The sequence below is a fragment of the Microchirus variegatus genome (assembly GCF_963457635.1).
Source record: "Microchirus variegatus genome assembly, chromosome: 11".
Lineage (NCBI taxonomy): Eukaryota > Metazoa > Chordata > Actinopteri > Pleuronectiformes > Soleidae > Microchirus > Microchirus variegatus.
Window position 1 is genome coordinate 19,254,299 of NC_139812.1, and position 113,315 is coordinate 19,367,613.

The 113,315-nt window shown below is 40.8% G+C and overlaps 6 protein-coding genes across 7 annotated transcripts; 4 read left to right on the forward strand and 2 right to left on the reverse strand.

Moving 5' to 3' along the window:
• Positions 1–1,578: 1,578 nt before the first annotated feature.
• wdfy4 (WDFY family member 4) lies at positions 1,579–40,777 on the reverse strand (the record flags this gene model as incomplete). Its single annotated transcript, XM_083897411.1, has 64 exons — positions 1,579–1,787; positions 1,892–2,021; positions 2,714–2,801; positions 4,507–4,689; positions 4,894–5,073; positions 5,159–5,317; positions 6,363–6,520; positions 7,734–7,854; positions 7,944–8,153; positions 9,339–9,430; positions 10,192–10,342; positions 11,592–11,701; positions 11,793–11,916; positions 12,059–12,178; positions 12,323–12,365; positions 16,728–16,790; positions 16,873–16,958; positions 17,075–17,189; positions 17,295–17,443; positions 19,017–19,225; positions 19,316–19,391; positions 19,473–19,664; positions 19,794–19,871; positions 22,254–22,363; positions 22,468–22,659; positions 23,068–23,192; positions 23,302–23,540; positions 23,791–23,939; positions 24,032–24,158; positions 24,914–25,072; positions 25,158–25,337; positions 25,420–25,536; positions 25,662–25,828; positions 25,995–26,197; positions 26,305–26,401; positions 26,480–26,568; positions 26,679–26,837; positions 27,195–27,268; positions 27,381–27,533; positions 28,080–28,270; positions 28,360–28,471; positions 28,550–28,689; positions 29,109–29,349; positions 29,474–29,652; positions 30,081–30,299; positions 30,378–30,454; positions 30,595–30,808; positions 30,929–31,005; positions 31,088–31,302; positions 31,418–31,508; positions 31,656–32,383; positions 33,268–33,458; positions 33,575–33,676; positions 33,768–33,895; positions 34,336–34,475; positions 34,569–34,801; positions 35,987–36,147; positions 36,280–36,469; positions 37,188–37,377; positions 37,534–37,662; positions 37,842–37,966; positions 38,552–38,663; positions 39,712–39,960; positions 40,757–40,777. 64 exons carry the CDS (start codon positions 40,775–40,777, stop codon positions 1,724–1,726), a joined length of 9,696 nt encoding a protein of 3,231 aa, XP_083753537.1. The 3' UTR covers positions 1,579–1,723.
• Positions 15,261–16,001, forward strand: lrrc18a (leucine rich repeat containing 18a; the record flags this gene model as incomplete). The annotated part of the gene is made up of 1 exon (XM_083897963.1): positions 15,261–16,001. One exon carries the CDS (start codon positions 15,261–15,263, stop codon positions 15,999–16,001), a length of 741 nt encoding a protein of 246 aa, XP_083754089.1.
• A 2,427-nt stretch (positions 40,778–43,204) lies between the features above and the next one.
• Positions 43,205–48,052, forward strand: LOC310933841 (uncharacterized protein; the record flags this gene model as incomplete). Its single annotated transcript, XM_083897412.1, has 10 exons — positions 43,205–43,325; positions 43,992–44,127; positions 44,199–44,309; positions 44,411–44,543; positions 45,318–45,496; positions 45,664–45,737; positions 45,848–46,010; positions 46,100–46,194; positions 46,356–46,543; positions 47,564–48,052. 10 exons carry the CDS (start codon positions 43,205–43,207, stop codon positions 48,050–48,052), a joined length of 1,689 nt encoding a protein of 562 aa, XP_083753538.1.
• Positions 48,053–50,907: 2,855 nt separating this feature from the next.
• Positions 50,908–60,025, forward strand: arhgap22a (Rho GTPase activating protein 22a; the record flags this gene model as incomplete). Its single annotated transcript, XM_083898133.1, has 10 exons — positions 50,908–50,941; positions 54,717–54,913; positions 55,935–56,022; positions 57,423–57,551; positions 57,634–57,844; positions 57,941–58,073; positions 58,159–58,232; positions 58,440–58,565; positions 58,694–59,713; positions 59,806–60,025. The coding sequence occupies 10 exons, from the start codon at positions 50,908–50,910 to the stop codon at positions 60,023–60,025; spliced, it is 2,232 nt and encodes a 743-aa protein (XP_083754259.1).
• A 448-nt stretch (positions 60,026–60,473) lies between these two features.
• Positions 60,474–73,566, reverse strand: mapk8a (mitogen-activated protein kinase 8a). 2 transcript variants are annotated; one of them, XM_083897872.1, is made up of 12 exons: positions 73,436–73,566; positions 70,078–70,244; positions 69,687–69,816; positions 69,537–69,595; positions 69,291–69,429; positions 67,821–67,986; positions 67,113–67,184; positions 65,971–66,153; positions 65,743–65,867; positions 65,575–65,638; positions 64,004–64,081; positions 60,474–62,369 (listed from the first exon to the last, which is right to left on the reverse strand). In XM_083897872.1, the coding sequence occupies exons 1-12, from the start codon at positions 73,442–73,444 to the stop codon at positions 62,185–62,187; spliced, it is 1,377 nt and encodes a 458-aa protein (XP_083753998.1). In that variant the 5' UTR covers positions 73,445–73,566; the 3' UTR covers positions 60,474–62,184. The 2 variants fall into 2 exon arrangements, with proteins under 2 accessions (XP_083753998.1, XP_083753999.1); XM_083897873.1 differs by having other exon boundaries at positions 62,225–62,374.
• Positions 73,567–79,259: 5,693 nt separating this feature from the next.
• ptpn20 (protein tyrosine phosphatase non-receptor type 20) lies at positions 79,260–99,813 on the forward strand (the record flags this gene model as incomplete). Its single annotated transcript, XM_083898205.1, has 46 exons — positions 79,260–79,392; positions 79,566–79,729; positions 80,393–80,458; positions 80,574–80,753; positions 80,945–81,020; positions 81,368–81,448; positions 81,565–81,640; positions 82,567–82,720; positions 82,812–82,883; positions 83,105–83,279; positions 83,387–83,522; positions 83,607–83,745; positions 83,862–84,014; positions 84,220–84,405; positions 84,511–84,673; positions 84,764–85,028; positions 85,109–85,188; positions 85,624–85,701; positions 85,818–85,925; positions 86,042–86,158; positions 86,496–86,704; positions 86,826–86,927; positions 87,132–87,225; positions 87,845–87,930; positions 88,182–88,353; positions 88,761–88,972; positions 89,747–89,845; positions 89,919–90,436; positions 90,834–91,470; positions 91,729–91,899; positions 92,038–92,212; positions 92,302–92,512; positions 92,599–92,636; positions 93,031–93,117; positions 93,847–93,908; positions 94,163–94,324; positions 94,397–94,634; positions 94,761–94,867; positions 95,516–95,598; positions 95,981–96,114; positions 96,253–96,401; positions 96,579–96,669; positions 97,885–98,219; positions 98,312–98,527; positions 99,541–99,603; positions 99,703–99,813. Exons 1-46 carry the CDS (start codon positions 79,269–79,271, stop codon positions 99,811–99,813), a joined length of 7,155 nt encoding a protein of 2,384 aa, XP_083754331.1. The 5' UTR covers positions 79,260–79,268.
• Between the last annotated feature and the right edge of the window lie 13,502 nt (positions 99,814–113,315).

Here is a 113,315-nt window from a genome sequence, read left to right on the forward strand (position 1 = left end):
GAAGCAGCAGGCATTAACGCTCAAGCACCCAGTAAAGGTGAATGGTGTGAGCCATTTTGTGAAGGTCAGTGCGAGAAAAAAATGGGATGAAGATGGAGATGCATGGAGAAGGAATGATGCACGTCCACCACCTTCTCTCTCTGTGAGTGGGAGAGAGCGAGAGAGAGATCATCCCCCATAGTTCAGACTCACTGACTAGGATGAACCTGCTAATGACTACATTTATTCAAATTAGACTAATTGTAATCATGGTTAATAATTAGCTTTACAGTGCATTATAATTGGGTTAGGCTACAAGATGGTTCTGCCTAGGTGCAATAATTTATTTGATTTAATTATTCTGAGGAACTCAGTGGTTTGACATTTCATATCATAAAACCAGCGGGGTAGAGAGAATGGAGATGGCCGTTGCCTTTAGAGAAGGTCATTGCTCGCTCTCTGGGAAAAATTATGAGGACTATTTTCCACTCTATTAAGCTACTCCACTTAGCACAATTAGCCGCACACACAAAGGTTAAAGAGAGAGGACCTCTTGCTTTATGATAGAGAACAGTGGTGCATGTGCACGAGGGCGCTGAGTGAGAGGCACAGGCAGAAAGCAAGCCACCACAATCTAACATCATTTAAAAATGCTAAATTACCTTATTTTAACTTCAGTGCACTGTGTGTTAGTTAGCGTTCAACTTTTTTTTTTCCCCCTGAGAAAAGGTTTGTTTGACTTGAAATCAGTCGAATGTGGCTACAAAGGAATATCTGTCCTTGAGTAACCATAAACATTTCCACAAAAAGCAGAAAAAGACACTTGAACAAATCTTCCAATGCATTCGCACATGCTCGACATGATCACAATAAACTTGTGTAAGATAATGAATAAGAAGATTTAAAAAAAAAAAAAAAAGCTGACATAGTATGCAAAGGCGGGGTCACACCCTTGACATGTCATCAGTCCATCACAGGGGACATAAAGACACACAACATTCACTCTTTAAATACTCACATCGCGAGGCAAATTCAAATCATGTGGAAAACCAACAGCAGAATTCCAATTAAACAATTCTACTAAACTAAAAACCTGACACACCACAAACATTCACCAGAGAAAACATTTGTGCATTCTGTCGTTTTTATAAAAAAACGGATTCTGGATGTAAAATTTACACACTCTTGTTCATAAATCAATCAGTTCAGTTTGCTTTTTACTTTCATTTTGCGCAGTTCAATCACAGGTTTTTGTTGTGTCTTGGTATTTTGGCATTTCTCTCATCAAATTCTTTTGACTTTTCACCGTTTTCCTTTTATTTAACATGTATTTTACAAGGAAGTCCGACTTTACAACAGAATATATGTTCCAAGTGAGGCTTTGAACCAGTCAGTGCCTGTTTTTTTTAGACATTGATGAATTCCAGAAGAATCTAAATAAGATAATATCAAAATTCAGATTTCAGACATAGATTCAGAGAAGATTCAGGGAAATGGCCATGAAGAATTTAATTCAATGGGCGGAAATTCAGTATATACACAAACACACACACACACACAAATACAATATAGTATATCGTCTGAAACGCGGATGTAAAAAATATTGTAACGTTCCTCTCGGATGCAATCAGGAAAGTGAATATATAGCAGCTCTCATTCTCAGCTGGTGTCAGATGAATTCTCTGTGTCAGCGTCTCTCTCTCTCTCTCTCAGGATATAGGGCGAACAGAAATGTTGCCTCACATCACTCACAGGTCCAGGTGAAAACTCTGCCCCAGGCATCGCCTGCTAACAAAGTAGCGTGGCTCCTGCACAGGAAAGTAATATAAATATATTATGTTGTAAAAAAGAAAAAACACATAATCCAGCACATATAAATGTGCTCTTATTGTGAAAGGATATTTAACTGTACCTGGACATGGCCAGCGCCGTGATGGCAGGATTTCTCTTGCAGTGGCGTTGCGAAGCCGCTCGACTTCTGTTCAGCTCTCGACACAACACCAGATGTCTTTTCCAGCCTTTATCGGGGAGCAGGTCGCTCACTGTGGATAGATCGTGACAATACATCATCCTCCATCTATTACAGTCCTGTCTGTGCGGTAACCACAGAAACAACAACAAGGAAAAAAAAAAAAAAGGCGACAAATTACCTGTGCATTAACACTGCGTTTATCTGCAGTTAGCAGGCTGTTAAACAGAGAAAAAGAAAAAAATATATCCCTCAAAAATAAACGCCTCAGTGTTACGTAAAGACTTGTCTCGATGTAATTTGCAAAGCATAATACTCCTATGAGGTGATGCGAGGCTGTAACCAACGTATGCCAAATTGGATCTGGGTATTATTGCTTTCTAAATTATACACGCACACACACACGTCAGCAGAATTACTCATCAGTGTTTACTGCCTCTATGTTTAATAACTTTATGACAACATAATTTCGGCTAGCCCTAACGCTAGTGAGAGATGGGGGTAAGCATTACAATCTCTCATCTGGAAACCACGCCGTCTAAGCTTTGAAATGAGCGCTTTAAAAAAAAAAAAAATTATAATCATCTTACACTTCAGGATTTATCTAATTAAATAATGATGGGGTTTCTTTTTTGAGACAAGAAACCTCTGTGCAGTTCGTATCACAGAGAGTTGTGCTCGTGTCGGCCTCGGTTATTATCTGTGTTGTTTTTTTTAAATACAGCACCTACAAGCATATCCGGTACCTACTGACAGCAACATTACCGTCTCTCTCCACTCGGTCGTGCCCTGGGGACACAGGCTCTTCTGGAGGGCCAGGTAATTGTGTTCTGGTGTACTCCGTCTTCCATATCTGTATGAGAGACACATAACGAGTGGCAAAATCAGACATAATTCAACATAATAACAAAACACACACACACACAGACACGGACGCTCCAGTACGCACACACACACACACGCACACAATCCATAACTCAAAGTAATAATAAAGTAATAATAGCATTTGTGTATGTGTTGTGCATGTGGCATGGACACCGAGTGGTGAAGCCCAATTTAGAGTTTGATTGCAGAGAGGCACCACATGTTTATATTAATCCTACACAAGGACAGTCAGTCTGTCCAACACACAACACATACTGTATGCTGCTATTAATGGACATTCAAACAGCCACCAGCAGAGGGGAAATGCCACAACAGTGACTGTTATAGTTGAATACTGTACAACATATAAGACAAATCAACCTTCTGATCTACACTGCACTGACAAAAACACTCGTTTTATTATATTCCAAGATGACAGTGCCAAGATTCATCAGGTTTAGATTGTGAACGAGTGATTTGGGGGAATGAGACACACGGATTGGCCACCACATAATCCATACCTTGATAGGGCTGAATTATTTGTGACTTGTGATTTTTCTGTGATTTAATTAGAGATCATTTATTTTCTAGAAAAGCCTTTAAGCACAAGTAAAGCTTCATTTTAATATTTACTGTGTTGTCGTTTTAAGATGAAGAAGAATATTTACTTTATTATGATGAGATGAAGCATTAAGTGACACTATTAAAATTAACATGTAACATAACTATACTCTGAGGCAAGGATGAGGACTTAAAGACATAAATTATGTCCAATACATGTATACATGTGTATACATTTATAAACATACATGTATATATATATATATATATACATACATGTCATATGGATATATGGAACATTGAAAAATATTCAATTGAATTTTTTTGTGTATTTGTGCATTTTGTGTATTTGTGCATTTTGTGCATTCTTGATTTAAAATCTAAAATCACCTTTTTTTTACATTACATTACTACTGAAAAATAATAAGGACACCATCATGACACAGATTATGCACACTTTTTGGTCAATTTATTAGGTATAGTTGTTTAAACTGTTTCTACACTCTATACATTGTTTATGTGGTAAACGACTATTCTAGCTGCAAACGTCTTTTAATGGAATATGTACATAGATGTATAGAGGCCCATTTCTAGTGCTAATGGTACATTGTGTTTGCTAATCGCGTTAGAAGGCTATTGGATGATTAGAAAACCCTTGAAAACCCTTGTGCAATGATGTTAGCACAGCTGAAAACAGTTTTGCTGGTTCTTTGACGAAAGGGCTAAATTATTATTTTGAATCTAAATCATTATTTCTAATCTTGTCAATGTCTTGACAATGTTTTCTATTAATTTTGCAACTCGTTTGATGAATAAAAGTGTGAGTTTTAACGGAAAACACGAATATATTGCATAGGTGACCCCAAACTTCAAACGGTAGTGTAAATAAATATTGTGACACTACATAAGTGATGCCATGGCAAATGTGTGTAAGAATCAAAGCTTTGGGTGAAAGAAACAAACATTATTTTTTCATTTATGCAGCAAAAAGCCATTGTGTTCGGGGGTTGTGGGTTATATATATATATATATATATATATATATATATATATATATATATATATATATATATACTGTATATATATATATATATATATATATATATATACTGTATATTATATATAGGGTTATACCTGTATGATGCCGTCAGCACAGCCAGTGACGATCACATTCCTGGAATCCCATTCTTGCCGCTGACTGAAGCTGACACACAGGATGTCTGGCCGAGGCTCAGAGGAAGTGTCGGTGCAGCTCAACAGCTGACCCTTCATGGTCCACAGGTAGAGCACAGGCCCCGCGCATGACGCAATCTCACCCTTCGACAGAGCAAAAAAAAAAAAGTGGTGACACCCATGTTATGTGCAAAACACAGACAAAGAGGATGTGCATGTTGTCACACATGAGAGTCCTCCCTTCCTAATGCTGAGAGGAGAACAACATGAAAACACTGTGCCAAAGAAGAATAAAAGAGAGGAAAGAGAACTTAGAGAATTACTGAGAAGATACTTTAGCGGACTCACAGTGAGTTCATTGATAGCCAGTGCAGAGATGCTGCTTGTGTGACCTGCTAACTGGGTGATGTAGCTGAGCTCCTCCATATCCCACAGAATACAGGTGAGGTCACGGGAGCCGCTCACGATCATGTTGTGGACCTCCGACACGGCCAGACACGTCACTGAATCTGTGTGACCGTATAACGGCTGAGGAGGGGAAGAAAAATAAATGGGTCCAGAGTGTGTTTATGCTACGTGCGTGGCAGTAACTGTATACCTCTAACAAACCGACCTGTCTGAGTTTCATGTGCGCGAGTTTATCCTTGTTGACCGTTACGTCCCACACACACACCACGGTGCTGGTTCCCGCGGTGATGACGGTCATGGCGTTAGGACAGGCCGCGCACAGCGTCGTACCCCAGTCAGATAAACTCTCACACACGGCAAAGGTCTAAGGATAAAGAAAAATAATAATAATAAGGACAATATCAAGACACAGATTATGCACACTTATTGGTCAATTTATTAGGTACACTTGTTTAAACTGTTTTTTCATGTAAATAATATACACTACTGTTTAAAAGTTTGGCGTCACTTACAAATATCCTTATTTTTGAAGGAAAATCACTTTTTTTAAATGAATCAGAAACACATTCTTTACATTGTTAATGTGGTAAACGACTATTCTAGCTGCAAACGTCTGGTTTTTAATGGAATATGTACATAGACGTATAGAAGAAGGCTATTGGATGATTAGAAAACCCTTGAAAACCCTTGTGCAATGTGTGTGATGTTAGCACAGCTGAAAACAGTTTTGCAACTTGATGAATAAAAGTGTGACTTTTAATGGAAAACACAGATAAATTGGATAAGTGACCCCAAACTTTTGAACGGTAGTGTATAATCAGCCAATTTAAGCATGTGAATTTCAGACCTAGCATCAAAATGTGGATTTAAGTGACATGGTTATTTGTGTCAGGTGGGCTGGTATTGGGTATTTCAAAAAGTGCTCATCTACTTGGATTTTCACAAACAACCATCGCTACAGTTTATGGTCCAAAACAGAGAAAATATCCAGCAAACAGCAGTTCTCTCTGGAAAAACATGCCTTGTTAAAGGCAGGTGTCAGAGGAAAATGGTTTGACGTTCAACATTATTGAAACAGAAACAGAAACCAGCAAAATCAGAAGACAGTTTAACCTTTTTTTTTTTTTTTTTCAAAATATGTAATAACAATGTGTATATATATATATTTTTTTTAAATGTTTAATTAACCCAAAAAGCTAATTAAACCACCATCAACACTATCCTGACTGCATTGTGGGCCTGCATATGATTTGCAATAGTCTTATTACAATTTGATTCATACAACAGAGAATTTTAAATAATTTATTACTATTTATAATCCTTTGAGATGAACCCTCTTGTTTTACAAGGTGCCCCAAACTGTCTGAGAGGACTGTGTGATAGAGCATCAATCCACAAGCATACTGTACCTTCTCTGTGACATAGTTTCCAAAGGCACAGCTGTTGTCAGGGAAACCCCAGCTGAAGAAGCAGGTCGACAGAGGCGACAGGAGGAGACGGTTCTTCTCCAGCACCAAGACCTCTTTTTCCAGACACAGTATTTGACCGACTGGGCCTCTCGATATCTCTGCAGAAAGATTTAAAGTGACCGTGAACAAAAAGTTGTGAAAGAAAGTAAGGAATCTCCTCAGCTAATCCATATGCTGCTCTAAAAAGAGTGACCTCATTCTGCCTTTAGTGTACTCAAATAAACTCAGCCGAATAAAGGTAATGGCTGCTCAAAAAACATCACATTAAAGAGTTTGGCAGCTCCGTAAACTTGTAAAGAATTTCATTAAATTGACCACTGAAAACTGGGCAATTAAAACAACTATTCCCCGGCCACGAAACGCTGAGCAAACCTCTGTTCTTCAGGGACACCTGCATCCTGGATAGTGCAACTTCTTTGTGCATGTGCGTGCATGAGCCAGTGAGAGAGATGGGCTGTAATTGTGCCCATAATTGACCTGTACATGCAGGAACAGGCAGAAATCATTACATCCTTTCACCGGTTCTGCTTCGAAAATCCCCCAGAAAGAACTTGTGCCTGCATTAGTCTCAGCGTTCTTCCTCCTATTCATCTCTATCTGCTTATTGATCAGATCAGACACTCAAAGATTTAATATGAAATGTAATATGCAGGAATCTCTCCCTGAGCATTCGCAGATTCATCTCCTCTCCCTCAGTGGGCCTGTAGGGATATTCAGATTATTAAGTAGGGCTCAGCGGAAGAGTCATCTCCATATTGTAGCTCTAACAGATAGCTACCTCTACCCTTCTACAGTATAAATTAATCTATGGACATTCTCGCCCGGTTTCAACGATTCTCTTGAGACCAGGGAGCATCTTGTATATAATAATTGACATCAAATGGAGTGAAATAAAATAAAAGGGGGGGGAACAATACACAATAGTAGCAAATGTAGATGACTATAATTGATTGAATTTAGTTTACTCAGCAGAAAACAGCATAGCTGATTGAGTACTTTGGAAATATTTGTTGATTATGAGGTTATATGATGATATATTAATACTTTTCTGTGTTGAGTATGCTAAAGATGAAGCTACAGCCCTTAGCCACCAAGTGTTGCTTTGCATAAAGACTGGAAAAGGAGAGAGTCCAGTGCAGAAGTAAAAAGAAAAGACGGTAATGGGCTAATTTACCACAGGCTGTCGCTTCATATTAAGTGCACAGGTATGAGAGTGGTGCCAATCTTGGCAGGAAAGCATATTTAGCAAAAGTCATTTAAGATTAAAATCAATTATTTTGCTGTCTTCCACGTGTCATCATGTGGCTGTACCTCTGAATGGCTGAGTCGTGGTCTTCAGTGTGTCCAGTCTAAAGAAAAATGGAGTCGGATGAGGCGGTGATGAGCCGTCTTTCTTAGAGCCGAAGCGAGGCGGATGTGGTTTGGTGAAAAGCTAAGACGAAAAGGCAGTTAACACATTTTTAAATAAAATCTAAATAAAATATGATGCACCTACTCATTAGAAGAAGTTTTTCTTTTCACCTGTTTGGGAACTTGGCCAAAGTTGCTGACGTATCCCAATATTGTGCTCTTTATGAGGGGATCTTTAGGATTCTGTCGACCTCTCTGGACGTAGAAGTAAGGATGGAAAGTGTTGATGCTTTCAACGGCTGCTGGACCTTGTTGCCGGAACCCAAAAATGAGGTCGATCCACTGGTGGAGGTGGGAACTCACATAGTCACTTTCCAAGGCCTAAGGCACAAAAAAGGTGCAAAGCATTATTGCACAAACTCAGACCACCTATTTTAAAGTACATTAAATATTGCTATATATGCATTGTACTGTACAGTAAAGAAATACATGCAGTGTGCAGCTTTTATTCTTATTACAATGAGGCCCGAACCATCAGTCAAGCAGTTAATATGAGAGTTTAGAGAAACAAAAAACTTCTCGGAGAATACCAATCCAATTATTCAGGTACTGTATGATTTTTTTTCCGAAAGTCAATTTCAAAGTCCAGAGCAGCAGGAAGCTGCACAGCTGTGTTATGAGCATATCTTCATGTTAGAATTAAAGAATGGTTTCAGTTGAATTACACAGAGATTGGTTTTGAGGAGTTAATAAGGAAAACTGGGCATTATGACCAGCCATATGCGTGCACCCAATCTTAATAAACCCATTGTGGAACAGGCAAAAAGAAAGAAAATAAAAAAGCACAGATCGTAACAAGGAGATATTGTCCTGAAGTTAATTTGTCTATGGAAGGGGGAAAAAAACAATCTTCTAAAGTCACTAATTTTATCAGAATGCTCGGCAATACGAGTAGTTCAGTAGATTACAGAGTGATAACCATCATAGTTGCCCCAGGAATGGAAAAAGGGAGGGTCACACTCCGAAGAAATCAGACCAACATGATCAGTTTTACCCTACACATGGAAAGTGATTAAAAAGAGAGAGAGCTGAGAGAAGAGAGAGACTATTCAGCTCATAAACAGCTGTCAGAAATAATGGCACAATGAAAAAGATCATGCCTTGTGTCTGCACTGGACGCTGTTAAATGGGCTTGTTGTCCTTCAGTGTCTTTCATGTGGATGTCTTTGCTTTTTCACGCAACAACAGCTCTTTATGTGTGACAACAGTCCGTGCTAGAAGAACCAAATGCACTGGTCTTTAAAGACTTGAAGACACAAGACAGTGGCTGTTATGCATAAGATCTGTCTCTTATACTTTGGTATAAAAGAACGGAGCGAAACAGAACGACAGCGACTTAACTGTGTCAGTGGATTCTTGTGTTAAGATACTAAATCTGTGTGCATACAGACATTATTAGGTCTTATGGGAAAGGCCTCTCTGCATGTAACAGACCAGTCTGTCCAACTGCAACAGACAGGCATAGTGAGGTCATAGTGAGCGGGGGTCAGGGAGGGGGTCACTGACCTCTCGATGGATTCTAATGAACTCCTGAGGGTCACCTTTCGCCCATAGAGGCAGCTCCACATCTCCCAGAGCAGTACCATCCTCCATGCAGCCTGTAAAGATATGTATTAGTACAAACTGTGTCCCGTGCATCATGCATTCAAAATATAAGAGAGCTGAAAAAGCACATGCATGAAGGCAAACATGTTCCGTGTGCATGCACGTCTATAATAAGGACAATACAGTTGGTGATATTTGCATGCTATCAAAATCGTTTGGAAAGACCAAAACCAAAATAACAGGCCGTGTAGCCGTGGAATGATAATTCTTCACTATTGCCAAACTGACTTACTGCAATTACTGTAGTTTTTAAATGTAGTTTTTTTTTCAGTTCCAAATACAAGATCAAACTGCTGTAAACACTCATAAATACACTAAGATCAGGACTAAATATAAATAATGTTTGCTAAAGACTACAGTGTCCTCCCAAAACGGCTAAAAACCACAGAAAGAGTAAGAGGATACTGCGGAACAGTAAGAAAATAAAGAAATATGTTGAATACTTGGAGCACTTAAAGGCCCAGTGTGTAACATTTAGATGCATATTTTTAAAATACAAAAATTACACACATTTTTGAAAGTACAAAGTACAATCACCTTTTTGTATTAATTGTTGTTTTTCATTATTTATATCAGGAGGCCACTGTTGTTGGACCACCATGTTTTTACAGTAGCCTATCATGGATAAACTAAACATCTGTTGAGATTTGATGCTAACCAATACACATTTTACACACTGTACATGCAATAAATCAGGAAATCATACTTTCAATCATTTACTTAAGACACATAGAGGGTGATTTTCGAGGCTGACCTAGCTGGATGTTGTTGGAGTTGAGCAGGAAGTCAGGCAGGTAGAAGAACTCTGGGATCAGTTCTCTGACATCCCCCATGTTGTCTCTGGAGGCCGACTCCCACTCCTTCTTCACGCTGTAAAACATCCGCTCTGCGATATCAAAGCCTCCCTGTGAGGACAGACGAGGGAGGGGGACGACGACACTGTCAGAACCCTGAGAAAACTGACGAGCCAGACTTACAACAGGCATATTGATCCAGCAGTCGTCTCCATACAGCGTGGTGCACCGCTAACGTTCGATGTTCTTCTCTGCATTGTTTAAGCAGCGAACATTTGTTGTTATTTGAAGGAAGCTTTTCATCTTTCTGTAAAATCCCATAATCCATGATTGAAATCTCATGAGAGAGAATGTAATTTAGAATAAAACAAAATAGTAAACAAACTTGGTTAGAGATGTAAATTCAGTTATGGATATTACCACACACCAGTTACTCGCTTTGGAAGACAAAAAGGCACCAGACTAACATCTTTATTGCTTTATTCTGACGATCAAACGCATGGGTTTTTATTCTAATGAATTGGATGCTGCATCATAACATCAGTATGGGCTTCTTTACAATTCTGCTTTCGGAATTATTTGCATATATATTGAAATCTGAATAATCTGGTTTCTTTCCAAAAAAAAAAAAAAAGGACTGAAATCTGGACTGTTAAAAAAGCTCATATTAGAGTTATATGATTAGAAAGATTATGTTCAAAAATGAATTAATATAATAATGCGATGAGTGACGACTGGAAATGGGCATCTTATAGAGCACTGGGTTTGCAGAAGGACCTGTGTGTTACTGAGGAGAAAGATTCTGTTACATTTAGTCAGGAAATGTTATGTATTGTATTATGTAAATGTTTGTATTTTTGAGTATATATTTGTACGTGTGTGAAATCTGAGTCTTAAACTGAGCTTCAATCATTAAAATAAGCTGTGAATTTCAAATGGTCAGAAACTATGTGTATTTAGTTGTACTGATAAAACATTTTCGTACGACCTCATAAATAAATGAATTAAAATGTTAATTTTATTAATCATATTTCTATTTTATTATTTTGAATGTGATGAATGTATTAATTGTTAAGGTGCAATTGAACCAACAAATTAGGTTTTACACACGTTTTCCTTAACCCCCTTTCTGTGTATAATTTAAAATAAAGTCAATTTATCTTTTTGTTACGGATTTATAAATCAGAGTTTTGCAGCTTTAATAGAATTTAATATAATGTTGCGAAAAGAACAGAAACAGACAGGCACATCAAAATACTACACTATCAAGAAAGTTGTAAAAACAGTCATGAATTATTTCACTGGCCAAAAGGTAGTTTTGGTGATTGATTGTTGTTTTACGTGGTGTTAAAGGACTCACCTGCAGAGCCTGAAAAGTCTGTGAAAAGGGCTCTATTCTGACGAGGAAGGAGGCCACGATGATGGCTGAGGAGTAGTGGGTGCAGTAGTGGCATTGTGCGGACATATCTCCTGCAGAGAGAACCAATTTAAACGTAGAGTGAACAAAGAAAATAAAGAGTACAGTCAGTGGGAAAGGTGAAAAGACGGGCCGAACGGATACCTTCACCCTCGCTGTTCTCCACCTCTTCGTATCTCTCGATGAACCTCTGCTTCCTTTTCTCTGTCTGAGCTCCCATTGGTTTAGACAGATCCCGGAAGGTTGCAGGATTTGACAGATCAAGAGTCTATTAAGGATGGAAACAGGGTCAGATAAGGATCAGAAGATGTGGCAAATGCTAATATTAAACCTTTGCAATGTCTTGCTGTAACCAGACACATAGCATTTTGAATACAATGGTGCCATGTTTGAAGGACGTGATATGCTACCTCTGACTGGTAGTCAGCTAAGACCCAGGGGAACACGGGATACTGCATCAGGTCATTGTATGTCCTCCCCGCGATGGTGTTCAGATGCATCAAGTACTCAAAGTTACTTATTTCCCCTTTCTAGAGAAAAAACAAACAATAACAAAATAAATATTCATAATTATTGAAAACCTATTGAACTTATTCATTCCTGATGCCAAAGCAAAAACAACTCCGTCTGTAACTGCAACTCAAATACACGAATAGCCACGTTTATTGAATTACCTGCCATTTAACAAGAGCTGCCTTTTCAACCACTGGAGTCTTTCTGAAACACAATAAAAACAAATACCTTGAATTAGCATCAGGGGCTGATCACTAAGCAGTTACCTACCAACACAAAGTTGTTTTTTTATTTTTTTTTATCCTGGTCTGTTGCCTGGCAACCGCTGAACATAGCAGCGCTCAAAAACAGCAGAGTGGAGGTGAGTAAGTGATTCAGGAAAAAGAAAGTGTGTGTGCACAGCTGTAGGAGCAGTTTAGAGACTGATGAGAGCTACACCTCACATATACGTAGAACATGGTGCCATCTGTAGGCTGAAACAGAAATATACTCTTCAGTAGTTTATGCGAGTGTAGGCTCTCTTACAGAGCAAAGTTTTTACACTCTTTCATACGTGGAGGTCAAGTGGAAGGCAAAAAAAATTAACAAATAACTCAAATGTGTGCCCCAAATAGTTCACTGATTGAGAGAATGTGAACAAAAACATGAATTTCCTGCTTCATTGCTAAGCCAAACACATTCTTTCTCCAGCTGTATTTTTATTATTTTTTTACACTTGTTTGTTTGTTCAAAGACTATTGTCAGGTGATATTTTAATGAGCATCCACTTTAAATAAGAGCACACAGTTAAAAGTTGCCGTTTACACAAACTGCTGAGAACAAAAACTCCTCACACAAACTGCCTTGTTTGCAATTAATCTACCGGCGCGTGTGTTCAGCTAAACAAAACCATCTATACTAAATGACAACGTTCCTCAACGTTTTATTATGTATTTTACTCACGGTAAGCCAATCTAAACTTGTTTAATCGAAACTGGCGAAGCGTTCGACTGCTGCTGGAATCTCTTTTCCCTCTGTGGGCCAGTAACATGGCAATAAAGTCCAGGCGCCAAGCACCCCAGTTGCTAAGTAACGCTATTAAACAAGAGGAACCTTGACTTTGTGTTTGGTGTAGCAGAGGCTGGGGGGAAATGTTGGTATAATACAACCGTAAAAATCCTGACCTTTCCACTCAACTTATGCCACATTCTTTGCAAAAGGATTACGTGATGCTTGTGCACTTTCGACATGCTGACCAAGTCGGAAATGTAATTATTTGGAGTTATTACTGGACTGCGACGATATGAATACGGCGCTGTTTCTACAGGGGTGAGCGGCCATTTCACAAGAACTAAAGCCGATGGAATGTTTCTAAATCTTAAGACCAGCTCCAATACACGCGTGAATAATGCCAAGTCACATGGAAACGAGACAAAATATGGCGAGTATACATTTTCACACATTCTTTAAAAATGTAAATAAAAGTTTCATATAAGGAAATAAGAACTAAAAAACATAAAAAATAGATACAGAGAGTATGGTGCTACTTGAAGTGTATCTTTATATTTAAAGACCAGTATCTCCTCCCCTTGTCCAACAACTCATGACAAAATTATTTTTGTAAAACCACTCTAAATCAATCATTGCATTTGGCCCGGTATGTTTTATCTAATTGCAGGCAATAATTTCATGCAATAGCTTTCTATAGGAGGTTATAATGGGAACAAGCACCAGTGGATAACCTCTCTCATCCTGAGGATGATGAATGAGGCGAGAGAGGGCCTTGGGGTGTAACACAGACACAAACAGACACACACACCTTGCTCTTTTAGACAGGGAGGGGAGAAGAGTGAAGCCCTCATCACACTCCTAACACTCCCCAACTATCATTTATCAAAGTCCCGATTTGACTCCTCACACACACACACGTGCACATACTCTAGTACAGTACATCCGTGTCTGTTGGCCTACACACATATATGCAGCATGCATGCAATGCACATACACCTCACCTGAAAGGAGCCAAACAGCTCAATCAGTAGAATGGTGAGGGAGCATCAGCACTCATTTGTTTTGCTGTGTTATCCAGTGTTGCCTCTCTCCTATTGTTCCCCTGCATTAGCCTTAATTAGAGAGTCGTGCTCTTAAATACTCCCATGGGCAACACTGGGTGAGCACGCACGCGCTAGTGCAGACACAACACTGACACACACACACGCACAAGCACACACAGTGCCCAGGCTCTCAATCCTCAGAGAGCATGCTTTCCTTACTGCCCTGGGCCATACATAAGCTGTTGTCTTTGAATAAATCACATCAGCCGTACACACACACACACACACGCACACACATACTTACATCTAAACATAGACACAACACATTTATTTGCCCAAGTACTTTACAGTGGTGCAGTTTACATAGATTATTGTAAATCAGCTTCTTGGGAGCAACTACCACACAAGGGAAAACGGCTGAAATGTTATTATGAAAGATCAGGTGTTCTGGCCCTTTAATCACAAGACACCTTCTGCCAAAGGCCAGGCCAACCACAGGCAGAGCAAACCTGTAGTGTGTTACCAACATCGTGTGGTCCAGCTGGGGCCCTTGCATCTATAGTCACCGACTAAGCTGATCATTCTTTCCATGGTCTAAACTCTAGCAAGAGTTAGTGATTGATAGCAACATTGTTTATACTATACCAGATATTCTATGTTTCCTTTTGACTGCTCCCTTCAGGGGTCGCCACAGCGAATCAACCTCCTCCATCTAACCCTGTTCTCTGTATCCTCCTCTCTCACACCAACTAACTTCATGTCCTCTTTCACTACATCCATAAATCTTCTCTTTGGTCTTCCTCTAGACCTCCTGCCTGGCAGTTCCAACCCCAGCATCCTTCTACCAATATGTTTACCATCTCTCCTCTGTACATCATAATAATAATAATAATAATAATAATAATGCATTATATTTTGGGTATACTATACTAGATACCTAGATGAAAGGAGTATCTGACAACTTGCCTTTTATGTTAGTGATGCTTCTTGATTTGGATGTACTGGCTCATGTAATGTTTTCTTCCAGCTTCATGCCCACTGAAACTCAACTATTTGTTGCAGTACCATGCCTAAAAAGAAAGGCGGAGGGACTAAGGTGACCCTTAAGGCGGCGAAAAAGGCAGTGCAGAAGACACCAGAGGGACTGCGCAGACTCACCTACAACAAATTAAGATTGACCGGATTCCCAGTGTGTCTTATCAAAGTGCCCAAACTGGACGAGTTAAACCTCTGCCGCAACATGATGAAGGAACTCCCAGAAAACCTCGGGAACCTAACTTCACTCAAATGGTTAGACCTCCACACTAACAAACTGGAGTTTGTGCCAGAGTCAATTGGCAAACTAGTGGAACTGATCAACCTCAACCTCTCTAACAACTGTCTAACCTCAGCAGGTTTACCCTCCGCACTGGGTTCCCTAAGTAAGTTGAAGACCCTCAATCTGGGGCTGAACCAGCTGGACAGCCTTCCGCCCTCCATGGAGGCTCTAGAGAGTCTTGAAGAATTAAGCCTGTTTGACAACCTCTTCACCACCATACCAGAGTTCCTTGACGACCTGCCAAATCTGACTAAATTGAACACAAAAAGAAATCCTCTATCATGCGCCTACGTAAGAAAAGAAAGGAAAAAATCTGAAGAGGAGGACGGCAGCCTGAGTGACGAGCACAGAGAAGGAGACAGTTTCGGTGTTAAGTCTAAAGAGAAATGCATGAGATATGCTGGACTGACGCTGCCAAACTCAGTAGCTAGAGCCAATCAGGATGAGTGGAGGTTACGTAAAAAGTTTAAACAAGAGACTGTTAACTAAAAACAACAACAACAAAAAAATCTGCTGACATCTAACACAACTACGGAACTAAATATCCTTATAAATACAGAAAAATATGTTGTATTGAAAAGAAAAAGGTGACCAGGCATAGATGTGTGATGTTCCATGGAGAGTGTAGACTGCACAATAATGCACTTGGCACGTGTCTGAAGCTAAAAGCTGATTGGTCAGTGACTTGGAATCCCGCTTCAAGATTCTGAAATGTTATGGTTACAGGGCTCTGCATGGAAGGTTCCAAAAGAATGGTGATTTTACACATGGAATTACATTTGACACTGGCTTGATGTAACTATAGCGACGGGGCTTGACTGAGATAGTGTCAACCCCATAAATGTGTATTATTTCCAGTTTAGGTCTAGTCCTGAAGCATGTCACACTTTCAGATTGACATTGTGCTAAAGCTGGAGAGTCCTGAGGTCCAGGCTACTACACCAGTGTGGTCCATATTACTTGTTGAGTTTTGCTGCATATGTCACAACACACTAATATCAGTACAGGGACTAATTGATTCAGAGCCACAGTCATCCAAGGCAGGTTCAGATCAAACTAGTAACAGATTGTAGGGGAGGTTATTTTTATTATTATGTGTAACTAAAATATTCAGTATAAGTCATACTATTACATTTGAATAAATTAATAATAATAATAATAATATTTTATTTTTTTTGACTGACTTTACTGTGAGGATTAAAAGATGACACTTACCTGGCATTAGCGATAATCTCAGAAACCCCTCTGCCTTTTAATGCTGACACTACTGTGCACAGCCTGCAGGAATAAAGAGAGTAAAAAAAATAAGCAACAGGGTAGGAATAATTAAAAAAATACAACTTATTTATATATGTCCTACCTTTTATATGCAGAGACATGGTCTTTATTCAGGAATACCAGGAAGGCCGAGTGTCCGCTCTTCATAAAAACCTCGATAGCATTGTCCTGATAGGCACAACGTTAGTGTAAAATTCTTTTTAGTTATTAATCCTGTGCAGACCCAATCTGGATATAAATGCATATTCATTTAAGGATCGAGTGGGACCATTTGGATGTCTGACCTCCAAAAGGAAACGCATGAATCGCGCCTCCTTGATATCATCATAGAGCCAGCGTCTACAGCTGGCTGATGGCAGCTCTTTACTCAGCATGGTGGAGATGAAGGAGTCCTTCACACTGGCAGAGAATGAAAGGGACATAGATGATGTCATGATGATGAACTGACCCAAAACAGTGGTTAATTGTATATATATTTTTCCTGTGCAGCACACACGGGTTTACCTGCTGGGATGGTGTTTCCTGCAGCAAATGTCTCCACTTGGACTGAGAGTGAATCCTTCGCACAGGAGCAGGCTTTCTTTTCCAAACAGCAGCACTCCCTCTGTCACTCCGAGGCCACTCACCATCACTACACACATCTTTGCCTTTACCTACAGTGAAACAAAGTGGAAGAGAGAGAGATACGAGATACATTAAGCCCCATGTGAGAGAGGCAATTCTCTCCTGGGACATGACATGACACCAATGCCGGCACTTCAGGCTTTACTTGATTGATCATTTTAATCACATATTTTAATCATTATTAAAAAGACACAGTTGAACACTTCATTATCAGAGCTGATTGATGAGGAGGAGAGGACCCAGCTCCTTTTTCAGCAATGTGACTGTGTTTCATCGAGCACCAAAGTGGACCCACATGCTGCTTTCGGAGCGCTAGTTGCAGCTAATGCTAAATGCATTGTGATAATGTGTGGCTAATTCTATTGTCTCCCCTCATTTCACAGTGAGTGTGTGCACCTGGCCGTATACCCGTGTTGGCCCCTCTGCAGGCCCTCTGGGACGCAACGCCCAAAAACCATATGGGGCCCCAGCATACCCGCAGGCCCCTCACAATTTATACTAATCAAATCAGACTCTCTACCCACAGATGTAGAGTCACACTTGGTGGAGGAGGAGGAGCAGGCCCTGCCTGGCCATTATTAGGAGAATTAATCACTGCCACACACACAATAGGAAACCTGCTAAGTGATCAGAACCTCATGTCTGAATGCACACACAGAAACACACTATGATGTATAATATCACTTGTCACGTGAAAGCGTTTGAAAAGAGTCAAGGTGAGCAAGTCTCATCCACATGGCTTTGGAAACCTTTCACAGAGCTTTATCGTGGTCATATTTTGTGCAATTATGGAACACAATCTGGCATCAGCCCCACTGTCCTGAAGAATGAGTAGATTTCAGAATAAAATAAATGCTTGGTTACATTTATTGTTATCAGAAATTAAATACAGAACAATAAACTTGTTTCCTCATCTCTTCACTCTGGACTCCGGACAGAAATGCATTATCAGTCCGAGGGTGATTTAGCTGATGACGGGAAGAAGGAGAGAAAAGGAGGACTTTTATTGACTGAGAGCCTAATGTCAGACCATTGATTTCTCCCCATACACATTACTGTCATAATCACACTATTGGCGCTGGCAAGCTAATTATGAGTGGGTCTCCCTTTGTGTAACTTTATATATGTGTGTGTATGTGTGTGTGCATTTTTCAGAGCTAATGACTGTATTCATTTGACAGGAAGCTCAGCAGGACTCACACAATGAACCAGTGCAAGACAACAGGCCACACAGGCACACATCGCACACACTTACTAAGCAGATGCAAGACAGCTTGCATCACCTCCTACTGTTTTTATTAATACTTCTGTCAGAAACATTAAAAGGCGCGGCTGGTTGCCGGAGCAATGAAAGTCCCTGTCAACATGTTCGTTTGGTTTCTAACTCAGAGGAAGAATGAGAAGAGCTGAGCTGGGCCTCGACATTAAAACATTACACTAATGAGGAAAGATGAAATTCTGATAGCAGCGCTGGGCTATTGGAATCCCTCAGTCTACATCAGATAATTAGGATTGTGAATATTAGTCGGGTGGAAGGGAGCTGTGCTTGTGTTTAGCCATGTGGTTTTTTTTAGACTAACAAACCCTCCTGTGCTACAGTACCTCTTCTCCAGGGTGCAATTCCTGCAGGATTAAGCGTATTTCGGGGCAGTCTTGTCGATGTGAGCAGGGTACGGGGGTCATGGAGCCATGTGGACTCTCAGTTACAGCAGGTGTCTCGTTTAACACAGGAAAGAAGGTCAGACAGTCCTTTCCTCCCTCCTCTTCATCCTCTTTTGCTTCAGTGCCAACTTCCAACAGGATCTTGGGCTCTGTGACAAAGGAAACATTTTTTCACTGAGCTTAGATCCAACACTCATATTGAAAATAGTCAATTTAAATATAATAACACTTTTCTTAACCTGTGTCAACATCTGTTTTATTGTTGTTCTCCTCTGATGTGCCAGTCCTCAAACCCAGACACAATTTTCCGAGTACCTGTTTGTAACAACAAATGGTGCTGTTAAATGTTAGACTATAGAGTATAATATGAAAACTAAACGAACAAAAAGGCTGCACCTGTCTGGATCGTCTTAAGGCCTTTCTGCGGATGCGTAACCTGGTCCGATTGGGTCCTTCAGCAGCGTCTTGCACCCAGTTTCGGCTCAGCAGCACTCCTGGACCAGGGCCGAACAAAGCTCTCTCCCTCAGCAACTCTGCTTCCACACGCAGCCACTTTGAGCTGACTCGCTCCCACTCGCTGGCTTGTAACTGGGAAGCAGAGACAGGCCCAGAGTGGAGAGAATAGATGAGCGGGAGCGATGAATATTATTACAGATCTAATTGTGCCTTTTTAATAACAATTATTTCAGTGTATGCATAGTAACATTTCTGTCCAACCTGTAAGTAGTTTGTTCTCATTTTCTCAAACAAGATGTGGCCTCTGTGTCGATGTGACTCCATGCAGGACAGAAACTCCTACAAAGAAAGCAGAATAACCTGATGGGTGCAAATGAAAAGAGCAGGTTGCACAATCGCTCTTCCTCTAGCTCATATTGTACACACACACACAACACATTATGTTCACAAAGATTGTATATTCATAACAGTATTGTTGTTTCCTCATGCAATTACAATGCATTCATAAAATTACATCTGTTCTAAATTGCATTCACTGGGCAAAATAAGCTAGTGGCTACAGTGTTACAATAACCCTGTCTGGAAATGTAATCATTTGTTGGTGTGATCTGATTAAAATAAACATTAATATCACTGAGCCACGCCACAGTCAAGGGCAAGGTTAGTGTGCATGTGCCTTTATTGGGTGTGAACGAGTGTGCATGTGTCGATTAAAAGAGAAAAGGAAAAAAAAAATAGAAAAAGCACAAACGGAGCCGTGTTGACACTGCAGGATGCTCATGTTCAACAGACACACTGGGATCATATTCTGACTGTTAACTGCTTCATTAAGCCCATCATCACAGCGGTGCTCGCTGAGAGACTAGTGAAACAACATGTGTCCATTCTTACAGCTGACCCAGGAAAACCATTTAATTGACTGAATGAACATGCAGTAACTCTTTGTACCGAGTCTTATTTACAGATGCTAAACCTGTGTTTTGCTGTAAAACTCCAAGAATGCGATAAATAAATAAACGAATGAACAAAAAGAAAACAATTTTGTCTCGAGTACAAGCGGAAAACAAATTGCTCAGACAGTACTTCCAAAAAAACAAACCCATGCATAAAAGTTGACAAAAAATTTTTTTGACAAGCCCTCTGGAGAATGAAATCTGTTTCTCTAAATGAGTGACTGCCTATCCAAATGAGGAGCTGTGCAGAGAAGGAAATAAAGGAGTAATTTGAGGGCAGATTATCGAAATATTACAGGCAGAAAAGAGAGTAATAATCAAGTTTGTGAGTTAGAGCTGTGTTGTGACAGATAAACAGAAAGTCGGCGTCATCGTCTCCTAATTTCATTCCTTCATTTGGACAAACATAAGTAATATATAGCATTAATTACCCTATTTAGCAGATAGGAACCTCATTGGCTTTTTAAATGTTGCATTAAATACATAACTCATCCCTTCCCTCAGCAATTAACATCAGAACATCACACTCATTTCCATTTTAATGACTTCCCAACAATACGCCACCTTTGATGATAAGGCAACATAATGTCAACTTCATTCTGGGCTGGCAGTGAATGTGTAATGAACTTAACGTGATCATTAGTGCTGTTAATTATCTTTCTAATATGAGGACACAGATATGATTATGGGAACTGCATTTGCTGATGACATAAATCTCAAGAAGGATTGTGCTGAAGCTTGACTGAGGGTACAGTCTGCCTATCAGTCTCTATATTCTCATTCAGCCCGTACATGGGACTTAAATTATTATTTTTTTTACTCAGTAAAAGTAGATATCTCAGAGCTGTAAACTATGCTCAGCCCTCTGTAAAATGCATTATGGATACAGGGAATGGGAGGGAAAATAATAATAAGCTCATGACTTTCTAAATAAAGGTCATAAGTTGGTGATCCAGAAATTAATTAATGACTCACTTGTTTGTTCATAAGGATGAATTATAAAGTGAGCATACGGGCTGACCATTACTGAAGACTTTAAAAGCATTTCTGAATGCTCACTGCATGCAGCAGCCTACTCAGAGTAAAGTGCTCCAAAACACAGCAGAGAAGGAGAAGGCAAGGCGGCGAACGTCCCTCCCTCTCCTTCCACAGCCTCTCAGATGGAAAAACAATTCATCACCCTCTCTGATAGCCTGTCAGAGACTGATATGATAAAGAATAACATCAAATGAATAATGTTTTCATCAGATTGGTACCAATATAATTGCCAACCCGATTTCTGTGGGCTAGAGATGTGCACAAACAAGAACACACACGCACTTTGTGGAGGTGAGACAGACACACAGACGCGGTAATTTCATGCCTGTGTGCCTGAGTAATATGTCCCCGCTCCCTGCTCCAGATGGCTCGACGTCTTAAGCGTTGTGGGGGAACTAATGATGTGGGCCACGTGTTTCGGGGGGAAAAACAACAATAAACGCGTCTTTAACCTTCAGCAGCAAACAGTGTGTTGTAGTGAGTGTTCCCATGGATAGGCCTAACAGATATCAATTACTATGCCCACTCAGGGGCAATCAGCTGTGATAATCCAAATCCATTTAAAGAAATAATCAAACACCCCCACAGGGCTGGACGGCCCACAGCACAAACACAACAGTGACTTTAGGAAGAGTGTTTGGGCTTTGGGACACAGAGGAACCTGGGAAAAGGTGACCCCACCGGTATATGTCATGGGAAAAAAGAATCAAAGACGGATGTTTGCGTTTACCTCGACTGTGAGTGACTCTTTGCTTGGTTTGCTCAAAGCTGAGCGAACAACACTGCTGATCATGTCCAACTTCGTCTGAGGGCTGCTGGCCGCCCTCTTCCTCTGAGCCTCTGAGAAGATATTGTCAAGACATGCATAATTTAAACATTACGATCACGGGCCTAACGTTCCATCATCTGCTACCTGTGCATTTGTTGGTATAGTAAGAGCGAACCTGTGTGCAGCAGCCACGCTTTGAGCGCTGTCTCCTCCCAGAGAGGGCTGATATCTTTCATGCCGACTGACCCCATCGCTGTCCTGTTCGTCGCCGAGATCTCTAACTTATAGTTTTCTTCAAGTGAGTGTTGCCTCTCCACCAAGACCTTCGACCAGCAGGCCTCCACTAAAGACACTAGTTCTCCATCATCTGTTCATGAACACATACACTTTTTTATGATGTTGTGACACAGTAAAATCAGCAACACAGTTTATATACATATAAACCTGGCAGGATTATTTTATAATCGATTAATATGTAGATTATTTTCTCAAGTAATCGTTTGGTCCATAACATGTCAGAAAATGTCAAAAAATGTTGATCAGTATTTGTCAAACCTGGAAATGACGATGTTCTCAAATGTCTTGTTTTTTTTCACAAACCAAAATGATTGAGTTTTAATGATTTCTTTGATTTATGGAGCAAAGAAACGAAAGAAAATATTCACGTATAAGGAGCTAAAACAATCAGAAATCTTGTTTTAATCATGAAAAAAGCTTAAAACTAATAATAATAATAATAATCGAGTAATTGTTTCAGCTCTACTGGCAGTGTTACCTGTGGTAGTTTTCCGTCTGTTACTGAGGCGTGCAGTAGGTTTGGATTTGCGAGCAAACAGGCGGGACGAAGCCTTTCTCTTGCGTGAAATCTTGTGCACCAGACATCCAAAACCTTCAAGGTAGCTACAACGACGACAACAAAAAAGTGTGATTTTGTAAATTAAAGTGACTTCTGGTTTCAGGCAAAATATTTGTCTGTGTCTCTATTTGGTGATGGTTTTGCAATGTTTACCTGCCAGATCGTATCAATAACAGACAGTGAAGAAGGCACGTGACGAAGCTCACGTTTGCATTGTACGTTGCCATGACAACATCCCAGCGCTCCATGACCGTCTGTAACACCCGAATGACCCTCTGCTTTTCTTCTTCTGATTGCCGCGGTTGAGACAGGAAATAAAGCAGGACTTCATTGGTGCACGAGTAGAGGGCTGACACTGTCTTCTCCTTCTGAGTTTGGCCTTTCTCCAAAGCCTAAAACCAGATGGCAGTGTATCTGTTATCAGTTAGTGTAATGTAGAAAATAATTATAAGTGACTTGTGGGCAGATTTCACATTTCCAAAATGCACTGTTCCAATTAACTCAAAGGTAAGTGTGTCAAAATTAAATGTGTAGATCCGTGTAACTTCAGTTTACAGAAAAGTAGAAAGTTTATTATATATATATATACATATATATCATCTGTGTGAAATGTCTATACAGTGTGGAGTATGTTTGTCTCACCACCACGATCTGATCAGCAAGGAAGTTGAGCAAATTCTCAGAGTCTCCCAAGAATGTTCCACTGTAAAGTTTCTGCAGCAGAGTCTTACTGAAGAGAACCACATTATCCATCAGCACGCCCATCTGTCCTTCAGGCCTCTGATTTGAGTCTGAGAGATGCAGGAAAAAAAAAAAGTAATGTGCTCAGATGAGATTCCTTTAAACATGGACAATGGATTTGAGACGTGCATAGCAATTCTACCTTGTGAGCTGAGATGAGTGTTGTTTTCTTCCTCGTAGCTGAGCATCTGGATTATGTCCATTATCAACTCCAGCAGCTCAGTGTGGAAAATCTGCCTCTGCTCCAGCAAAGCGTCATCAGGGGAAAACTGCAACATTTAATTGATTAGCAAACGTAAGCAAATGACAGACAAACAAATAAATAAAAATCCACAATATATGATAGTGAAGGAAATATTTTATTTTCAATGTTTTAAGTGCATGTGTTGTTGTCTGTGATGGTTGTGTGTCGATAACTGAAAACACCATCACAGAAACCTTTAGTTACAAATGACCAAAAAAATTATTCATCAACCATTTTTGTGGCTCTGTCCTTAGTTGGTAACTGAGCAAAGAGTGACACCTACTGGTGAAATTAGAGTTCTGCAGTATAGTAGTAAACGGAGAGTCTTTGCATTTGGAAATGCACTAATAGCAATAAATATTAGAGTAGGAAGTAGGAACAATTTCGATTAAGTATCTTAAAAATTTTTATTCTTTCCGACTTAAATATTATGAATGAGATTTGAGTTGAAATATATATATTTATGTAAGCTTCATGACCATTTTTATAGTGTGACAGAATTTAAAACAAGATGGAACAATACCACAGGATATACCGACATGAGAATTTTAAGACTTAAAGACTTATGTGTGTTTAAACTGTGTAAATAACATTGTACAATCAAAAATAAAACCATTAAATTGCAGCCTTTGCAATTTGGTTGCTTCAAATTACATTTTCAATTTGAAAATGATTAATTGTTCACTCCTATATTACAGCATTCATTCGTCTATATGCCAATATATGTCATATATAAAATAAATAACCTCTTACTGTGACAGTATGCGTGTATTTATTCACCTCAAGCAGGAGAACCAGAGGACATGTGCTGCTGTTGGCAGATACATTAAGAAGGCTGTCCATTAGCAGTATCCGGATGAAGTCACATACTGGCTTCCTGCTTTGAAAACTCTTGACTGTGTCCTCGTCATTACTCGTAACACAAGGCTCACCGGCACTCTGAAAGAAGCATCCACGCCACTGATTAACACCAGAGAGAATAGAAATGTTTAGATGTTATGAGTAACACACAAACCTCTGCAGTGTCCAGAGTGTCCAGAGGGAACACAACTCCAGCAAGTGCATGGAGGAATTCTGGTGATGCCCACAGTGGGTCTCTTGGCTGACGACTATAGAGAAGACACAGGAACTGCATCACACTTGCTGGAAGCTGCGACTCCCATGATGCTTCACTGTCGGACATGTGATTTGTTGGAGGAGCAGACTGCAAATAAAAAACGCATAACAAGTGACCATTACAAGGCAAACAATGCAAACAGGACACAAGGTTGTTATAAAATTCTAACCTTAGTTATGATGACTTTGATTAACTCCAGCAGTATCGTAGCAGTTTCAACACAGAGAAGCTGAGGAGTGTCTGCCTGCTTGTCAATCAGGGACTGTAGAAAATCATCCAGAGGCACCTATGAATGACACATAATCACAGTATTATGACTGAAATAGGAAGGAAGGAAGGAAGGAAAGGAAAGGAAAGGAAAGGAAAGGAAAGGAAAGGAAAGGAAAGGAAAGGAAGGAAAGAAAAAGGCACCTTTTCATCTGCAGTGTGACTGGTATTTCCCCCCAGCAGCAAAGTAGCCAGAGCTTCATACACTTGAGGCAGTTGAGAGTGTCTGATCAGCAGCTCCCGCAGAACATCAAAGCCTCGACACGTGGTGCTGGGACACTCGTACGACCAAGAATGAGCTTGAAGGTTGTCTGGGAACAAGAAAAGAAGAAAATTATAGATCTAGTGTAAGGTTTATGTGTTGCATCTTGATTATTCAATCTACTGTATTCAATGTACATAATGATGCTCCACTTCACAATGATTCCACTGAAAGAGGCAAAACTACATTCATTTATCACATCATCACAACTATACCAATGACAGCAACAGGTTCTTCCATGCCGTCAATGAGTGTTCCTGGGAGCACGGCTTCTCTGAATCTGCTCTGCTGCACCGGATTGGACAGGAAATGCGTGAGCAGTAAGAGACCCAGTTTCACAGTAGAAGGATGAAGGTGGGGCTGAAGGAAGAGCAGGAACCAATCGCTGCCCAGGGCCTCGAACGCTGAATTCTGCTGACTAGTGGGGGAAGAAGAACACGACAGACTCATTAAGTGACTGCTCCTGCCATGACATTATGGTGGGGAAAATAACTGTAGTTTGAAACTGCGACAGACGCTGCCTACTCTTTGGTTAGGAGGCTGTCTGAGCTGAGGATTTCGAAGAGAGATAGTAACAGCTGGTTGCGGATGCAGATGAGGTGGACCGGACTAGCACTCTGAGCTGCAGGACAAACATGTGGTTAAACCTCATCATGTCATCATATAAACTTGTTGTACGTGTATGTGTAATATTGAGTACCTGGTGTATCGTGTGAAAGATCCCTGTCGGATATCTCCTCAGCCATGCTACTAAGAGGAGGGAGCGTGGAGACCAGAAAGAGCCCAAGTCTAACAAAACAAAAGGACATAAAGAATATTCAATTTAAGGCTATTTTTAATGTGTAATCTTTATATGGAGACTGTACGACACACATATGGAATGCATCCCCACATTGTACCTGCTCAAGTCAAGAGGGGTGAAGTGAGCTCTAAGGAGGGAAGTGATGACACAGGAAATCATCTTCACTTTCCGAAAGGTAACTGCGGAATCAGAGAGCTGGAAGAGCAGCTTTGGTAGCAGGCCAATTGTGTGCATGAATTCTGCATTCCTGATGTCACTGTTGAGGTTACAGAGAGAAAAAAAAAACAGTGAGAGCATTAATATATTTTCCCACAGACAGATAATCTAATTGAGGAATCCATGCACATGTTCAGTCATGCTCTTCTCTTCAGCCTCTGTGACTGATGCTGTTGAACATTACCTTGACTGTTTCAGTTGCACATTTCTGTGATATTAATGACAGACTGCTGCAGATTTTGACAGAGCGGTCAATGAAGTCTGCCATCAATGCTGGACAAGAGCCTCTTTATAGTGCTGTGTAATTTCCCCCAGCCATGTCAGTTAATAATTAATTTGATTAAAGCTGTGAACCATATTAACAGTCTGTTCACACACTCAGAGCTGTGGAATTTACCTTGAGGTTTTCAGAATTTCAGTGAAGTGGTTCAAAACTGAAAGGTCCAGATTATCTGGCGTGTTCTGCCACACCTGAAAAGTGACAAAATCGAGACAATTAACTTACAGATGTATAAAAATACATTTTAAAAAATAAATAAAACTTTTCCAAATAAATTATGTCTGGAAAAATGTGGATGTTTACCTCCAGGTCACACAGCAGAGCTCGGAAAGCAGGTATGTTTTGTAAGCAACCAGACCCGGCGTTCAGCTCCACAGAATTGGAGAGATACAGAACCAACTGAAGAGTTCTGTTGCTGATCAGACTTTTCTTCATCTTGAGCAGGAAAGCTAGTAGCTACAATGAGAGAGAAAATACAAAAGAAGTGATAAGAAGAATGAGGTAATACACTACCGTTCAAATAATTGGGGTCACCTATACAATTTTGTTGTGTTTTCCATTAAAACTCACACTTTTATTCAAGAGTTGCAAAATGAATAGAAAATATAGACAAGACAGTGACAAGATTAGAAATAATGCTTTTTATTCAAAATAATAATTTTGCCCTTCAAAATTTTCTTTCCTCAAAGAACCAGCAAAACTGTTTTCAGCTGTGCTAACATAATTACACAAGGGTTTTCAAATCATCCAATAGCCTTCTAACGTGATTAGCAAACACAGTGTAGAACACTGGAGAGATGGTTGCTGGAAATGGGCCTCTATACACATACATACATATGAACATATTCCATTAAAAACCAGACGGAGTGTATTTCTGATTAATTTAATGTTATATTCATTGCATTTCCTTAAAAAATAAGGACATTTCTAAGTGACCCCAAACCTTTGAATGGTAGTGTAGTTTCATCAGTGTAAAATGTTTAAGAAATGATTTGACAGAACCTTGTATCCGTTGATGCGGCTCATTTCCTCTTGCATGGCAGAGTTGGTCTCCAGCACGGAAAGAAGAACTTTAACAGCTGCATACAAAGAGCTGTCATCTGGAGCCATTGCAACTAGACTGAGAACAACCACAGGTCCACCAACATACAGGAAATCATTGGATGCACTGCTGGGAGTGAATTTACGCACACCTAGAAGGAAGCAGACATGAGCTCAGGAAGTGTGCTGGCAAGAAACAACTAAAGCAGAAATAAAATTGTCAAAATACTAACGCATCTACCAAAATGTCCAATGAGCGCTGCTCCTATGGTGCGAGCTGTACCACTCAGGTGCTGACTGATGTTTCGTGCAAGGAACACAGGTGTAGAGTGATCGCGAGATGTTATCCCCATCTATAATTTCACACACTGACTGTTATTCTGTGTAAAAAAAAAAAAAATATATAGCATAGGTTCAAAGTGTGGCCGTACCTCTTTAGCAATCAGTCTGCAGTCCACTTGATTGTAATCGTCTCGTATCTGCACGACAGTCGTTAATGTCGAAATTCCTGGGTTGATGCCAAATGAGATCCTCTCCTCAGGAACCAGCCTGAGAGGGGGAGATTCAGCATCTGGTGCACAAGGGTTAAAAAAACAAACAAAAAAAAACATTTCTGTAAAAAACGTACACTGTCAAAGGTTGTAGTTTGACAGACAGATACTTAATTAGGAGACGAATTGCAATTGTTTCAGCTCCATTTGCAATGTCATACAAATAGAAGCAATAAAGAATACACAAACACATAATATAACAGGACACACGACAACTGACCGCTTAAAACAATTAACCACACATTACAGTCACAGATAAAAAAGAGTAAAAACCTTTCACTCTATATTATATTTTTATATATATGTATATATATATAAATGTGTGTATGTATAAAAATGTATATATGTATATATATATATACATTATTAACTGAAGTTACAAAAAAGACTTTCTGTAGAAATCGTGTGTGAAATTCTTGCATAAGATCGAGTGACCTACGTTGCTCACCTATGTTGCGCAGAGCCAGGAAGTTGCCTTGGTAAGCAGTGCCCTGTGTGTATATGAGATTCACTGCCTCAGGACTCAGAGGCTCTTCAAAAAGGTAAGCAGGGCCCACTCGCCACACTAGAGCAGCGTGCTCCTTCCAGAGAGCCGGCGTTCCTATCAGTCCACACACATCGATCACAGCTGTGGGGTCCATGGAGACATACTGACCAGGAAATGGCTTAATATATCTCATCTGACAAAAAAAAGGCACAGGCATTGTTTTCTCAAATTACACAAGTCTCCGTGTTACATCAGTATGTCAATGCCACCGCAGGTCTGGAATCAGTTTAATCATCAGACTCTCCCTCTTGTTATACCTTGCCTGTCCCCAACACCTTGCCGTTGAAGTAGGCTGAGGTCAGACAGCTCTTCTTCACGTCTTTAGCCATGACCACAACCAGGTGGTGCCACTGACCTGGGACCAGCATGCTTGAGCAGCGAAATCGCAGTGATGACGGCAAAGAAGTGGGAGTGCTTACTTCTGGCTCCATCATATCTAAAACAACAGAGGAAAAACAGTCATTATGCATAAAGTAGTGATGCAACTGACCACCTATTTAAATACAGTTGATGAAAATATTAGAAATTCTAGAGATGAAGCCAGAAAGCTAAGTCTCTAATGTATGTATGTTTATGTAATATGTTTATAAGTGTATAATCACTTTTTGCTTAGCCTTAGAATAAGTGTTTAATGTTAACGTTAAGCAAAAACCTAAAGTACTACACAAACAATGATGAGCAATATCTTTTCTGGTATATGAAGACGACCTTAGTTAACTGATGTGATTAAGAAAGGGAGAGTTGAATGAAGGAGTCTCCATTTTGTTGCAATCTGACTGCAGTCTCACTTTTACATTTAATAAAATCTTATACCCTTGACCTTTAGATTCATCTTGGCTAAATATCAACTTCTAATGCTCTTACCCAGGTACGTAAATGCTTCCTCCTCCGTGGAAATGACCAGACAGCCATCGTGGGCTGAGAAGGAGATTGACAGGCAGATGTACTGTTGTTCGGTGCGGGACATGTGTCGAACCACTGACAAGAGACGGATTGGGTGTGAATCACAGGCTGAACTGAACCTGTTGATCTGGAACCAGCAGGAAAATGAGAGACCAGCTGTCGGAGGAAATCCCCGGCAATCTATGAATGACAGGGAGATGATTATATGTTTTAATCAGATTTGTTGACAAGTATCAAACATTCAGACTGATTGCCTACCTCGTCCAATTCCACCAGTTGATATCGAATCCGCAGTCACTCCTTTTACTGTAGCCATGGAAGGCAGGAAAAGACACCTGCAAACCACAAGTATTTCAAGAAATCAGTGAATAATTTATGCTTTTTAATTTACGTTACATTTTTAATTTTTCCTTTACCACAAATAGGTGCAGCAAATCTTTTTTTTTTACGTCATCTGCAGGAACACAATACTCACCCATATCCACTCTCACTCATGTCAAACTCCACAAAGGCAGGTGATGAGGAGACTCGGTGTGGCCTGAAGGTGCGTGGTGATGTCATCGATACCAGACTAATGATCTGATGGACAGGGATCGCAGGACAAGAAGAGGACTGTAACAAGCTGAAGGTCCGCTTCAATGCCTTCACTGGTGTTCCCACTGAGGCTTCTGCCTTTCTGCAGGGACCTGCTTTAGATCACACAACCAAAAATCCAGATTTGTGATCTGTCTGTGATCGGTCTGAAAAACAAACCTCACATGGGTTCAGTAAAAAACAAGAATAAACAAGAAAGAAACATAAATGTATACCATTTGATTCAGGGGCTGGACGGGACAGCGTTTGGCCTGTCAAGCACATTAGAGGGTCATGTAAACACAGGAACTTTCTGAGGAGGAAAAAAAGAGCACATGTGAATCTTGTTTGCACAAATACTGAGACATTGTTGTAAATGCAAATACATTACTGACCTGAAGTCTGAATGTGTGATGGCCTGAGAGGAGAGCTTTTCTAAGATGCGTGTAACAGGTAGATGTAATGGGTGAGTCGGAGTCAGCAACATGTGACGACAGTGGGCCAAAAGTGTGGACACCAGTCCTCCCTCACACATTATCTGCCGGTTTTGCTCGGTTTTGACCATAGCCTGGACATGGTGTGCCAGCGAGAACTGAACCTCCATAGAGAGCTGGGGGAAGAAGAAAGGCAGGTGAGGACATTTGTGTCATTCTCAGAGCTTATTAGTGAGTAATATACGGGATACAACAGCAAAGACTTATAACATGTTCAGACTTGAAAGATACCTGCGGATCCTTGGGTGTAAACAATGCTGGGAGAAGAGTCATTACCACACGGATTGCTCCTGGATGAAGAATAACATGATTGCATGTGAACCTATTAAAAAAACACAAAGAAGAGAAAATATGGGTTGATAACATGTACATATTACTCTACAGGCCCAACTACGACTGTGGAGAAAATGCATTCATACAGTGTCATACAGTGAGTCTTCCACCCCCTCCAAACAGTTAAATCATCCACCTGTTCTGAGATTCTCTGTAGACTGAAGACATACTAGGTGCTGTGCTTCTGGATTCTCCCTGTGTGTCCAGCACTGACTGTGAGCCTGATCCTAAGTGGACAGGAGGTGACATTGAAAATAGTCCTTCATGACTTACTGCTCCATTCAATTTGTCTTTATCTCCACACCCATCCTCAAGTTCTAGTGCCACGTTTAACTCCTGATGAGAGCAGGCACCTGATGCAAACTGGTCGAGAAAGGAGAGCAATTTGATACATGTCCGAAGAGTGACAGGCAGACAGTGCTCAGGTGAGGAGGAGGAGGAGGAGGGAGATTCACCGGCCTCTGCTAAGTCAACATACTGGTGGAAGCTCTTTCCAGGAGCCTGGCTGTCCACTGAAGCCTTAGGACAGGAGCCCTGCTCTCTATCCCATTTCTCTTTCTCCGGGCTGCTGCTATCAAAGCAGCCGAGCTGGAGCAGAGCATCTGCCAGCCTTTCATAAAAGCCACCAGTCTCAAAATAATGTGCGTTTACTGCGTGGAGATGCACAGCCAAGGACAAGGTGTGAAGAGCGAGGAGGAGGAGGTCCAGCAGCTGTTGACGTTCAATCGACTTCCACAGTTCTCTCTGTGGAGGGTCAGACAGGGCTCCTTCCATGTCGATCACCAGAGACAGTAGTCCAGTGAAGCCTCCTGCTCTCCTGAAGGCGTCCCAGCTGTTGGGACTGTCCAGTACCTTCCGCAAAGACTGAAACACATACGAGGGGAGTCAGATACAGCAAACACACCTTACCAAACATGTGACAAAGCAGATTCTCTACATTGTATTTTAGGAAGAATGTGCATTGAGTATTGATAGACACTTTACTCCAAGTCCCAGCTCTTAAAAGCATCTCCCTAGTCAATTAAAACAATGTCATGAAAAATAGATGAAACACACAGATATACCATAAATCATTTCTGGTAACTAGTTTTTGGAGGTGAACAAAATAGCATTAGGTTTATTCAATTTTAAGAGCTAATCCATCAGGTAGGTAATGTGTGAGGCAGAACGCAGAGGGAAATGTGATTAACTGAAACTGGAGTAATCACAATGGCTCTCAACACTTGCCAACCCAGGTCGCACCCAATCTGATTGCCACTTGCTTTAACCATGTTAACACAAAGAAGTCTCACACATACACACACACACACACTCCTGCATGCATGCACAAACAAGCCCTCTCACGCACATTGAATACACACAATATCTGCAAGTAAGTGCTGTTCTTGCTGCCATTTATAAAAACGGACACATACAGTAGGTGTGTAACTGATTTAGGCTTTAATCACATCTCTGTCCCACTCACTGATCTGATAGAGGTGGTAATCCTCATAGTGCCACAGCTCAGAGCTGCTGCCCTAATCAAATAGGTCCAGAGTTAACAGCTCAACCTGTTTTAGCAAATCAATCTGCATTTGTCTATAATGGAATCAGGGTCCCACATGCTAAGAAAATAAATTCACTAGCATATTATGTTTTAAGTGCATTAGAATGTGTTATGATTTGAGTGGAGACATCCGAGACCACTCGGTATCCAAGTGTTTCTCGGTGTTTGTGTGCCGTTTTATGTGGATGAAAAATCTAAGTACCTGCAAGAGGTCCCACTTCAACCCAAGTTCCTGCTGTGTTGAGGAGCAGATTGCTCCTATGGCTGTGCTCATGAACTCCTCAGGGTTGATCTCAGCGAGTTGCTCCAGAATGCTCAGAGTGGGACCCCTATACTGATCCTCATCCAAGAAGATCTTTATATAGGGAACCATACCAAGGTCTCGCACTGAAACTAGAATACACATGATGAGCTTAAGTAGGCAACAACATGCCTGTTTATTGCCTTATGTGATAAAAAACAGAAAATGTTTGCCGATTGCAAGCATAAAATGAAGCAAATGTGCATACCTGAGTTTTTAATGGAACGCAAAGTAAGGGTCGACACAACTTGAAGCATACAGGCAGTGAGCAAATGATCGCTGTCTTCCACACATAGCAGGTGTTCGGATTCTAAAAAGCACAAGAACTCAGTGTGAAACTAAAAATGACTGAATCATCCATGACCTTCCTTCATGAAGAGAGAAATAATGTTGGTTCATACTTATTTGAGAGGGAGAGACGCCAGCCTTCCTGAGGATTTTAGCTCGTCTACGAAGTTCTCCGAGCAGCATCTCCAGAAGACCCCAATCACTCAACACCTCCGCTAGCATACCGCTGTGTACCGTCATCCTACAGAGCAAAGCAGATGGCCCAGTGGCCCATGTATGTTCAGCATACATAGATGAAGCATTGACATAGCAGATAGCACATGTGATGTTGGATTTAGGTGTTTATACCTAAAATTGGCAACTACATCCAATAAACTTGTTTATTTATATTACTGATTAAGATAAGATAAAACTTTATTAATCCCAAAGGAAATTCTTGTTCCAGGTTGCTCCAAAATTGCAAATATTACAATAATATCAAAGTACAAAAATAACAATAACAGTACAAGATCGCAAAAAGAACTTCAAAAGTGAAATATAAAGTGTCAAAATAAGTTTTTAAACCAATCTTTTGCAGTTCCACTCTGATGAAGATGTTTCTCTGGTTCAAAGTAGCTAGTATAATGCAAGGTGAAAAACAAACTTGTATCAGAGGATGTAGGGTTTATTATTTCACCTCACCTGTGAAAACATTTAAGAGCCAACACTCCAAAGTTTATCCCCACCAAACCTCCAGCCAGCTTCCCAGTCCAAATCTGCTTCAGCACACCCAGTACTGCACGCAAGGTCTCATGAGGGATGTAGTTCATCTTAAACACGACCTGCAGGAAACCCAGCATTAAAACAAAATTCATTTGTTCGTGTTACGGAAACAACAAGATTGAAGATTTTAGAGTGAAAATTACAGGTCATACCATCTCCAGCTGAGAAAAGAATAGTTCTTGGACAGGCGTTGGTTTATTCCACACACAGGCAGCCACCTGGGCCATTGACTGGACAGTCCACTCCAGGAGGAAGAAATTGGCAGGATCTCTCTCCCATATTGTATGCAGGGTGTGAAGGAGCTGGCAGCACAGCAGAGAATCTTGGGAACGCAGCAAGGAGGCCTGCAGCAGGTGGAAGGCCTGCAGGTTCTTTACTGCTGAGCCTGGAGACAAACATACAATAGTAACTAAATGGAAAAAAATATCAGCGTCAAAGGAGGTTTCAAGCACCTAAAAACACGGCAGATTAAATAAAACATGGGGGTCATGGAAACATGGGAAGTTATTCTTTTTCTAGTTTATCAAATACAGCATTGCAAAACAATATCACGCTGAGGTCAATTCAGCTAAAACACATTTTGAATGTAAACTCCGTTTTATTGTTGTTCTGGCAAGGTCAGTCAGTCAATTTGATAGAAAAGGGGAAACCTAATAAATTAAGAGCAACCTTTAACACACAGCACATGCCGAATTCTACAAGCAAACCCAGTTATACATACATAGACAGATTGAACAAACAATATAATATCCACAAAGGCAAAAGAAAATCAAGCGTAATCTGCCTTGATAGAGTTTGTTTGCTGTAATGTCAAAATATTTAGGTATGGTCTTAGATTTGGAAACAGAAAAACACTTGTGTGTGTTGTGTATAAATATATACCAGGCTATGAATTTGATTCATTTTCACACTTAATAGAAAGGAATTGCATCATAATCAAATAAGATCAGCACAGAAACGATCTCTCGACCCTCTCTGGAAAGGTATCTACTCCTCAGTGTGATAGATGTGAGCTAAAAATGTGTGTGTGTGTGTGTGTTTGCATTGTGATGTGTGTGTTTATTATGGACACTCTATTTATGAGTGTTGGATGGAGGTGTGTGTGCATCTATGATAGATGGATGCTTGCTGTAGGCCAGTGGTGAATGGATGTGGGGCATCCTAACAGAGTTAGAGGGGAAGCCTCCACTTCATCATCCCAGACATAATCACCTCAGCTGCCTGTTAACGTGAGGGGTGCTGTGCACTGCAGCGGGGTAGCAGAGGGGGAGTGGGGAGTCATGGTGTGTGGGAAATCAAGGAGAGGGGAAAGGGGGTGGTGCAGTTCGGGTGGGTTATATGAGGGCTAAAGTGCAAAGATGGGACGAACTGTGTGCTCATTTGGGGCAGCCATTCCCCTCCCCGTGCCCATCTTTGCTGAGCCATGCAAAGATAATAATTAGATGGTTTGGAGTGTGCATTTAGAAGTGATGGTTCAGAGTTTATCCTCATGGTACAATAAACTGTTGGAGATAATTAGGGAGTGTTAGCCAGAGAGTAACAAAGCAGAACAATTGAAAACTTGACCTACCTTTGGTGAGCGGTGGATCAAACTTGAAGCTTGGAGGCTGTGGGTTGGTGACACAAAGAGCCACTTTAAGTTCGGTTTTTCCGAGTAGAGTGAACGATGCAATGAGAGCCAGTAACTCCTCCATAGGCTGGAAATGGTCCACGGACACACCTTCCTCACAGCTGTTGGTGGTATAATGATATAAGAGCATAAATGTAAAAGAATAGAAGTAGCAGAGAAAGATAAACATGTCTCTGTACGAAAAACATACTTAAATTTGAATACATTTTTCTGTCCATGTCCATCTATCTCACCGTTTTAGGATGTTCTCAAGGGCCCGGTAGCCACTGTTGGTGTCAAACTCCACGAAGAGGGCTGCATTGAGGGGATAGGTGTCTCTAACAAAGCTGAACACAGCCACGGCCACCTCAGCAAGCAGCAGTCCTGGGACGTCTGCGCGGATGTGCAACAGGTTCTGGATGCAGATACGCACACAGTTCTTGCCTAATGCAGAAAAAGGAGGTGTTCTTGGTCAGTGAAGTCTGTCATAATGGTAGACTAAAATCATGAACCTTTGTATTCATTGTTTTTATATGTATTCAGAAGGAAATAGCTCCACAGTCATGTGAGCAAAATATCCTGGTGGAAAAACCTTGATGGCTTTTTGATGTCCAAAATAAATTGAAGTAAAAAACCACTTCAATTAATAATTTGAGTGAATCATCTGCGTTGGTGGATGCATCATGTGAAACACATTTTCAGCACTATCTATTTCTGGGGGTGAGTGATCATGAGTCTCCGTGTAATCAATTAATTAGCGAAATAAAAACATCACCCTGCCCAAGTCATTTCAAATCAAATCTAAGTATCCACTTTCTGAGCATCCTGTTTTCCCAAGCCTTTCACACGGCACATACAGCACTAGCTATGTAAATATTAGATTATATTACTTGTGTAATAACATTTATTATAGCGGCGGATCTGTCATCAATCTTTTAGGATTATAAGGACTGCGAGAAAATAATCAAATTTAGCAAACTTCTGTCAACAGCTGCTGTAATACAGTAACAGAACTATTTAATGGCCAAGTGGGTTTAACAAAAAGTAACTTATCCTGATAGCTTTCTGCACTTTCATTGCACATTTGTTTTTGTATTGTTTTGTTTTCTCTGGATTTGTTTGCACAAATGGCAAATAAACGTCTCGTTGTGATTTACTTCACCTAGCAAGCTCGGGACAGTGTTGCTTGTTGCTACGGCGGACACCGCCTTTAAAACGCGGGACGCCTGGTGTCTCCAGGAGGCGCTGGTCTGATCCCATAATGACGTGAGGCCAATAATGAGACACTGCAACTCCTGAGTTTCCACCAGTCGCTCCACATTGACTGGCTGCCGACAGAGCTGGAGGAGAACCTGGAAAAGAGCAGGGGTAAGAAGTGGGCAGTGACTTGAAGACAATAGAAAAGAATAGAGGCAGCACCTAAGGCCAAAAGGTAAAACTGTCATGCGACGTGAAGGGAAAAATATAAAGGGTAAACCGAAATGTAAAAGCATATTGCCTCAAATGACCTGTGTTAGTGGCTCCTGAAAGGTGTCTTCTATGGCTGTGTTCTTCTGTTTTGCTGGAAGGCACACGAGCAGGTATAGACATTTCACCAAAGCCACAGGGAGACCTGGATTTATACACAACAATATATCCTACACACAGAGAGAGAGAGAGATTAATAACTTAAAAATCATGAATATTACATTTATAATACGACTAATTATTGATGCATTGTGAAGGTAAGATACTTAAATATGAATAGAATATCCAGTACATTAAAGTAGCATTCAATGCCAACCCTAAATTTTAAAAACTGTTCATTATTACTCACTGTTGTATCAGCTGTCAGCAGCAGAAGTGACTTTAACAGCAGCCATCCTGGACTTTCTCCTATTTCACACTTTTTGTCCTCATCCAGCCGCTGGAAGAACTGCACCACCTCTTCACGTGCTGCCTCTGAAAGCAGTAGAAAGTTGAAATCATTCAAATGAAATAAACCCGTGCTTAAATAGGAATCAACCTGCATAGGTGAAAACAATACGGGTGGCTCAGGGTTCTCATTTGCATGTTCTTTTTCTATTTCAGTTGGCCTTCAAGCTTGACAATGGTTTGTAACAGGAAATGATTTAAGCAAGACTGCGTCCCTAAAAAGGCCAGATCAATTCAAGAATGAAAGCTCGCAGTTGGATGGAGTGAAAAAAAAAAAACTATTCAAACACTTTGTCAAACATGGAAACAGAAGTTTACTTCTCTAAAACAGACATGTGTTTCTGCTTGAAAGTGCCATAAAAACACCATTATATATAAACAAAACGGCAACAGAAGAGACAAGGAGCGAGACAGCTGTGAGAGAACACCAATCTCTTCAAGTATTTAACTACACGCATGAGCTGCTTGAACTCTTCTGTGAACAGAACAGGCGTTTAAGGCGTTAAGAAACCTTAATGGAAACACAAAAACTACAGCGGGTTGGAAAAGCAGAAGTAGACAAAGGAGGTAGAAAGTCCCTCTATCTGCTGCTGCACGAGTGTCTGTTAGTACCTGCTGGTCTCTCTGCCAGTCTGCTGTGGATGTTAAAGATGACAGTGTCTGCAGTGAGAGCTGCAAGACCCTTTACGTCCAAACCTTCGAGTCTGTCACCGTCCTTGCAGGCCTGGGATCAGTGGGGAAGAAGCAAAGAAAAGAGAAGAGCAAAAAAATATGCTGATTGACACAAAAAGAGATACAGAGTTTTGTAAATAGACTGAAAAGTTTGCGTTGTATGTAGATTTATGTCTGCTCTGTGGACTTTAATTTTCTCTGCTTGTGTTTGTTTCTTTTAAAGCACTTGGTGAGTTTATGTTGCTTTAAAATGTGCTATGGGAGAAAGATCTCAGAGCACCATTGCGATGATTAAGTGATATTAAGTAATGTTACATGTAATTAATCACATAAAATGTAATTTTTCCCCTTATTTGTTAAGCACATCTCGACCTAATGCATGATATTTAGTGAGGCAGTGCAACCGCGTTATCGCTGGATCTCAAGTGCTTTTGCTAATGCACCGCGCTATAAATAATGAAAGCCCGTGCCTACTATACGCTCTTCAGGTCTATAAGAGGATATCGCATTTCACTTGAGTTTGCTTTTCTTAAAGTGAGGCCCTATGTTCTCGTCAAACCTCTGGTCAGGAGGTTGATCCATTCACACAGAACTGCACACAAACCAAAGAGATAGTGTGTCTGCAGCTGTAAACCTGATCAATGGTGTCACACACAGATCTAATATGGAGTTTACGTAGTGTGTGTGTGCATGGGTAAAAAAAAAAAAGATGTGAGGTGGATTCACAACTGTGACGCAATTCAGGCCCCGATTATGAGGGAGTTAATCAAAGTGAGGCCTGGAGCAGAGTCTCTGAGGCACTTTGGTACTTCATGTGATAGTTCAGTAAACTGCATGCATTAACTAAAGGTTCATATACACGTTACACTTGGGGAAAGTGCAGTGATTTGATCAGCTGAGGCTCAAACATTGGACTTTTGGCTCATTTTAATTGTTCATTCAAACACTCTGGAATTTAACCTTTTCATGGTTGAGTTATTAATTTAAGCTGTGACCAGTTCAAGATCCTCCAGTAGATACTGTCTATTTGTTTCATAATTGGGGGGAAATGGAAACTGGTGAAGTGCAAAATATAGCGGTGAAATTGTCCCGGTGCATACCTGTATGTAGATAGGTAAGACTTTAACGAGATGCTTCTCCCTCTGCTCTATAGGAACATCAGGTCTGTGGTTTGTACATGAGTGGATTCCAAGTTCCTGTAGCTGTTCTTTGAGCTCCTGTGAGAGTTGAATGTTCCTGCAAGAGCCCTCCACTTTCTGCTCCTTCACCTCCACAGAGAGAGATAACTCCCCTGAAGCACTCAGCTCCCCCGTTTCCTTATTGATCCTCTCCCCTTTGACAGTCTGGTCCTGAAGTGAAACAAAGAGAAATCTTGAGATTGCTATTTGTTTTTGGCATCCGCAGTTTAGATAACATCCTAAACGTGTTTTCCCTGGTTAGTCTGGCTTCCTCAGATAATGTTCTCTCAAACCCAAGCCTGAGCGCGCTGTTTACATAGCAACATCCACACAGAGGAAAACAAATGTTCAGTAATTGGAAGAATGTAACACCAGTAAATTCAATCTAGTGAAATTACATAATGTTGACAGCTTTTCAAGCTTAAAATCCCCCAACCACACAGGGCTAAATGTATCTCTTGTTTTCATTGTTATTCCTTTGCTCTGACACAATATTTAATCAACCAACACAAGCACTAATTGTGCAACAATACCAAAGGCATCCCTGTCACCTCAAGACATTTGAACAATTATTTTTGTGAGGCAATTTGAGGTGCACTTAATGTAAAAAATAATAAATCAGGATATAAAAAAAAAATCCTAGGATGTGTGGGACCATTTTTACAACTTTATTATTATGACATAATTCTTCTATCCTTCATAAGAGACTGCCAATATACATTTTGTATTTCTTTGTCCCAAGCAGACATGTCTTTGTTTGACTGAGGTTTATTGTTGTTTTCTAGTTACAGTGATTTTTGGCTTGTGTTTTTGAGACACCCATGCTGAACTTCACATTCCACATAAATGCGTGAACACTTGTTTCCTTGTGTGTAAAATAAGGATGACTGAGAGACTAAACACTGACATCATGGGTACAAAAAAACCCCACAAATGTCGTTTTCCAAAGCAGAATTCATACTCTTACCTGTACGTGTGTGAGAGCCATCCTGGACTTTCTTGCCCGAGTGAGGAATCTGTCACCTGGATTGTTTCAGCTTCAGCTATTGTCCCAAATGTGGTCTTTCTCGGTTTCCATGTCAGGAGGAAAAGACAAGCAGAGGCCTGCTAGGACATAACTAACGCCTGCTGTGTGGACACTTCTGTAAAACTACCCACCACGTACTAATCTGCAGCAAGCGGACTGAACTTTGAACAAGCAGAGCAACTTACATCAGCTGGCCTGGGTCATGTGCCTTCTTACTTCCTTAGAGAAGCAGAAGTGAAAAAAAAAGTGTTGTTTAGCTGGTTGGATGGGGCCCTCCCACTACAACTCAAATGGGAGGCATTATAATAGTTGTGTCATGTATGCCAAGATTCATAGGAATTTTAGGGACAGAACCCAAGGGCAAACCCTAGCAAGGGCAAATTGTGTCTAGTTTTATATGAATTAAGTTGTAAAAGTAGAGTCTAATTATTTTATTTGTGTTGTTATGTTTGTTTTGTCATATTTGAGGCTGCAGTTATCAGTAGTGAGTGCAGCAGCCCTGAGTGAGTGAATTTGAATTGAATGGGGGGGGGGGGGGGAGAGAAAGAAATCACAGCAACATCAAAACTAAGCTAAGCAGCACCATCTAGTGGCGATACTTAATAAAGGGGAAAAAAAGGCCCCCTCCTTTCTCCCTTTTCCACATATTCACAGCCGGAACCACTGAGGAGGGAAACAAGAGGGGAGTGGGAATTTGAAAGGACACATTAACAAACACTGTCCAAAAGTAAATGGACGTTATTAAAATCCTAGTCATTCGAATCACAGATTTATTTTCACTTTTCGTAACTAACAAACAAACTGCTAGTACAACCAGTTTGATTATATGTGGTGTTTTGTGACAATGATAATGCCGTGAGCTACTGTACGGGTTTTCTGCGGTGTCATGGTGAGTGGGCAAGTGAGTTAGGCCATAAATACTGTGATTCTAACAAATATTGTGAGCGACACCGACAATTATAACACCAGTCACAGTAAATATTATCACCTGCTGAAGTTCATTCCGAACGCTGCACTGCTGCCGCCATTTGTTTTTACGTGCTGTCAAATTCGGACGCACCCACATTACGACTCTGACCTTTAAAAACGGTGAAACTAGATGACCTACATCCGGTTTTCAGAATAAAGTATTTAAAAAAATAAAGTATACACAACGTGGTTTGATCGCATAAATAACTGCTTGTTCCATTTGCATAAAATGGTCATAAAATTCATGATGTGTGAAATAAAAAATAAAAAATATATTTTATCTGGACATCATGACATCTATATTCTACTTTACTTACATTTTAAAACGGCCCACAAATTTAACGGTGTGATTTTGTTTCTTTACAACCACGTTTGTTTTTTTCAACCCACCTTTATTTGTGAATAAATACTGGCGATAATATTTACATATCAACAAATAATGTGTAGAAACCCGTACAAATCAATATATAATTATGAGATGCTAAGTGATTATTTTGTAAAAATGTCCCATGATAATGAGACGCTATGTCATAATAATAAAATAAAAAAATAAATATTATGAGATACTAAGTCATAAGTTTTGATATAATATCCCCAAGTTATGAAATACTGTCATAATAATGACTCAACATTTTGAGATAGTATGACTTAGTATTTCTTAATTATGAGATAGTATTCCATTATTATGTCTTACTATGTTATAAACATGACTTAGTAATATATATTTTTATTTTTAAGTGAAACTGAGCAGACTGAGCATACAACATAGAAAAGACAAAATCAATTAATTAAATGGTCAAGACAAATGTAAATCAGCCAACGATTAAGGCTTTCCTGGATTTAACAGCATTTAACTATATTATACTGTTTATAATTATTTACAGATAACATAAAACAGTGACATTATATTTTTAAATATAAATGTAATATACATATATATGTATATACATATATATATATATATATATATATATATATATATATATATATATATATATATGTATATACATATATATATAAATATATATATATACATTTGTATATATATGTATATATACATATATATATATATACATACAAATGTAATATATATATAACCCAGGATCACAAAAAGTGCAATCGTTTTATCAATCAAATCAAAATATCTGTCTTTAAAAAAAATAATAAAAGCACAGAATGTTCAAAGACAAAACATACGTGCTGACGTCATGAGTCACATGGCCACGCGTTGCCCAATGAGGTGTCCAGGGCGTGGTCTCACTGCCACAATCACTTTAGCACAGTGGAAGATAGCCGTTACTTTGCAGCGAAAGATGATCCGCCACCCTAGGTGACATACGATGATCCTGTTGTAGCGTTTCGTGCGTGCGGCTGATTCGGTGTCTCCACTCCTGCCTCTTGTCACTTCCTCTCATCACAATGAACCCGACACCGGATGGCCCCGAAGGCGGTGGAGACATATTTGACTGTATACAGAGAGGAACCATTGAACAGTGTATGCTCTTCGTTGAAAATGATCGATCGATCCTCAAGCATAAAGGTAAGACAGAGTAATGTGCAACATAAAAGCATCATCATCTATTCATGTTCTCTCTTTTTATGTATTATTATTATTATTATTATTATACCATAACAGCCACTACTTCCTGTGTTGTTATGTGCACGCAGTGTTTAGCCTTTAAATGTAAGTGGGTTTATTTCCCAAATTTCAAAGCTGTTATGAACACAGTAATGAGAATAAATAATGTCATATATTTGTAATAACCATCTGTTGACTCCTGCTTCACAACTACAATGAGTTGGGATGTGCAAATTGGGCTTCTAACAATCCTTCAATAACAATATTGTTTACTGTGAATAAGGCAAAGTTGTCATGTGCAAATACTTTAAGGAATAACAGAATAGCTCATATGTCATATTTAACTGGATCAATCAGCATTTCATTGCCTGACATTTATTGCCAAATATCACTGCACAGAGCAAAATTAATTCAACGTTATTTTTCAGGCCAAAATGAAATGTAACCTCTTCTGAGAGATCAGCACAGATCTAGGTGAACAGATCCTGTGACAGCGTGCTGAAGCCTATCCTCAACTCCAGAGTGTTTCAACTATTACCAGAATAACACTCTATTAGGCTTATACTGCAGATCCAATTTAAAGGTGAGCATCTTCTAACCTAATGCACGTTTGTTGTTGTTTTGCAGGCTGGGGCGGTTTCAGCCCACTCCACTATGCTGCCCTCCATGGTAACCGTGTACTGGTCGACCATTTCCTGAGTAACGGAGCTGACCCTAACCTGACGTGTGATGCAGGACAGACAGCCTTTCACTTTGCCTGCAGGTGAGCAGTCACTCTTAGGTTTTCAGCAAAACATGCCACGTCTTATATGTTATAGCTGTGACTCTCATCAGACAGGGAAATGTCTACATCATGCACCAAATGCTGCAGTACGGAGCCGACTTACGCCTCATAGACCTGCAAGAAAAGACGTCGCTGCATCACGCGGTCACCGGAGGCAGCATGTGAGTGTCGACTATAATTTAGTAACTACACAGTCACATTTAAAACAATAAAAATAAACAAAATGTTCTGCACACCTAAAACTGTACATTATTGCTCCCAGTATTGCAGTGCATTATCTGTGGGAGACAGGAATGTTCCGGTTCTCGGACACAGACGTGTTCCATGTGACGCCTCTGCACCTGGCTGCGTCCACAGGCAACACAGAATTGGTCCGGTATTTGCTCAAAGAGAGGGTATGATGTCTTCATTCTCTCGTAAGCTGTTCAGGAATTATCTTCAACGAGTCAAAATTAAACAAAAAAAAAGTTACTTAATCACTCCTGACATCTGTGCATACTGAGCACAAAATAACTAAAGCAAAAGCTGATCTAAACTGTTGTTTTGTGAAAACACAGAAAAAAATATTTAAATTACTGATGAAAAATTACCGAATGTTTTTTTTTTTTTTGGTTTATTATGATACGGCCATGTTGGCGTAGATGATTCTTGCTACAGCTTACATCCAAACAGCCAAACTGTACAAATCTGCACAGTTGTAATGAATCATAATTATGAGCTGGAGCAGATAATCATAATTTGAGAGTACAGCTCTCAAGGCCCGTCATAGGTGAACACAACTCCTAATACACACACTTGGTTAATTTAACCATATGGTATTTTTTGTGGCTGAATACCCATGTATTACACATTTTGATAACGTTGTTTAATTAAGTCATATATATGACTATTATTATTATTATTATAATAATAATAAGAACTATATTCATTCATCAATATGAGAGAAAGTACTCAAACCTTCACCAAGGCTGCTCACTTATTACACTCCTAAGTTTCACAAGGTTAAAAAACATTTTTAACACCACCAAAATCTAATAATTTTGACTTTCTATAATAAATAGAAAGTAACCAGGACTCTTAAGTCATCCAAAAACTCACTTGAAATCCCAACGAACTGTGATACAAAGATCAGTAAAAATCTGTGCAACTCAACCCTCCTTGTGCCGTAGAGAGGTTGCGTGGAAGCAATTGACCAGGAGGGGGCGACGGCGCTTCACGTCGCAGCAGAGAGGGGCGGAATGGAGGTGTCCTGGGCACTGCTGCAGAGAGGAGGATGCAGGATGCTCCATTTGAAGGACCACATCGGCCTCACACCGCTGGATCTAAGCAGACAGGGGAGAACATTCAGGTGAATCTGCTGTCCCGAGACATTTCTGGGGAAAAACACTGAGTATTAGACAAGTGCTTGGGATTGTTACAACCCTCAGCACCTTTAAATATATAGATATATATACACCATTTTCTCCAGGGTTCCTAACGCTGATTAACACATGCTCATATTGTGTTTTTCTCCAGACATCAGCAACTCGCCAAACTAATGAGTCGGCACATTAGAGACCCAATACACAGCAGGCCAAGAGAGTCTCGTGGTAAATAACACTCTACTACAAGAAAATTGACCAAAACAGAATAGCATGTGTATATTTGAAGTATATCTATTTTTGTGTTTCTTTTTTTCCCCCCAAAAAAAACAAAACAGTTTTATATTACTGGACACTGTTTTTTCCGAGTCTGAGTGGATCTGCCATCCTGCTCATAGCAGCCATGTTGGGAGGCTATGGGGGTCTCATCTGCTGCTTAATGTTCCCATGGTTGGCCAGAAGCATCTTCTCACAGTATCACCGCATGACCACCTACCAAAGGTTTTGACAAAAGATATTCAAGGGCCTATGAACTGTTAATCAATGCGTTATGTTCTCGTTTCTTCAGAAAACGTATGTCTTCATTGCAGGTTGCCCAACCCGGTCTACCTGGGAACCCTCATAGCTGGCATGTCCCATTCCCTGCTTTGCTTCTATGGAAAAGTGATGCCAAATATCCTTTCTGGTATTTTTTATTCTTTGGATGATGTTGGGCCTGTCTACTCAAAGATAAGATAATCTTTTATGATTCCAACATTGGGTAAATTTGCAATCTTAGAGCAGCTCTTAGAGTAGAGGTTTTGTGTATTAAAATGACTCGTGTTCATCCTTAACCTCTTGAATGTGTGTGGCCAAGCAGTCCCCCGGAACAGGTGTTAACGGTCCACTTCATTATCGTCCTCGGTTTATTGTGTAAGATGTTGACACAGGACCCGGGGACACTGGACGCAGCAGACGCTGATCCTCGATTCTCCTGCATCGCTGACCTGGTGGAGAACAACGAGAGTCCTCAGAGGTTCTGTCCATACTGTGAGGTGAGACTAAATCACAAGGCACTGAACGTAGTAAGGCAGAAAGGGAAAGAGACAAAAGACCAGGAGCAAATATACTGTATAACAGCTGTATCAAGTAGAAAGGACAGTTCTGAATCGATTATGACGCTCATATAACTACAATGTCATTTATCCATGCATACTGATATTGGTTTTAATCATAGTATCTTCATGATGATGTATAGATCTATCTCTAAGGAAACACGCAAGCTTCCTTCTCTTCGTCTTGGTACAAATGCACTCGTCCTCGCCAGAATCTCATATGTCAAAGCTGCAATGTAAAGTACTGTATGTAAAAAAACAATTGTGAATTATTTAGTTTAGTTGATTGACAAACAATAGTGAATTTAAAAGAGTAGTCAGCTGGAAGGTAGGATTCAAACACAATGCTTTGCCTTTCTACCCTAGAACACCATTGCCGGGTGGTTCTCACTCGAGCAAATACATTTATTTGATTTTCATGAAAACATTATTCTTTTTTTTAGAATTTTTTTGAATGATGAAAATGCAAAGGTTTATACAATATTAGAATGCAACTGAGTAACAATAGCCAGTCAACAATAATGACTTTTGTGCATTCTGTATATTAGTTAAAGGTGCATTATGTAATAAATCTAAAGCAACTGACCATAAAATCCTCCTAATATGATCATAATCCTCCTAATAAGACTCAGGAATAATGTTCATATAACAAACTGAACTCACCAACAACAACAGTACAGCCAAAATATTTGCATTAAAAAAAATCTTTTGCAGACTGCAAATCATGTTTATGTTTTGAAATCCTGTTTTGGCATGTAGCGCCACCTACCGCCATCTACCAATCATTGCAGTCAGTAGAGTCTCAGCTGCCGAGCAACCACGGGTTGCCAGTTTCGTCATAAAAAAAAAAGAAACCTAAAAGACCTCGGTATTTTGAATTTGAATGTAGTAACCGTTTTTGGCCACATTCTTACATATGGCAACTTTAATGTATGAATGACTATGTTTGCTTTCCCTCAGTTGTTCCTGCCTGACTACACCAAACACTGCAAGCTGTGTGACGTGTGCATTAAAGACTATGACCATCACTGCCTCTTCCTGAACCGCTGCGTCGGCCGCGGGAACCACCGCCTCTTCCTCGTCTTCATCCTCTCCATGTTGACAGCTCACCTCTTTTTCGCCGCGTCAGCGATAAGTTACCTGTACAACAAGATGCCTTCAGACGATAGCGGATTGTCGTCGCTGTTCTCGCTGTTCGGGGAGGAGTTCTGGGTCGCCGCCCTGCTGGTTATGAACGCCATGACGCTGCTATGGGAGGTGTGGCTTCTGATGGAGCAGTTTAACGCCATCGCCACAGGGACGACCACCTACTTCAGGCAGTGTGACAGCTCAGCTCGGCAGCGCACGCTTGGACAACGCTGGGTTATAGTGCTGTCTTATCTGCTGGAAGGTCAACGACGGGTGGGCAGTGGACAAACGGGAGAGGACAAATCTGCCATAGACATTTAAAATTGTGAATTAGTTTTATCCTTACACACTTAACAGTGTAGGTTCTGTGGTTCACACTCAGATTCAGTAATGCCACATGTTGTGTTTTACTTTAATATAACATTTTGGTAAAATCGTGTTACATTTTAAAGTTAAATAGCAGGCTGAAACTAGCAGGATAACTAGTTAATAATAGTAACTAACAATAGGTTGCTCATTCATCTAGGTTTTAGAACTTGTGGATAACACTTTCCTGAATACTTCCACAATTGTGTTTTCGTGTTGTTGAGAGTGTTCACATTTTACAGCTTGTGTTTTTACCATCACTGTTAAATGTTGCTTGAAATAAATGCACTATGCGTACTATAAATCAAACGTGTTCAGACTAATTGCAGGTCCACTGAAAGTCATAATATGTCATTTCATCGCAGATCCCTGACGTCTCAGTCATTTGCGCCATGACACTTCCTCTGCTCTCACTAATAGAGACGTGCTCTTTTCATGCATCCAATTACACACACTCATTTCCTATGTGTCCCTCAGGACCATATTTCTAGATTATAGATGATGTCGTCCCCACACACACACACACACACACACACCCCTCACATGCAGTTGTGTCTGGAGTACAGTATGTGAGCGAGTGGTGAAGTCATGTCGTATAATTTAGTGTCCACTGTTCTCTGTGTTATGCATATAGAGCGGTTAAGATGAGTGCATGTAAGTCTGTGACATGAAGTGCTTTCACTCCATTATTCTTCCCCTGCAACGGTGTATTTAACTGGCAGCCACCTGTATTTTATCTGTGGTGACTCAGTTTCATTTGGTTTTTCTTACCTTATATTAATAGCTTGTGACTAGCAGAGAAAAATGTACACTAAAAAAAAACACATTTAAAAGAGAAACTCATACTATTTTTGAACAGAATCAGCTGTTTTCACTTCTTCATCTCGGCAGTTCACTTCCTGATTGACAGACAGGCAGACTGAATATTCAGATAAAGAGGACAGCAGGGGAGCATCGTACAGCTGTGTTTCATTTTACCGTGAAACAGCTGCTGCTGCTGCTCGGGACCGTGTGATGCTCGCAGAGAGAGAGTCTGCCTCGAGGCGGCGAGTCATCTGGACTGCCCATCAGTGAATACATGGCAAGCAACTCCCGCGTGCCTGTCTTGATTTCCTGCCGTCTATCAGAATCTGTTCCCGTCAGCATTCCTCAGACTCAAATCACTGGTGCGTTTGTGGCAAGTATAGTAGTGCCTTCTCTCTCTGGGTATGTGACTGTGTTTGTTTTCCAAAGTATTGGTCAGTTGAACAGACGACTTGAGTTTTCACTGACTCTAGAAATGGACCCAGTAGAGAAGAATACACTGTGCACGCAGATGGGTTCGCTGCCATGATACCATCCAGGTCTGCAAAGGATCTGTCAGGTACAAGTTTTCTTTTCTTTTATTTTGTTTAGTATATTTTGTGAATGTCCCCCATAGGGGATCAATAAAGTATCTGTCTATCTCTATTTCTATTTATATGGGACTTTGTGTTAAAGTTGGTAGTTATCTACTGTATGTTGTTGCTTGTTTAGTGTATTTGCATATTTCTGGATTATAATCCCATAGATCTTTTTCGTCTGGGCTTCTTTTAGGAACACTTTAGATTAGGGAATACATATTCACCATTAACTAGGTGCTTACTAACATGCATATAAGTTGCATACTAGCCCTTTATTAGTAAATATTAAGCACATGTTAAAACCTTATGTAGGAAAAATCTTAATTCATGTCGTAATAGCGGTAGAATACAGTTATGTAGAATAAGGTGTTAATACGTGCTTAATGATAACTAATAAAGAGCTAGTATGCTACTTATATGTTAGTAAGCACCTAGTTAATGGTGAATATGTGTTCCCTAATCTAAAGTGTTACCGCTTCTTCTTCCTCTGTAAAGGCTGTTATTAAGCGATTATTACAAATCTGAGAAAACCTCAGTTTACAGTTACAGTTGCCTCTGTGCCTGCGTCTGAGCCTCATCCAGCCACACAAACTGCCGCGTCTGTCTGCTTTTATCACATCCACTACCACAGTCAGACAGACGATATGAACAAGAACATCACATCACCCCCACAGAGTGCTCTGCCACCTTTCACCAAACAGACTGATTGAGTAAGTGAGTAGAGTAAGACTATAAATCCTAACCTGATGAACGAGTCATGATCAAGTCGTGTTGGGTCAGTCAAGCCCTGTCTCATAATATCTGCAGTTGTACAGGCACAGCATTGGTGTTGAATGTGTTGATTTAAGTTAGTACTTTGAGGTAGTATTAAATGTCTACAAACAGCTGGAGGGATTGTGGGGGTGATGGTGTGTGTGTGAGGGGGGTGCCATTGAAAAGAAAAGGGTGATGAGAGAGGGGGGCACACAGGCAGACATATTTATAGACATTGGGGAAATTGATACTGAAAATGTGCAGCAGAAGGCAGAGGAGAGTGTGTGTGTGTGTGTGGGGGGGGGGGGGACAGAATGGGCAGGGCTCTGGATATGTATGTGAGAACAACGGCACGCTGGATCTGTCGGACACAGAGAGAGGGGGGAGTGAGATGAAAGGAGGGAGGGAGAGAGAGAGAGAAGAGGAGGAGAGTGAATGGTTAAGTGCTTGTAAGTGAGTGTGTGTGTGTGTGTGTGAGAATGGAGACAGTGTCCAAGTGCAAGACAGTGAGAGCTGGGGGTAGAGAGAGATGCTGAAGGAGGATGAGGAGTAACAGGGCGAGGCAGCAGCGTCAAGTGCTGAGTGTGTGTGTGTGTGTGTGGTTGAGGAGCAGAGTGTGAACAGAGGGGATGCAGTCATGTCTCTGTGAGAGGGAGCAGCACAGCAACGGTAACCATGCTGAGCCCCAAGATAAAGCAGGCACGCCGGGGTAAGCGCAGTCCCTCCTCCCCTCCTTTCTTTTCCTCATCTCTTTTCTCTCCTCTTTCTTGTGTGTGTCTTACTGTACTCTCTACTGTCTTTCCCCCTCCAAGCCTCTCTGTCTCCATACACTCAGAGCTGCATCTGACCTGCTGTCTTTGTGACAGTAGTAATCCCACCAAATATCGGTGTGTGTCGATAATGACGTCAAAAGGTGTCACTCGTCTGCAGCACCGGTACAGAATGATATCAGCAGTTTTCTTATATGATCTTAAAGCATCGAAGTTCATTGAGATTTACTACGGGGTGATGTCATCCCTCATGTCTCCCGATTCTACCATCTTTTGTCCTGGATGATTTGATCATTGATGGAGATACAGTGACATTGTCATAAACATGGCTGCTGGACGGGATAGTTCTCGCCCTACCAGTGGTGACATTTTTTTTGCAACTGTGTGTGTGTGTTTGTTCAAGATTTAGCCCTGGGCTTGTGGGACGTGGTTTGTAGCAGGTGACAGAACTCTACATTAAGGGTGGTGAGGGGGAATGCATGCCTGTAAATCCCAACAGCTGACTGTCAAACATAGTTCCTCTAACATGGGGTAAAAAAAAAATCCACCTCACAAGTCCACACAGACACCACACATGCATGTCTCTCACATGACTGTGGGAAGAAGGACATCATGGAAGCTGTAAAACCACTACTAGAACTCCTGGTCCTGAGAGAATCACGATGCAGTGTAAAAAAAATAAAATACTTGCTGTGTTCTTCAGAGCAGGTGGTTTCTATAGACTACTTACACTAATTATGTCACTGGCTTTCTACTTGATTGCAGATTTAAAGGCTGACTTGATATTCTGATGAAAAAAATGGGGGTGCCTATGTTTGGCTCCATTTGGCTGCCTTTCATTGTCTTATTCTACACCAGCAGTAAAAAATAAGACCATAAAATCTGACTGGAAGGAGAATTGCCTTTTGTTTCTTCAGAGGGCAAAGTAGGCACTTCGCTTTGCTTGGCACTACGTATTCCTGTGCTTGCCATCTCTCATTTGCTGTAATGGTTTCATTCCTATGGCCCATGCTCTCCGCTGACCCTTTTATTTACCAATAAATTCAGATAGCATCGCAGCGTTGGATCTGCACATTTAGAGGCTTGGATATATCAGACTGGACTCCCGAGCAGTTATGTGGTGTGTGGAGTCTCGTTGATGTCGCTGGTAAAACTGGGTAATTAGCCGTGGTTAAGGCTTTTTGCTCCATTATCTGTTTGGTCGGAGAAGAAAAACATCATTAGTACATTTGAATCAATACGTACTGTGTAGGTTTTGATGGTTCATCCTATTTTGTACAGTGCAGGGATATCACTGTGTTCCAAGAGGCAATACAACGATATGCATCATAAATAATCATCATTATTGTAATATGGCATCACACCAACTGGGACCATTTTAATGCCTAAGTGGAATGATCTCAGATGCCAGAACACGTACGGGACTTTACTTATTTCGATTGAACGCTTTGCTCCAAACTTTTCCTGCACTACTTTTCAAAAGAAAAACATTGTTTAACTATATGTATTTCTTCTTTTTTTTTTTTAAATGTATCGTCACTGTAATTATATATTATGACTAATTCAGCCGATTGGATCAATGCAACTCTCTGTTTCTCAGTATAGCAGTGCAGCAACATTCCTGAGCTGCACACAGGAAGTTATTCATTTTATGTCAAGACAGATTGAGCAAGGTTGCTGAAAACAGGTTGGAGAATGACTACTAAAGAAAAACAAAGAAGCAGCCACAAAACTTTGCAGTATTGAATTCTACTGCTCTAAAGACCCCATCATCACCTGACCCTGTGCTGCTGGTGTATACACACAAATGCTCCCTCAGTATTAGTATTATGTAACAGGGCCTGTGTTCAGACGAAGGACGCAGCATACAAATAATGTTAAATTAGGGTATCAACACTCCAGTTGAGAGTCACCGTCATGCTATTTTTTTTTTTTTTTTTTAAGTGTTTGACACTGTAGAAGCTGGATTGTTTTTCCTTAAAAATGTGTTGTTTTATTTGTCAGTGAGCAATAATTATACTGTAGTCATTATAGCATTGCTAAAACAGCAACTCTACTGGTGTCCTACACTTTTTGCACATTATTCTATATGACATTTCTAAAATGATATGTAATTAACCAACCAATCATACCATGTGTGTATGTTTCTGCATTCTCCTGGTGTTTCTTGTTTTGAAGCGGGAGATGACTGTTCAAACAAAGAAACACAACTCTCTTTTCTGGTATGCAAAGGCCACCGTAGTTCTCTGATGTAAGGGCCGAGCATAGGTGTCCATCATTCCAAACTGTAGATTTCATGAAAGTCTTACACATTGGACCTTAAAAGGTGAATCATGTAATAAATTTAAAGAAACTGGCCATAAAATCCTCCTAATATATCACAGACTCAGGAATAATGTTCATATAACAAACTGAACTCACCAACAACAACAGTACAGCCAAAATATTTGCATTTAAAAAAATCTTTTGCAGACTGCAAACCATGTTTATGTTTTGAAATCATGTTTTGGCATGGGGCGCCACCTACCGCCGTCTACCAATCATTGCAGTCAGTAGAGCAACCACGGGTTGCCAGTTAAGTCAGAAAATGAAACCTAAAAGACCTCAGTATTTTGAATTTGAATGTAGTAACCGTTTTTGGCCACATTCTTACATATGGCACCTTTAACTTTACCCAGTAAATTATTGTACATATTGTATTTCTGAATAATACTTCTCATTATCAGCAATGACCTTGTATAACAAATCATAAGTAATGTATATCATAGCAGATCCGTTCATTATTTGATTACAAAATGAAATGATACTCACTTTTTGCAAACGGTATATAAAAAAAAAACAGTTCCTCTGGAGCACAACGTGGCTGCATGCGCTGTATTTATAGATTCTGCTCTGTCTGCTCCTGCTGTCAGCATACAGATTTGTTGATGCCTGCTTCACGTGGTCTCCGGTTCTCTCCCCTCCCAGCAATCATGACTCTGCAAATGAAGGGCAACTCAGAAAGGGCAGGAATGAAATGAGAAGTCCACACAAGAAGAGAGCTGATAAGAAAGAGAGAGGGAACCAGAACCAGGGCAGAGAAATCTCAGAGTAGGCCTTTACAGATGCTGTGCCTTGACTGCTGTCCTCAGCAGAAAGCAAGATGCAATTAACAGAAAAAAAACTTCATTGATCTCTCTCTCCCTCTCTCTTTCTTTCTTGTCCTGATTACCTATGGGGATGTAAGCTTTTGTTGCTGTTTCTATTCTATACTTTTGCCACATAGCTGCTAATGTATAATCCATGCTATAGTAATCAGTCGATAGCTGTTAAAGCACTACCTGGAGCTAATAGAATCTTTGTATTTCCATTAAAGTTGCAATATTATTATAGCTGAAAAACAAAGAAATGCAGTGGGAAAGAGTGCATGTGTTTTCTACAAAATGGAGGCAGTAACTTGGTGAATTTACTAAATAGGAAATCTGGATGCATGGTTGAGCCTGTGGGATTAGTTTCCCCCCGAGGGATAATTTTGTAAATTATCATTGTGGATGGTATTTGGGTGGATATTCAGAATATCAGCTAAACAACAACAAATCAGTAATTCCCCCCCATCTCTGCTTAATGTTCCATCCCTTTATCTATTTCTTCATCACTCCCACTCTGTTGTTTTCAGCTCAAAAGGTTTTTTTTTCCACTCACTATATTAATACAGTATGTGTACCTTCCATGCAGCGCGATCCAAGAGCATGGTGCTTGGAGAGCTGTCTCGAGTGTCCAGGCCCTGCTCGCCCCTGGATCAGGAGAAGGCCCTGAAGGTCGGCTGGCTGAAGAGGCAACGAAGTATCATGAAGAACTGGCAGCTGCGCTGGTTCGTCCTGAGGACAGAAGCGCTGTATTTCTACAAGGACCAGGATGAAACCAAGGCACAGGTGACACACACACATATTTAATATACAAGACAGTTATCTGATTTCACTTACTGCCCCGTGTGGCTGCATTTCTCTGCACTCAGATCAATTCTGGCCCAAAGCCTGATACATAGTGAAGCTTCATGAATTTATTGTATTATATTGCCCCAGGGCCAGTCAATCCATTGTGTGTTATTCAAATCTGAAAAAAGCTTATTGACTCTTTTAAATCAGGACGACAGTGTTTTTACAGCTGCACATACTTTTCTTCATACATTTTGCATGAAATGCAAGTGGTAGCTGGTAATTTCACCAGCAATAAGGCACCTATTGGTCGATTCCAGCTGTCATTCACTCATATGTGCAATGATGTATCGTCTATTTTCCTCTAAATGGGAACACATTTAGACACATTTGGCGTCATGTGCTATTGAGAAAGACCTAAAAGTAGTGATTGATGCCATTAAATCCTCAGGAAAATGTTTACTGATGTCACCATTTAAGCGAGGCGTAGGCTCATTTTCACATCGACTTCCTAGACCCCTAGTGGCTATTCAGTATATTCTTACTTCCGTGTTTGTCCTCTCCTTGCTGCATAAGTATCCATGCATGGAGAACCTCCACAGACAAAAAGCCTTCATGTCCCTAATCTCCATTAAAGCCATAATGTGTGGTCATTGCTCTGACACACACACTGATAATGTGCTCTGCCCTGTGGTTCTGTTGTACTTAGTAGGGGAACTTTCACCCTCTCTGTGCTTTATCATAAATGCAAACACATCAGGAAGTGGCAGAGGGATACATAGAAGAAGAGATGTATCCCTGAGTCATCCCTCCATCCATCACCACCAACCCCCCCCCCAGGTTGGACAGATGCCCAGAGCCCATAGTGCTCAGAACCCTAATGTTTAACATGCATTACACGTCCAAGTCCACAAAGCATTAATTGACTTGGCCAGTCACTGCTGTTGTTGCTCGCCTGTCTGTTCGTCGCTCTTTCTGTACGTCTGTCTCAAACCTTACCTCTCCCCCCCCCCGACAGGGTTGCATTCCTCTGCAGGGCAGTCAGGTCAATGAGTTGCCGGCCAGTCAGGACGAGCCTGGTCGCCACCTTTTTGAAATCGTTCCAGGTGAGTTGGCGTGGAGACATCTCAGCTGCGTGTGTGAGGGAAGTCAACAAATAAGTCTTGTTCAAAAGGGAGCGTTTGTTAAGTGCTGACTGCCAAACACTTGGCTCACTTTAAATTCATAATGCTTCACTAAATCCTGAGGTGGCACAGCAGCTAATGTGGAATGATAATACATCGCACACATTTAAAAGGCTTTTGCTTAATCAAGATCAAAGCTGGATCCAGAAGCTGAGAATATCAGACATAGCTTTACCTGACACTGTTTATGCTGTCCGTGATATAATCTGGAATTGTTCAACATCACAACATTTAAACTTGTTGTCAGGTTTGCTGTGATTATATTCTTCATACACAGTTATTTTACTAAATCTTGCAATGATTCATGAAAAAACAGAAGTTAATCAATAGCTGCATATGAGTCAGAGGACGTATATCCTCTGACTCATATGCAGCTATTGATTAAATAATATTATTATTTACAGAACAGAAGAAACGATGTAATTGCTAGTCATGGTGCAATGACCTCATTCATTACTACAATTCTGCTGTTAGGTAGGGTACAATGGACCGACCTCATATGGAGGTAAAAATTCTTCATAAAGTTGTAATTCAAAGTGGGCAATTTCTACAGCTGAATGATGAACACACATTTCCTGTGTTCAGAATTAGATTGATTGCGTCAGGTTGGCTTTCAGTCATGGGAACTATACATGTGCAATTTGGATTAGACTGGTTAAAACACGCAAATACACCAACGTGGTCTTTTTAAATAGTGTGAACTAACAGAGAGAGAACGAGAACAGGAACAGAGAATAAGGCCCTGTACAGAAAGAAGAGTGTGCATGCAGTTACTGGTGTCCACAGGGAACACATTGTCTTTCTTGGTCTTTTTTTTTTCCACCAGTACCAGTTTACTGATACTAAGAATGCAGGTGCGCCTGCAGCCTCATCAGTAGAGGCGGAAAAACCTAGTTTATATCACACACCAAACCCCTTGCTCTTACAAATTTAACAGTGCTGTCCCTTTTTTTTTGGTGTATTAAATAATTTCCAAAATCCAGTAAAGGGATTGAGTTTCACATTGTGTAATCAAAGCTGAAGTAAAATAAAATGAAATGTCAAACTAAAATGTCAAACTGGAAAGTATCACGCTGTGTGTGTGTATCCAGAGGAAGGAGGCACAGAGCTGTGCAGCTGTGTCTTTGTACTTCGCAGGGGTGCTCGAGCTAATACGGTTGATGCTATTTACAGTACGTGATCATCACCAAAGCAACTTGCAAAGATGATATTTCTTCTGTACAACATCAACTGCACTTAATCTTAAGTACAGTTGTCTTGTAGAAGTGTTTGTCATTTTGTCCTTTATATTTAAATAAAATAAAGTATGGTTGTGCTTTCAGGAGGGGCTGGGGAAAAGGATCGAACAGGAATAAGCCATGAATCATTCCTGCTGCTGGCCAACTCTCAGAGCGACATGGAGGACTGGGTCAGGGCTATACGTAGAGTCATATGGGCTCCACTTGGAGGAGGTTGGTTCTTTAATATATGCAATCACACACTGTATGGTGGTCTAACACACATTCACTAAAAACCACCGTTGTTTGCATTTAGGAGTCTTCGGGCAGCACCTCGAGGAGACGATGTTGTATGAGGCCCAGTGTGGCCCACAGCGTCCAGTCCCAGTGCTGATTGAACAGTGCGTCTGTTTCATTCGGGAACAAGGGCTTGGAGAGGAGGGTCTTTTCAGGGCCCCTGGACAAACCAATCATGTTCGAGAGCTGCAGGACGCATTTGACCGTGGCGAGAAGCCAGTGTTTGACAGGTGAAGCACGGGGGGGCTTTTGTTTCATGAACGTTGCCCAACTTTAATCAGTGCTGGATATTATTACACTATATGTGCGCTCTCTGTCTCTTACAGTACTACAGATGTCCACACAGTGGCATCCCTGTTAAAACTGTTCATACGGGAGCTTCCAGAGCCTATAATTCCATTCTCCAAATACACTCAGTTTCTGTCTTGTGCTCAGATACTTACCAAGGACAAAGAAACGGTAACATAAAACGTACTTTTCACGTTGCATATTCATTTTTAAAAAAAATGTTTACCATGCGAGTAACACTTTCCTCTTGTTAAAGGGTATCGTAGAGCTTGGCAAACAGGTGAAATCCCTTCCTCAGGTCAACCACAACCTCCTTAAATACATCTGCAGGTATGTAAACACTATGTTGTTGCCTCCAATGTGTCCTCGTCAGGCAGTTTAATTCATTCTATAGCATCTTTTATGGAAAGATGAGCTGAGTGTTGTGACTCAGCTCAACTGAAATACAAGAGGGTTCAAACATCTTTGAGCCTGTTGTTGCAAAGGATTAGATGTGGAAATACAGCATGAAGTGTTCACACATACTTGTGGGCTCAGGTTTCTGGACGAGGTTCAGTCTCACTCCAATGAGAACAAGATGAGTGTTCAGAATCTCGCCACCGTGTTTGGACCCAACATCCTTCGGCCCAGAGTGGAGGATCCTGTCACCATGATGGAAGGTCAGTGATAATGATGTCAACATACAGAACATTAATCTGCAACCAAATCTGTAAACGAATCAAAAATGGGGTTAGAGGCAAACTATTGTAGCAAGTGTGTAATTCCTTGTGTTTGTCATCATAAACAGGAAGTTCACAGGTGCAGCACCTAATGACCTTGCTGATCAGCGAATACTCTCGACTTTACCAACTTGAAGAGCAGGAAACAGAGATCAAGATCTCCCCACAACAGCAAATCAGTCCTGTCCAAAAGTGCAAAGTGGAATGGTTGTCACAAGAAGATAGTGACCCAACACCCTCCTCGGGCACAAGAGCCAAAAGCCCGAAAGAGAAACTCCAGCCTTCAACCCCTTCTTCAGACAGTAAGCCAATTGCACCAAGTCCAATTACAGCATTGCAGAAGGGTGAGGATGGTCAGACTGAGGGGAGGAGCAGCGGTAAGACAGAGGAGAAAGTGGAAGAAAAAGCAGACGGCAAAACTGAAGGGAAAATTGGAAGCGAAGCAGCTGTGAGTCCCAGCAAACAGTCCAAAGCTCTACCCTCGTGGAGGAGCTCCTTCAAGGGCAGTGCAGCATCTGTGGGGACAAGGGGAAAAATAGGGGGATCGGCAGGGGATGTGTCAGCAGCTGGTGGGAGCAACTGGCTGATGAATGGCCTGTCATCCCTCCGAGCTCACAGGCGCACCACTTCCTCTGGCGAAAGACTGAAAGACTCCACACTGTCTCTGAAGGATTCAACCCTCTCCCTTAAAGAGACCACGCTCTCGCTTAAAGACTCACAGAGAGACTCTGAAGAAGACTCCTCTAGATCGTCCCTTTCTCACAGAGCCTTCCACCAGTCCCACAGACTGTCTGCCTATGACAACGTTGCCCCCTCCAGCCTCAGCCTGCCCGCCGACACCTCCTCCATGTGGTCGTCCGTTGAGATCTCACTCGCCGAACCGGAGGAAAGCGATAAGGCAGTTAAAGTAGAAGAAAAACTCACCGAGGTTAAGGACAGTGCAGATACTGTCACAGTGGATCACAGTGGAAGCGGCACTGAGGATGATACCGCAGGGGGAGAGGATGAAGATGAAGGCCTCACCGACATGCTCATCCAGCTCAAACAGGAACTGAAGAAACAGAGGATGAGTAACGAAAGCTGCATTCGCAAGTAAGAACAAGTCAGTTTTTCATTCCTGTCAAAAAACAAATTAAAGCCAGAATGATGTATTATTTATAACCTCTCGTTCTTCTTGCTTTGAGGCTGGAGGAGTCCTGTTCTAAGTACCAGGCCCAGGTGAACCGCCTTGAGGAGGAGCTGGACCAGGAGAGGAAGAAGTTCCACATGCTGGAGATCCGACTCAGGAACTCGGAGCGGGCGCATCGAGATGCAGAGAACCGAAACGCTCTCCTTCAGCAAGAGATGGAAGAGTTCTTCAAAACTCTCGGAGACCTTACTACAGGAGCAACACGGACCAACTAAACCAGACCAACCTGCCATCATCTGGTCTATCAGAGGAGGAAGGGCATCATGTCTGGGAAGACCAGCCAGCCCAAAGCTTTCAAGACCAAATACCTCTAGTGCAGTACTACTTGACATTTGACATCTTGTGCCTACACTGACCAATGCCAGTGCCAAACGAGAACTCCTCTGGACCAAGCACTTCTCATTTCATCATTCCACAAACTTCCTAGCAATTATATTCCATAGGTCATGTAGGTGATTATTTATTGACTAAATTCCTGTGTAAGATACCAGAAGAACCCTTACTAATGACATGAGGTACTTTTCTTATACATCGTCTGTTGTCTCTTAAGAACTCTTGATACCCAAAAGGCAGAATGATACGAGACATTAAAATTCAACTCTTTTATTTGCTTGAGTTGTACGTATTGGAGACAGTTTCCATTTTGGATGTAGATAACTGATCTGTTCGTGAGGCAGTTTCAAATCCAAAGGCTAACATACAGACATCGGGCCTTACTACAGACACAACAACAGATTTATTCTTTGCTCTCAGTATTTGGCTAACTCATCAGAAGACTGCAACATCATCCCCATAGTGCTGAATGGCTTTTCTTTCTGTCCTTTTAAATGTAACATGCACTAAAGCCCAGATTTGCGCTGAGAAAACTCATGCGTGGTCTATTCTAACTTTTCTAATTTTGAGAAGATGGAGGGGGAGAGAACAACCTCAACAACAGGAAGCCACTTTTTTTTTTTTCTTTTTTTTTTGAAATGTGATACAGAATGGGTCAGGACATGCGTCACATTCCCCAAAGAGCATTCTGGGAGATGATGCTAGGGGTTACTGCCTGGACTGCCCAACCTTGAACAGGGCAAATTTGAGCCATCAGTTACATCCAAAGGTTATCATGGCAGGTAGCAAACGCCTGTTTCCTGATTCTCAGAAAAATGCATACATCTACATTAAAATGTACAGCTCGATTACCAAGTATACTAATCTATGAATTATATTGCACAGAAAACGAGAGAGAAAAAAAAGAACAAGATGCATATAAATAGTACTTCTGAATGAAATGTACATTACAAACAATAGATGCCTCCTAGCTTGAAATAAATACATAAATAACACAAATTACAGGTATTTTTTTTTTTCACATTTCTTTCAAATGATGTGTTTTCCGTGTGTGTTTGTGTGTAGTAACATGTGAGGTAGAACTCAAAGACGCACCACAGACGCGAGGAGCACCTGCCACGGGGAGAGGACTGAAAAATCACTGAACTGAGTAAGAGCACTTAAATCAAATATCTGAAATATCCGACAGCTAACAATAATGTCTGCGAAAACCTGCCAAAAAAAGTCAAAGTGATTCATTTAGACCCCAAATAAAGTTCTCGTATGTTAGCGTGCTCGCTAAAATATGAAGTTGTTACAGCGGCTAACGGTAATCACTGGCTCCTTTACAATACCACATTTCTGTTGACTTACATTCACCCCATTCACCGATAATTCCAACTGAAGTAAATAAATACATTTCAAATACAGTACATCATCATAAAAAAAAAAATAAAGAAATAATGTATCAGGGCAACAGGCCATTTGTCTGCTTGTCAGGATACACACAATCAGTTATGACTTAATACTAAGAAATAAGTTAATTTTGGATGCTTTCTACAAGAAAGATGAGAACTGATGTCAAAATAAAACCATCTATTTGCATTAGGACCAAAGATAAACATGTGCTATAGTCTAATTCTGAAGAACTAGTGTAGAATCATTCAAATGTCCCAAAAATAATACAAAAAAAAAAGCCAAATAAACAAAAATTCCCCAAAATATACGCAACGTAATATTGCAGTGCTAACAGCAGCAGCTAAAAACAGCAAATGTAAAGTACACTCAAAGCCCTCTCTTTCATAACGTACATCACAGATCTTTGCAGCAAAAATACAGTCATAATAATAATAATAATAATAATACATTTTCAAACCACAGTCATTTACAGCAGTGAAGAGGGAGGAGAAATAAAAACAAACTGTACATTAAAAGCGATGCTCTACAAACTAACATTAAAAATGTTCCATCGTCCAGAAACCTCTCCCATCATATGCTCTGATGAGGAAAGGTATGGGTGTGTGTGTGTTTGTGTGTGTGTGTGTGTGTGTGTGTGTGTTTGTTATCTACAGCAGGCCAGAGCACCCAGAGAAGTATGGCCATCCAAACTGCTGTCCGTTTCAGAGGTCATGGTGGGGTCGCTGCAGGGGTCTGTGGGCTCCGTAGACATGGACGAGACGTCATTGGCCGAAGAGGAGGAGGAGGAGGAGGACGCGGGCTGAGGGGGGCTATCGATCACTGCTGCACCTGTGCTGCGAAAAACACACGGAAACGCATAAAAATATATGTTTCATTGAAATACACGGGATTCCGACGCTATCCGAAGAGTCACCGATGCTTTGAATTGTTTGAAGTGTAAATATTTGCAGATGAAAAGAAGAGGTTTAAACTGGGTGATAGGGATTCATAGTTGCAATAATTTAAAGCCATGTTTGTGAAAAATTCACATTATGAATAAAGTTGAAGAAAGCTGCTTTGAGAATAAAAATGTGTTATAATTGAGGTTGACTGAGTGACGTCACAAATTAAGCTGCATGTTTTTCAAAGCTGGGCGTGGAGAAAACCCTATACGGACATTCCGTTCTCTCAGAGCGAAACAGACTCGAGCTGCAACCAACGATGAATATTTTCATAATCGATTAATCGGTCGATTATTTTCAAGATGAATCGAGTAATCGTTTGGTCCAAAAAATGTCAGAAGACGTTAAAAAATGTTGATCAGTGTTCGTCAAACCTGGAAATGACGACGTTCTCTAATGTCTTGTTTTGTCCACAAACCAAAATTATTCAGTTCTTAATGATTTCTTTGTTATTTGGAGCAAAGAAACGAAGAAAATATTCACATTTAAGAAGCTAAAACGATCAGAAATCTTGTTTTAATCATGAAAAAAGCTTCAAACCGATTCATTGATGATCAAAACAGTTGATGATTAATCGAGTCATTGTTTCAGCTCTAATATAGACAACATTGTATGACTTGTATGCAGGTTTATTGACAAAAAGGTATTAAAAAAAAATCACTTTATATGTATTTTAAAGAAGAGCCTTGTTAAGCCCAATTTATAGTCCTGCGTGAAGTGCTCTACGTAGGTTACGCAGAGCCTGTCGGAGAGCCTCGGCGTCGTCTCCGACTGCACAAAATATTTTTTAAGTGTCAGTCACTCCGTCAAGGGACAACGGAAACGGCAAGGGCTGCGATTGGTCCTCAGGACAGGCCGAGCTTAGCTACTCTGTGCCGGCCACAGTGTGCACCGAGCGTCCATAGAGGCTGAGCTGATCACCGCCGACAGCGTCGCTGCCAAACTATAAATACGTCATATCTTAACACACAAACCACATGTTTAGACTCTAAATGGCCAAATTCTCGCCTCAAATTATCTTAAAACTGCGTTCCGTGACACAGAAAAGTGACAAACGGCCACTGTTTCAACAACGACAACAGTCTTTCTCTCTCGGACAACATTGCTCACTGTAGCCAACAGCACAACAACCTTGCGTAGCGACCCCTACTGATCGGGCGGGAAATTGCAGTATGAAGGCTCGAGAGGTCTCCGTGGTTACGCAGTCGGATAACGCATTACGCAGTCGGAGAAGTACAATGTGGCCTTTACTGTATACGGCGTCGTGTTTCAACAGCAACACACGTGCGTTAAAAAAAAAACCAGCATGGGCAAGCATCCCGAGTTTTGAAGCAGAAGCTTACTGAGCAATCCAAGTGGTGGAATCCTCAAATCTTCGGTGTCACCTTTAGATGTCACTGCTTTATACATATTGTTGGAAGAACGGTCGCCATTGTGTGTCTCTTTTGAATAGAAATGGCCCTGATTCAGTGCAATCCATCCTTTCTACCTCCTCGTTATCTCATTATAATGATTACTCACCTAGAGGAGGTGGCTGGCCTCTTATCACTCCATTTTTTGTCCACTCCTCCAAATCACTCACTTCCTTATAAATTAGATCTGCAGATAAAAGAACAGAGGGAGGTTATATCGGGCAGGGGAGATTACTGATGTATGTATGCATATATATTAATGTGCAGTATGCGATCAACTTTTTTCTCTACGGTCAGAGTGTATTGCATACTGTACAGTCCAAGCATCATATTTCTTGTTTGGACAGGCTGTGCTTGTGTGACCCTTCTAAAAATGAATGAGGGGGTCATTATCACCTGGCACCTGGTCAAGGATGAGCTCATCGCGTTGCCCAACTGAAAGTGATATTTCACCCACAAATGCGAGTCCTCGCGTGCTCCACAGAATCAGATTCCCCGGCGGAATACGTTAGAGGCGAGGTTTTAAAAAAAACGACATGGTCACACAAGTCGTCCCCTGGTAAAATGTGGTGGGGATACGGACGGATAAAAACGACCGACTGCGCCGTTTCAGTACAGTGCAGACATTTACTGGACGTCCCGTGGGCAACAGGAAATTATTATGTCACTCCTGATTAACTTTGCATAGAACATGACCAGCTAATAATTGCATTTAATTCTAAACTCATTTGGTTTGCACAGGCCAAAATGTTAATAATTATAGTACAAAGTCATAATAGTATACAGTATTGTTGACAGGGACCATGTACAGAACTGGGTCTATACCAGAGGTAGCTAAATAGCTCAATTGCATCTGTGGGAATAAGGGTAATAAAGTAAAATAAAACATATAATAAACATTACAGACAATATCAGTTAGACAATACCAGCAACAACAACAAAAAACATAATAAATGTGGTAAATTATTGCATCTTACGCTATATTAAGATACTTGTTTATTCATCGTATTGTTGATTTCATTGCTGTATTTTGCATTTTTTACATGAACCTGTAAACTGTGTTTTAAAACGGTGCTATAGAAAACAATTGATGTGATTATTGCACAATAATAATAATATTTACTTTAAATCAAAATTTATCTGCATGAACTTTTGACCAATTACATTATTTTTGTGGTAAATTATAGAGATGGGAATCAGTATCGGTCAAAATACCCGGATCATGGATGGATAAAAATGTAAAATTTGATACAATGCATACATTTATTTTATGTATTTATGTATGCGTCACTATGCACAAACTGTAAAAATGTAAATACAAACCAATAAACGAATTTTCGCCGAGTCATGTTTTGTCTATTGTGTATTTATTTTTTGGGATTTGTTACATAGTTGGAGAATTAGGTCTTTGAAATGGTGTATAATGACTATCTCTCACACAAATATCAGTATCAGTAGATACTTGAGTTTGTGATATCGGTATCGGACACAAAAAAAGTGGTATCATTCTATCCCTAGTAAATGATTGTGAATATCCAGCTTTATATCCATATTCACAATGTATTTATCAATCAATAAGTAACTCATCCTAGCACTGGGCTTACACAGAGTTAATTCACACCCTGGCTGAATTTGTCAGTGAAAAGTAACATGTTCAGAATCCTTGCGGTGTCATCTTACCTTTCCACTCTTCCACGGTGTGTTCCCTCTCTTCCAACTGTCTGTCTGGGATCTTCGGCGGCGGCTAAAAGCAAGAGAACGTGGCTTAAATGACGCGTCTGTGTTTAATTTCAACAACATCCAAGTATTTAAAAGGGTCAGGTGGTCCGAATCGAGAGATCCACTTACCGCTTCTACTTCTGCTGGGTCATACCACACATTGATGTAGGGGTGCTGCAGCGCCTCGTCTACAGAGATCCGTTTGGAGGCATCGATCACTAACATCTTGGATAAGAGATCTCTCGCTTGGCTCGCTATGGGGACGGAACAGACCATTAATCACTGCAAAAAGACGCAAAATGCACTTCGGTGTTCTTGAGTCATTTAGCTTAGCGATGTAATCAAAACAAATATAACCTTTCAGTTTGTTGTGGTCGGAGTCGGCGGGGAACAGCACGTCTGGGAAGAGCTTCTCAAAAGTGTATCCAGCGTAGCGTGGTCGGTTCTCTACGTAGGTTCTTACGGACTGATTCAGCTTCATTAGGAAATCCTGGGTAGGTGTGCCGAGCTGCTCAATTACCTTGTTCCACTGGTCAATGTCTGCAGTGAGAATGTTAAGGAAACCAACCACACACATACACAGACACATACAAATATATATATATATATATATACTGAATGTTACTTCTACAGTCTTCAGCACATCATTAGGTCAGTGGCCTTTATCACACAGCTTTAATTATATAGTCTACGTACTCACTAGAGCTGCAATTAACGATTATTTCCATAATCGATTAATCGTTTGGTCCGTAAAATGTCAGAACAATTTTAAAAACATTGATCAGTGTTCGTCAAACCTGGAAATGACGATGTTCTCTAATGTCTTGTTTTGTCCACAAACCAAAATGATTCAGTTTCAATGATTTCTTTGTTATGTGGAGCAAAGGAACGAAGAGAATATTCACATTTAAAGGTGCCATATGTAAGAGTGTGGCCACAAACGGTTACTACATTCAAATTCAAAATACGGAGGTCTTTTAGGTTTCGTTTTCTGGCGTAACTGGCAACCGGTGGTTGCTCGGTAGCTGAGACTCTACTGACTGCAATGATTGGTAGATGGCGATAGGTGGCGCCACATGCCAAAACATGATTTGCAGTCTGCAAAATATTTTTTTGAATGCAAATATTTTGGCTGTACTTTTGTTGTTGGTGAGTTCAGTTTGTTATATGAACATTATTCCTGAGTCTCTGTGACATATTAGGAGGATTTTATGACCAGTTGATTTAGACTTATTACATAATGCACCTTTAAGAAGCTAAAACAATCAGAAATCTTGTTTTAATAACGAAAAAAGCTTCAAACCTACAGTGCTGCACCCACTCACTCCTTTCCAACATAATCTCACACACCAATCTTGCAGTCACTGCCCTTTTTTTTTTGGAGATGATGGGACGTCACGTTGTAAAGCTCGTGAATGGAAAAGCAAACCAAGGATGGCGTTGGATCTCTTCACACAGAATGAAGTGATGATGGATCAACCAACAATGGGGAAGGATACGATCAGTGCCGGGAAACAACACACTTCCCCTGATCATCTCAGCCACAATGCAGCCCACTGACCATACGTCCACTGGAGGTAGACATTAGATGACAGGGAGGGAGGGAGAGGGAGGGGGACATGCAAACAAAAATGATGAGAAGGTAAAAAATAAAATAAAATACAGACAACACAACAAAAATGATGATACACAGACTTCGAGAAGACGGTGTCATGCGTGGAAATGCACATGGAGACCATGCATCAGACAAGTATGAGATGAAGTTGAGTGGATGAAAATGAAAAGTGATGCATGAACGAATCAACGATTCCCCACAACTATTACATTCAAGCTAAAAAACTGACCAGGGCGAGCAAAAACAGCGTGACGGAGCATTCAAAAGACCCAAGGATACAGTCCCTTCCCGGGAAGAGGATTTTATGACGAACCATTTCTGCCAGTATGCAGCCCACAGACCATATGTCCACTAGTGATGTGGAACATGGTGAACAAAGCCAATATAAAAAAAAGGTGAGAGGAATGCACAACAACAGGTTAGTTGCAAGTAGAGGGCAGGTTAGTGAACATTTTTCTTACCACAACACATTCCCATTATGTACAAAAGCAGCTTCAACAGAATCAACGTTCATCTTCAGGGTCCTCAATGATGTTTTAAAGTTTTGACAGCATGGCAGTAAATAGTATACATCTTATCGACTAAAACTCACCGTTGGCTTGATAGCCCATGCCCAGGATAACCTCAGGTGCTCTGTAGTAGCGCGTGACCACATACGGTGTCATCAGAAGGCCGGTGGCGGCCGTCCGAGCCAAGCCAAAGTCCAAAATCTTCAGAGTGCAATCTGACTTGACAACTATGTTACTGGGTTTAAGGTCCTGCACAAACCAAAACACAAGACGGACCCACATTACAACATCTGGAACACTGTCATTTCCTTGATAGGTGGAATATATATTTTTTTTTTCTATTTAAAGCGTTCCTATTCAAGATGAAGTGCATTAATTCTACACCTGATTTCACCCATATGGTAAAGCCTATATACATATGGTAGATGTACAATAATCTGTCCTATCAGACTATGTAAAGACTCAGAAATAGGGGTGGGGGGAAAAAATCGATTCACATAGGAAACGCGATTCTAATCATCCACACTTCTGAATCTATTCATAAACTTCAAAATTCGATTTTTGAAAAATGGGAAAAAAACACCAGTTTGTGTTATTTGTGTACAGTTTATTTTTGTAACTTCTGGGAGAAAAAGGCAGCTAGCCTAAGTTTTAATTAATTTTTTTGTACAGCAAGTAAGTTTTTATTTGTTTTGAATGAATAAATGTCAACTTTTGTCTTAAGTTTGCCTTTGTGTGATCACATTATTTTATTCAAACTGTATTGTTTTGATGGCATAATTTGCCTTAACACTCTATGCATTGTATACATTTTTGGATCGAGACTCGTATGAATCGAATCGTGACTCTAAGAATCGGAATCAAATCGTGAGCCACCCAAAGATTCACATCCCTACTCAGAAATGTTGCTTACTTGCTTTAAATGTAACTTTTCCAATCAGAAATTACGAAAATAATAACGTTTATCAACATCACTGTATTTTTTGAAAGTTCTGCTGGTTATTAAAGTATTACACTACCGTTGTTACAAAAATTTGGGGTCACCTATACAATTTTTCCAAGTTTTCCGTTAAGAGTCACACTTTTATTCATCAAAAGAGTTGCAAAATGAATGGAAAATATAGTCAAGACATTGACAAGATTAGAAATAATGATTTTTATTCAAAATAATATTTTGCCCTTCAAACTTTGCTTTCGTCAAAGAACCAGCAAAACCGTTTTCAGCTGTGCTAACATCATTGCACAAGGGTTTTCAAGGGATTTCTAATCATCCAATAGCCTTCTAACGCGATTAGCAAACACAAGGTACCACTAGAAAACTGGAGAGATGGTTCCTGGAAATGGGCCTCTATACACCTATGTACATATTCTATTAAAAACCAGACGTTTGCAGCTCCTAAGTGACCCCAAACTTTTGAACGGTAGTGTATATTCAGCCTATAACTGTGTGCAAGCTGACCATTTGACCTTCTACTTTAGAGTCAAATAACATGGCTGGTTTAACCGTTCCTCTTAGTGACACAGGACTGGCATTAGTCTCATACAGCACATACCCTGTGAATGATACCGGCAGCGTGGAGGTGCTTGATACCACACAGCATCTGATAGAGTAGATAAGAGAGCCTCTCGTGGTCCAGCTCCATCTGAATGACCTGGCACAGGTTGGCATCCATCAGCTCCATCACCAAGTATCTGACAGAGACGACACATGGAGCTTTTGAGCGAACGCAAACCACCGCATAGAGTCATAAAAGATTTGAATGAATGAACACACACATGCACACATCCGTACTACTTACACATCTTGAAATTCCTCTAATGATTTTTGTGGTGTAAATACATTTAATAGGCCAATGATCTGTGGGTATAAAATGACACGAAGCATGTTATTTACATTACAAAATACAACGTTCAATGACTGAAGTGGGAAGTGATTTTTGCATACTCACGTTTTTGTGATTGACATATTTCATGAGGACGAGCTCTCTGTACGCCCTCTTGGCGTGGGTTTGATTTTGAAAAGGCCGACTCAGCTTCTTGATGGCGACATTTCGCTCGAGGACCTGGTCATAAGCAGAGCTGGGGAACAAAAAAAAAATGTCACACTGCGGTGTCAAATGAGGCAGTGGATGTATCTAAATCTATATATACACAGTACTTCACTTCAATATTCAAATATCAATATCATGTAGCTTGTCCTTGTTTTTGCGATCAATACTTCACACTAAGCTGAACTTCCTTGAGAGAAAAGTAAACTTTGAAAACCTACCGTTAACAGTGATTTATGGCGTAATTTTTTGAGTTGATGTTAAATTAAATGTTCGTAAAGATAAAACTCACCAGACGATTCCCTGCGCTCCTGAGCCGATGGGTCTCAGATTCTGGTATCGCTTCAGTACCGTGAATGTTGAATCTCCAACATCGAGGCTGTAGAATTCCCTCTCTCGCTTGTTTTTGTTCATGGCGAATTCTTCAATTGCTGCTCTCTGTGCATCCAAAAATGTCCTCTGTGAACACAGACACACAAGCAGAGTTGAAATAGGAACAGGTCCACAAACGCCGGTGAGCAGAACAGCGTGAGAATTGTAAAAGTCAAACTGGAAACCCCGCTCGCTCCCCCAAGAAAGCAGATAAGGAGCGACGGAGAAAATGCACCGCTGAATTCCACACTTGTGGCAAGCACTGCAGTTCCTTATCTCAGCGACTCAGCAAGCGCACACTGGGATGGAAGATTTGATATCATCAGCTGGGGTGGCAGGACAGCAGGCCTCAGGGAGGTCTACCACTTCATCATATGAAACCTGATTCTCAGAGTGGCACTGTCACTCTGGGAAATTAAGCCCAGTGATAATTCCTTTTGAGTTTGGACCGTGGCCCAGAACTGCAGTCCAGTTCTACACCAAAGGTTTACTGAAAACCACGTGCTAATGGGGGGAGAAGCTGCACCAAGAGGCACTTAAGCCCCAGATGATTCACAAAACAAGAGATGCTCATTTTTTTTTTTTTTCCCAACATCATTCAAAACCATCACTGGAGAAAACTAACCGTTCACTTCCGCTTTCTTTTATTCCATCCTTACATAAGCACCATAATCACCCTCCGCATTCTTCCGCTAGACACACACACACACACAGTCCATATGAGGGATGTGACTGCCGGAATAAAATGAGTCAGCCCTCCTTCTGTTCCGCCGACGTCACGGCGACGTACGTGACATCCGCCTACCCTCGCAACATGAAAATAGACATGCGGCTCCTTTTCTGTGCCTTCGACAGGAAGACAATGACACGCGTCTGGCTTATGAATGTTGAATGACATCGCAATTAGCGAGCGCAGCACTCAGTCAGCGGCGTATAGTTATCTGCGTGGTCATTTTAGGTTTGTTTTAATGGCGGCAGTCAAGTAAATGAGAATAATTCAGGTGAGGTCAGCACTCAAGCGGATATTTTTTTCTTTTTTTTTTTATTAATTTCTACTCAGTTCTGTGTGCAGTGTTAATATTAATGAGCCTGCTGTAAAACAACACTTATTGATGCTTACAGATAACTGCAACATGGACAAATCCCTCAAAATCAATTACACACACCACTAGATTGCAGTTATGTGTCAGCTACAGTATTTAGAGACGATGCAGCAGCCACATAGCACAAGCGGTTTCATGCAGCAGCCAGGATGTCTCTCGTGAATATATAGATTTGAAGGCGCAGGAGCAGAGTTCTAGTACTTTCAGGTACATTTTTTTTTTTTGCAAGGACATTCCTGGAATACACAACCCCCTCTAATGATTTAACTACTGTTTTCTCTGCACAAGCTGTGTTCCTCTCTCTCTCTCTCTCTCTCTGTGTGTGTAAAGATCAAATGAACGGCTTCCAAACCACAAGCTTAAAGGTCAATTCGGATCATTTACACTAAACACACACACACACACACAGAAACATTTCAGAAAAACTGAGGCAAAAACATTGAAAACATGCACAGCCAGAAGTGTTACACCGTAAAAGTGTGTGTCAGTGATATGTGTAATTATCAGCAAGCCACCACATTAAGACCACTAACTGGTTTTACTGCTGTGACGGATCCATAAACGCTGCATGCATGCGTGCACACTCACCAGCAGATTAGGAAATACAGTATAGCATCCCAGCAATACACATATGTGACATAGTCTAATCTATGAATTAGGGCTCAACAATTAGTCAAAATCTCAATATGGCCTATTGCAATTACTCTGCAATATTTCTTAAAGCCAAGATTTGAGTCAAATGAACAATCTTAGATTAAGATTGCATTCTACAGACTGAAAGAAACACCTTTCTTTCACCCAGTAATCATCTTAAATATGTTATTCAAAGGAAAATGAGAATACTAATATAAAAAATACCATTTCCCCTCTCATAGCAAATCATATTGTACTCGCAATTCCAGTCAAAATAGTTGCAATAAGATTCTTTTTGGCCCGAATATGAATAAGATCATGTGCATCATATCATGGAAGATATACAGTACGCATATAAATGCAGGACATGACTGCTTGAATAAAAGTAAATGTAGAATGTAGTTTTGTTTGGCCAACAACTAGATCATTGTTTTGGTTGAGTTCATATTTTATAATTTGCTCCCAATACAATAGCCTAAATCCAATTGCTTTCAGATTTGTGTATTTATTTGAACAGTCTGTGTAGAATAGAGGTACATTTTTAGAGGATATAGAATAGAATAGATGGAAAACTAATATAATATGCGTTATTAAAAAAACACATTAAAATTATTGAAAAAATAACAGTTATTGTCAAATAAGAGTTTTTTTTAAAAAGTGTTGAAATTGTAAAAATGTAGTGAAAATAATGCATTTCAGCCCCAAAACAGAAGTACATTAACACTGCACACTTAAGTATATACTACTAGTTTATACAAACTATTAATTGCAAGCTCTACATACATCGCGATATGTCACGATATTGGACGGTTTTTTTTCCGAATATCGTCTACTCATAAATAAGTAAACATCCTGCAAAGGAATGAGCAAACATATGTGCTCCAGTCCATACATGCATGCACATTATCAGACAGAGATGATAGATGAATACAGGGGAAACACTGCAGATTAATAGTGAACACGGTGCACATGGACCGTTACCGAGGCGCTATTTATTTCCCGTAGATGTCAGTGTGTTACTGTTAACCTTGGCCATTCGACCCCTGCACTCGTCTTGTGGTACAGTAGCGGCGACAGAGGCACAGTTTCCCGCATTGGAGAACACAGTCTACTGCTGCCGCTGCTGCTGCTGCTGCACCAGAGGAAACACATGCATGTCACAGCCTGGAGGAGCAGCTGCGCACCGCGCAACAATGAGAGCACTGACTGCACATTATAGCAGCGATAACAACAAACCGGCGTCGTGACATGACGGGGCCTGTTCTGCTCCGTCTGCTCGTCAAACACAGCGTTCACTTGACTCCGTGTCTGCGGTGACGCCGCTCGCCTCGATTCTGTGCGCGAACACTGTGCCCAAATGACGCACATTTAAAGGGAGTATTCTGGATTTAAGGTAAAACAAACAAAAAAAACGAAGGAAAATGAAGGCTTATTCAGCAACAACAGTCGGTAGATGAGCGTGTACACAGCGACACGCGACCCTCCCCCACGGCCAAACAATGAGCACGCCTGAAGGAGCAGAGGTGCGGATCCTCATCTTACCTCTGTCATCAAATCCCCAAAACAAGCGATCGACCCGAGCTCCGATCGGCGGCGAGACTCTCCGGTGCAGCGGACTGTTTGTTTATGCCGCCGGTGAACGCTGGTTTATTCCGTTTTGCGGCTTAAAATACATGACCTCACCAAATTCAATCGCCTACGTTTCAATCTGGGAGCTACTGACAGGCCAGGACGCGCAGTGCGCACGGGGCATGCGTCCCAGGCAGCGCGTCACTCATCCACTGAGACACACCCACCACCTCCATCCATCCCTCCTTCCTTCCTTCCTTTCTTCCTTCCGCCTCGACGACCAGGCGCAGTCAACACAAAATGCTCCAGATGGAGAAAATCTGCTCATGGAAATGTCCACAAAAGCATAATGTTTGATACATAATGTTATATTTCTGTGAAATGTCAACAACTGACTAATGCAGTGCAATTATAACATAACATAACAATATACAATATGGTATGCAAAAAAATAAATATGAATCTTAGGTTATGGTGAGAAAAGTATGTGCAAAAAAAAGGATAAAGTCATTATTGGTAACTTACCATAATGAATAACCAGTCATCAAAAGTCAATGTTGCAATAAAATACACAAAAAGACTAGCTAATGCTTGCTCATCATGAGCTATTATTACAATAGGGTATGCAGAAAAGATTAACTTAATTATGATAATAATAATAATAATAATGATAATAATAATGCATTTTACTTATAAGCACCTTTTGAGCCACTTTACAGAGACCAAACAATAAAACAACAGGACGACACAGTAAACAGGAAGTGGAACAGTGAAATTACAGAAAATAGTTTTTTTGAACAGGTTACTTTTGAGCCTGGATTTGAAATAATTTTTTATGAACGCTAAAACTTATTTCACATTATAGCCTCCTCACATTTATCTGGTTTGTTCTCTGTGTAGGATACTGTAGGTATCATTAACTAATCATTAGTTTTAAATGAGCACGCTAATATAAACTGCTGTATATCCTCTTTTCTTGTATTGAAGTTTTAAAAATAAAATGAGTTAAAAGATGATGTTGAATGTGTGAATTGGGTTTGTGTTTTTCTTCTTTTTTGTACATTTTAGATTAAACAATCCATCGCTCTATGTTGCTCCTCTCAGATCTATCTATAGCAAATTTTAATGCAGCTCTGTAGCCTGTGCGATTGAGCCTGTATATTTTCTGGCGGTATAAAGAATGGCTGATAGTTTTATGTATCATAAGGTCTCGGGTCAAAAGGTCAATTCTCATCTATTTTATAACTGTAAACAATTTGCAGTGGAAGGTGATGCATGTTTCCGCCTCCTATAGAAACTGCCCTTGCTGCAAAATCCTTCACACATGCAGGAGGAAGTGGAAGGACAGCTGAATGTCTCACAGTAAAGGACATATTCACTCAGTGAAGCACATTCTCCGTGTCAAAAACAACATCCATTTGTGATGATGATGGCGAAACAAAAACAGGTCTATGATTACACAGAATCACAGTTATTGTCTAGTCAGTGTAAGTGTGATATACCTTCTTACTATATGTGGGTTTTACTATTCCCATATCGCTACTATTGCATTTGTATCTTGTGTTTTTGTGCTATTATTGTCTTCTTATCATCTCACTCCCTGTGTGGTCTTGTGTTTGCATGTGTGTATGTTTGTTTACGCATGCATACGTGCATATGTATATCTTATTAACACCTCTCAAAACAATTAAATGTATTTTATCTTAACCTTGCAGCACTTTGTGTTTATGTAATTGAAACGTGTACTGTAAATGAGAGTATTTAAAAACAATGTATATCTTCTATCTATATGTGTATGTGTGTGTGTGAGTATATATATATATATATATATATATATATATATATAAATGTACAAAGTTTCATTCCATATATTCAGACTTTCATTCCAGATATTCAGACTTTCATTTCTTATATTCAGACTTTCATTCCATATATTCAAAGTTGCATCCCATATATCCAGTCTTTCATTCCAAATTATTCAGACTTTCATTCCAGATATTCAAGTTTCATTCCATATATTAAAAGTTTCATTCCATATTATTCAGACTTTCATTCCACATATTCAAAGTTTCATTCCATATATTCGGAGTTTCATTCCATATATTCAGACTTTCTTTCCATATATTCAAGGTTGCATTCCATATTATTCAGACTTTCATTCCATATATTCAGACTTTCATTCCATATATTCAGACTTTCATTCCATATATTCAGACTTTCATTCCATATATTCAAAGTTGCATTCCATATATTCAGACTTTCATTCCATAAATTCAAAGTTGCATTCCATATATTCAGACTTTCATTCCATATATTCAACGTTGCATTCCATATAAATCAGACTTTCGTTCCATATAAATCAGACTTTCGTTCCATATATTCAAAGTTGCATATATTAAGACTTTCATTCCATATTATTCAGACTTTCATTCCAGATATTCAGACTTTCTTTCCATATATTCAAGGTTGCATTCCATATTATTCAGACTTTCATTCTATATATTCAAGGTTGCATTCCATATTATTCAGACTTTCATTCCATATATTCAGACTTTCATTCCATATATTCAAAGTTGCATTCCATATATTCAGACTTTCGTTCCATATATTCAAAGTTGCATCCCATATATTCAGACTTTCCTCCATATATTCAGACTTCCATTCCATATATTGAAGTTCATTCAATATATTCAGACTTTCATTCCATATATTCACAATTTCATTCCATATATTCAGAGTTTCATTCCATATATTCTTAATTCTAAATATCAATAATTTCCTGAATGGCATGCCATCAATAAAAATAGATAGATAGATAGATAGATAGATAGATAGATAGATAGATAGATAGATAGATAGATAGATAGATAGATAGATAGATAGATAGATAGATAGATAGATAGATAGATAGATAGATAGAAAGATAGATAATCTCTACATTTCCAGCCCACATTAAAGTGTGTACTCATTTGTATACTACGGCAGTCGTATGCTCTGCAGACTTCGTCGCTCAGCTCCACGCACGCTACAACACCGAGACCACGGCGGCCACGCACTGCATGCAGGACATGTGACTGAACACGGACTGGTTACAATTACGTTAACTTCGCGCTGAGTAGTTTCAATTCACCCCTGCAGCCACCTGACAGCCTTGGATGCTTGTTATTTATCCTTGTCCCTGCGCAGACAGCCCGGGGCCTGCAGGGACAAGCTGCGCGCACTAGACCCACTGCTGCTGCTGCTGCTGCTGCTGGGAAGAAGAGGCATGGATCAGCGTCCCAGCAGCGGCACCGACTCCCGCAGCAAGACGAGGCTACTACACATCCTTACCCCTTGTTCGAAGAGAGACCGCAGTGTTATGATCATTGTGGGGGAGCAGCTCTGCTGCGGCAGCTGCAGGCTACAGTCCGCTGCTTTGGCCGAGGTCGTTCGTCCTTCCCAGGCTTCTCTTTAGCGCACCAAACCGCCGAGGATCCACCGCACCTTTGGGCGTCAGGCGGATTAGTTTAATCGGTGTAGATGATCTCACGCCACCCCCGCTATTGGTCGCTCTGACCTGTCGCTGTCAAACCGCGAGGCTAATAATCCAATTAAGTGTTTAAAGGCGAGACTCTAGGAATAGCGCCAATTACTGGGGGAGGGAGAAGAAGAAAAAAAAAAAGAAAAAGTTTCAGATCTTCAGCGTGGTGCTGGTGGTAATAGAGCAGATGAATGGATGATTGGTGGGGGAGCCATGTATGGTTCATGTCACTGATGCTTTACCTGCCAGAGAGGAGCTGCCTTCAGTGAGGGGACGTCAAAAGACGGCAATGCCATGATCACAAGGATTATTTTGGATCCGTGGTGGGAGCGTTGAAGATAACACAGAGGATCAGACACAGGTTACATGTTACCAGGTAGTGTCTCCATTCTTTACTGTCCTGGTTTTGGCAGCTTTGAGGTGGATGTTTTCATTCTTGCCATGATGTATGTGTTCTGTTTAGCTGTTGTGACTGTATATGTCCACTTTGGGCACTAAACATTCACATTTAAGAGTCATAATGCACAGCCTTCATGGTTGGTCAGGCCTGTGTGGATAAGAATCATCATCTTTAAAAAAAAAAAGGTGATGTGCTTCAGCTTCTCAATCTGCTCATCTATCCATCCATCCATCATCCAGTATACTGTTGTATTTCATAACATGTGAGCATTTCACCTTGAGGATGGGTGAAAAGAAGGTTGCTAGACAGAGTCCTAGATCCAGGAGAAGGTGTTGTGCTGCCCTGAATTTCCAGGAATACACAGGACAGCTTCTCCTCTCCTCTGTCTGTGACTGCATCATGTGATGTTTGTTGTATAAGTTGTTGTCTGGGGGGGGGAGGTGAGAAGAGAATAGTGCCGTGTTCCTGCATTTTTTTTTTTAGTCCAGATATCACTAACAGAAGATGCGTTCACACCTATTCGTGAGGAAATGTAATGTGTAATTTTTTTTTTAAATCCAAAAAAGAGCAGTAGCAACTGGTGTGTGAAGAGAGGAAGCATCAGATTATTAGACGTTAAACACACATCTATAGAAAGTGTACGCAGGACCTCACACTTTATATCACCAGAAATCCAGGAACAATGATAATTGCAACTTATATCCTGGTTTTCATATCATGCATGATGTTTTTTGCCACTTATGTTTTTAACTCGAAAGAGTGGGACCACCTGGTTAAGGTTTCCAACTCAATCTCTATATAAATCACAACAAAAACAATATCATCATTCAATCCATGATTTTAATTAAGAAGAACCCATAAAATTGTAAGTTAATAGGTAAGTAGTTGCTGCAATGTTGATCTCGTGAACACACAAGGCCTCGGCTCGTGCTCTGTGGACAATTTAGGTGTCATGAGATGAGGATAACATCAGTTTAAGTGATAAGGGTTTAAGTTAATCAGGCCTGAAGTGCAGTGGTTAAGTGTTCAGTCGTCTGACTGTGAGCAGACTATTGTGTTACTGCTCTGAGACACACACAAAAAAGACCCAGTGGAATAAAGTTTCCCTTTGTCTTTATCATTTATCAGAAAATAGCTTTTGTAATAATTTAAAAGTGAAGATGAATCAAACCCAAAGAACGCTGCACTCAGGTGCAGGAACTTGCAGGAAACTATTTCTCAAACTTTATCACTCAACAAAACTTTCATCTGAGCGCCGACATTCATAAGAAGCTCCCTCAATGTTAGTAGAAATAGGTTTTGAACGTTGTCACTCACTGGTCAATATAAGATCAGGTTGTCATCATCGTCTCGTCGTTACCTTTCGTCCACTCAGAGTGTCACGATGAGCTAATGAGTGGGATCATGACACAGTTGCTTCGGTGGCAGAAGTACAGCTCCCTCAGAACCCACCTACGGGTCAAATGAAAGCCTATTATGAAACGGGAGGGGCAGAAAAGGGCGAGAAGCATAAAGACTCACACACTGTGGAGGGTAAATGTAATCTGAGTCCAGCACAAAGGAACTCAGAACTATCTCTCATATTTTGGAACTGTAAGTCCTCTCTCTCGTGCAAGCGAGTCCCATTGAGATTAAAATCCCTTTTCTAAGTGAGACACAATGCAGTTGACCACACTGTCACACATGACATGACAATGATAATGAATCAGAAATGTTACAGTGAGAGTGACGAGAGAAATAAGTAGATATTGGTGAAATAATAATGGCTTTAGATGCATGGAAGACACCTGAGATGTTTGATTTTGCTCAAAGCAACGTGTGTTATTATATGTACATGTATATATGTGTCTGTGTGTGTGTGCTCTGTGTGCAGGAATGTGTGCAGGATGAGCAGCACATTTGTCACATTAGCTGAAGTACTGGAGGCACGAGGGGGACCTCTGCTGGAGGAGGAGGTCTGGTCCCTGCTGCTGGGCACTGCAGAATCATTAGTGGATGTCTCCTATACGGGTAAAGGACTTACACTGACACTACACTGACACTTACTGCCCTCCCCACACACATATGCTATATACTATTATACGCATGTGACTAGAAGAACTGCAGCTGTGACTTCACCACATCACCGTTTCAGCCTCATCATTGTGTGTGTGTTAATCTTCCTTTTTTTTTTTTTTCTCCAGGTCACAACAATATGTGTAATATAATAAGCCCCGCCTCCTTGCTGCTGTCAGCCACTGGTACCTTAGCATTTAAGAACTGTGGCCTATCAGATGAAGTGTCCACCTTCGCTGCTCCAGAGATGCTGCAGGGCCGCGCCAGCTCAACCAAACCTGCCATAGAGAGGGTGAGTGCAGTCGTCGAGTACTCGCCTGAGAGTCGACCACAGACATGTCCAACATTAGAGGCTATTATGTCATATATGTTTTATGTAAAGTATTGCTGTGATCTGAAATGGGTGTGCAAAAATCTCAGGATGTAATCCTGCCATCTAGTGGCTGAGGACATAATTCTGCATTCAGTTCAGTGTCCAAATTGAAATCGAGTAGAAAAGTATGAAAGAACTGAGAACTATAGCAAAGAAAAAAAAATGCAGTAAAGTCAATCATAACATGCCTTTTTAAACAATGCAGCATTTCCCATTTGATGAATTTGAAGTCAAATTCAGAGACATTTTTCTAAACATATTTTCCTTGTCTTCATAGCTTCATAATCAGGTCTGATGCAGAAATTCTACTATAATTAGATTATTTTTTAATTACAATCAAGATCCAGTTTACACTGTTAATCGAGAACATGATCACACACACTTATAACAAAGTCATTTCTGTTTGCATGTAACAATAATAATAGTGCTATAGATAGGGTATTGTTTGTGGTGCAAGGGTTGAATATAAACAAGAAAACATTAATGTATTATTAAACCAACTATACATAAAACCAAGTTTGTTTTTGTTTTATAATAATTAGCGGATGATGTCACATTAAATGAGTTTCTATTGTCGAACAGATGCTGGTGTACTCACTGGGCATGACTCTCTACTGGTCAGTTGATTTTCACCTACCTCAAAATCAGGTGGGCATCCAACGATATGACACTATACATAAATATATATATATATATATATATTAGTGTCGCTGGAGTTTCACAGCTCTGTTGTTGTTTTTTCCGCCGTCGTTCTCATTCTCAGCCAGTCCAGTTGAGCGACAGTTTAAACAGCCTCCTCCTCAGCATGTGTGAAGACGTGGCCCAGCGCAGGGTAAATCTCATCGCCATCCTGGAAGCCTGCGAGTCGCAGCACAAAGCCTCCATCATGCCGCCGCCCACCAAAGTCATCAGACAGCTGGTGGAGGAGGTTTTTCATGAATCAGTGAGTCCTGGATGTCTGCATTCAGTATTTTCCTATCTTCACACATTTCAGCGTCTTGTCCAGAGTTTGTTTATGACTCCTCAGATTTTTATAGGCACACTGTATTGGGAGTATTTTGGGAGCACTGCATTATGGAGGGGAAAAATATATATAAAAATAAATGTTAGAAGTTGTTATTTCTTCTCCTGAAGATGGACCAGGGCTCTTTGCCAGACAGTAACATCCCTCTGAGTGGCAGGAGCCAGATGATCAGAGAGAGACTTCATGGTGAGTCCAGTCAAAGACTTTTCTTAATATTTCTTAATAATTTCGTCTACCTCATTTCTGATTCTGGGTTATGTGACAACACATGAAAATTAAACCATCATCTGCATAAAATAGTTACTTAATTAGTCATTGTAGTGTTGGCTTGACATAGCATACAGGTCAACAGGATTAAAATCTTAACCTGAAGCAAGCCCGAGATTAAAATCCTGTGAGAGCCAATAATCAGGTACTGAGAGTGAATGCTCCAGGCTAAACCCTCCGCCAGCCTCAGTCCTGTGCAAACATCTCAGCAGGAAGCACAAAGACGACAGGAGTCAAATATTACTGTCATTTTTTTTCCATCTCAGGAAAGAGGGGGCCATTTTCAGACTACAGTGAAGGGAGTGCTGAGGGGAGAAGATACTCAACAGACTCTGACTCAAAGTCAGGTATGAGTCTCTCGTGTGTGTGTCCTTCACTTTTGATGAAGGATGTAATGCTTAGTTATTAAATGCAATTGTTGTTCTAGCAGTAGGATGATTTTTGATTCCATGTCTATTTTTAGGGAGTTTACCTCAGAGACGTTGGAGACAAAGACCAAGGAGCTCTCCTGCACCGCTGTACCATTCGTCTTTAGACCGGTATGTACTGCATGCACGCAACCATTCACAGTAATAAAAAAAAAGACGTTATATAAGACGAGATACAATTTAAGAGGGGAAACGTTGTGTCAGGACAACTTTTTGAAAAGTATGTGTGCTTCAATCTTGGGAGTGAAATTATGGAACAGTCTAAGCTGATAAATGAAAGCAGAGTTTAAAAAACATAAACCAGTTTAAAAGAATATACAAAATACAAATTCTAAATAAATATAAGGATGATGGACAGCAGTTTAATCCAGGACAGTGATGGAAACGGTCGTGTTTTAAGGAGATGTATTCTTGTCTGTCTGTCTGTCCGTCTGTCTATCTATCTATCTATCTATCTACCTGTCTATCTGTCTGTCTGTCTGTCTGTCTGTCTGTCTGTCTGTCTATCTATCTATCTATCTATCTATCTATCTATCTATCTATCTATCTATCTATCTATCTATCTATCTATCTATCTATCTATCTATCTATCTATCTGCTAGCTAGCTAGCTATCTATCTGCTAGCTAGTTATTTGTCTATCTGCTAGCTAGTTATCTATCTATCTATCTATCTATCTATCTATCTATCTATCTATCTATCTATCTATCTATCTATCTATCTATCTATCTATCTATCTATCTATCAGCTAGTTATCTACCTATCAATATATCTGCTAGCTAGTTATCTACCTATCTATCTGCTAGCTATCTATCTATCTATCTATCTATCTATCTATCTATCTATCTATCTATCTATCTATCTATCTATCTATCTATCTATCTATCTATCTATCTATCTATCTATCTATCTATCTATCTATCTATCTATCTATCTATAAGTATTTACATCCAATACTGTAGTTAGATTTGACTTCCCCCCTCTACCCTTACGGTTTGTATTGACTTTGAGGAGGACATGATGATTCTGTCCCCTCAGAATCCCTCGTGGTGTGCGTCACAGGGACAGCACTTGCAGTTGGCTTGGAAGAAGCCCGCACCATGACATCTCTCCCAAAATATCAGGCAGATCTCACAGTCCCTCCCTCACCATGAGTGACTCCTCGCTCAGTCTGAGCCACAGGAAAGCCAAGGTAGGATTAGGCATTTGAATGACAATAGATGTTTTAAGTATAGTGTTGCTGCTCAAAGAGTTTATGTTGTGAATATTTATTTTTTTAATAGGCTCTGGGTCCAGAGTTCATCAAAATGCCAGACGAACAACAAACTGTTCTTGAGCTTCCAGGATCTATTGTGGTAGGCTTTCTGTTTGCTTCTTTCTGCTACTGATCACCACAAACGTAAACTGCTGTTTTACGCTCTTCTAACTTGTCTTTTCTTGCATGCCGAACTATGTCTATGTTTTTTGCGTAATCGCATGCACAGTACTGTTTATTTAGGTGCATGTACGTGGACGTTTGTAGGGGTTTCTTTGCTACGTGCATGTGTGTCAGTGTGTCTGTGCGTGTACATCACAGTCCAGAAAGGGCCGTTCATGTTCGTCTCAAAGAGAAGTGGCTGTGGCGATGCCTAACGGACAGTACGTGGTGGTTCGCTGTGACATAAGGTCCAAGGGAAGAGATGTGTTTGACATGGTGGTGGCTCATGCAAACCTGGTGGAACACTTCTACTTTGGCCTTGCCTTCCTAGATGGTAAGGCAGACACATGCACATTAAAAAGTAACTTTAAGTATATCTAGAATCCAATGTTTCCCTTCAAACGTTTGATATGAAAGAGGTTTTTCTTTTTCAATTTGCAGATGATGAATATTTCTTTTTGGACCACGAAACAAAAATCTCCAAAGTTGCGTCTGAAAGCTGGAAAAAAGGACAGATATCCTCCTTTTTGGTGTTTCTCCGAGTGAAATTCTTTGTTGATGATATTTCCTTCATTTTGTAAGTACGGGTATTTTGGTTAAATATTGTACATTTCGAGAAAATTAAAAAAAAAAAATACATTATTTTCCTTGTTTTTGTCAGGCACAAACTGACTCGACACCAGTACTACTTACAGCTGCGTAAGGATATCCTGGAGGATAGGCTTTACTGTAATGAGGAGACAGGCTTGTTTCTTGCAGCCCTCGCTCTGCAGGCTGAGTTTGGGGATTACATGCAAGAGGTACAAAGGATTAAAAAAATAAGAAAATAGAACATTTACTTATATCTTAAAATACTAGCCCCATCTTTCAGGGTGTGTCACAGCAGTGTATATTGTTCTTCTGTGTGTCATTCCAGTTGTATGGAAAGAATTATTACCAGCCAGAGCATTATGTGTCCAAGAGGATGCTCGAAAAGCTGGCCCTGCCTAATGTCAAGGAAGAGCTGCCAAGACTGCATGCAAGTCATGCCCAGATGCTGCCTGAAGAGGCAGAAATAGAGTATTTAAAGGTAGCCAGAATGAGTACATCCACTCAGACAAAATGAATTTTATTATCTAGTATTTCATGCTGTTATTTGTATACCTTTTAAGATGCTAGCTGTAACTACTAGTCATTGGTTTTAATTTGATGATGGTTCTACTGTTTTACATCATAGAAATCAAACATTTTCAAGAAAATAATTAAAGAAAATTGCCCCAATTTTTGACCCTCAGATTGCCCAGCAGTTACCCGAGTATGGGGTCATGTTCCACCGTGTGGGGAGGGAGAAAAGGCCAATCGTGGGAGAGTTGGTGTTGGGAGTCTGCGTCAAAGGAATCAGCGTATACGAGATGAGGAACCACCTTCGGACTGTCACGAGACGTTTTCTGTGGAGGGAGACCGACTCCATATCCACAGGGGTAAAAAATAAAAAAGTATTTTCATTCATATTCTGTTAGAGTTTTTTCAGTTCATTTTGCTGTGAGGCTCAAAGTAAATCCCAATGACTTCTGTGTGTCTTTCAGCGGCGTAAACTTATAATAGAGTGTGGAGGGCCCAGTGGGAAAAAGCACAGTTTTCTAACTGAAAGCTCAAAAATAGCACAGTATCTCCTCAACCTTTGCTCAGCACAGCACAAGTTTCATAGCGAGATGACGTCACGACAACTGAACCACACCATGATACCAGGTGAGAGAATTGTAAAGCCATCGTTTACAAAACGTACTGTGTAGCCAAGAACTACAAGGAATGAAAAGAGATTCTCTTCTCTTTCTCTAGATGAAAACCTGAAGTACATGTCTCTCTACCGGGCTCGCAACTTGAGCCTGAAGCGCATCTCCTGCTCCGAGGGCATGTTGAACCACGTTGGTCTGAATCCTGGCCAACCAGACTCCGTCTCCAAGTCCTGCGATGATCTGACTGCCAAGCTGGAGGCGAGACTCCGCCAGCAGAGAGAGATGAGGAGGGAGATGAGCAGAGAGCTGAACAAAGAGCCCCCGGAAACAGGAGACCTCGGGGACATGAAAGATGAACAGTCCTGGAGGTAGCCCTCAGATGATTTCATACTTTTATCACAGAGAAATTAGAAGCATTCGACTAAATGCGACTGTGCGTGTTTTGTAGCACTTCAGAGACGATTCCCAGGATGATGTCCAGCGTCTCTCTACAGAAGCAGGACTCGGATGCCTCTTCCTCCATACGAGGTGGATATTACAAGTGTTCCTGGTCAGGTGTTTGCTCACCACGAGCTTCATCAACACCTTTAATGACATTGAATTATATCTAGTGTGATAATAATTTTTTAGTAAGGAAGATATATTTTGGTGAGACCCTCCAATGAATCGATGAATATTCGATTAATTGTTTCAGCTCTACTGTGCTGTAATGTGAAGTATTACCATGACATTGATAATTCATAGTCTCTCATACCCTGTGTAGAAGTGTCTCCATTAAGATGGCTTCTTTAATCTGTGGCTTGTCTTTATGCTTAAATTGGAGTGGCACGGTTGTAATTGTCTTGACCTATATCCAGCCATTAGGGGCTTTTCCTTTTTTTTATGTTATCGCACTGTCCAAAGACATTAGTCTGAATATGTTTTTAATCCCTACGACCTACATTTACAACATGTGCTTTGCAGTTGATACACCAACCAGAACCCCCCCAGAGAGAGAGATTGTCTGTGTGACGCTGAAAAAAGATCCCAAACTGGGCTTTGGTGAGTTTGTTCAACTGGACTTAGCTGTGAACTGTGATGTAAAATTAATGAGTGGAGCACCGTGCATCTGGTCCTTTGACAGGAGACTTTTGTCTTCCTCTCTGGTCCTGTTTCAGGCTTTGTGATCGTAGGAGAGGACAATACAGGCAAACTTGACCTTGGGATCTTCATTGCCTCTGTTGTGCCTGATGGGCCTGCAGACAGAGATGGACGAATCAGACCAGGTAAAGAGCAGCACTGTCGTAAAAGGACTGGCTTATAATATCAATGTCAGCAAATAACAAGGATTTTATAATGGGTTTTGTGTTGTGCTTTATTTTTTTGTTTTTTTCTTACCCAGGTGGTCGTCTCATCTCCCTGAACAAGACTAGTTTGGAAGGAGTGACATTCAGTGACGCTGCTGCCATTTTGCAGAGCAGCCCAGAAGAAGTGGAGCTCATCGTGTCACAGCCGAGACGTAAGATCAAAAAAATTGGAATAAGATGCTGCACAGATTTACATACTTTCTCTCGAGAAGTGAAAAAAAAAGTAGGATTAATTTGACATGTTTTACTTATTACCGTAGATAAACTTATAGTTTAAATTCTGATATTCTATTCTGGGCACATGTATTTTACATTTTCCTATCTTATTTATTGTGTGTGTATATTGTGTTTGCTCATTTGCCCATTGAATAAAGATGAAAATTACATATAATTTATGTCTATTACCATGATTAATGTAGATTGTACATTGTCCCTGATGCAAATACATGTAATAAACTAAACTAAACCAATGCAACATATTCCCATCAGAGTCTCTGAAGGAGAGTAAAAGTACCTTGAGTCAAAGCACCGTGGGCTTGGCACTGGAGCGGGGTTTTGGGTCACAGACCACGCTGAGCGGCACAGAGTATCGTCCCGCCATGGAGGAGCTGGAGGAGGCCATGACTCTGTCCAGCATGGCGACGCCAAAGCATGGAAGGAAGCTTCACATTCCTGTTGTGAGAATACATGACGCCCAGGTAAGAACCAGCACTCGGCACACTTAACACTTTTAGAGAAGTGACAAAACATTCAACATGAGGTCGAAGCTGATAAGTGCTCACCCTGTGTGAACACTATCTCCTGCTTGCTGTTTTTCAGGATGTGTGTTCCAGGCGCCCCTCTATCTTGAGTTTAAGAAATGGCGAGTGTTTTATCGTGGAGCTGAAGAAAAGCAGTGGTAGTCTTGGCATCAGTGTGGCTGTGAGTGGTTGTTGCTGTGTTAACCTTCTTCTCTATAGGAATCTAGGTTCATTACTACTACTGAGTTGAGATAGAAAGTAAGTTTGAAGATAAGGTAAAGGAAAGATATTAAAAACGCAAGAGTAGAATACTCAATAGGTAAGGTGTGAGCTGTTATATTAGGCCAGCAGTGAAGCTGACAATCTCAATATTTTTTGCCAAAAGGGGGGAAAGAACACCAACGTGCGATATGGAGGCATCTACATCAAGAGTCTGGTGCCAGGAGGCGCTGCAGAGCAAGATGGGCGGATTCAGATTGGTAACCTTTTTACTTATCACTTCATTGTTTGACTGCTCAAAGGTTCCTGTAACAGTTTGATGTCATGTAGTCTCTGTTTAATTATGGAGTAGTCTTTGTCAACAAAGGAGAAGACGACTAAACTGGAAAAATTCAACATTCTTCACATACAGCGACCCTTTCTTACACCATACTGTATATAAATCATATGTATATAATTGTGACAGTCATTTATGTGTGGCACCAAAACATTTAAAAAACATATTTTCAATTTGTTGACATCCCTTTTAAACACACAGAGAGGTTTGCACAGCTATTCTTCTGAAGACGTTGTATTGAGTTCCATTCATTTTGACAGCTTCAACAAAAAGTCATCCCGAACCTTAACCATAACCAGTATATACCCTAAGCTTAACCTAACCACAATCCACATCTTAGCCCTAAACTTAACCCGCTCCTCAGAAATGAGGTTCTGCCTCATTCAGACCAGGTTTTGACTACTGGTGCTGACAAGGTCAGTGTTTATGCCAGAAAAAAAGGTCCTAAAGAGGCAACAAATAAAAACAAAAACACACACACACACACTGTTTTGTGATGTCGCTAATGATGATGATGAGATTTGTGTTTGTGCGTATGACAGGTGACAGACTGCTGGAGGTTGACGGGTCCAACCTCAGGGGTGTGACTCACAAGCATGCTATCGAGTGCCTGAGGAGGACTGGGGAGGTACACACACACAAATACACACACACTTCAATTTTTTTCTTTTTTGAAAAAAATATACATGTATTGCAGTACCAGAGTATATTGATGCTGTAGTCAGATTCCTGTCCTGTTTCCCATTATTGGGAAATATTGATTCCCTTCTCCCAAAAGTCAATTCTTCTTTATTCCTAACATTTCTTAGTAATTGTACTTAATTAGCTGCTGTACCGACATGTTTTTGATCATCATCATGTACCTTCTGCTCCTTGTAGGTGGTGAGCCTGCTGTTGGAAAGGGAGCCCACAGTCGTCTTGGAGGTCAGACCTGACTCACCCAGCCCCCAATTAGCCCGCAGTCCATCACACACACAGCCCCCCAGGACCGAGGTCTCCGTGGAAACGACCTTGTCTGGTCGAACCAAGGACTACAGCTTTGTGACTGATGGTGAGAAGCGGACATGAAGGCGCAGATATGCTCGCAAAAGAAAAAGAAAAAGAGAAGATAGACACTGTCAGGCATGCACACACTCACACACACTTACACGTAAACTATTACACACATAGCCCAAGGTGACTGTGAGTCATCTGACAGCTACATTGTGGTCGCTGTCAGATTCAGAGTCGGCTGACGACGCCTCAGTCCCCCCTGAGACAGCATGCGATGAAACCTGGAAGCGGCATGTTCAGCTCTGTTAAAGGAATAGTTCCTAATTTCTACAAAGATGTGTAAGACAAAATCTGAAAATAATTGGATAATTCGGCAAAATCATATTCTACTCTCGATGTACTTGTATATTGGTTGATATGAGTGAAGACGGATGTTCATTTCCCACCGTCTCTTTCGTTTTCTAGAAAACTCGCATGAGGTCGTACTGAAGAAGAATTTGTCCGGCCTTGGCTTCAGCTTTTACATCTCCCAGCTGCGTTCAGGGCCGGACCAAGGCACCGTGGTCCGCATCAAACGTCTGTTCCCAGGTCAGCCGGCACTGGACAGCGGCCTCCTGCGACAGGGCGACGTCATTCTGACTGTCAACAGAGAGCCTGTAAAGGACTTGTCTTACCAGGTAGGGATTGGCTTATCCTTATACCAGTGAATTTCCAAATTCATTAAAAGTTCCACCATTTCCAACAAGGACACAGTCAAAAATGAACTGGGTGTTCACTACAACCTTAAAGGTCTAGTCAAAATTATGTTTAAATGAAGTGTATAATCACTTAAATTAAACGTAATTTGGACTTTATATTTACTTTAGACAAGGGCCTTGTTTTATAGCGTCCGTTTTTCTTCAGCAGCCCAAAACAGCCGTTATGGGTCTCGTGTTTTGAAGTGAAAGCTTACTTTGCAAACGACAAACAGCTCCGCCCACTGAATAAACCAAGAAAGAAGGAGAGAGGAGAGAGTTGTGAAAGGATGTTTTCATCCTTTATGGTGTGTGAAGGCCAGTTCAGTTCCATGACATGCTTGGGAAAGGAGGGATGAGTCCTCTGTTGCACTCTGCACTCTTGCAATTAGATGTAACTAATTCTTACACCTTTAAAAGTGTTGAAATGTTTCATCCTGAGGTGATTTCATCAATAGATATACCGGGAAGTGTTTGACCCCGTTGTTTCTTGAGGTCTTGGCCATGGCATTGGTCTATTTACTTCTACTAATCCTTTAATCTCATGGGACTGGAAATAGACAGCCGGTTGAGTCACAACGTTTGATGTGCCATTTAATCTTTTGTGTACTGCCAAGGAGTTTCAATGGGATTTACACAGCCGCATGTAAACAAACAAAAGATTTGTACATTTTTGAGTTGTACCAAAGCTACAGAGACTCTTTGATGCCGTTTCAGAGGGTTTTGTTCCTGCTACGTGGAGCGCCTTCTGAAGTTCATCTGGTCGTTTGCCGACCAAGACCTGGAACACTATGTGAGGTGGATGACAACACACTGGTGAGCTCACATATCACTCACGATAGATCCAGTGACTCAGACACATTGTTTGACCTCCTGTCTGTCTCTTTAGAATCCTGCTCCCTTTCGCGAGGTCCGATCCCAGTCGCTGGACCTCCGACTTGGAGAGGACTACACCCATTTTCTCAAGTTTCATTATGACGTTAACATACCTCCTGTGAGGCCAACCTCAAATCAAGGGGAAGAACTGACCATCACAGCAAAAAAATACCCAGAACATGATGCAGCTCCAGCACTCGAGAACCAGAGTCTGGATAGTAAAGCGCAGGTCAACCAGACTCTTCCGTCTCCTCCACGCTTACCACCTTCACCCACGTCACCGACATCCCCTCCGTCACCGGTCTCACCAGCGTCACCTGCCTCGCCTGCATCACCCACTTCACCCGTGTCACACACCTCTGGATCTCCACCAACACAAACAACTGCACAGAATCCAGAGGAACAAGTGGGAGGAGAAGCAAAGGAGAAGAAGAAGAAGGATGAGGAAGAGGAGGTTGCAACAACATCGAGTTCAACTGTGATGCTAATGGATATCTGTCCTAAGACTGCGTCAAACTCTTTATATACCAGGTAATGCACTTTATCATACTGCAGAGAGTAACACTTGTCTGGTTTACATATACAAACTATCATTAGGTGTTGTAAAACCGGCTACTAAAATAGTCCGAAACATTATGTAGTGCACAAATTTGCTCTTGTCACAATTGATATTGTGAATTGGGTCACAATAGTTTGTCACAAGTGAAGAGTGGGTATCCCCATAAAATGTTTCAGCATCACTGTCGTATATAACACCTAGCCGTGTCATATTTATATCACAGTTTACTTATCTCGTTTCACATTTCAGTGTGGCTTCAAAGATGTACGCAGTATTTCTGCTAACATTTAATCAAGCCCAAGCTCTGGTTGGCCAATTGTTGCTTCATGTGAATTTAAATACTTTTTAAATTGTTTGTATTCTCTACAGCGGTGTCAGGGAGGAGGCAGATGGAAGCGTGACCTACTGCCTCATGGGAAATGGGTTGACTATCATGGCAGATGAAGAGTACCTGACCATCAGCTCCACCCTGCAGCCTCCTCACAGCCTTCCCTCCAGTCTGACCACTCACACTCCAACAACCAACTTCACAACTCTCAGCTCTCAGACCTCCAATGGCTCCTCTAGTTTAGGCCGTCAGAATCCAAACCCTGGCTCCCATGCTCCCACTACTACCATCCCACCTATCGCCCTCTCTTCTGAGACCCTGACTCCCTTTTTCCTCGCTCACCCATCTCAGCCGCTCACAACGCAGCCGCCGAAAGCCAAGCATCATCCGATCCAGCAGGGGCTCCTTCCAAGTCACTACAAAGCTATTTCCGAGAACAGCCGGCCCGTGGCGCCTCCTCCCCAGCCTCCTGCTGCACCGCTGACCCCCATCACTGCCCAGATCATGTCCTTTGCGCCTCCTCGTGTCAGCGCTCCTCTGCTGTCAACCACAGTGCTCGCCCCTCCTGCTCAGAGCCACATACAGATGAGGGAAGAGCCGGTGAAGAAAGAAAGGGAATACAACGACGATTATGACGATGACGATCTGGACGAAGAGGAGGAAGAGAGTCGAAGAAAGGCAAGTTAATGTTTGTTATATGGAGAAAAGAAACCAGAAACCAAATATTCACATTTAAGAAGTTAAAACAATCAAAAATCCTGTTTTAATCATGAAAAAAAGCTTCAAACTGATTAATCGATGATCAAAATAGTTGACGATTAATTTAGTAATCGAGATCTACTTGGTTAAAGTAAAAATAACAGGAAATATCATTAATATTGTGACATTGTTGTATATATTAAATAGATACAATTTTCTTTGTTTCTGGACTGTCAGGGATTGGTAAAAGAGTTTGAACTGCAAGTGTTTCTGACCAAGTCCAGGAGCGGAAGCTTCGGGTTCACCATTACTCGCAGTAAACTGGACAACTGCTACTACATCCAGGAAATCCTGGACAACCCGGCCAAGGCAGACGGACGACTCAGGGCGGGAGACAGACTCATCACTGTACGCGTGAACATACACGACATACACTTTATGTCAGCGTTAGACAGACATGTTAATAACGTCGTTGTGGTGCTAATGTGTATAAAGTGTTATTGAACATTTTGTTGTGAGCTGTACATATTTGTCTCCTGTCTCCAGGTAAACGGTCATGATGTCACCAGTGTGGCAGACGACGTTGCCATGACGATTCTCAGGTCATCTCCAAGAAAACTGAGTATGACCCTCGGGAGGGCGGTTGGTAACTTGGTTGCCCCGCCGCCCTGCGACAGCCTGCCTGACATCGTCCTGTACAAGACGCCATCAGGACAGCTCGGTGGGACACATTCTCTTTTAAGACACATGTTTACATCGACATTTGTACTGAATGGCATCTACTGTATGTGTGTGTTTTACACTCTCTAGGTATAAAACTGACAGGTGGCATCGGCAGCAAATGGCAGGGCATCTACTGTCTGGCGGTGGTGCCGGGTTCCCCGGCCAGCGAGGAGGGGAGCGTCCAACCCAAAGACAAGATCCTCTACATCTGTGGCAGGTGCACGCTGGGTATGACTCTGGAGGATGCGGTCAAAGCCTGTGAGATCGCCCCTCGTAAAGTTAAACTCAAGATTATCAGGTATGGGCCCCTTGTTGGCAGGATGGGTTTAGATGTTTATGTGTTGAAACGTTTGAATGAATCCATGGATTGTGTTTGTGCCACAGAGACGAGCAGCCAGTGACCCCAAAGGCCAAGTGGAATGGTATGGATTTATGGATGTTTGTATCCGCTTGAGTTCACCCAACTTGTTATATGCTCTGATGAATTGCCTAGAAACCAGATATGTTTGTTAAACAAAGACAAAAGAAGTTCAATCATTACCAGAAAGCTTAGGAGTTCTGGGAAGGCAGGTCTGTGCATCAGAATAGTATAGAATCGTTTTATAATTACATTTTTCTTAGGTGTGACTATAAATATACATCAAACAAGATAAAAATGAAATAAAATGAAACATTTCTCTGTGCATTCACGCCAATAGTGTCCAGCCTACACTTTTATACACTTGGGACAGAAGATGTCAGCCCTCTAATACATACAGAATAGTTTCTCTGTATAGTTTATGTTAGTGTATAACAGGTATTTCCTTTTAAATAAAGGCCTGTTTGACTGGAAAAAGGACAAGAGGTCCTTTGCTCGATTTGATGAAACCGTGTCTCCAGAGAAAGACTCTCCCACTGAAGAGGGTGAGTTCTTTCTCTCTCTTTTGTGATAACGTCAGTGCTAAGTTGGAGCTCGGTGCTGAAAGATGCTTCTCTTTGCAGCTGTGTGTGTGTGTGTGTTTGCGTGTGCGTGTGCGTGTGTGCGTGTGTGCGTGTGTGCGTGTCTATGTACTGTATATGTGTGTGTGTGTGTGTGTGATCTGAATGCTGACAGACAGATCCTGGGCTCTCACAGCAAGATTAATAATTACCAAGCCTCTGGCCCTCCACTGGTGTATTGGACTGCATGGGCACAGGCGTCACACACACACACACACACAGTGCCATACAGACAGTGGTCTATAGGGCAAGTAGCTCAGTTGCCTGGTGACACTGCATGCAGCAGTAAAGGGACAGTGGAGACTTTGAAAAGACCAACCTTGTTCACATGTCAGACAAGAGACGTACCTATCAACACTTGTCTTTCAGAATGGCCGAAGAGGTGGGAGGTTGGTGTGTGTTGTTTTTTTGATGTTTGACTTAGTTTTTTGTCTGATTTGACAAATTCCCTCGACTGGAAACAAACGGATGCACTGGTGGAGACTGGTACTGAAGGGAATGTCCAGGGTTATATTAGGAATGAGCCCCTAATTTATCATTTGCATCAGTTTCACTCGCTTTATATATTGAATCATTATATTAGGTGAAATTACTGGAGTTGTTTTGTCTGCTCTGGCCACTGACTTATTAATAACCCTTCTCTTTTGGTTTCAGTTGAGACCGTGTGTAGGACTGCGAGTAAATTCAGATGTCTCTCTCTCAGCCAAGAACAAGATGTAAGTTTCTGAACATTTTATTAATCTTTGCCTGAAAGCTCACTTTGGCACTGTGTTTTATTTATTTTAACTGCACGTCTTTTGAAGCATGTAACATGACTCTACTGTGTGTCAATCTACTGTATAAATGTATTATTCTGCGTCAAGCTTTCTGTGTTAGTCACTTTTGAGTCACTTTTCCCCCCTGCCACAGAATCCTACAAATTCTGGTTTTCTTTTCTCTGTTTTTCCCCTCTGGGTCTTCGTTCCCACAGAGTTGCATCATGCAAGTGGAGTTCAAAAAACCAGAAGGAGGCGGCCTTGGCTTTGCCTTGGTTGGTGGAACCAATGGCAGCATGCTCAGGGTGAAGGACATCTGCTCTGGTGGGGTAGCTGAGCAGGACGGTCGACTGAGAGTGGGAGATATTTTATTAGAGGTAACTAACAACCCACCACACAGTCTTATAAACAGTGCTTTTATATACTGATCCTGACTGGATGTGTTCCAGGTGAACGGCGTGATTGTTTCCGGCCTGAGCTACAGCAAGGTGGTGGACATCCTGCGTAAAGCTGAGGGCACTGTGCAGCTCACCATTTGCAGAGACATCCTGCCCCTGACTTACGCCGAATCGCCCACACCGCCCAACATGTCCGCACAGACTGAAGCCATTTTAGCCGAGCAGCCGGCCCCTGATACCTGTCCCTCACCTGATATCGTACTGAACAGACCAGCTGTGCATCACGCAGGTAAATGACCTCCTATTATTGACAAGGTGTAAGAGTAATAGGTGTTGACTACAAAGCTGTAGAACACTTAATAGACAATACAATAGTCTTAATCCTATCTATTTGGTGCTTCAATTCTTATTTCAGAGGTAATTCCAGACCCTGCAGTGAAAGAAACAAGTGTTGTCCTAACTTCACCACCACCTCCTCCACGCCGGCTGACCATTGTAACTGATGAGACTGAAATTAGACAGGTAACACACACAAAAGCAAGTTTACACACACTCATTTACGTTCATGGAGTTGTTTATATCGTTTAAAGGGGGCTATATGTTAAATATATATATCACTGCAGCTATTAGCATTAAAACATGTTCTGCAATCTGTTCCTCCTCCCCAGAATATGCTTATATACGGTGTCTCGCTGTCTTCATGCACGTACACACACATAACTGTCCCAATGTCTGGGATTATTATTTTGTACAAACACCAAACCTGTTTGGTTTTTGCATGTCAGCAATTGGCAGAAAGTGTAAAAGTGTGAGTGTGTTTGCTCTGGTGAATTATGGCCGTACTATCTCGGATCCAATCCAATCCAATCCATCTTTATTTATAAAGCACTTTTTTTTTTCATTTATAAACAACAACAGCTCAAACAAAGCGCTTTACATCAGAGATAAATAAATAATAGACCTAAGAAGAAACAGAGGTATGGCGGGGCAAGACCAAGAAGACCTCATTTTAAAATGAACTCTAAAGTGGAGTGAGGCTAAAATCGGTTGCCATATGAACACAATGTACCCTCACACACCTCACACTCTCCTGACTCTTTACTAACGTGTTCCGCTAACATCTTGCTCCTCCTGTCTGTTGCCTCCTCCGGCTGCTTGTCCGTGGAACAGGACAGTTGTAACAGCACCCCGTCTCATCAAGCTTGCTGCCCATCACTCAGTGTCACTGACATGTTGCATGGAGCCTCTGACAGGTAGTAAATTTCTCTTCTAATGTACTTACTTTTGTGTCTGTCCACCCCTCCTTACTCCACACCCTCTGTTTTTGGTTTGCTGGAGTTCCACTCTTAACCACTTAGCGGCAGCAAAGAGTAATAGATGAATCGCCACCCTTGTGTGATCACTGTTGGTCATGGACCGAGGAAAAGACAATTAGGATCTATAATAGCATCATTCTGTGTAGCCTACAAAGACAACACGTATTGACAGTGAAAAAGATACTTTAGCTTCTTGTCTATACTGTATTTTAGGTGGAAAAGACGCAGGGACAGGAAGCTCAGCCTTGCATGATTTCAGCCCCTCCTGAAGAGTAAAAAATGGTCTGGTCTCACCCCCCATGCTCCCTGACTCCCCCAGGAAACAAATTGTGACGAAACTTTTGGACCAGTCCTGCAAAGACCTCCGAAAAATCCAGTCCGACGGCTGGAGCAGCGACGAAGAAGATGATGTATTTGACGCCGCCCAACAGGAGCTGACCTCCCCCCAGACAGGTGTCTATACGTCTGATTTTATACACAGAGCCATACCAACCATTATTTTCGTAATCGATTAATAATCGATTCATCAATTAATTGCTTCAGCTCTACCACCAATCCCCATTCTCATCAGATCACGTTCTCTGTCCTCAGGCCCACCTATAGTGTCCGAGGAGGAACTGGCCACTTTAGCTCTCATTAGCCCGGCTAGGACCAGCCAGTATTCAGGGACCAGGGTCAAAGCTCTAATCCAGATTCTGCAGCATCAAGTGGACCAGCAGGAACTGGTCAAAGAGTTCATGGTGTGTTGTGTGTGTTTTACTGTGAAATTGATCTCCATGTGTTCTAATAGTTGTAAAATGAACACCATGGCACACTAAAAGAAACACATAAGGATTAACAGATTATAGATATCTATACTATGATCCACCCTCCATATTTTCACTTATTACACTATGTTATAATATAATGCATTTCAGGCTCTGGGACATATGAAGCCCTCTGACAACTGTCTGGTGGGAAAAGCCCCTGAAAACAGAGATAAGAATCGCTACAGAGACATCTTACCCTGTAAGTTTTAAAAGAGGATTTTCTTCTTTCTTACATTTTTCCTCCCATATGTTCAAACTCATTGAGTGCCTCATTTCATCTTTGCCTACTGGAGTGTTTTCTTTTATTGGTGGGATAAAGCTTGTAAAAACCTGCATACACACAAACTTGACATTTATATGCGAGTCTGTTCGGTATCTCTTTCCTTGGCTGCTCTGTTCAGGTTGGCTGTAAAGCCTTAACTGACGGCCGTGGAGATATATACTGTATGTTTACAGCACTTAGCTCGTTTCTGCACCGGCAAATCATTCCACACTATTAATGGCGATATTTCACCGACGCGGCACATAAAATTAGCTCGGGAGTCAGCCAAGAACGAGGCGATGAAGTAGATTTCATTTGGTACCAACCTTGTAATTATCTGGGATTAATACTTTTAAGAAATAAATCAGGAGCAAATAATATTACAAGCTGTTTTATCATTATGGATTTTAGGGGGTAGATAAAAAAAAAAGAGAGACAGGATGAATAGAAGAAGTCCAGTGTCCTCCAAAGAAGACAGATTTAAAGCAAGCTAGTTTTTAAACTGAGAGATCCTGGAATTAATAAAGAATTGTCACATCTTTCTTCATGAAATATCATTGGATGCATTTCGTTTGATATTGTAGTAAGTTTTGGGTTGAGAAATAGGCTGTCATTGTGGTTTGAAGTCATTTTCTTAAATGGCATATGCACACACAAATAAGCATTTATATCTTATATTTAAAAAGACGGTGAGCCCCAGTGGAACAGAATTGCACCTTTGCCTCCTTACATGGTTTGCAAGAGAACGTTGGTTTTAGCCTTTTCTTTTTATCTTATTTTAAAAGCCAGGTTTAAAGTCTCTGGGTTTTCTTTTTTTTTTACCTCACAAGTCATCACAATTCGAGATGGGGGAGTAGTTTTAAAAAAGGCATTTCTAACTGCCTTCACTCTATCACCCTCTCTCATCACCAACAACAATTTTCACAGTGCTGGTTTGGGGAGTATAAATCCAGAGACCTCGGAGAGATGTTTTCTTGGCTTGAGTTTCTGAACTGTTAGATTGTTGTGCTTTAGGAGGAAAAGACAAAGATCCAGTGTGTGTTGTTTACGATTGAGAAATCAGTCGATTCATAAAATAGTGTGAAAATGTAAGAAATGGATGCTGTTTTTTTGTGGAAATACTTAACCTTATTTCTTGTTTCCTTTCCTTAGATGATAAAACACGTGTTGCCCTTGGAGAGAACCAGGACTACATCAATGCCAGCTTCATCCGCATGAAAGTTGGTGAGAAAGAGTTCTTTTACATCTCCTGCCAGGGCCCGCTGCCCTCCACAGTGTCAGCCTTTTGGCAGATGGTCTGGGAAAACAAGTCGGACGTCATCGCCATGATGACCCAGGAAGTGGAACGGGGGAGAGTCAAGTGTCACAAGTACTGGCCAGAGAAGCTGAGCGTGCCCCTGCACACAGACAGGTACCAGATTCACCTGGAGAACCAACAGTATCTGGAGTACTTCCACATTAAGGTCATCCGCATGGTGGAGACAGAGGTACGAGAGGAGTCCGGGTCTGTGTGGTCATTAATGTTACTGCTCTGTTAGCAAAAAAAAAATATATATCATTTGAAAATTGTGATTTCCAGACCAGCGAGACACATTTTGTTCGTCACCTGAAGTTCACACGCTGGCCTGACCACGGTGTGCCGCAATGCTCCGAGCAGCTGGTGCGCTTCATCCGCTACATGAGGGCCGTTCATCACAAAGGGCCGGTGACCGTCCACTGCAGTGCCGGCATCGGACGCACGGGAGTTCTTATCTGCACTGACGTTATTCTTACGCTCATCGAAAACGACTTACCAGTGAGTAGGAGCCACTTTGATAGCGTGATGTTTGGTGTTTGCTTTGGTGATGTCCATCAGTGTTTCCCAAACGATAGAGGCCTCAAACATCCTGTAAGAAGTAAGAAGAAATTATTTGTAGAGGAGTTAGAAACCAAACAACATTCACATTTAAGAAGTCACAGAACATGTTTTTGCTTTGAAAATCACTCAAACGAATGAATCGATGACCAAACACATACCAAATACTTGATATTTCTTTTTACCTGAATACCTGAACAACCAATAACATAGTGAACCAAAATGGCGAACATTATACATTATTGCAGAGATCAGCCCATTAGCATTGTCAGAATTGCACCCAACAGTTACTACAATTACTTTAGACTATACACACTACCATTCAAAAGTGTTGGGTCACTTAGAAATGTCCTTATTTTTGTTATTGTCATTGTTAATGTGGTAAACGACTATTCTAGCTGCAAACGCCTGGTTTTTAATTGAATATAGGTGTATAGAGGCCCATTTCCAGTGTTCTAATGGTACATTGTGTTTGCTAATCGCGTTAGAAGGCTATTGGATGATTAGAAAACCCTTGAAAACCCTTGTGCGAAGATGTTAGCACAGCTGAAAACAGTTTTGCTGGTTCTTTTAACGAAAGGGCAAAAATGTTAATTTGAATAGTAATCATTATTTCTAATCTTGTCAATGTCTTGACTATATTTTCTATTCATTTTGCAAGTCTTTTGATGAATCAAAATGTGACTTTTAATGGAAAACACAAACAAATTGTATAGGTGACCCCAAACTCTTGAACAGTAGTGTACATTATTGCAGAGATCAGGACATTAGCATTGTCAGAATTGCACCCAACAGTTACTACAATTACTTTAGACTATATATATATATATATATAATGGATTTCTACTCCATTTCTAATGGATTATTATTGATATGATTAGAATTGTAACCATAAACTAGCTCAAACACACGTGTTGTAGTCGTGTTCAACGAACTTTTCTCTCTTTCTTCAGATCAATGTGAGCGACATTGTAAAAGAGATGCGCCTTCAGCGACACGGAATGATTCAGACCAAGGTCAGTGCCAAAGTTCAAAGTTCAAGCTTTTTAAAAAAAAAACAAACATACAGTTCCCAAAAAAAGCTAGACGTGGCCCTTTGTTTCTTCTCGTTTCAGGAACAATACCTCTTCTGCTACAAAGTCTGGTTGGAGGTTTTACAGGGCATTTTACAGCTTCACGGCACACAATGGCAACCTGAAAGTCCCCGAGACCACAAAGTAGTTTGAATGTTTCCACTTTGACTTCCACCTGCCTGTTAAAGCACAGACTAAAGATGTGTAACGGTCAAATGCACCATTGACAGGTGACGACTCTCCTTTACTCAGTTGAGTTTAAGCTGTAATATGAAACGTGTACTTCACTGTTTTGATACTTTGTGTTGAGGCCTCTTGGTGAGTGACAGTGACATCTTTTCTGTTCTCTCTGTGCTGTGATTATGTCAGTTTCATTTAGATCGCTGATGTTTTCAGGCCTAGTGTTTTGCCTTCTGTCTCTAGCATGTTTTTATGTCATTTGTGTGTGAATGCGTCCCATTTAATTTCCTTCACATTGCATATCACATTTATTTTTTACCATTCACTTTGCATGGATTTGAAAAAAAAAAAAAAAAAAGTCTGATAATATTCACGTCTTTTAACAGCAGTTTGAGATCGTCAAAACCAGAGTTAGTATACGTTTGAAACTTTCATGAGTAGCATTTGATTAAGCATTGTGTCATCATCTCTTCATTAAGTGCATTTCAAGCCTGGAGAAAAGGGCATTAGCAAAATAACAGGATTGATTTTTGCAGTTTATATCGTGGAAAAGAAAAGAATCAAGTGCCTTGGAATGACTTTATTGCTCCAAACTGACCCTGACTGTCCATTTGATACAAGTCGTCGGGGACAGAGAGCAAGAAACTGATTAGAGAGGACGTCACGATGGTTCAATGAATGTGCAGCTGTCAGTTTGTGATGTGAGGTGGACTTTTTGGGGGGGTCGATCCAAACTTGAGGAGGGTTACATGTCACCTTTTAGTTAGTCAGATTGTATCTTTGGAACAATGTGAAATTTGCACCGCCTTTCAATCGTTTGTTTTTTTTGTTTGTTTGTTTGTTTTTTTTGAGGGCCCATTTTATACAAAACAGTGTCACGATGAACGACTTACTACACACAATCACAACTTGCACATCCTTACACAGGTAAAAGAATGATTCCACATAACACATTTTTAAATAAATGAATAAATAATCAATTAAATATTTTCTAAAAAAATAAAAAAATTATATATATATATATATATTGAAAAGGCTTAACGCTGAGCATTCTTTTCTCTTTCTTTCTTTTTGTAAAATGTACAAACTGATTTCAATGTACATTACTTGCTGGGCTTCGGGTGTGATTTGTTATGTGACTGCATCCTTTATCTGTATTCCATAGCTGTTTTAATACAATCTCAGCCAAAAATGCAAAAAAAAAAAAAAAAACATTGCAAGGTTTACAGACTTTCTTTCCATTTTGCCTCTGTAGAGGTTTATGATGTACAAAGCAACAAGAGCTGCATCTGCAAGACACAGATCAAAGACAATTGTTTAGGTGGTTGGAACTTCAACCTCTGGATGTAAATGCTTGTAAGCTTTGTTTTTTTTAGCTGCTATCTCTCTCTCTCTCTCTCTCTCTCTCTCACACACACACACACACCAGCTCTCTTATTGCATGTAGACTCTTTGAACACAGACGTCTGAGCCTGGAGTCTTTGATTGCTGAATGACTTGAACATGATGAAAATTTGGAATGTAGCAAAGGAGGGGGAGGAGACATTAGAATGTCAACGTCTTACCTGAAAACATCTTCCTCAATATTCCGGGGGGTAAGACATTTTGCAGTACTGTATCTTTGCCATGTGGATGGTCGCGCAGAGCCATCAGCCTCTGTACTGTGTATGCAATATCTTTTCACTCAGTGCTGGTTGGTTAGTTGGTTGGTTACTTTACAAGTTCGTGTTCTCTCCATGATTATTCTTTCAAGAACGAGGAGGAGGAGAAGAAAAAAAGAAGCGCATTTTGCATTCATCTGTGAAAATGCACCTTGTACAGTAAAGCAAGTGCTTATGCAGTAGCATTGTGAAGCAAAAAAAAAAGAAAAGAAATGTAATAATAACCCTTAATTGCACAACGGCTTATTTACGCTAAATGAATATCTTGTCACTGTACCAGCCACTACTGTATGTAACGGATAACTGAGAACAATGTAATACCTCTCTCTTTAATTAAAAACTGTTCTGAAACCTGTTTGTGTTTTTACATTACTAATGCAGTGCCCGTAGGAAGTATGTATTCCTATAGTGGAAAAAAGATTTTTCAGTTATGGTAATGCATGATAAGAACGTAAAGGCTAACATAATACAATATGTTTTGTGATTGTCAGCCAGTCACAACATCTAGCGACGCTAATGCTAATCGAAAATGAAAACATTTGCGTTGTGCCTAATGAGGTTGCACAGTGTTTGTATTATGTTAGCCCCACACTAATGCTAATCGTAGCCTCGCTAGCTTACCTTTGGAAACAGGTTCGCAAAGTAGTAGCATGCTAATGCAAAATAGCATGAACATGTGCTCGCGTATTGGTGAATGGACACCTCGTCGTTTCGGTATAACACCGTGTTCTGCTGTGAAGCCTCTTCACTCCCACCTCCCCACTCCAGACAGCACAGCTACTGCTGATGAGCCGCTGCCTGCCTGGTGTAGCGTGATAAATCAACGAAAGTGCAGCATGATAAATTAATGAAAATTAAAATTTAGTGAAAATCAAGGATGTACACCATCGGGCCATGCTCAACCCATAGCCAAAGTCTTAGGGCTATTTGACTGGGGTTGTACCTATGTTCCCCGGGTCCTATGTTCCCCGTTTTTCCAAAAAAGGTCCTATGTTCCCCGGTCACATACAAATCGGGGAACATAGGACCCGGGGAACATAGGTACGGTCCCATTTGACTAATGTTGGGTGAGATATGCCTGTCACAGACACACAGACGCAACTTGCTTTATAGATAGATGTGCCACAGTTGCCCTCACAACGGGAGCAGGGTATAAGGAAAAGCGAAAAGAGTTGGGTTTTCCCTGACAGCACACACAGAACAGAGAACCAGAGGTGGCCCTAAATCTAATTCCACTGAGCCCCCCCCCCCCCCCCAAACCCCCCTCCACTTTTACTGCAGGGTATACTCCCTCTCGGGTTTTACTGCAGGGTAAATAAGCTGCTCTCACTGGGGTCTTTGTGACAGCATGGAAACCTCTGCAGTGCACACTCCTCGCACACACGCACACATATAAACTCGACGCCAGGTGAAGCCAGATTTACTCGTTCACTTTCCCTTGCTGTGCACTCCCCACTGCCCTTGTGCACTATCTCTGCAATGACTCACACACACACACACACACACACAGTACACACGCTCCCCTTCTCGTTCCCCTTGCTCTCTACCTCAGACCTTGTTATTGCTGTAAGTTATGGCAGGAATGACAGCAACTTGGTGATTCAAAGCTCATTCCCATTTAGGCTAATATCAGTTTATTAAAACACTTGTCCTTTCAATTTCAGACAAGCAGGACAGGAGAGGAGTTACTGACTGGCTCACTGACTCATAAGTGATCTTGAGAAGTGATTACTGGAATTCCGTTTGAGCCACAACGTCAGCTGCATTCGATTAAAGTGAGCGATGATGATCTCGGTGCAGCACGTCTGACAGCGTGTACGGCTAAGCAGGGAAGGTGTACGTACAGGGAAGGCCCCACCGGGGGGAAACAAAGCTGTTGCTAAAAGTAATTAACAGAGAGTTGTTTCGGACCGAGATTGTGATTTAAAGGCCAGAGGAAGGTGAAGAAATGAGCTCATATGCTCCTCGGTAAATCCTGCTGCTCCTCTCTGCTGGGCTCGCAGTCTAACGCCACAGACACCAGACCTGTTTTCTTTATCTCTGTGCGCTGATTAAACATGGCACACAAATTATGTGCTGCCACAAACCCCCCCCCCCCAAACACACACACAAACACACACACACACTGCCTCCTCCTTGTGCTCGTCCCCTCCTCCTCCTCTGTCTCCTGCTGTCAAATATAACCTTGAATGTCTTAAACAACCAAAAAATATCAGATAATCACTTGAAACTCACTTGTTTTAACATAATATTATTTTTTCTCTCACATTGAAATGTTCTTTATGGATGCTGTATATATATGTGTATATATATATTAACATATTACTGTACACCAGGGGGCTCAAACTTGTGGCCCACAGGCTACATGCAGCCCCCCAGGCGATGTTCTGCGGCCCTACACTTATTTTCAACAGTGAACAATATTTTTATAATAATAATAATAATAATACTAATAATAATACATTAGGTTACATTTATCACATTATTAATGGATCAATGATATTTAATTATATATAAGCTTGTCCAGTGTTTTAATTACAATTGCAAAATAAAATGTTATTTTGATTTCAGAATCAGAGTTCAGAATTCTTTATTGTAACACAGTTTTGCAGCTTGTAAGCAAGTATAAGGCAATAGGCAATATAAATAGTTAAAAATAAAGTATAAAGTATACAGTACTGTGGTGTTACTATACACAAAAAAGAGAAAGGTTTTGATGAAATGTATTGATTGTATTTGATTTGTGTCTGTCTGTTTTTGTTGTTTACAGATTCATTTTGCATCATAAATGAACAAGTTTAATTTACTTTATTTATTATTTACCTACGAACCAGACGAGAAGATTCACTGGCCCATAGGTCATTTTGAGTTTGCTGCACGGGGTGAAATTACACCAATTACTTTAAGACAGAAAAGTTTTAAGTGTCTTTTAAGTCTTATGTAGTCATTTTTTAAATACACATTTCATGCATTACAACTTGGCATTAAAAAAGAGTTGTGGTTCTTTTGGAGAATTTGAGATTCAAGGTTGCATTTAATGTTATGCTTTGATTCCTCTCAACATTCTTAAAGTTAAGTATGGGGCCCTACAAGAGCGACTTAAGTACCTGAACACAAGAAATAACAGTAATAAAGTCATTATCAGCTTCATGTGTAGTTACAGTATGTCATCATTCATTTTAATTCGATGGATTTTAGCTGTGTTTTCGTTCACTAAAGCTAGAGTATAATCTTTTTTTAATCACGTCTAACTGCTGCTTTCATACCATAATAGGCAGAAAATGCACAGATTTGACAGTTTTTTTTTCCGTCTGTGAGAACGAAGAGGGCAGAGAATGAAATGTTCGTCCACCTGCGCGTTACACGGAGTGGAAGTAGGGAAAAACCACAACGTCTAAAACACCTCTTAAAACGTTTCCCAGTCGCGTTACACAATGGACACACTTGTCTTCAGAGAGCTGAGCTGGGCTGTGTCTGGATAACAAAATGTGACATTTGATTGAGTTTCAAGCAAAAAAAAAAAAAAAAAGGTCAGAACTGTACGTATTTTCTCTGAGTCACCATTGGTTGTGCACTTTGTAAGTTGACCATCCCCCCCACCCCATAGGCTCCGCCTCCTCCATGATGATGATGATGATGATGATGACAGGCCACTGACAGAGACACAGAGAGTCTTTCATCCACTCTTTGAGCAGAACGTCACTTTTTTGTGGCTCACCAGAATCTCAGAAACCTCAGACTTGTCAAAGGAAGCCCATGATGATCACGGGCCTCTGCTGGTGTGTGTTCACTTGTAATCATTTTGAGTTGATAATGTAAAGGGTGAGCTGCTTTTTTTTTTTCTCTCTCTCTCTCTCTCTCTCTCTCTGTGGTGAAGTGGCAAGCAAGGTCTGAAATTACACCCACTGACTTTTTTCAAAAAAGGATTTCATTTTCTGAAATTGTTCACTATCCAGTCAATGATTTACACCTCATGTGTCTTCATCGGGGGGTTTGCTAAATCTGAAAAGTATAAAACAAAACCTTATCACTACAAATATAGCATAGAAAAAATGTTTATACCACACTCTTAGAAATAAAAGTGCTAAGTAGAACAATATAAGGTTTTTTTGGCTTGTCCTCATAGGAGAACCCTTTTTGGCTCCAGGTAGAACCTTTTGATAAAGGTTCCACCTGGAACCCTTTTGGAGGGTTCCACCAAGAACCCTTTTAAAACCCTTTATTCAGAAAATGGTTTTTAAACGGTTCTCTGTATCAAAATGGTTCTTACTGGAACCATTAGTGTCACCATGAACACTTGAAAAACCCTTTCTCCGGGAAAGGGTTTTTCATCAGTAAATGGTTCCAGGTAGAACCTCAGCCCTTGTAGAAGGACCCTTTTGGAACCCTTATTTCTAAGAGTGCACAAACATTTTTGTTTTGATAAATAATGAATACTTCATGTCATGCATCTTAAATAACATGCATTTTCAGTCACGTTTGAACATATTTGCATCAAAGCGACATAAGCATCTATTTCAAATACTTCCATGAGGTAATACTGCAAATCTCTATAATATGACAAGAAGATCATAAAACATGATCTAAGAACTAATCTAAATATATTTCAGATAAATAGGATTTAGTTTTCAGTGGTCAAAGGTACATTATGAAGAGAACAGCAGTGTAAAATCCAGAGCTGATAATGCGAGGATGTAGAGAATGGATTTATTTTAATGACAGGCTGCATCAGAGACAAATAGCATCAGAGTTATTTAAGTCTCTTCCAGTACGAGCCAGAGAATTGAGTCCTTTTTTTAGTTTGTACTTGGTTTGTGTGCTCTGGAGCAGCAAAGCACCGAGTCCATCCGCAGAACTCAGCGAAGCCTTCTTTTCTTTTTTTTTTTTTCTTTTTTTTTTCCATGACCATAATTCGCTGTAATTATCATGTGACCTCTTCAAGCAGCCAGAGTAAATGAGCACCTGTCAGTGGGCATACAATTTGAGTTTGCTGATGCGTCGTGGAGGAGGGAGCGACGGCAAATTATGTGCCACAACAATTTACAGTGATTTCAGTGGCTGATCTGGTCCAAATATATACTGTAGATGGAAGTATATACCTATTTCTTCTTCAAACGTTGAATTCTAGTTCAATTCATCAAATGTAACCTTGTCATATGATGGAGTTTTATGGTTTATGATTTTACATATCAGCTTCTAAAGTGCAGGTGCCTCAGCTTTAAACAATTAAGAACAATCAGGGCTATTCAACTAAAATTTCCATAGGGCCAGCTTTTCGGAAGGCTGTCCAGCCAGAGGGCCGGTCAACCCCTGCACTACTATTTCATGTTGCATGTGCAGTAAAGGGATACAAATAGATACACAATGTAATACATTATTTAGCACTTATTGATAGAAATGGCTGCTAGTGGAATAACAGTCACAACTGGCTCTTACAAAATTAGAGGTAACGATAGATAGATAGATAGATAGATAGATAGATAGATAGATAGATAGATAGATAGATAGATAGATAGATAGATAGATAGATAGATAGATAGATAGATAGATAGATAGATAGATAGATAGATAGATAGATAGATAGATAGATAGATAGATAGATAGATAGATAGATAGATAGATGATCTGATTGGCCCCCGGGCCTTAAGTTGAATAGCCCTACGTTAGTCTATATATGTACATACATATGTCATTAATTTAGTGTTCTTTACTTAAAGAAAAAGCCTAATAAATCCACCTTAAGGCCACAGGCTGCACTTTCAATGGTCCAGGTTATACAATAAGTGCAGCAAAAGCCTGCGTTTGTGAAGCGAGAGGTCTTTGTCTGTGGCAAGGACGATCTTCTCTTTGTCAAACCTGCCTCCTAAATCACGCTCCAACATCAGAGCAAGGTTGATCAACACCTGCTCTCAATTAAGTGGACTTTTTCATCAAGCTCCGCTTGGAAATAGACGGGAGAAAAAACGGCTCACGCCTCGTCACGTCGAAGATGTTCCTACATTAGAAAGCTATTAAACCAGAGGAGCACAGACGCACGGTGATGCAAGGAGTGTCGTTTATCTTCATTTGAGCAGGTCCTCCATGATCATCTCCGCAGGGGCGGCTAATTGAAAAAGGGCTCCAGAAATACGATTGTTAGCGGCGATAATAATTTATTACTCTCAGCTTGTGGAGTCCTGAGAGTCATTTGTATTCATTAGTGTAAATTCAAATTATGTTTGCGATTAAAATGTGACTTTGACAGGCAGAGGGGCCTCAGATGGGGACAGGCGCTGATGAGACCTTTGCTCTGGGTCACTGCCTCCCACATTTGCCTCTTACTAAGTACGCAGCAAAGGAGCCTTCTCTGCCTCACCACCATCAATCTGTGTCTAATTCAAGTTGAGACGTTAGCCGTGATGGCTCCCACTCAGGCGCGCGCGTATACGCTCCTGAGCGGCGCTGTGTAAGTAAATCAACCTACGTTTTGAAAGACAGCGCCAATGAGATAAAGGATAAGGAATGGAGGGGACTACCCACGAAAGAGTCATTCCTGTGTTTTCTCTTTTAGTAAGAGCCAATGCTCGGTGTTATTATTTGTCATGGCTGACTAACATTGACCAAGCTTTTCTCCATATGTCAGGCAGCGATTTTTCTTTGACATCCAAGAGGAGATGGCAGTTAAGTAGGTCAGTGTCACTGTGACGAACATCCACTATGGCGGCTCACTGACTGGGCTGCTCCTCCACTTGCCCGCCTGTCACAAACCAGTGAGCCAGAGGAGGCAAAGGCGCTGAGTGCTCCTTTATTGAAACCCGATAAATTACTCCAGTACAGACTGTCACTGTGTAAAGTGAGGAACTTTATCAGATGTACACTGCCAAAGGTCATATTTTATTGACCTGACAGGTCTCTGGCAGAGGGGGGGGCCTGTGCTGGAAAGGGTGACAAGGCTGGAGCAAAGGCTGATGGTTAAAGGCTGTTTGTGTTGGACGTGAAAATGTCAAACACAGCAATTTGGAAGAAAGAAAAGCTCAGTTTTTTTTTTTTTTGTCTTTATGAACTCAAGCCACATGCAAATGTCCTGGTAGAGGTTTAGTTTCCATGTGCAGATACTTAAAAATAGAAATTAAACGTTGGATTTACACAGATTTGAATCAATGACTCCCTTTTTACAATACAATACAGTCCTGCTCTACAGTATAGTTCGTACGAAAGGTGTATAAGTATTTTCTGCTAAATGTTAAGGATTGTGAGTAAGTGCCTCTTTGCATGCATTTTACAAGGAGTTATTTCATTTTGTTTTATTCAGTGTGTAGATGGAGCTAAGAGGCTTAGCTGCCATAATAATACGTTGCATTTTCTAATGCCCCTAAGACGTCTGTAAACAAATCCTCCAAATTAGATAAGCATATATATCACTTGTACCCGTTTATATGGCATATCGGGGGGGAAAAAACCTCACATATTAGCTTCTCCAATTGTCACAGGGTAATAATCAAGTACTTGTAAATCTTCAACATACGAAAAAGATACACACATGCATACAGATACACACATGAACAGAGATTTCATAGCAAATAACATAGAATAAAAATAGAATAGTTGTCCTTCTATAGATCTACTTATCTACAAATCTATTTGCTTTTTTTCTTGAGCCAATCCCAGCTGATATTGCGCGAGGAGCAGGATACGCCCTGCACAGGTCAACCAGTCTATCGAAAGACCAACACACCGAGACAAACAAACATTCGTGATAACATTCACACCTACAGGCAATTTAGAGCCTCCAGTTGACCTGAACTTGTGTAAAGGGGCCTCAAATCACCTCCCTGTGTCAGTGTGCAACATTTCACTCTGACGGATTTTCACTCCGAGACTTCCTTCTCGCAGCCTGGGCCTCCAAAGAGGCACCTGTCTCCCTCTCGAAGCCCCGCTACATATAAACAGATCTCCCCTCCGTCAATTATGCATGAGTCACACACGTCATGCCACTCCGTGCAAACATGGGAAACACGGGAAACACACACATATACATATACATATACACACGCAACTGAGTACATAGGGAAAATCCCTGAGTTTCCTCCTGACCCTGGTCAGCACTTGATTCTGGGACGGGAGCACCGTCTTACATCAATGGAGCTTTTCTCTTAGGTGAAGGGATACACACGCACACACACACACATACACACACACCAACAGTGTGCACAACTTGGGGCAACCCCCTTATATACTCCCACGCTCCAGGCCTCAGTAAATGTCAGACTGTGGCAGACAGGGTTTATCTTGGAGCAGTACGGTATTTTTGCACCTTTCTTAACTGGCATTTGAACACACACACACACACACACAGACACACGCACACACACACACACACATACACACACACACTGGGGCATCCACTACTGCCCACCCAATGAAGGGCAAACCTTGACTTTGTTGTGCTGCCTCGTTGTATGTAACGCAAAAAATACCCACACACTTCGACTTATTCTCATGCTTTGTAAATGTAATACCAATATATATATATTATTATGTCATTATTATGAATTCACGTGTTTACCAGTCACTCCGCAATCCGTTATCTGTTATTCCGCACAGCTTTTGTCTGCTCGTACCATTAACGGCCGCCTCTTTGTTATTGCAACACCTTATCTAGGGTGCACTGCTGGGAGTGTGGGTCTATTTTGTGAACAGATGGTGTTTTCCTTGTCTGGGGTTTAGTCTAGACTTTCCAAACATTATGAAAACTCATAATACCTGCCAGGAAGGAGACCTGTGGTCATACCTTCAGTAAAATGTAAATTAAAACCCTAATCAACATGATTCTTGTACATAAACATGGAATTACACATGTCACAAAGAAGAACCAATACATAAATACACTCTACTTTTTGAGTTTTTTAACGTGTCCAGGACTGTGCTGCTGCTTCTTTCTTGTGGAGTCAGTTTGATTGCTATCGAGATAAGACTTTGTTTTAAAGTTTGTCTCAAAAGAAAAGACAAAGAAAATTATTTTAAAAACGCTAAATCTCTCGACTGAGATGTACTGTGCTGTATCTGCAAAACATTAGTTCAGTTCAGTTCACCCAGACGTGCTTTAACGGGACAGAATAAACACGCAAACAAACAAAAAAAACACTTACACTGTAGGTAGTTGGGATGCATGCAGGGTCACACTGGACAAATAAACAAACAAAGGTTAATAGTTATCATTAGGCAGGGGACAAATATACATTAACAAACTGTACATATGTATATACATATACACACGTATATATATACATATATATACATACACATATACATACACATATATATACATATACACAAAAATATACATGTATATACATATACATAATATACACATATACTGTCTATATATTCACATATAGACACATATACATACATACACACACACACACACACACACATATATATATATAGAGAGAGAGAGAGAATATCTGCACTGTTAGAAATGTTCCTGTAAAAAAACAGTAAAGAACTGGCAGATGGGTTGCCATATGACTGCACACAGTTAAAGGCACTTATGTTAAGAAAAACATGTTACATGTCATTGACTTTAGGTTTTAGACAAAATCTCTGTTTGAACCAGGCCACAAGCACGTAAGGCAAACCATGATAAAAATTAACCTACTGATGTGTAAAAATGTAAGAGAAAAAGCAGCTTCTTATTGCACTTTACTTTTATCTGAATGTAAAGATGACATTCAAAAACTTGACATGATAAACAAATTGCATGTTAAAAACAGTATTACAAACATACATAAAATGTTTTACGAACATATCCGAATATTATGATGGTAAATTCCAAGTCATTGAATTCCAAAAAATCCATTAAAATTATTCCTTAAGAGGTTTGCAAATATTTTCAACGGATCCTTGTTCAGGGTGATGTCGACTATTATGATGGTAAATTTCAAGTCATTCAGAGATACTTTTTGTTTTTGAGAAGAAAGTCAGCTCACTGTCAAAGTGTATCAGGGCAAATGGATCATTTCCTGAATTTCAAAAATTAATTAAAAATATTCCTTAAGAGGTTTGCAGATATTTTCAATGCATCCTTGTTCAGGGCGATGTCGACTATTATGATGGTAAATTTCAAGTCATTCCGAGATACTTTTTGTTTTTGACAAGAAAGTCAGCTCACTGTCAAAGTGCATCAGGGCAAATGGATAATGTCCTGAATTCCAAATATTCATTAAAATTATTCCTTAAGAGGTTTGCTAATATTTTCAATGGATCCTTGTTCAGGGCGCTGCCGACTATTATGATGGTAATAGCTCACTGTCAAAGTGCATCAGGGCAAATGGATCATTTCCTGAATTTCCTTAATAGGTTTGCAAATATTATTACGCCTTATTTGGCGTTGGTATGGAGTTATCGGGTAATGTGACGTGAATTTAGAAAATAAACATCGCTGTGTATACCAACGTTTCTTCACTACTGAGGTTCGATTATGATGAACGCTCTTGTGTGTACCAATGATTTGTTAGACGTTCGTTGGCAAACCTTTGAGCTGTAGACGGTTGTTGTAGCCGCCGCCACCGCCGCCACCAAGACGATTGGCTCCCCCTTTGCAGGCAATTTGGCCACACAAGCGATCCAACTTGCCAAGCTTGGTCTATTTTCAAATGGGAAGATGGATTTCCTGAAAGAATATTAACATAATATGGTTAAATGAGAGGGCGTTGGACCCTAATAATATATATATATATTTAATTTGTATTGCTGTCACAGAAGTGCCAGGCAGCTGTTCGTCGTTTCTCCTACATCCTAAAAATGGTTGTTTGCTGTAGAATGGGCGGAGGCCGTCTGTGATCGGGGTGATGGGGGGGGGGGCTACGACAATGCCTGTCTCCCTCCCTGCTGTTCCATCCAGGAGCCTAAACTACTAATGGCCCCCTAATGTATAAATACCATTCTCTGGGCATTAGTCACACTTTCTCTCTTTCTCTGGCACACACACTCATGCTCGGAGAGACAGGTCCATAAGGCATTAGTCACAGTGGCAGCCCTGCCTGTGGTTGGATCGCACATGAGGGCCAAGGCCAGGGGCTGCGAGTCTAAATTCTCTTGCGCAAACAATGCATGTCAAAGAGGTCATGGGTCATTCTTTAAAGATGAGAAGATGCTGTTGTCGAGCACAAAGAGAGGGCAAACGCGACCACACCAGAGACCGGTGGAGATAGAGATGTGTAGACATGGAAGCCCAACGTGTGTGTGTGTGTGTGTGTGTGTGTGTGTGTTATTATGAGTTTGTATCACGCCTGAGGGAAGTCTGTTTTCATGTCGAGCGTTACATGTGAAGAGAGCACGACTGACAGCTTTTTGGATGCGGCATAGAATTAGAAAACATGTTTACTTTGCATGCAAATCTGCTCTGGAGAGTGGCATTTCTCTCTTTTTATCTGTGATGTTGTGATGTGAGACCACAGGGTGTGTGGGGGGGGGGGGCGGGGGGTGGGGTGGATGAAGGCTCCTGCAGTCAACCATGGGTTTGTTGACAGCAAGATATCTTCATTGTCACATGAGGCGTCGTGGACGCAAATTGCCATTTAGGTGGATGTGTGCAAGGATTGCGGAAATCATTACGTCCTATTTAAGGCTTCATTTATCAGCGTTAGATATGATGAGCGGTCATTAATCACTGAATACTGCATTATGTTTTTATGTTTGTGTGTGTGTGTGTGTGTGTGTGTGTGTGTGTGTGTGTGTGTGTGTGTGTGTGTGTGTGTGTGTGTGTGTGTGTGTGTGTGTGTGTGTGTGTGTGTGTGTGTCTGTGTGTGTGTGTGTGTGGGATGGGTGGGG

What these genes read in the sequence shown, in the direction of transcription:
- mapk8a (XM_083897872.1), bottom strand. An exon ending in GGAGCGCAGGGAATCGTCTG is followed by an intron (nt 69,817 to 70,077) that starts GTGAGTTTTATC and finishes TTTGTTCCCCAG; the next exon opens with CTCTGCTTATGACCAGGTCC. An exon ending in CACCGTGGAAGAGTGGAAAG is followed by an intron (nt 64,082 to 65,574) that starts GTAAGATGACAC and finishes TTTTATCTGCAG; the next exon opens with ATCTAATTTATAAGGAAGTG.